This window comes from Pecten maximus, chromosome 4, assembly GCF_902652985.1.
Source record: "Pecten maximus chromosome 4, xPecMax1.1, whole genome shotgun sequence".
NCBI lineage: Eukaryota > Metazoa > Mollusca > Bivalvia > Pectinida > Pectinidae > Pecten > Pecten maximus.
In genome coordinates, this window is record NC_047018.1 from 11,950,035 (window position 1) to 12,065,017 (window position 114,983).

General features: G+C 37.6%; 2 protein-coding genes across 2 annotated transcripts; both read right to left on the bottom strand.

The window, feature by feature from the left end:
• Positions 1-1,136: 1,136 nt before the first annotated feature.
• LOC117324885 (carboxylesterase 5A-like) lies at positions 1,137-94,015 on the bottom strand. Its single transcript, XM_033880713.1, has 10 exons — positions 93,578-94,015; positions 45,689-45,847; positions 32,704-32,854; positions 31,891-32,076; positions 31,474-31,670; positions 19,891-20,035; positions 18,366-18,439; positions 10,920-11,049; positions 10,612-10,747; positions 1,137-4,947 (listed from the first exon to the last, which is right to left on the bottom strand). Exons 1-10 carry the CDS (start codon positions 93,788-93,790, stop codon positions 4,671-4,673), a joined length of 1,668 nt encoding a protein of 555 aa, XP_033736604.1. The 5' UTR covers positions 93,791-94,015; the 3' UTR covers positions 1,137-4,670.
• Positions 94,016-108,737: 14,722 nt separating this feature from the next.
• On the bottom strand, positions 108,738-114,100 carry LOC117325249 (galactosylceramide sulfotransferase-like). The gene has a single exon (XM_033881354.1). It carries the CDS (start codon positions 113,943-113,945, stop codon positions 112,893-112,895), a length of 1,053 nt encoding a protein of 350 aa, XP_033737245.1. The 5' UTR covers positions 113,946-114,100; the 3' UTR covers positions 108,738-112,892.
• Between the last annotated feature and the right edge of the window lie 883 nt (positions 114,101-114,983).

Genomic DNA, 114,983 nt, shown 5'->3' on the forward strand with positions numbered 1-114,983 from the left:
CGTGTGAATATTTAAACCATTGACAGTGCTACAGGGTACAGAGAGCAGTCTATAAACCATGGACAGGTGTACGGGGCACATAGGACAGTCGTCTATAAACCATGGACAGGTGTACGGGGTACAGAGGACAGTCTATAAACCCTGGACAGGTGTACGGGATACAGAGGACAGTCTATAAACCATGGACAGGTGTACGGGGTACAGAGGACAGTCTATAAACCCTGGACAGGAGTACGGGGTACAGAGGACAGTCTATAAACCCTGGACAGGTGTACGGGGTACAGAGAACAGTCTATAAACCATGGACAGGTGTACGGGGTACAGATAACAGTCTATAAACCCTGGACAGGTGTACGGGGTACAGAAAACAGTCTATAAACCCTGGACAGGTGTACGGGGTACATATGACAGTCTATAAACCATGGACAGGTGTACGGGGTACAGAGGACAGTCTATAAACCATGGACAGGTGTACGGGGTACAGAAAACAGTCTATAAACCCTGGACAGGTGTACGGGGTACAGAGAACAGTCTATATACCCTGGACAGGTGTACGGGGTACAGAGAACAGTCTATAAACCCTGGACAGGTGTACGGGGTACATAAAACAGCATATAAACCACGGACAGGTTTACGGGGTACAGAGAATAGTCTATAAACCCTGGACAGGTGTACGGGGTACAGAGGACAGTCTATAAACCATGGACAGGTGTACGGGGTACAGATAACAGTCTATAAACCCTGGACAGGTGTACGGGATACAGAGAACGATCTATAAACCCTGGACAGGTGTACGGGGTACAGAGACAGTCTATAAACCCTGGACAGATGTACGGGGTACAGATAACAGTATATAAACCCTGGACAGGTGTACGGGGTACAGAGACAGTCTATAAACCCTGGACAGGTGTACGGGGTACAGAGACAGTCTATAAACCCTGGACAGGTGTACGGGGTACAGAGACAGTCTATAAACCCTGGACAGGTGTACGGGGCACAGAGAACAGTCTATAAACCCTGGACAGGTGTACGGGGGTACTGAGAACGATTGTCAATGACAAAGGAAGAATGGAAGCTTAAGACCTTGTTACACAGACAACTTTCTGTTTGTGACCAGGAAAGACGACGTAACACTGTTGGAGGAAAAGTATTTTATTATTCTTTATTTCTACAAGAAGCATATGTGATTACACATTTACACATATTGTAACCAAATAGAATGCATGCATTTTCCAGTTTTATACAAGACATACACGTAACAACAATATCCTGATACGAATGGAACATCTAGCTGTAGATAATACATCCCTGCTGTTTTACTACTGTTAAACAAATACAAGATATGGTATTTGATTCGGTATCAACTATTAGATTTCAGCATCGACAGTTTCAGTTTGAATTCATATACATAATACTACGTTAAAATGAATACGCCTTTTGTGTACGATTTCTGTATTGAAAGTTGACTAGTACCGAGGAATTTATTCACGTGCTTACCTTGGTAATTTCTGAACTAGTTTTTGCCTGCTATGTTCTTGTAACCTATTCAATCCAGGTACAGAGTAAAGCACCTCCCCATCACAATGATCGGATGCTTTGCCAAATTAAACATATAAGATATAAATAAATCCACACAAATATCATTTTAGAATATTGATACCGATATGTTCTAAATTACCAAATCTACTTGATTTACATGCTGTCTAATTATGTAGAGAACGTATATGAACACCAACATGAAGTAAGGTTGATTCTGTGATATTAATTCTTTCTACATCTGTGTTACATATTCGTCAATATAACGTCGCATATCTGTGGCAAATGGGGCATTATTATGTAACAACATCGGCAATATGGCGGACTTCCAGTCGGTTGAAAAATAAATGGAAGAATGTGATGATAATCTCAGATTATTTCTTATATGACAGAATATGTACCATATATAGAACCTCGATTGTTACGCTATTTTGTGCCCTCAGGTTATAAGGACAGGGTCTTTTAATGCACCTGCGACATCATACTAGCCAACTGCATCTTTGTCATATCCTATGCAACATCGATGTGTTTCACGCGAGGTATTTCTGACAAAAGATCGCAGTTTGAATTTTTCTTAAAACCAATTTACGATAAATGGCTTACCAAGGACAGATATTGCTGTATTGGTTGACAATTCTTAGCTTAAGACATTAAATAACAAGTATCTAAGCGATTAACCAGTCTAAGACAACATCTATCTTTTAACTTTTACATTACTATTATAATGAGTAACACGGATAAATATATAGATAAAACATGCATATTTACAATGTGACTATATCTGATATAGGTGAGGAAGTTAGGTAAAAAAAAACACCCGAAAACAGAAAATGGGCTTTTTCTTACAACTTATCGACTAAAGATATACACATTATATCGAAAGACATAACAACATAAAAAATGACTGTATACTTCAAGATGATTCTATCCTGTAAAAATCGGTCTTAACAAACAATATGTAAACACACAATACAAAACAGCCACAACAAAAACCTGTGGATAAGGCTCCCAATAGCCCTGTCTGGTCTAGGGACTGATCTGATTATACGATTAGTCCTTGACACTGATAACAACGACAGCGGTCTAATTATACGTGTATGAAGTTTCATGAAAATTTGTCTTATAATACGTCACATAATTGTTTTTCATACAGAAGTTTTTCACCAGAATCTATCAGAAATCCTACAGAAGGTTTTCACCAGAATCTATCAGAAATCCTACAGAAGGTTTTCACCAGAATCTATCAGAAATCCTACAGAAGGTTTTCACCAGAATCTATCAGAAATCCTACAGAAGGTTTTCACCAGAATCCATCAGAAATCCTACAGGTTTTCACCAGAATCGATCAGAAATCCTACAGAAGGTTTTCACCAGAATCGATCAGAAATCCTACAGAAGGTTTTCACCAGAATCGATCAGAAATCCTACAGAAGGTTTTCACCAGAATCGATCAGAAATCCTACAGAAGGTTTTCACCATATCAGAAATCCTACAGAAGGTTTTCACCAGAATCTATCAGAAATTCTACAGAAGAAAATATTACAACATATTTTTATAGTAATTTTCTGAAAATATGGTTTTTGCCAGAGACCTGTATATAGGTCTCTGTGTTTGCCAACCATTTAAGTGAAATCCATATTGACCCTGTCGAACTTTAGTTGAATTTGTCCAAATTACTTTTAAGGAAGACAGGTTGTTTTAACATAGGACGGGTGGCAGTGTATTCTACTTTTTGATGACAATAACTTTGATCTTTGACTGGTATTGCAATTGTTTTGTATCAATTATCAAAGGAATGTTTGAAGCAAACATACCCGTGATGTTTCCCCGAAATCAGTAGGAAATGAGCCCGGTGACAAGGAGTGTGACAGACGGACGAACAGGACATGATACGTCAAGTGTTCAATTGGGGAAAAGTGAAGCCACCTAATCCCTCAAACAGACCGGTGGTAGGATCAAATACGATGTCGTACTGAAACCATCAACCAATCAGAGCTGCTGAAATTTGTTCGGCGTAATGTACAGAAAGCATAACATATTTACTCAAAATGCATGAAATAAAAATTATATAAAATCGTATATGTAATATATATTAAACAGTAGTAACACAATTAAATTTAGGAGTTCTCAACACAGATACATCGTCGTTAATGTTCGGTTATGATTTCACAAACACTGACGAAACATATTACAGGGAAGGTGACAGGAAGAAGGCCGTGGTGTACAATTAGCATGGTTATTACATTACTGACTGAGAAGAACTTGATCTGCACGAAAAGGAACAAAACGAATATTGTCACGATGTTAATACTATTATAACAATGATAATAGCTAAAAGCTTATTGGCTTGGTCAATTGATACTGGTAAGCACACTTTGCGCAAAAATATCTGTATGACTAAATATATTTATAATACAAGTCAACAAAACATTATTAAATGTAAACTTAACTGAGCTTTAAAGTGAAGTGATATCAACGGTTATGTATGGCTAATCAAACATTACATTGTCAAAGTTGGATTTCACACCTCATAGGAACTTTGTGTCAGTCTATCACGTTAATCATTTTCCTTATTAACTTTCAGTGCAGTACGTTAAATCCCGATACTTCGAAAAATATAATACTCGTGATTTCTAGGGCCACAATCTTCTTCCTAAATTTAACTTACAGTACATTTCAGTTCCCGTGTTGATATTTTAATTATCTGATGGTCTTAGTTTTTACTTTCACTGACGAAAACATGATACAAATTGTTGAATGAAATCATGTAACATGTACATGTATCATACAACCAACACCAGGATAACGACCCAACATCCAAGCCATCAAGTCGTCGCGATGTCACGATGGAGCGCCATTTCTCTCCTGGATTGGTATGGTGTCTGGGCCGTATATAGCGTTACAATGACAGCTAGACAATCGGACAATGATAGACCGGGGCTTAACTGGTCAGTTTCCGGGACGAACGCACCGCTTTATTTCATTCCACGCTAGTCTCTGGCAGTTTGATGGCCACACGTGGAGCACATTTGGCGTCCTGTGGCATTCGATTTTTTCAGATAACTCAATATCAGGTATTTTATGAATGTGGAAACATATAAAAATATTTAACAGTTTGGAACAGATGTGAACCATCAACTTAGTAATCCACTCCCAGTACAACAAACAGCTAATAACAAAGATACCGCCAGGAGAACACTGTCTACATATAATAGCACGCCACTGGCAGAACATATGCAGCCTGACTTGTTCATCAGAGGTAGAAATGTGTTCCAGAACGCCATCTTTCTCGGCTTGAAGTTTGGGTGGGCCTGTATGTTCAGTTCCTCCTCGTCCAGGAGGAGGCGATTGATTGAACGAGTGGATGTGTTGTAGATCAGATACGGGGTTTCTCCGTCCAAGGTCAGGAATCTAAAACACAAAATGAAATGGTACATTAGGGAACTATAATTAAGTTTGTATGGCTATAACATCCTCGGGTCATCAAATGATAAATACAGCAATTGTACGTAACACAAATATTCAATCCCTTGCTGTCTTGAGAAGAAATATCATGCAGCGTATTGATATACTGAATAAAGATATGACCAAGGGCTTTTAATATTCAACAAGATATATGAAGTACATTCGTTTTTTTCTTCGAAGCAAACTAGAAATAAGTTCTGCCACGGCAGTATATACATCCATGAATGTTTAGATAATCCAACACGTAGGATAGAGACTATATTTATTCGTCCAATATCCTCATATGCTAGCAGTCATTACAGTAAAATATAAATATCCTGTCATAGTGTACTAAGTTAAGGGGATCATGGGGAGAAGACTAAATCACTGTAATGACCCCAACACATAGACCAACAAGCTAACATTCTTATATACTAGTCTCAGTAATAGCATTACAAAATGTCAGTAACTGAATCTACTCCAGACCCCGTTAACAGTGATACGGCAGATACATGGTACCTTTGACCAATAATTCGCAACCACAGTTTCGAACTTATTTCTCTCTCATTACTTTGACATGTTGCTATTTTCCGTGCTACACAGTGACGCCTACATGATATTGATCACCTTTGAGAGAAGGGCCTTATCTTAATATTGAAATAAGTGTATATCCTTGGCTGACATAATTTCATATTGAAATAATCATACAAAACACGGCAGTTTTGAATAGTTATGTCTCCTTTTGCCTTTTTTGACGCGTTAACATCTTTTACATGTACATGGATAAACACAGACACACGTACTTTATATCGAATTACGTTATAATTCCTTCAGACGTATTTCCTTCACAAATGTTTAACGAATATACATTTCATCAGCTTCGGACCTAGTAATGTTGTATACCAAATGAGGTTTAAGATTTCGCATCAGTATTTAAAGATTATGCCACCATAATCATTGCAGCTCTTCTCACCTCGGGCCGTAGTCTTTATCTATATAACACTGTTTCCTTTCAGCTCAAGGATGCTTCACATCAAATTAGATTAAATGACATCAGTCTAGCAAGACTTTGTGGTATGTGAGCTAAAATGAGGTAATTTAAATCTAAATACGCAGAGAAGGATTTGTTTGTTGAGGCTTTTATGTCCTCGCCAGGGTCATATGTGCGCGGGAAGCAGAGAAGGGAATTATGCTTTTGTACCTAGATATGCGAACATTACAACAACGATCTCATATCATGATTTAAAACAAATTTAGCACTATTTCAAAATTGAAAAACGTATCTACATGGTAATGTTATCACGTTTTCTAAATAACATTACACTTTATGATAATTTCGGATTATAGGGAAAATTAATTTTATCATTTACAGTAAAAAATTATTAATAAGAAGAAAATGACTACGTAAAGTTGAGCATGTAGTGATATAGAATAGATGACTGAAAAAAAATTATGTTTAATGAATTATGCCGCCAAAACTATACAAAATGCTTTCAAGATAAATACTACTTAGTGGTTATTTTCACATGAGGAAGAACTGAGGACATATTTCAAATGTCGATGGTATAGCGAAGGAAAAGTGTATCAAGTTGATTTGTTCAATAACTGTTGGCGGATTTGTTTTGGTGTAAATTGTCAGAGGTAAATTTCCACCCTCGATCAATGTTTGGACTGTACATTGTCAAAGGTGGAATTCGGTCCCGGATCAATGTTTGGACTGTACATGGTCAAAGGAGGAATTTCGCCCTCGATCAATGTTTGGATTGTGATAGGTTGAATTCAGTCCCGGATCAATGTTTGGACTAAAAATTGTGAGAGGTGGAATTCCATCCTAGATCAATGTTTGGACTGTGAATTGTGAGATATGGAATTTCGCCCTAGATGTGAGAGGTCGAATTCCATTCTGGATCGATCTTGAGGCTGTAAATTGTAAATTTTGGACATAGGTACAATAGTAGGACAAAGGTACGGACAATAGGAGGGCATAGATACGGACAATAGGAGGACATAGGTACGGACAATAGGAGGGCATAGGTACGGACAATAGGAGGGCATAGGTACGGACAATAGGAGGGCATAGGTACGGCCAATAGGAAGGCATAGGTACGGACAATAGGAGGGCATAGGTACGGACAATCGGAGGGCATAGGTACGGACAATAGGAGGGCATAGGTACGGCCAATAGGAAGGCATAGGTACGGACAATAGGAGGGCGTAGGTACGGACAATAGGAGGGCATAGGTACGGCCAATAGGAAGGCATAGGTACGGACAATAGGAGGGCATAGGTACGGACAATAGGAGGGCATAGGTACGGACAATAGGAGGGCGTAGGTACAGACAATAGGAGGACATAGGTATGGACAATAAGAGGGCATAGGTACGGGCAATAGGAGGGCGTAGGTACGGACAATAGGAGGGCGTAGGTACGGACAATAGGAGGGCATAGGTACGGGCAATAGGAGGGCATAGGTACGGGCAATAGGAGGACATAGGTACGGACAATAGGAGGACATAGGTACGGACAATAGGAGGGCATAGGTACGGGCAATAGGAGGGCATAGGTACGGACAATAGGAGGACATAGGTACGGACAATAGGGCATAGGTACGGACAATAGGAGGACATAGGTACGGACAATAGGAGGGCATAGATACGGACGATAGGAGGACATAGGTCCGGACAATAAGAGGACAAAGGTACGGGCAGTAGGAGGGCGTAGGTACGGGCAATAGGAGGACATAGGTACGGACAATAGGAGGACATAGGTCCGGAGAAAAAGAGGACAAAGGTACGGGCAGTAGGAGGGCGTAGGTACGGACAAAAGGACATAGGTACGGACAATAGGAGGGCATAGGTACGGACGATAGGAGGGCATAGGTACGGGCAATAGGGCATAGGTACGGACAATGGGGAGGGGACATTGGTACAGATAATAGGGAGGGGACATTGGTACAGATAATAGGGAGGGGACATTGGTACAGATAAAAGGGAGGAGACATTGGTACAGATAATAGGGAGGAGACATTTGTACGGATAATAGGGAGGGGACATTGGTACAGATAATAGGGAGGGGACATTGGTACAGATAATAGGGAGGGGACATTGTTACAGATAATAGGGAGGGGACATTGGTACAGATAATAGGGAGGGGACATTGGTACAGATAATAGGGAGGAGACATTTGTACGGATAATAGGGAGGAGACATTGGTACAGACAATAGGGAGAGGACATTGGTACAGATAATAGGGAGGAGACATTGGTACAGATAATAGGGAGGAGACATTGGTACAGATAATAGGGAGGGGACATTGGTACGGATAATAGGGAGGGGACATTGGTACAGATAATAGGGAGGAGACATTTGTACGGATAATAGGGAGGAGACATTGGTACAGATAATAGGGAGGAGACATTGGTACAGATAATAGGGAGGAGACATTGGTACAGACAATAGGGAGGGGACATTGGTACAGACAATAGGGAGGGGACATTGGTACAGACAATAGGGAGAGGACATTGGTACGGATAATAGGGAGGGGACATTGGTACGGATAATAGGGAGGAGACATTGGTACTGACAATAGGGAGAGGACATTGGTACTGACAATAGGGAGAGGACATTGGTACAGATAATAGGGAGGGGACATTGGTACAGATAATAGGGAGGAGACATTGGTACGGATAATAGTGAGGAGACATTGGTACGGATAATAGGGAGGGGACATTGGTACGGATAATAGGGAGGAGACATTGGTACTGACAATAGGGAGAGGACATTGGTACTGACAATAGGGAGAGGACATTGGTACTGACAATAGGGAGAGGACATTGGTACAGATAATAGGGAGGGGACATTGGTACAGATAATAGGGAGGGGACATTGGTACGGATAATAGGGAGGGGACATTGGTACGGATAATAGGGAGGGGACATTGGTACAGATAATAGGGAGGAGACATTTGTACGGATAATAGGGAGGGAACATTGGTACGGATAATAGGGAGGGGACATTGGTACAGATAATAGGGAGGAGACATTTGTACGGATAATAGGGAGGGGACATTGGTACGGATAATAGGGAGGGGACATTGGTACAGATAATAGGGAGGGAACATTGGTACGGATAATAGGGAGGGGACATTGGTACAGATAATAGGGAGGGGACATTGGTACAGATAATAGGGAGGGGACATTGGTACAGATAATAGGGAGGGGACATTGGTACAGATAATAGGGAGGGGACATTGGTACGGATAATAGGGAGGAGACATTGGTACGGATAATAGGGAGGAGACATTGGTACGGATAATAGGGAGGAGACATTTGTACGGATAATAGGGAGGGGACATTGGTACAGATAATAGGGAGGGGACATTGTTACAGATAATAGGGAGGGGACATTGGTACAGATAATAGGGAGGAGACATTTGTACGGATAATAGGGAGGGGACATTGGTACGGATAATAGGGAGGAGACATTGGTACGGATAATAGGGAGGAGACATTTGTACGGATAATAGGGAGGGGACATTGGTACAGATAATAGGGAGGGGACATTGGTACGGATAATAGGGAGGGGACATTGGTACGGATAAAAGGGAGGGGACATTGGTACAGATAATAGGGAGGGGACATTGGTACGGATAATAGGGAGGAGACATTTGTACGGATAATAGGGAGGGGACATTGGTACAGACAATAGGGAGGAGACATTTGTACGGATAATAGGGAGGGGACATTGGTACAGACAATAGGGAGGAGACATTGGTACAGATAATAGGGAGGGGACATTGGTACAGATAATAGACAGGAGACATTTGTACGGATAATAGGGAGGGGACATTGGTACAGACAATAGGGAGGAGATATTTGTACGGATAATAGGGAGGGGACATTGGTACAGATAATAGGGAGGGGACATTGGTACAGATAATAGGGAGGGGACATTGGTACGGATAATAGGGAGGGGACATTGGTACAGATAATAGGGATGGGACATTGGTACAGATAATAGGGAGGAGACATTGGTACGGATAATAGGGAGGGGACATTGGTACGGATAATAGGGAGGGGACATTGGTACGGATAATAGGGAGGGGACATTGGTACAGATAATAGGGATGGGACATTGGTACAGATAATAGGGAGGAGACATTGGTACAGATAATAGACAGGAGACATTTGTACGGATAATAGGGAGGGGACATTGGTACAGACAATAGGGAGGAGATATTTGTACGGATAATAGGGAGGGGACATTGGTACAGATAATAGGGAGGGGACATTGGTACAGATAATAGGGAGGGAACATTGGTACGGATAATAGGGAGGAGATATTTGTACGGATAATAGGGAGGGGACATTGGTACAGATAATAGGGAGGGGACATTGGTACAGATAATAGGGAGGAGACATTGGTACAGATAATAGACAGGAGACATTTGTACGGATAATAGGGAGGGGACATTGGTACAGACAATAGGGAGGGGACATTGGTACAGACAATAGGGAGGGGACATTGGTACTGACAATAGGGAGGGGACATTGGTACAGACAATACTCTTACTATCAAAAGTGGTAACTTTAAAATGTAGAAAAGTTTATATATCCAAATGATTCATTCCTACCCATGTTTTACGAAGTTGCTCCATAGTGTCATCACGGTTCGACTGGCCTCTTTGTCCGTCTCGCTGTAAGTGTAAAGGGGATGTCCAACCAAAGGGGCTCCGAATATGTAAAACAAATCTCGGCCGTGCGGAACACCTGGAAAAAGATATGAATACAACCGAAATGATTATTTTTGATCGAATGGTCAATGCCTGATGAACAAAAGGAAAGCATCAAAACTATTCTCTGGTACATATATAATGAGGTATGTACATAATTATAAATCATATTGAAAATAAACACAATTATTCATCATTTAATTTCATACCCTTCCATTTTGGCCCTGGTGCTAGATGCGATGTGTGCTCAAATCGAAATAGAAACAAGCGTCTGGTCCATTCAGCCATCATGTTAGCCATGTTGATCATCGGGGCAACGAATACCAGGTCGCTCTCCATCTGAGGACAGTATGACATAAACCTTACCTCAATTACTGATTATAAATAAGGTCTCCATCTGATGACAGTATGACGTAAACCTGTCCTCAATAACTGTTAATAAATAAGGTCTCCATCAGACGACAGTATGACATAAACCTGTCCTCAATTACTGTTAATAAATAAGGTCTCCATCAGACGACAGTATGACATAAACCTGTCCTCAATAACTGTTAATAAATAAGGTCTCCATCAGACGACAGTATGACATAAACCTGTCCTCAATTACTGCTTATAAATAAGGTCTCCATCTGACGACAGTATGACATAAACCTGTCCTCAATAACTGTTAATAAATAAGGTCTCCATCAGACGACAGTATGACATAAACCTGTCCTCAATTACTGTTGATAGATAAGGTCTCCATCAGACGACAGTATGACATAAACTTAACCTTAATCACTGATTTTAGATATCCATGTGAAGATATCATACCTATCTGATTTTAGATATCCATGTGAAGATATCATACCTATCTGATTTTAGATATCCATGTGAAGATATCATACCTATCGTGACCAGCTTCTAGCCGACATTCCAGTATGTACTTTAATCAACGAATTCAATTTGGTCGTTGAAGTCATTAGAAACCCACCTATGAGTGCACGGAAACGTTTATGACTCCTAGCGTTTTCTTGTTTAGCTTCATTTTCGTCATTATATGTTGACATTCTCGTGAGTTTGTCCTAGTAACTTCATAAAATGCGATTTCAAGTTTCTAATATTGTGACCTATTTGTGAATTATTGGTTTATACGATAAATCTATCAGTGTGACGACTGTTGAAAACTACAGTGTTATTACATGTTGTGGAAACATCTACATAATTAAACAGCATAGAGAGACTGAGTGGTCAGTGTGGATTACCACGCTATGCCATATTGTATGTGTCCATTTACACAGCTATAATATACATCAACTCTATCAGTATTATAAGAATCTTTATGAACATCCAATTGTATACATAAATATCTGATGTATCCACATATCAGTGTAATGTCTATGCTGAGGTAAATATTGGTATCTACACTACATCTTACAACTATAATACCCAGGGAGCTACTAGTGTTAACCTCAAGATGGCATCCAACAAAGCTACTACGAATGTTGCCAAACGGAGAAGAGAGAATAGCAGTAGGGAAAGGCTAAGATGTCCCATTTGTATGAAAGAAATAGGTGAACTCGATCTGTCACTCTCCTGCAATGTATGCGAGATGTGGTTCTGTCAACAGTGCTCTGACCTTGACACCGGAGTATTGAAGGTAATCAAAGAGAATGATAGTTTGACATGGACATGCAGAATTTTAGCAATTGAAAAAAGTCTGGATGCTATAAAACATCAAACAAGTGAGCGGTTGTCAAGCTTGAAAGCATTGATCAAGTCATTGAGTCCAGAGTCGAGTACAAGACAAATACAATCAAGGACGGTCTTCTGACTGATATTAAAAGTCAAGTAGAAGAACAAGTATTAAGCTGCTTCAAGAAATGTCAGGACCAAAAGAACCGGGAACTCAATCTGATGGTTTACAATCTACCTGAATCAGAACTAGAAGGAGGCCAGGCCAGGAATATAGAGGGCAGGAAAGAACTAGACAGAGTAACAGAACTCCTTGTAATAAGGAATCTAAGACCAAAACACATTATAAGAATTGGTAAACCAGGAGCCAACAAAACACGTCCAGTCAAACTTGTATTTGAGCAAAAAGAGGAAAGACGCCGACTTATGGAAAAGGCACCAAATATTAGAACACTGCAAGATGAACACCTGAGAAGAGTTGTAGTTGCCAGAGATTACACACCAAAGCAGAGGAAAGAAAGTAAAGATTTGCGAGATGAACTGCAAAGAAAAAGATAATGGAGATTACTGTTTTATTATAGGTGGGAATATAATCCGAGCCATTGGTCCAGTTCCCAAACCAAAAGGATGGAAATCTCCAAGCCTACCTGTAACGCCTGTGCATTCAATCACTCCATCTAGTCTAAATCAAATCAGGCCAAGAAGTACAACTGGACAGAGAACAACCAACCCAGTAAACATACCACCAAATACGCCTGCTAGTGGTCACCACAATGAAAAAATGTCACTGGTCACACAAGGGATAGGTAGAGGATTAAGATACCAACATTCTCCAAGCAGTCTGCATATTCAAACCAACGACGTCTTCACTCAAAATACTCTACACGACTCACATATATTCAATGACAGCGAGTTCGAAACAGAAGATACATGCGAGTCAATTGAAGGAGAAAGCGAAGAAGAACCAACACTGATATATGGAAACCAATCTGTGGTAGAGAACATGGATCGAATAGGAGAACAATAGGAAACTAGTTTTAACAGCACAGTCACTGTAGATAAAGCACACACTCACAGAGTCTTATACAGTAATGTGAATACCCTGTTAAACAAAAGGAACGAACTTTTACATGCAATTGAAGAAGCGAAACCATCAATTATATCCTTAACAGAAGTTCTTCCAAAAAACAATTCAGGTGATCTAGACCCATGTGAATTTGCCCTAGAAGGTTTTGATTTGTTTTTAAACTCCACAACGGAAGGTAGAGGAGTCTTGTTGTACATAAAATCAGAACTTGAGGCAACCTCATAGATATGCAATTCAATTAAATGATTTGGTGAAAAGTAAAACTAAAAAGTGCGGATAAACTCCTGATTGGCTGTATTTATAGAAGCCCCTCCAGTTCAGAAGATAACTCCAAAAGGCTACATTCTGTAATAAAAGAAGCAATCGGAAATGCAAGCCACATCATAATAATTGGCGATTTCAACTATAGGAGTATAAACTGGCAACTGGAAACAACAACAGACCCATTAAATTCACATGGCTATGGTTTCTTAGAATGCCTGAAAGACAGTTTCCTCTACCAACATGTCACTGAAAACACAATATACCGCCATGGAAATGAGCCAACACTATTTGATCTCATCATATCAAATGAGGAAGGTCTAGTTAGCAATATTTCACACAAGCCTCCACTAGGAAAAAGTGATCATGTGGTAATTTCATTTGACCTCCAGCTGTACACTCCTAATTCAACTGAAAATCAAGAACCGAGGTACTGTCTGTACAGGGTAACTATGACAACATGAACAGAGTACTTGCTGAGATCAATTGGGAAGCAGTACTTCACAGTAAAGGAACATGTGAATCTTGGGCTATCTTGAAGGATAAAATTAAATAATTGATTATTACAAATATACCAGATAGTAGAGGTAAACCAAGACGAGGTACGTCCCAGTGCATGAACGGCACTACAATTGATGCTCTAAAAATGAAACGTAAATGTTGGAATAAGTACCTGAGGAACAGGAACCAAGAAACATACGAACAATACAGAGAAGCCAGAAACATCGCCACCTCGACACAAAGACAATCAAAGAAAGAATTTGAAAAAAAGATTGCCACCGACTTGAGAAAACATCCAAAAAGCTTCTGGAAGTATGTACACACCAAAACAAAATCAAAGGTAGGAATATCTTTCTTGGAACAAACAGACGGGAACACAGCGACAGACAATAAAGAGAAAGCTGAAGTGCTGAATGAATGCTTTAGCGTCATATTTACAGCAGAGGATCTTGATAACCTACCAACAACTCCAAATCTTGACCCAAAAGCCGCTGTCCTAGAGAATATAGAAATCGGTCCAGAAAAGGTCATCAAGAAACTAGAAAATATCAACACCACAAAATCACCGGGACCAGACGATTTACACCCTAAAGTGATCTATGAACTGAGGGCTAGTATAGGTAAGCCATTATCTATCCTTTTCAATAAGTCCATTGAAGAGGGAATTTTGCCACACGATTGGAGAGAGGCCAATGTCACTGCTATTTATAAAAAAGGGAATAAAAAACAGCCGTCCAACTACAGACCAATAAGCCCGACTAGCATTATAGTAAAGATACTTGAATCAATTATCAGAGATGAGATCATGGAATATCTTGAGACCAACAACAAACTGTCATGCTCCCAGTATGGATTCAGAAAGGGACGATCAACAATACTCCAGTTGTTAGAAGTTCTAGACGAAATTACCAAAGTTCTGGACTCCAAAAAATGTATGGATATAATTTACATTGACTTCCAGAAAGCATTCGACTCAGTTCCCCATAAGCGCCTTGAATTAAACCTAAAGTCATTGGGAATAAGTGGTGCACTGTTGTCATGGATATCAGCGTTTCTTAGCAACCGTCGGTAAAGGGTCAAAGGTCAATCATCAAGCTGGACAGACGTGCGAAGCGGAGTTCCACAAGGGAGCGTACTCGGGCCGGTACTCTTTCTTATCTTCATCAACGACATTCCAAACGGTACAAGATCCACTGTCAAACTATTTGCAGATGATACGAAAGTGTACGGCCTCAGTGATTCGGAGCAAGACACAACCATCATCCAAGACGATTTAGACAAACTACAGTTGTGGTCAGACAAATGGCAGATCAAATTCAACCCCTCAAAATGTTCTAGTTTACACTTTGGCCAAAACAATAAGAAAACCAAATATAAACTGAAAGAACAGGAAATTCAAGGAAACTCTGTGGAAAAAGATCTGGGTGTTTTATTTGATACAAAACTAAAATTCAGTGCACAAGTCGCATCCAGTGTCAAGAAAGCTAATTGCATGCTAGGCATCATCAAAAGATCATTTGAAAATTTGGATAAATTCATGTTAACAACCCTGTTTAAATCTCTCGTAAGACCCCGACTTGAATATGCTGTCACAGTCTGGAGCCCGCAGTTAAAAAAGACATTGTAGCAATTGAGAATGTCCAAAAGAGAGCTACTAAACTGGTCAGGAATATATCTCATCTCCCTTATCCAGAAAGACTCCGTCACCTCGGGCTCCCATCACTCCAGTACAGGCGGAAAAGATACGACATGATTCAGGTATTCAGAATCCTTAATGGGATGGATGTGACTTCAGAGGATCTATTACAAATAACTGGAGAAGGCAGGACAAGAGGACACAATAAGAAATTGGCAAAACCACACACAAGGCTAAGCATCAGAAAAAAGTCATTCCCAGCCAGAGTTGTCGATGGCTGGAACAGTTTATCATCGTTAGTTGTCAATTCACCATCAATCAACTCATTTAAAAGCAACCTCAACAAGCACTGGACTAACAAGGCGATCAAGTTCCACCCATCCTGCTACGTGTACTAGTTTAACAACGACCCGCCAAAATACTCTGTATAACACCTACTACCTATACAGTCTATACATGTATATATAGATAGTGACCGTAGATACAGATGGTGTGTTAATAGTCTAAATATGAAACTGATCACCAATTCGTTTTTTTTATTAATGATATTTGATGACCGTATTGAGGAAATTTGAATTTGAACTACCATATTTTAAATGAGGAATCTACTATACTTGATACATGATTGAGCATGCGTACTGTAAATAGAATAATAAAAACAGGTGGTCAAGAAGCGGACACGCTTATAAGAAGACCGATGACTGCTATTGCTATTGCTATTACCTGACCATTGGCTTAATGACTAATTAGCTTTTACTGGTATGACTAGCCCTGACACATTAGCATATCATGTACGAGTTGTTAGGTACTGTGTTAAACACTGGCCAGTGAACACAACCTATCATTTTTTAACAATACTATTTTCTTAACAATATTAGGTTTTCAACAACACTATCTCTTTTTGATGTCATTTAAGGTAAACATGGGAAAAAAATAACCCAATGTGTGGGAAATTCAAAGAACTAGGCACGACGCCCAGTTGATCATTATGTACCTTACTGCTCTACAAAGGATAACACTACCAAATGACTACACTATCCGATTTATTTACGTATCCAATTAATACCCGAACATATTATCCCAGAATAAAATGAGACTCCCATTGTCTTAATAATCAACCCGTTTTGCACAGAATACACTTAAACTTGTTTTTACAATGTGCAAAATGCAGAGCCTATTCCAGATCCGGTGTATGTTATTAAGTTTGATGGAAAGTTTGACTCTATATATTCCTTCAGCATGCAATTTATTTGGCGTCAGTTGGATAATATTTTTAGTATGATATCATCACTTTCATCTACTTATATCATCGATAACACACTCATATTATCCCCCTTCCTTGACATATCTCCGATTATATCTGAAGACGTCGAAGGCCTAGCTTTGATGTGAAGGAGGGAACACCGGGGAGTTTCGGAGTGGAGGGATACCCCATCACTTCCACGTAATGCTTTGATAACACGATATTCAACAACAAAATCGTTTGTACTGAAATGTAATCTCCTGTAATCATATTACATGCGGCCATTCCGACTAATGGTTGTTATCTCTCATTTATAATAAGGTCAGAACATACTTATGTAAGCCCTTCAGGATACCTATAATAGTTTAATAACCTGTTGTATATCGTTAAGGTGTTATCAGCCACAGATACCATTATCTATACTGACAGGGAAACTCCTGTGCTGAAGTTATTCATTATCAACGGAAATTACAAGTTTTACTGGAACAAAGAACATTGTAAAGGTTGACTCTGTACAACAGTTTGGTGTAATAAATGGTCCAGATATCCGTCCTATTTTAAAAATCATCATATGTAATTACAAGCGCTCGGAGCTTTCCCAAAAATAGTACACGGAACATACATTATAGCTTTAGACACTCAGGCTATCTTTAAATATCTTTAATATACAGCTTAAACGGCTAAATCTCAAATCGCCCAAGGCATTTGATTATTTTCAAGATGAAAGTAAGGCACCAAGTAAAATAACTATTCAACATACAAGTTAAAGAAGGTGTTGTAAAAGAAACAAAATCATTCTACACCGAAAACTTGGCTCACGAATACCTTGACTTGTTTACACATCATAAAATCATTTTACACTGCATATTTCATTCATGAATACCTTGACTTGTGTACACACTATATAATCATTTTACACTGAAAATTTCATTCATGAATGCCGTTACTTGTGTACACATTATATAATCATTTTACACTGAATATTTCATTCATGAATGCCGTTTCTTGTGTACACTGAATATTTCATTCATGAATGTCGTTTATTGTGTACACATTATATCATCATTTTACACTGAATATTTCATTCATTAATACCGTTACTTGTGTACACACTTTATAATCATTTTACACTGAATATTTCATTCATGAATGCCGTTTATTGTGTACACATTATATAATCATTTTACACTTCATTCATCACTTTTGTACACGTCTGATAAACATTCACGTTCATAACATACTACAGGAGGTACCTCTATAAAGTTGAGGAGTGATTCATTTTCCCGGCGGAAGTAGTTCCAGTTAGAGTACTCGTGTAGGATCAGCTCTGTAACAAAGTGTCACTCAACGTCAATAACAATCATATTAATATTACAGCTCTGTAACAAAGTATCACTCAACGTCAATAACAATCATATTAATATTACAGCTCTGTAACAAAGTGTCACTCAACGTCAATAACAATCATATTAATATTACAGCTCTGTAACAAAGTATCACTCAGCGTCAATAACAATCATATTAATATTACAGCTCTGTAACAAAGTATCACTCAACGTCAATAACAATCATATTAATATTACAGCTCTGTAACAAAGTATCACTCAGCGTCAATAACAATCATATTAATATTAATGTCCATTTAATCTGACTATTCATTTTTTGCAGATGAACCAGATCTGGCATAAATTATACCAAGGTAAATATGTTGTCTAGTATGCTATTCTGCTCATTTGACACACGCCCCAGACTCGTTTAACTTAGGACATATTTACTTCTCCCTTTCTCTATCCTATACCGTACAGGTGGAGAATAGCGAGTTAAATAACTTATAACTCCCGAAAATAGACGCTATTTTAGCACATTGTTGAGTTTTTATTCTTATAAAAAAATGACAGGAATTCACATAATCCATCGAAATGGAATAAATGCTTCCGCCGAATGTACACAGCAGGTTAGGACATTGAGAGAGCAAGCAAGACTAATTGACTACAAACAATTCAAATAAAGTCACGATACGCAAATGTAGCTGTGGCATGCAAATTGATTTAGAAATAAGTTAAATACTTAAGTCTGTTTCCATATGTGATCAGTTTAGTGCTGCTGAAATCTCTTTGAGTAAAGAGGACCCCTAGGATACATATATTGTGTATATAGGTAGTAGATCACAGTAGGATAGCCTGACCTAGGGTGATTTTGTTTTGTTAAGCGGGTAAAATGAAAATATAGATGTATACCAAAATGGGTATACTAATTATGAAGTTTTATATACAGGCTTCACCTTTGTTAAAAAAACAAATGGGTTTTATATTATAAATTTCCGGATTTTCCGATGTTGTGATTAGACAGGAAATTTAGTTTTACTTGCAGCAAAAAAGAAAGAAAAAAAATGGTGTGTAGCAGACGAGGTAAGATAGCAGAAATCCTAATGATGAACATATGACAAAACAAGATTAATTCTGTCTTTGGGATAGAGCTTTTTAATTTCAAATAGGTTTCAGAAAAAGAATGTGTAGAAAATTGTGTCATTTTGCGTAAAAAAAAACATGATATTTTGCAGTTTCTAGTTTTTTTAAAGTGGTTTTCTTAGGTTTGAAAAGCAGCGAAAAATAAGTTTACTTATCCTTCACAGCTGTATCGAAATTGCAAATGTAGATTACAAATATCAATACATTTGTATAGGTAATATGTATGGTAAAATGGCTATGTTTACATAACTGAAAAATACGCCTTGTTTTTCAGAATTGCGCACGTCCCTATCTCGCGTTTGTACCGTACCTGTAAGGCCACACACATTAGGGAATGCCGATTTGTAAAGTTGCAATACTTTCTTAAACATTTCTTGTGAAAATTCTTCCTTTTTATCGTACTGATCCAGAAGCACTTGAGCTGTAAAGAAAGATCGACCAATTAAAGCCCAAAACTGACTGGAATAACAAAGGTCTATAGAGAAGATTAGCACTTGTATCATTAACTGGTGAGTTGTTTATATCACGTAGATATATCTGTTGTCCCAGAACAGGTTCAAGTTATGAACAAGTAAAAAACTAATCAATATTACATCTATGTTATATCTAAACAACTTGTTTGATATACATGTATCTTCATTTGACCTGAGTTATAATGTCGGTATTCTGTGTTTGACCTGAGTTATAATGTCGGTATTCTGTGTTGTGTTTGACCTGAGTTATAATGTCGGTATTCTGTGTTGTGTTTGACCTGAGTTATAATGTCGGTATTCTGTGTTGTGTTTGACCTGAGTTATAATGTCGGTGTTCTGTGTTGTGTTTGACCTGAGTTATAATGTCGGTATTCTGTGTTGTGTTTGACCTGAGTTATAATGTCGGTATTCTGTGTTGTGTTTGACCTGAGTTATAATGTCGGTATTCTGTGTTGTGTTTGACCTGAGTTATAATGTCTGTGTTGTGTTTGACCTGAGTTATAATGTCGGTATTCTGTGTTGTGTTGGACCTGAGTTATAATGTCTGTGTTGTGTTTGACCTGAGTTATAATGTCGGTATTCTGTGTTTGACCTGAGTTATAATGTCGGTATTCTGTGTTGTGTTTGACCTGAGTTATAATGTCGGTATTCTGTGTTGTATTTGACCTGAGTTATAATGTCGGTATTCTGTGTTGTGTTTGACCTGAGTTATAATGTCGGTATTCTGTGTTGTGTTTGACCTGAGTTATAATGTCGGTATTCTGTGTTGTGTTTGACCTGAGTTATAATGTCGGTACTCTGTGTTGTGTTTGACCTGAGTTATAATGTCGGTATTCTGTGTTTGACCTGAGTTATAATGTCGGTATTCTGTGTTGTGTTTGACCTGAGTTATAATGTCGGTATTCTGTGTTGTGTTTGACCTGAGTTATAATGTCGGTATTCTGTGTTGTGTTTGACCTGAGTTATAATGTTGGTATTCTGTGTTGTGTTTGACCTGAGTTATAATGTCGGTATTCTGTGTTTGACCTGAGTTATAATGTCGGTATTCTGTGTTTGACCTGAGTTATAATGTCGGTATTCTGTGTTGTGTTTGACCCGAGTTATAATGTCGGTGTTCTGTGTTATGTTTGACCTGAGTTATAATGTCGGTATTCTGTGTTGTGTTTGACCTGAGTTATAATGTCGGTATTCTGTGTTTGAGCTGAGTTATAATGTCGGTATTCTGTGTTATGTTTGACCTGAGTTATAATGTCGGTGTTCTGTGTTGTATTGACCTGAGTTATAATGTCGGTATTCTGTGTTGTGTTTGACCTGAGTTATAATGTCGGTATTCTGTGTTGTGTTTGACCTGAGTTATAATGTCGGTATTGTGTTTGACCTGAGTTATAATGTCGGTATTCTGTGTTGTGTTTGACCTGAGTTATAATGTCGGGTATTCGTGTTGTGTTTGACCTGAGTTTATAATGTCGGTAGTTGTGTTTGACCTGAGTTATAATGTCGGTATTCTGTGTTGTGTTTGAACCTGAGTTATAATGTCGGTATTCTGTGTTGTGTTTGACCTGAGTTATAATGTCGGGATTCTGTGTGTATTTGACCTGAGTTATAATGTCGGTATTCTGTGTTGTGTTTGACCTGAGTTATAATGTCGGTATTCTGTGTTGTAGTTGACCTGAGGTATAATGTCGGTATTCTTTGTGTTTGACCTGAGTTAGAATGGTCGGTTCTGTGTTGTGTTTGACCTGAGTTATAATGTCGGTAGTTCTGTGTTGTTTTGACCTGAGTTATAATGTCGGTATTCTGTGTTGTGTTTGACCTGAGTTATAATGTCGGTATTCTGTGTTGAATTTGACTAGTGTTATAATGTCGGTGTTGTGTTTGACCTGAGTTATAATGTCGGTATTCTGTGTTGTGTTTGACCTGAGTTATAATGTCGGTATTCTGTGTTGTGTTTGACCTGAGTTATAATGTCGGTATTCTGTTGTGTTTGACCTGAGTTATAATGTCGGTATTCTGTGTTGTGTTGACCTGAGTTATAATGTCGGTATTCTGTGTTGTTTGACCTGAGTTATAATGTCGGTATTCTGTGTTTGACCTGAGTTATAATGTCGGTATTCTGTGTTGTGTTTGACCTGAGTTATAATGTCGGTATTCTGTGTTGTGTTTGACCTGAGTTATAATGTCGGTATTCTGTGTTGTGTTTGACCTGAGTTATAATGTCGGTATTCTGTGTTGTGTTTGACCTGAGTTATAATGTCGGTATTCTGTGTTGTGTTTGACCTGAGTTATAATGTCGGTATTCTGTGTTGTGTTTGACCTGAGTTATAATGTCGGTATTCTGTGTGTGTTTGACCTGAGTTATAATGTCGGTATTCTGTGTTGTGTTTGACCTGAGTTATAATGTCGGTATTCTGTGTTGTGTTTGACCTGAGTTATAATGTCGGTATTCTGTGTTGTGTTTGACCTGAGTTATAATGTCGGTATTCTGTGTTGTGTTTGACCTGAGTTATAATGTCGGTATTCTGTGTTGTGTTTGACCTGAGTTATAATGTCGGTATTCTGTGTTGTGTTTGACCTGAGTTATAATGTCGGTATTCTGTGTTGTGTTTGACCTGAGTTATAATGTCGGTATTCTGTGTTGTGTTTGACCTGAGTTATAATGTCGGTATTCTGTGTTGTGTTGACCTGAGTTATAATGTCGGTATTCTGTGTTGTGTTTGACCTGAGTTATAATGTCGGTATTCTGTGTTGTGTTTGACCTGAGTTATAATGTCGGTATTCTGTGTTGTGTTTGACCTGAGTTATAATGTCGGTATTCTGTGTTGTGTTTGACCTGAGTTATAATGTCGGTATTCTGTGTTTGACCTGAGTTATAATGTCGGTATTCTGTGTTTGACCTGAGTTATAATGTCGGTATTCTGTGTTGTGTTTGACCTGAGTTATAATGTCGGTATTCTGTGTTTGACCTGAGTTATAATGTCGGTATTCTGTGTTGTGTTTGACCTGAGTTATAATGTCGGTATTCTGTGTTGTGTTGACCTGAGTTATAATGTCGGTATTCTGTGTTGTGTTTGACCTGAGTTATAATGTCGGTATTCTGTGTGTTTGACCTGAGTTATAATGTCGGTATTCTGTGTTTGACCTGAGTTATAATGTCGGTATTCTGTGTTGTGTTTGACCTGAGTTATAATGTCGGTATTCTGTGTTGAATTTGACCTGAGTTATAATGTCGGTATTCTGTGTTGTGTTTGACCTGAGTTATAATGTCGGTATTCTGTGTTTGACCTGAGTTATAATGTCGGTATTCTGTGTTGTTTGACCTGAGTTATAATGTCGGTATTCTGTGTTGTATTTGACCTGAGTTATAATGTCGGTATTCTGTGTTGTGTTTGACCTGAGTTATAATGTCGGTATTCTGTGTTGTGTTTGACCTGAGTTATAATGTCGGTATTCTGTGTTGTGTTTGACCTGAGTTATAATGTCGGTATTCTGTGTTGTGTTTGACCTGAGTTATAATGTCGGTATTCTGTGTTTGACCTGAGTTATAATGTCGGTATTCTGTGTTTGACCTGAGTTATAATGTCGGTATTCTGTGTTGTGTTTGACCTGAGTTATAATGTCGGTATTCTGTGTTGTGTTTGACCTGAGTTATAATGTCGGTATTCTGTGTTGTGTTTGACCTGAGTTATAATGTCGGTATTCTGTGTTGTGTTTGACCTGAGTTATAATGTCGGTATTCTGTGTTGTGTTTGACCTGAGTTATAATGTCGGTATTCTGTGTTGTGTTTGACCTGAGTTATAATGTCGGTATTCTGTGTTTGACCTGAGTTATAATGTCGGTATTCTGTGTTGTGTTTGACCTGAGTTATAATGTCGGTATTCTGTGTTGTGTTGACCTGAGTTATAATGTCGGTATTCTGTGTTGTGTTTGACCTGAGTTATAATGTCGGTATTCTGTGTTGTGTTTGACCTGAGTTATAATGTCGGTATTCTGTGTTGTGTTTGACCTGAGTTATAATGTCGGTATTCTGTGTTGTGTTTGACCTGAGTTATAATGTCGGTATTCTGTGTTTGACCTGAGTTATAATGTCGGTATTCTGTGTTGTATTTGACCTGAGTTATAATGTCGGTATTCTGTGTTGTGTTTGACCTGAGTTATAATGTCGGTATTCTGTGTTGTGTTTGACCTGAGTTTATAATGTCGGTATTCTGTGTTGTGTTTGACCTGAGTTATAATGTCGGTATTCTGTATTTGACCTGAGTTATAATGTCGGTATTCTGTGTTATGTTTGACCTGAGTTATAATGTCGGTATTCTGTGTTTGACCTGAGTTATAATGTCGGTATTCTGTGTTTGACCTGAGTTATAATGTCGGTATTCTGTGTTGTGTTTGACCTGAGTTATAATGTCGGTGTTCTGTGTTGTGTTTGACCTGAGTTATAATGTCGGTGTTCTGTGTTGTGTTTGACCTGAGTTATAATGTCGGTATTCTGTGTTGAATTTGACCTGAGTTATAATGTCGGTATTCTGTGTTGTGTTTGACCTGAGTTATAATGTCGGTGTTGTGTTTGACCTGAGTTATAATGTCGGTATTCTGTGTTGTTTGACCTGAGTATAATGTCGGTATTCTGTGTTTGTTTGACCTGAGTTATAATGTCGGTATTCTGTGTTGTGTTTGACCTGAGTTATAATGTCGTATTCTGTGTTGTGTTTGACCTGAGTTATAATGTCGGTATTCTGTGTTGTTTGACCTGAGTTATAATGTCGGTATTCTGTGTTGTTTGACCTGAGTTATAATGTCGGTATTCTGTGTTGTGTTTGACCTGAGTTATAATGTCGGTATTCTGTGTTTGACCTGAGTTATAATGTCGGTATTCTGTGTTGTGTTTGACCTGAGTTATAATGTCGGTATTCTGTGTTGTGTTTGACCTGAGTTATAATGTCGGTATTCTGTGTTTGACCTGAGTTATAATGTCGGTGTTGTGTTTGACCTGAGTTATAATGTCGGTGTTCTGTGTTGTGTTTGACCTGAGTTATAATGTCGGTATTCTGTGTTGAATTTGACCTGAGTTATAATGTCGGTATTCTGTGTTGTGTTTGACCTGAGTTATAATGTCGGTGTTGTGTTTGACCTGAGTTATAATGTCGGTATTCTGTGTTTGACCTGAGTTATAATGTCGGTATTCTGTGTTGTGTTTGACCTGAGTTATAATGTCGGTATTCTGTGTTGTGTTTCACCTGAGTTATAATGTCGGTATTCTGTGTTGTGTTTGACCTGTATTATAATGTCGGTATTCGGCGTTGTGTTTGACCGGGGTATTATGTCGGTATTCTGTGTTTGACCTGAGTTAGAGTGTCGGTGTTCTGTGTTGTGTTTGACCTGAGTTATAATGTCGGGTGTTCTGTGTTGTGTTTGACCTGAGTTATAATGTCGGTATTCTGTGTTGTGTTTGACCTGAGTTATAATGTCGGTATTCTGTGTTGTGTTTGACCTGAGTTATAATGTCGGTATTCTGTGTTGTATTTGACCTGAGTTATAATGTCGGTATTCTGTGTTTGACCTGAGTTATAATGTCGGTGTTCTGTGTTTGACCTGAGTTATAATGTCGGTATTCTGTGTTTGACCTGAGTTATAATGTCGGTATTCTGTGTTGTGTTTGACCTGAGTTATAATGTCGGTATTCTGTGTTGTTTGACCTGAGTTATAATGTCGGTATTCTGTGTTGTGTTTGACCTGAGTTATAATGTCGGTATTCTGTGTTATGTTTTGACCTGAGTTATAATGTCGGTATTCTGTGTTTGACCTGAGTTATAATGTCGGTATTCTGTGTTGTGTTTGACCTGAGTTATAATGTCGGTATTCTGTGTTGTGTTTGACCTGAGTTATAATGTCGGTATTCTGTGTTTTGTTTGACCTGAGTTATAATGTCGGTATTCTGTGTTGTGTTTGACCTGAGTTATAATGTCGGTATTCTGTGTTGTGTTTGACCTGAGTTATAATGTCGGTATTCTGTGTTGTGTTTGACCTGAGTTATAATGTCGGTATTCTGTGTTGTGTTTGACCTGAGTTATAATGTCGGTATTCTGTGTTGTGTTGACCTGAGTTATAATGTCGGTATTCTGTGTTTGACCTGAGTTATAATGTCGGTATTCTGTGTTGTGTTTGACCTGAGTTATAATGTCGGTATTCTGTGTTGTGTTTGACCTGAGTTATAATGTCAGTATTCTGTGTTTGACCTGAGTTATAATGTCGGTATTCTGTGTTGTGTTTGACCTGAGTTATAATGTCGGTATTCTGTGTTGTGTTTGACCTGAGTTATAATGTCGGTATTTTGTGTTTGACCTGAGTTATAATGTCAGTATTCTGTGTTTGACCTGAGTTATAATGTCGGTGTTCTGTGTTGTGTTTGACCTGAGTTATAATGTCGGTATTCTGTGTTGTGTTTGACCTGAGTTATAATGTCGGTATTCTGTGTTGTGTTTGACCTGAGTTATAATGTCGGTATTCTGTGTTGTGTTTGAACCTGAGTTATAATGTCGGTATTGTGTTTGACCTGAGTTATAATGTCGGTATTCTGTGTTGTGTTTGACCTGAGTTATAATGTCGGTATTCTGTGTTGTGTTTGACCTGAGTTATAATGTCGGTATTCTGTGTTTGACCTGAGTTATAATGTCGGTATTCTGTGTTTGACCTGAGTTATAATGTCGGTATTCTGTGTTGTGTTTGACCTGAGTTATAATGTCGGTATTCTGTGTTTGACCTGAGTTATAATGTCGGTGTTGTGTTTGACCTGAGTTATAATGTCGGTATTCTGTGTTGTGTTTGACCTGAGTTATAATGTCGGTATTCTGTGTTGTGTTTGACCTGAGTTATAATGTCGGTATTCTGTGTTGTGTTTGACCTGAGTTATAATGTCGGTATTCTGTGTTGTGTTTGACCTGAGTTATAATGTCGGTATTCTGTGTTGTTTGACCTGAGTTATAATGTCGGTATTCTGTGTTGTGTTTGACCTGAGTTATAATGTCGGTGTTGTGTTTGACCTGAGTTATAATGTCGGTATTCTGTGTTTGACCTGAGTTATAATGTCGGTGTTGTGTTTGACCTGAGTTATTATGTCGGTATTCTGTGTTTGACCTGAGTTATAATGTCGGTGTGTTGTGTTTGACCTGAGTTATAATGTCGGTATTCTGTGTTGTGTTGACCTGAGTTATAATGTCGGTATTCTGTGTTGTGTTTGGGCAATTATTTGGACGGGGTTTTCCGGTTTAATTGGGGGTTGTTTTTTTTTGGTTTTCCGAGGAAATGTCCGGTTCGTGTTTTTTGGCCCCCAATTAACGGGGGTTTTCCGGTTTGTTTAATTGGGGGTTTTTTAAAGTTTCTTGTTATACGTTTTTCTTTGTGGTTGGAACCCGGGGTTTAATTCTTTCCCTTTTTTTATATATAATTTTTGCTTGTTGGGGGTTATTATATAAAGCGGTTTTGTTGGAAAAACCTTAGGAAAGGGTTTTTTTGGGGATTTCAAAGCGATTTTCCTTTTTTTAACCTTTATAAGCTTTTTGGGGCCGAGTTTTAATTCCTTATTTGGGTTTGGTTTGATTTTTTACCTGTGGTATTCCCTTGTTTGGTTTTAAAGAATAGTTGGTTTCCCCGTTGGTTTGGGCCGGGATTTCCCGGTTTTTTTTTGATAGGGAAATTCCCCGGGCTGGGGGTTTATTTTTTTGGGGTTTTTTTGGTTTTGTTTACCAAAAAATTTTAAAGGCCTTTTTTTAAACCATTTAAAGGTTGGAACTGTGGGGGGGAGGTTTTAAAGTCGGGGAACTTTTTTACCCGCCCTTAATTTTAAAACCGTTTTTAAACCCCAAAAATTTTGGGAAACGTGTTTTTACCCCCCAAATTCAACAAAGAATTTCCCGATAGTTTTAATTTTTTTTTTAAAGTGTCTTGATATAATGTTTTTTTTTTGGTACTGGAATCCCCCTTTCGAATTACATTCCCTTTTTAATATAAAAGCTTTGATTTATTCAAAATCCCCAAAACGAGTTAGAAAATTAAAAAACAAAATTTCGAAAAAAGGCTCCCCCGTATCTCAAAGACGTTAAACCCGAATAAATGATAAGCTTTCAGGCGAGTAAGGGATTCCTTGAACGTTTCGGTTTGATTATTTTCCGTGTTGATCCTTCGTCCCCCTGGTGAAAGCATAGTAGGCCCGAGAAATTTTCCGTCTGGGAAGTCATTTCGGTTTTCTTTTAGATAGAAACCCTCAAAGAGGCGGGAAAGGTTTTTAGGTTACTAGTGTCGTCTAAAAGAATACGAAAGAACTTATTCAAAACCAAATTTTAAAAGATGGAAGAAGCAGATTGAGGGAGAAAACAGAGAAAAATTACCCCGTTGAATCAAAAATTAATAAACCTCCAAAATCAATGGAAACCATAGATCAATCTAACCCCCCCCAAACCCCCCAACAAAACCCCAAAAACCCACACCACAAAACAAACCAAACCAAAAAACCCAAAAACCACAAAACCCAAAACCGACACCCCAAAACCCACACCAAAAAAACCCCAAAACCAAGCAAAAAACCAACCACAAAAACCCCAAAACCAACCCAAACAAAAACCCACACCACAAGGGAACCCACACACAAAACCCACAAACAAAAACCCCACCACCAAAAAAACCCAAAAACCCCAAAACCACACCACAAAAAACCCACACCACAAAACCACACACAAAAACCCCCCACCAAAAAAACCCACACCCCAAAAAAACCCACCCCAAAACCCCCAACCCCTAAAAAACCCCAAAACACACACCACAAAAACCCACACACAAAAACCCCCAAAAAACCCACCACAACAACCCAAACCAACAACCCCACCCCACAAACCCCCAAAAAAACCCCACACCACAAAACCCACCCAAAAAAACCCACACAACAAAAAACCAAACACCCCCAAGGCCCCCCCCCCACAGACCCCACAAAGAACCCACACCACAAGACCCACACCACCAAAACCCCAAAAACCCAAAAAAACGCACACCCCAAAAACCCCACACACAAAAACCCACACCACAACAACCCCCCACCACAATTAACCCACAAAAAAAAATAAAACCCAACCCCAAAAACCCCACAACAACAAGAAAAACCCCAAAACCACAATTTTAAAACCCCACCCAACCCAACCCAAAAACCCAGAAAAACCCACACCACGCCCCAAAGGGAAAAACCCACACCACAAAAGAAAACCCAAAAAACCCCAACAAAAACCCCAACACAAACCCCCCAAAACAAAACCACACCACAAAAACCCACACCACAAAAACCCACACCACAACAACCCACACCATCAAGAAAACCCCCACAAAAACCACCCAAAAATAACCCAAAAACCCCCCCAACCAACCCACACCCCCCAAAAACCCAAACCCCAAAACCCAAAAATAACCCAACCCAACAAAACCCACCCACAACAACCCACACCATCAACACCTAAACACAAAAACTCCCCCCACCTAATTAACCCACACCCAAAAGAAACCGACCCACCCAATAAACCCCCCACAAAACCCCCAAAAAGAACCCACACCCCAACAACCCACCCAAAAAACCCACACCAAAAAAACCTAAAACCCACCTTTAAAAACCCCAAAAAAGTTTTAAATCGAAAACCCACACAACAATATAATCACCCACAACTAACCCACACCATCAAAACCCACACCCCAACCCAAAACCCTCACCCCACCATCAATTAACCCCACAAAAACAATAAACAAAACCATTAAAACCCCCCCCAAATAACCTCCACCACAAGGGAAACCCACACCCAAACCCACACCATAAAACCCACAACCCCCAACAACCGCAACAACCCCCAAAAACCACCCAGCAAGAAACTCACACCACAACAACCCCAAACCCCCAAAACCCCAAACCACAAAAAACCCACCCAAAAAAAACCCAACCCCAAACAACCACACCACAAAACCTCACCACAAAAACCCACACCACAAAAACCCACCACAAAAACCCACACCACAAAACCCACACCAAAAAAACCCACAACAAAAACCCACACCCCAAAAACCCAACCCCAAAAACCCACACACAACAAACCCCACCACAACAACCCACACCACCAAAACCAACCCCAAAAAACCCACCAGCAAAAACCCCAACCAAAAAACCCACCCCAAAAACCCCACACCACAAACCACCCACAAAAAACCCACACCCCAAAACCCACACCAGCAAAAACCCCACACCACAAAACCAAACACAAAAAACCCACACCACAAAACCCACCCACAAAACCCACCCAACAACCCACACACAAAACCCCCCACCACAAAAACCAAACCAACAAACCCCAAAACAAACAACCCACACCACAATAAACCAACCCAAAAACCCACACCCCAAGAAAACCCCAAAACAAAACCCCCACCCCAAAAAACCCACCCCAAAAAACCCACCACAAAACCCAACACAAAACCCACACCAAACAAACCCCCCCAAAAAACCCCAAACCCAAAAACCCAAAACCCCAAAACCCCCAAGAAAACCCAACCCGCAAAACCTCCACCACAAACCCACACCACAAAAACCCCACACCACAAAAACCCACACCACAAAAACCCACACCCCAAAAACCCACACCCTAAAAACCGCCCCACAACAACCCACACCCCAAAAACCCACACCACAAAAACCCAAACCCGCAAAAACCCAACCCAAAACCCACACCCCAAATAAAACCCACCCAAATAACCCACACCCTCCAATAACCGGGAAAAAACCCCCCCAAAAAAACCTCACACCATCAATATAACCTCACACCATCAATATAACCTCACACCATCAATCTAACCTCACACCATCAATCTAACCTCACACCATCAAGTTAACCTCACACCATCAATCTAACCTCACACCATCAATCTAACCTCACACCATCAATATAACCTCACACCATCAATATAACCTCACACCATCAATCTGACCTCACACCATCAATCTAACCTCACACCATCAATATAACCTCACACCATCAATATAACCTCACACCATCAATCTAACCTCACACCATCAATCTAACCTCACACCATCAATCTAACCTCACACCATCAATATAACCTCACACCATCAATATAACCTCACACCATCAATCTAACCTCACACCATCAATCTAACCTCACACCATCAATATAACCTCACACCATCAATCTAACCTCACACCATCAATTTAACCTTACACCACCAATATAACCTCACACCATCAATATAACCTCACACCATCAATCTAACCTCACACCATCAATCTAACCTCACACCATCAATTTAACCTTACACTATCAATCTTCCGTCATTCGATCAATGTAACATTATACTAAAAAACACACATATATATATCCTTACCCTTCCTGGTATGAATCTGATTTGACTCATGGGCAGCTCCTTAAGGAACTGTTTATAATCAACAGAGTTTGATCCTGAGGGACACCAGTAGTCCTGGCACGTTAGATTCACATTGTACCCTTTCTTCCAGGACGATTTAGCCATGGCCCAGAAAGCTAAAGGTGATCCACTTTGTATTACGGCATACTGGAACAACCCTATAAAATGGCATTCATTTCAAATAGCCTCATACTGGATATTTTCAGAGAAAATAGTTTGGCTTGATGATTTTACATGTTTAACTTATACTATTTCAATTGCAATCATTTCATTGGGTTTAATACTGGACACAAAACATTTGTCTTGCAAAAAATGCTTTTTGACAGTTAAACGCAACAAATGGCTTCATTTCCGCTGCTTTGACTGACTGAAATGTACCTTTTGTAAGGGGAGAAATTAAATGGAATCCTACATCCGCTGCGCCTGCGCTGTGACCATCAATCGTCACGCGTTTAGGATCCCCACCAAAAAAATGGACGTTGCCATTGACCCATCTCATGGCTGCCACCTGGTCCAGGAAACCATAGTTACCCTCCAAACCTTCCTCCTTTGCGCCAAAGAAGCCTGAAGGTCAACGTAGAATGAAAATTAATTGTACCGACCATTTCTACTGGTGTAACAATGTAAATACAAATGAGAAACATGTCACTCTCCGAGGTGTCACCGTCAGAGGGCGCTACAATAAAGCCACATATCTGAAAGACTGATAGGCTCTTTGTCTACAGTTTGTTAAAAAGGCAGAGCAATCTCGACCTGTCGTCCTTCAGTGAGGCTCTATTGTCGGCTTGTCTCCAAGGCTGGACATTGCATAATGCTGTAATTATGTGTAAGTGTGAGAGTGTCTGCGTGTGTTGCTGCTGAGTAATAACAATACATGTCACAAACTGTAAGATGCAAAATACACCATTGATCGTGAAATACGGTCTAATAAACAAATACCTGATATTGAAACAAGATGTGATACGGTTTGGATATTGTTTCCCCTTTGAGTGCATAAATATATCACTAACTAGTATTTCCCTTTCGATAAAGTGAATAGAATTTCCGTTACGACATATTTCCATGTGAAGATACACAAACAGCCTTTCATTTGACTTCAATGCAATTAAGACATAACATAATGTTTTGATAAAGCGAAAACTGCTAGTATTTACATGATAGAATAGTAATAAATGACAACTTGATATTTACCGAAGGCTCCGAGTCTGTAGTTGAAGTTGATGACTATGATGTCCCCGAATCCGGCCAAAACATCTCCGTCAAACATTCCGCCCATCCCCACTTCATTTGATCCTCCATGGATGTACAGTAGCACCGGAAGTGGGTTATTTGTGGATGTATTCTGGTGAATATAGTAACATCAGATCGAAGTAAAATATATATACATACAAAATAATGGCTATCACCCTAAACATTGTAACAAATGTAAAGTATGTCATAATGGAGTGATATAGGTAAAACGAACCTGAGACACCATTTCTCTTATTGTCAACCATACTTATGTCTCGAAGCGATTATCATGGGGGATTTCAATATTGACCTTAGACAAATCAACTGATTGATATTACCTCCACCCGAGAATTATCACAGATGGTTACTTATTTTACGACGGTTTTTCAGTTTTAATCTCTTAATGACCAGATATATATACACATGTACATCACCACCGATCCTAATCCGAGCGTTGAAGGTGATGAACAAATGGGTTTAGCAACCACTACCCCTTTTGTTTAGTACGTAAACGGAAGTCTGGCTCAAACTGTTCACGCAAAAATACCCTCTACCGATCAATTAAGGTTTTTGATGAGGATAATTTCCTTTCTGATATCATAACAGCACCCTGGACGTTCGTTGAGACGTTTGGAGAAGTTTACAACGGTCCCCCATATATGGACAAAACTATTCTCAGAATTGTTGACGAACACGCACGTTATCGAGTTAAAAAAAAAATCTACACAGTCAGAATGGATGGCCGACAACGGCATTCTGGGTAAGAGACGGTTTAGGTGCATGATATGGACAACTACCGTATTATAAGTGATTCAGGAGGCCAAATCTATATTGACCAATCTGTCATTAAGAACAACCTTGACAACCCGTGGGAACATTTTGAGGGATCTTTCTCTCCAAAAAAGAATACTTCAACACTAAGACATCTGATAAATCTAAAATCGCCGAAACTCTCTATTATTATTTTCCTTCTATTCCTAGTAAGCTGACAGTATACATTATCAAAGTTTCGACAATTCAAAAACAAAATCTAAAATCACTCGTCCAATTTAAATATGTAGGTGGGGATGGAATGGATTCAAACTGACTTTAGTTATCACATGTTCATATAGCTGGACATCTCACCTATATTTTTGACCCCCAATATAAAGTCTAGTAGGAATGGAAACTTGCACCTATTCATGAGTGTCTTCCCGAGTCAGGTTTTAGGAAAGATGATTCCTGCGAGATTTCCCTTAACAAATACACGAGCACCATGAATATGAACAGTTTGGAAAGTATGTTCACAAAGTTCGATTCAACAACTTTACAAATCTCAAAAACAGACAGCTTGGTTGGTTTTAGATGTTCCCTGTGACACTCTGTCTGTTGTTATGCTTTGTGTTGCTATTAGATGATTTTTATGTATTAAGGAGAGGTACAAAGGTGTACATGAATCGTCTTGTTCCTGTGTATTTGTGTAATGTGTTCGACTTACAATGTGTTATACAAACCAGACACACACGATTCCAAAACTCTTTACTAAATTTCACGGAAATATTTTTGTAGCTTCAGGAAGTCCGATTTGGAACAAATTACGAAACGGAATTATAACACCTACAGTGCTACTTCCTTTAAACGTTCCGTCATGAGTGATTACTTTTATCATTATTATCATTACTATGGTTGCTTTTGTCCGGTTTTTAGTTCAACTTCTTGTTTGTTTTTATTATCATTGTTAACTCCTACCCGATTTTATTATTCTTTTCGTAATGATTATCTTTCGTCACATAAATTGTTTTACCTCTAGGTCTGTAGTAACATTGTTTTTAAATCTTTTTTTCTTTTTTTCCCCCCACTCAGAGCCAAAAGGTTATGACTATCAGCCAAACAATACTAGCCAAAGTCTATAGTGATCTCGACTCTTTACACTTCTTACAACTTATACAATACACTACATGTTTGATGCTTCATTGATTACTTTCATTACTATTTCTTTTCGTACTAGCTTACGTGCTCCTATCTTCAAAACATGCATGCATACATTCGTACATATAACGTACACAAATGTTCATCCGATCCGTTTGACGCCTATACAGATGCAAAACAGACTCGCTGACAGACGAGAGATATACAATATGGCAGATTCTGACCGACATAAATCCTGTCACTGTTAGATATAAAGACAATCACACAATTCACTGATAGCCTAATAAAAAACACACCAGCTGTCAGATAAACATATATAAAATCCACACGATTACCGACAAGATATAGAATGCAAATTTATTTTTTTAATCATACACAAAGACGTATACATCTCAATTAAGAGTCAGCTACATCAACACACAGTCATACATATACTCATAAAAAGACAGTTAGTTATACTTAATATCCACGTCATTACAGACAAGATATACAGCGCCAACTCGGTCAAACATACACATCGGACCAACAGACTCATAGACATATAGATATAACCAGTTTCACACTAATAATATATACGTGTACGATGATATGTTTTGTAATTGCTGATGTCAATATGTTCTCTTTTTTTGTCATCATAGTGCTTAAACAGTTTTCTTTATTGTTCATTCATACTGTATTCTACGGAAGCGTATTAGGGCCACTATAAAATTTTTTTTAAATCGTACGTACGATTTACTAATTCGTACGTACGGATTAGTATTGGCCCTAATACGCTGCCGTAGTATTCTTATCCAGTGTATTAGTTCAATGTTTCAGTTACCGGTAGTCTGATCAATCGTACTGAAAGCCATGTTTCAGTGTCTGATAACATTGTATATTGAAATAGTGACTATACATTTAGTAGAGTATGCTATATTTAGCATAATGGTCGGTATAACGTGATAATGATCCTTATTGATACATCAATATGATGTTATTTTCATCCTAATTGGTACGTCGGTATAATGTAATATCATCCTAATGGTAATTATCATCCTAATTGGTACATCTATATGATGTAATTATCATCCTTATTGGTACATCTATATGATGTAATTGTCATCCTTATTGGTACATTTATATGATGTAATTATCTACCTTATTGGTACATTTATATAATGTATAATTATCATCCTTATTGATACATCTATATGATGTAAGTATCATCCTTATTGGTACATCTACATGATGTAATTATCAACCTTATTGGTACATCAATATGATGTAATTATCAGAAAACTGTTCATTTAGATGCCATTAAACAAGTTATATAGATGTGTGTTTTTTAATTGTTCAGAAAGAAATTCTGACGGACCTATGATAGTTTTAGATTTCAACAGGACGTGCTTGTATGTAGGTATACAATGGTGTAAATAAAACATGTCCCATACAAATGGTGTAAATAAAACATGTCCCATACAATGGTGTAAATAAAACATGTCCCATACAAATGGTGTAAATAAAACATGTCCCATACAAATGGTGTAAATAAAACATGTCCCATACAAGGTGGTGTAAATAAAACATGTCCCATACAAATGGTGTAAATAAAACATGTCCCATACAATGGTGTAAATAAAACATGTCCCATACAAATGGTATAAATAAAACATGTCCCATACAAAATGGTATAAATAAAACATGTCCCATACAAAACGGTATAAATAAAACATGTCCCATACAAATGGTGTAAATAAAACATGTCCCATACAAAATGGTATAAATAAAACATGTCCCATACAAAACGGTATAAATAAAACATGTCCCATACAAATGGTGTAAATAAAACATGTCACATACAAGGTGGTGTAAATAAAACATGTTCATACACAATGGTGTAAATAAAACATGTCCCATACAAATGGTGTAAATAAAACATGTTCATACACAATGGTGTAAATATAACATGTCCCATACAAATGGTGTAAATAAAATAAATATGTCCCTTATACAACACACAATGGTGTAAATAAAACATGTGCCATACGCAATTGTGTAAATAAAACATGTCGCATACTGATATTAAATCAAATGCAAAAAAGCAGTTTCCAATAATCACAATGATCAGCGCCGACTAAGGCTGTCTTGCTTACGTTTTTATACTGAACGAGGTCGTCATCACTGTCTGGGAACCTGCCCGACAGAAACCATACAAAACATAGCACAAATAAAATATGATATGATATATTGTAGAATCATTGTAACGATATCAGAATGATAGATTTGTCTGTAGCGGGGTAGTGTATGGGCGGCAGAAAGGGCAAAAATCCATTTAAACAAAACCAATGTCAAAAATCATATCAACAGACATCCTTTTCAAATCAACATATGTTATGGAACAAGCAATTTTCAAAACCAAACCAATAGACAAGAAAACCAAACCAATAGACAATGTTGTTTTGTCCATTGGTTTGGTTTTGAACATTGCTTGTTCCATACAATATGTTGATTTGAAAAGGATGTCTATTGATATGATTTTTGACATTGGTTTTGTTTTAATGGGTTTTTGCCCTTTCCGCCGCCCATAGTAGTGTTGACAGCGGAGCACAACGTGGCTTTTGACTGACACACAGTATTAGATTTACAAGCACATTCCAAAATTATCGTTTTTATTTTTGTTCCTTTCTGAATTCCGTGAGATCAACAGTTGGGATTTTTTCTTTATCTCGAGACTGCCATAAAACTCTCGAAACGTTTCGTGAATGGGTTGGAATGTGGTGTAATCGTTTCAATGATTTCATAACACTTGATCCCCAGATAGTGTAGCCCCAATCAGCACGTGCCGAGAGCCGGCCCCGCGTCCCGGATCTACTCAGAGATAGTTATGTAATCAAACTTGTTATCATGCCAAATAATTTCACATATTTCATGAATGGATTTCTAAACGCCGAGAGAGACGTTAAAATGTGAAATAGATTTGTAATTGACTAGGCATAAACATGCTGTTTGCTTCACCAATGTACTAATCAGTCTTCCGAATTGGAGAGTTCCAAAAATAGTCCGGAACAGAAAGTCTGCTCCGTGGGCTCAAGGAGAGTATGATAGTGTCGCCGCGGTTAATCGGACACCATAGGAGGCAGACGGAACGTTTGACGGCTTACGGTAATTGAGATCGTTTATTATGTCATTAAATTTCTGGATGCCATGATCAGGTTTAGTTTCAATATTCTTGCATTTAATTTTTAAACCTGTGGTTTATCATGTGAATTCTCTATTTCATTTCCTCCGAATTGATATCGCTCCATCACAGCAGACGTTTTTGTTGTGGTTAGGATATGACACATTAAAGGCGTGTATAATATCTTACTGTGACGGTGATTATACAGACAATCTCGCGGATTTTACAGATTCTACCATAATTTACCACGGTATCTACTCTATACCATGTCTTACTCCTGTCAGTAATGTTACAAGGCATTTTTGTAAATACTTGAAAAAAAAGTATCTTATAAGAATTTAAATTAGCTTGGCATTTGAAAAATGAAAACACTTTTATTATCTTTAATCTAATTGATCAAATAAAATCAATGAAAGGAATGCTCTTGATGCACGCTTAACCTGCTCTCTCCAATGATAGCAAAGGATGTCGATCAAACAGCAATACCAATAACTACACGGTACTTCATATTCGGTTAATACCAAACTGATGTTAACAATATACACAAGTGCTAATAGAAACTGCGTATAGGTACATTAAATGTAAAGAAAGTGGCAAATACAATTTTGATATTTATTCAATGAAATAAAAGCGATTTGAAATATCACGAGTTCGTAAACTGACTATCCGTACCTTGCCTAGAACCCCGATGGTGCATTACTGGTTGATGGCAGACTAACTGTGGTGTTACGGTGGTCTATAATGTAAACACTAGTATGGTTACAGACTAACTGTGGTGTTACGGTGGTCTATAATGTAAACACTATGATGGTGACAGACTAAATGTGGTGTTACGGTGGTCTATAATGTAAACACTATGATGGTGAGAGACTAAATGGGGTGTTACGGTGGTCTATAATGTAAACACTATGATGGTTACAGACTAAATGTGGTGTTACGGTGGTCTATAATGTAAACACTATGATGGTGACAGACTAAATGCCCAATTACGAAGTCCATACTTCCTAGGGGTGTGAAAAGATCCCATGGATTTTTACATCAGGATTGTGTTTATGCCTAACAATGATACACAAGGTTATTGGATTTGGATCTCAATTGTTTCAAAATACAAGTAACCGTTAAAAGGACTTGTTTCTATTTCCCGTAATGGGCCGCACCCCTCTTGCCCCAGGGGGGTCAGAGTCATCATTTATGCAAAATATGTTTCCTTTTCCCTAAGAATAATTCTGACCAAATTTGGGTCAAATCCATTCAGAACTTTATGACTAGTAGAGATTTAAATGATTTATCTCTATTTCTCCTACTGGGCTCCGCTCCTCCGACCCTAAGGGCGGTCACAGCCACCAGTTATGCAAAATCTGTTCCCTTTCCCCAAAGGGATCGTTCTGACCAAATTTGGTTCAAATCCAATCAGGACGATTTGACTAGTAGCGATTTAAAGCAAAAGTTGCTGTCGACGGACGCCCCGCCATAACATAAGCTCACCGGCCGTTCGAGTCAGGTGAGCTAATAAACTAACTATTTATATGACGACAGGGACTAAAGTAACTTCTAATATGACGACAAGGATACTTGCTACGAAATTAAGCCTAACTTACACATGCCACAACCTTGACAAGCATTATAGTCGAAATATTGCCGATATAGTAAGATGTCAAGTCACGTGAGAAAATCTGGACTCATTGACATTAAAGGCAGGTCGTAATAATTTGCGTTTACCTTTTGGTGCTAGCACAATCTGGGCACACGCAGAAAGTATTTGTGACGATGCATATTTTGTCAATAAGATGTGTTAGATTGAAATTGTTCTTCAACTTAGCGGCTAGCGGACTACACATCTTATACCATGTCTTCAGAAGTCGTTTGACATTGCTCAGATAGGTCCTTTACTTAAATAACAGCTTAGTTGTGGCATCGATATTCTCTAGTTTTGTAAAAAGCGGTGTACTAAAGAATATGTGGACAACGAAACAGATGTCATCCCCTCAGCTCACACCTGAACACTTTGTGATAGAGAATGTTTGACATATAAGTGTCCTAAAGAAATGAATTACAGTACCAGGAACGAAGACGTGATGCTTTAAATTCTTCATTTCATCATTACCATTACTATCACCAAAGATCGTTTAAGATACACGTTTAGCAGAGCTGTCACCGGATAAGACGGCTCTGTATCGCCGGTTGTGAAAGCCAATCAGTGAATGTCATTTCACCTCATCGGCTTCTTCTATGTCTGAAATATACGGGCACCAAGTGTCCTGATCTCCAGCCTTCTGTTATAAGTGGCATATTGAAGCAGTCTTGATACTTCGGTCTTAAAATTTGGACCGCTTTCCTTTTAAATGAAAGATAAAGATCGTTCTTGCCTTTCGACAGTAACTTGTTTTCCGGCGGAAAATGATTGAAACGATGACCTTTCAGAATTTTCAACGATCCCGGAAGCAAATAGTGCTGTTTTAAACCATCTTCCTGGTTACAAGATGGAAACTTACTCCTTATTTCCGATGCGATTTAGCAGGAGTCACATTCGCAGTGTTTCGATTGGTAAAATCTCCATCAATTGCATTACGCAAGAGAACTGGTATAATCTACGGCTATTCATACATCTATAACAGTGCAATTAATCCATTTTGTTCAAATATAGCATGTAAGAAACGCTCGAGGGTTGTGCTTTTTATACACGCCACTCACATATTTGGAGGTCATTTGTAGTACAGTTCTGGCCCAGATTTCGTCAACGAAAGTAATATTTCATTTAAGAAAAGAACTTTCCTTAAAGTTGTAATGTTTTCCTTAGAAAAAATCAAGTTAAGGAACATTCATGATACTGGAGCTTGGAAGTCAACAATGCGGGACTATGACCCTCTACCCTACATTATCCGTTACCCCACTGCACTGTTTGTTTCCCTTTTCTCCAGGGACGATTCACCTGTGAAGTTCTGCCCCTAACTTTCATATTGGCCCCCCAAGAGATAACCAGGTGTATTTCTTTTAAGTTTTTTTTTTAATTCTGTTAGTGATAACATTTCTTTCTATGTTATACATGTTGTTCCACAATGATTGGACATGTACCAGATTTACAATCCATAATTAGACCTAGAGTGATACTTGTCGAATCACCGTGAGCGATCACCAGGGAGGAGCCTTACTATCATTAATTTCTCCTTCCATCCTGTTTATACTCTGGCTTCGGAAATAACGCACCTGCCGGCTTTGCTATTTGACAACACATATAAACAAACTCAATTTACCACAGACATCAAGCATCCACATAGGACAATTTCACAGAACTACCGTAACGATAAAAAGAGTTCAAGAAAAAAGGTAATAGTGATAATCATGCAGGGATAACAATAGCGACAGTGTAGTTGAAGCGTGTATTCCTCAAATTAGGTTAACGCGTGCAACTCTCACTGAAAAACGTATCCTTCATCAATAACAAACGCAAAGAAGACCTTTATATCAGTAAAATTAAAATTGACTGCTCATTAGGATAATTGACATACACGTATAAGCTAGTAGAAACTGTCTTACTGCCTATGTTTAATTCATAAATATTCCGCTGTTATGTTTAGCATTGATTGACTGCCAACCCAAGCATGAGAAAAACCATGTATGGTGATAGAACTAAGTAGTAAAACAATGTATGGTAATAGAGCTAAGTAGTAAAACACTTTATAATAGTAGAAATAAGTAGTAAAACAATGTATGGTAATAGAACTAAGTAGAAAATATTGTATGGTAATAAAACAAAGTAGCAAAACAATGTATGATAATATAACTAAGTAGTAAAACAATGTATGATAAAAGAACTAAGTAGTAAAACAATGTATGATAATAGAACTACGTAGTAAAACAATGTATGATGATAGAACTACGTAGTAAAACAATGTATGATAATAGAACTAAGTAGTAAAACAATGTATGATGATAGAACTAAGTAGTAAAACGATGTATGATAATAGAACTACGTAGTAAAACAATGTATGATGATAGAACTAAGTAGTAAAACAATGTATGATGATAGAACTACGTAGTAAAACAATGTATGGTAATAGAACTAAGTAGTAAAACAATGTATGATGATAGAACTAAGTAGTAAAACAATGTATGATGATAGAACTACGTAGTAAAACAATGTATGATAATAGAACTAAGTAGTAAAACAATGTATGATAATAGAACTAAGTAGTAAAACAATGTATGATAATAGAACTACGTAGTAAAACAATGTATGATGATAGAACTAAGTAGTAAAACAATGTATGATGATAGAACTACGTAGTAAAACAATGTATGGTAATAGAACTAAGTAGTAAAACAATGTATGATGATAGAACTAAGTAGTAAAACAATGTATGATGATAGAACTACGTAGTAAAACAATGTATGGTAATAGAACTAAGTAGTAAAACAATGTTTGATGATAGAACTACGTAGTAAAACAATGTATGATGATAGAACTAAGTAGTAAACAATGTATGATAATAGAACTAAGTAGTAAACAATGTATGATGATAGAACTAAGTAGTAAAACAATGTATGATGATAGAACTAAATAGTAAACAATGTATGATAATAGAACTAAGTAGTAAAACAATATATGATAATATAACTAAGTAGTAAAACAATGTATGATAATAGAACTACGTAATAAAACAATGTATGATGATAGAACTAAGTAGTAAACAATGTATGGTAATAGAACTAAGTAGTAAAACAATATATGATAATATAACTAAGTAGTAAAACAATGTATGATAATATAACTAAGTAGTAAACAATGTATGATAATATAACTAAGTAGTAAAACAATGTATGGTAATAGAACTAAGTAGTAAAACAATGTATGATAATATAACTAAGTAGTAAAACAATGTATGATGATAGAACTACGTAGTAAAACAATATGTGATAATATAACTAAGTAGTAAAACAATGTATGGTAATAGAACTAAGTAGTAAACAATGTATGATAATAGAACTAAGTAGTAAAACAATATACATGTAATAGAACATGAAGAAGTAGCCAATTCATTATTATAATAAAAGATAGAACTGATTTACACCAAGGGATTATAAATTACAATGTGTCCATAACCCCCTATCTGTGTAATTGAAGGCAGAGGTCCAGTAAGTCGGAGAGGCTTTGCTGACGTTGTCTGAACCTTGGCTTGATACCTATCATAGCACCCACTCACTGTCTCGCGACGAATTAAGGCGTAGAAAATGTTCAAATAAAAAGAAAACTTTATATTTGAAAGCAAATGTCAGAGAAATTATCACAATTAGGTGAACCCGAGATTCTAACAGGTGCTTGCAGAATCTCAAATCCACGTGCATCTTCCCTTCACTTGTTTACACATTACGTCATCAGCAGGCGATCTATTTATGAAGGCCCGATCAGTTTGCTCGTCTGAGGTTCAGCAGGATGAAAGTTGTTTTTATCACTAAACACGATAACTGTGCATCCCGTCTCTTTGAATGCGCGTGCAGGCTCTAATTATAACAAATGACCTAGAGTCCGCCCCCGCACGCGCTCCGTCAACAAGGTGGTACTACACAGTGTAAGTGTCTGTTGGCCCCTTTGATCGTGTTAACGATATACTATATACACATACACACACTTCCGTTTGGCTGTTTCGTATTGTACCACAGCTTTGTGTTGCTATTTCTGCTCATTGTAGTGTTCAACATGGATTTCGGTATGGCAAGCCGTTTAATGCTGTGTTTAACTCAGCTTATTGGAATACCTTTCAAGTGTACCCAAGAATACCTTTTCAAGTGTATCCGTATTTAGCTGTGTTGAACTCAAGATAATGAAAAACAAAACTTTTATCAAAATTATCCGAGCTAAGCTAAATCGTATCTATTCTTTCTAAGAAACTTTCTTCTTTCTCATGTAATAGAAATGCCTCACTTTATGGCTGCAGTTGAGAGTTCGCCCCTGTGGGTCTAAACAAGAGTCACTAACAATGGTAGTTTTCTCCTTCCTAATGTCTCCCTCGACGTTGTTTTCAGTTGAGTGTTCGCCCCTGTTAAGAAGAGTTTGGGTCCTGTTTCCTGGTTGAAGTTACCAGAGTAAAATTGGTAGTCACTGCTCCTGCTCATCACTCAGCATTTCCGAGTGGGTAGACTGTTGTCTGTATAATGAGTTCGGGTGAGGTGCCCTGCTGGCCGTCTTCAGTATACTTCAGTGGGGTAGCACTATAAAGTCGGCATCATTTCCGCGCTATCACAAGGAGCGAAACACAAACATACCACAGAATCTCAAAACACACTCTCTCCTCACACATGCATTTGATAAACATTCACAGGGCAGTCCATAAGGGAATATAATGTTGAAGAATTTTAACAAGATGTCCATAGGCTTGAATCGCTGACATTGCCATTATGACAAAATTACTATTTCCAATTTTTTTCGTGACCGTTATATGTTAGGAAATGGTATATAATACAACAGAGGTGATATGATTTTCTGGTGCATTGGTGAATCATAATGTAAGGTTTTACATAGATATATTGTCCAAGTCAGTAAATGGTCTTGATCTCTCTCTCTCTATATATATATATATATTTATATGAACTCATATGCACCAGACCATATGTTCACTGGCACTTTGTGTCAGGTGAGCTAAAAACGAACAAAATATATACCCACACATTTGCACAAACAACTGGTCATATAATATATATATAAAAAAAAACCAAAAAAAACAAAAAAACAAAAAAAATTCTGGACATGCAGTTTCTCCATATTATCAATAATTTGATGTAGATGTCGTTATGCTCAGTTAGGTAAGGTCAGGTATATTGTTTTGTGTACTATTGATATAAGAAGGTCATAGAACCACTGACCACGTGTTTACGTTATACTTACAACGGACAAGCTCGTCATTATCGTCAACTTTAACGCTAGAAGTCAAACAGACATGTCTATGTCATCCGGGACAGAACCCTTAGCCTTCCTGATAGGGGACAGAACCTTCATCCTTTTTTCATAAGTGACAGAACATTGCCTTCCTCATAAGGGACATACACAACAGACAATATGACGCTGCTTACAAAAACGTAACGTCATCATTTTACGTTGAGTAACCAAGGAGCATTGAAGACGGCGCGATGAAAAACTTTGATAAAAACTTACGTTTGGTTGCAAGTATGTGAGGAAAATAATCAACCAAGGGTCTGTTCCGCGAACTAGGATATCTCAACCCTCATGTAAGAGTTTGGCAAGCCTCGTGTTGACTGGCCAAACTCGTGTCTACAGTGTCTTCAGTAATACCAAATATATTTCACTCGTGTGGCTAATATTTTGATATTTTTCACTCGTGCTGGGCACTCGTGAAAAATATCAAAATATTAGCCCCACTCGTGAAATATATTTGGTATTACTGAAGACACTGTTAGATATCCTCTATGTCTTCCTCACAGGGGATATAACCCTTTGTCTTTCTCATAGGGGATATAACCCTTTGTCTTCCTCATAGGGGACAGAACCCTTTGTCTTTCTCACAGGGGATATAACCCTTTGTCTTTCTCGTAGGGGATATAACCCTTTGTCTTTCTCATAGGGGATAGAACCCTTTGTCTTCCTCATAGGGGATAGAACCCTTTGCCTTTCTCACAGGGGATATATAATCTTTTGTCTTTCTCATAGGGGACAGAACCCGTTGTCTTCCTGATAGGGGATATAACCCTTTGTCGTTCTTATTGGCAGCAGATTTATTTTTGTCTTTTCAATATCCTCTGAAAAGAAGGCATGATGACATGACCATGCAATGGATACAGAGGGCTATATTATCATTATTATATCCCCCACCATCAATTATATCATTTATATCAGTTTAAGTAAACTTAAATGTTTGTAATTGTACTCACCAAGGGAACGAATATGTTGAGGTAGAGGCAGTCCTCATCCTCGTTCCAAAAGTCTGGATAATGTTGGTGGACATATTGGAAATCGTGCATTTGTGGACAGGCAGGAGGGAGCTCGAGCGTATCCAGGACACCTTTCCATGGACGAGGCCTCTGAGGACGCTGAAAGTATCAAGGAAAATTGTACATATTATGGCATATATACATCATAGACAAGAGTATAGTGTACATACCTATATAGTATGTATAGTGTTCGTACCTACCTACAAATTCACGAATAATCAGTAGATTGTCGATTGCAAAACATTGCCTTTAATCAAATATCTCTAATAATAGTATTAAAAATAACGACATTTCGATGAGTTGCGAAATTCTAGTTGAAATTATATTTATATTTCGGTTTCGCGGGCCTATGTTTGAGAGGAAACAAGCTAACGTCCGTTTAAGACGAAACCAATTTGTCTTCATGCGCAACTTGTGCATCCGCTGTCATATTAATAGATCGATTTTGTCTCTGTAATTTGGTGTCGTAAACATCCCGTATATAAGGGGAACTCATTTGAAACGTGCCAATATATCATGTACCTGGTGAATTGCTATACAGATTACAGCTAGAAAGTTCCACACAAAAAACAACTTATATGATAACGGTGTTATGCAGATTTGTAGAATCTAGTTGAGATGATTATGTTAGAGTGCAATGCTGTCACACGAGGCACGATGTATGCCATTAGCTACTGACAGCGTCCGCGACGTAATGGGTAAGGGCACTGTCTCTCAAGGAAGTCATTCATTCCAATAGGATTAATGGTCGTACCATAAAACGTACTATAACGTGCATTAAAATCTTATACTAGTCTATTTTTCCTGGTTGTTGTCTATGATGTCATTTAAAACGTGACCAGACAGATACGAAATAGCTGAATCCGAGTGTAAATTGAAACTCGAAAACATTATAAATACGACCCAGTACCAAGAGAACATACAATACAAGATAGTATTTCGGTTCGGCGTTAACTACTGAAATAAGCCATATATCATATCTTCAAAAGACAGTTTAATTTCACAAACGCAATGATACAGTATAGTCTGTGACAACGCTTTAATTAGCTGTCCAAAATTTGGTGTCTTTGGTGTTGGAAACAGGATTAGTATAACAAGGTGTCTTTGGCTTTGATGACAGTATTAGTATAACAAGGGCGTCTGATTATTTTTCCCATACACTTGCAAGCAAATGTAAGCTTTTATAAACGTTTTTCATCGCGCCATCTACAATGCTCCTTGGAATGTTTACGATATGGTTACTCAACGTAGAATGATAACGTTACGTTATTGTGAGCAGCGTCATATAGCGCGTGCCGGCTGTCTTTACCCCCTGTGTAACGCCGAATAACCCTGTGATATATATGAGAATAATAGAATCTATCATGGGTCCGTTCCGTGGCCAGGGATATCTCAACCCGAGTGTAAGAGTTTGGCTAGTCAGCACGAGGCTTGGCCAGCCAAACTCTTACACGTTCGCAGCGTCGTATAGCGCGTGCCGGCTGTCTTTACCCACCCTGTGTAAGATCAGGGATATCCGCAGTTTTACCGGGGTGGGATTTTCCTATCTCACCCTAGGGAAAAGACAAGCTACATGTGCTCTTTGAACGTGCTCTTTTTCTTGATTGGGTGACGTCACTATGACCTGACCCGGAACGTTTGAATGCTAAATATCAATATTATTCACAAAAGAAATTAAAATAAGTATTACTTATCAGAGTTAAATGAGTGTTTGGTGTTCTTTTCGGAAATATATTTATGAAATCAACATCGTAAGGTGAAAAGCGACTGCTGCAGCCTTATCATAACTGTCATCCGCCGTCCACGTGTTGTTCTTTACATACGTTTGGATTGGGTTCACACTTCGATTGGAAAACAGGGTAAAGGAAATATAATCATTCACCCCTTTTTGGGATGAGATAGGGGGATCTCAACTCTCGGCAAGCCTCGTGTTTGGGAATTTAACAATCTCCCTCCTCGGGTTGAGACCCGCCTATCTCATCCCAAAAGGGATGAAAGATTATATTACTCTTTACCCTAGCAACCGCCGGATAATCCTGTAAAGTATGTGAGAAAACTCGATCTCACACAGGGGGTGAAGACAGTCGGCACGTGATATATGACGCTACTCACAATAACCCAACGCCATCATTTTACGCTGAGTAACCATGTCGTTATTTATGAAACGCCAAATTAACATATATTCAATCAACTGAACCTATTTTCAATTACTTGAAGATAGGTTCAATTAGTTAAGTATATGTTAATTTGCCGTTCCATAGTTATTCCAAGAGAACAATGAAGATGGCGCAAGCCTCGTGCTGACTGGCCAAACTCTTACACTCGGGTTGAGATATCCCCGTCTACGTAATAGACCCATCTTAGATTGTATTATAATCTTTTCCCTGGCAACCCTGGATAACCCTGGGAAGTATGTGAAAATTGGTATTATATCGTTCTTCGTTACAGAGACTTATTGTTCCATCGTCCTTTGTTACAAGGACTTACTATTTCATTATCCTTTGTTACAGGGACTTAGTATTTTAACGTCCTTTGTTACAGGTACTTAGTATTTCATTGTCCTTTGTTACAGGGACTTAGTATTTCATTATCCTTTGTTACAGGGACTTAGTATTTCATTATCCTTTGTTACAGGGACATAGTATTTCATTGTCCTTTGTTACAGGGACATAGTATTTCATCGTCCTTTGTTACAGGGACTTAGTATTTAACGTCCTTTGTTACAGGGACTTAGTATTTAACGTCCTTTGTTACAGGGACTTAGTATTTAACGTCCTTTGTTACAGGGACTTAGTATTTAACGTCCTTTGTTACAGGGACTTAGTATTTCATAGTCCTTTGTTACAGGGACTTAGTATTTAACGTCCTTTGTTACAAGGACATAGTATTTAACGTCCTTTGTTACAGGGACATAGTATTTAACGTCCTTTGTTACAGGGACTTAGTATTTCAACGTCCTTTGTTACAGGGACTTAGTATTTAACGTCCTTTGTTACAGGGACTTAGTATGTCATCGTCCTTTGTTACAGGGACTTAGTATTTAACGTCCTTTGTTACAGGGACTTAGTATTTAACGTCCTTTGTTACAGGGACATATTATTCAACGTCCTTTGTTACAGGGACTTAGTATGTCATTGTCCTTTGTTACAGGGACTTAGTATGTCATTGTCCTTTGTTACAGGGACATAGTATTTAACGTCCTTTGTTACAGGGACTTAGTATTTAACGTCCTTTGTTACAGGGACATAGTATTCAACGTCCTTTGTTACAGGGACTTAGTATGTCATTGTCCTTTGTTACAGGGACTTGGTATGTCATTGTCCTTTGTTACAGGGACTTAGTATGTCATCGTCCTTTGTTACAGGGACTTAGTATTTCATCGTCCTTTGTTACAGGGACTTAGTATTTCATCGTCCTTTGTTACAGGGACTTAGTATTTCATCGTCCTTTGTTACAGGTACTTAGTATGTCATCGTCCTTTGTTACAGGGACTTAGTATGTCATCGTCCTTTGTTACAGGGACTTAGTATGTCATCGTCCTTTGTTACAGGGACTTAGTATGTCATCGTCCTTTGTTACAGGGACTTAGTATGTCATCGTCCTTTGTTACAGGGACTTAGTATGTCATCGTCCTTTGTTACAGGGACTTAGTATTTCATTGTCCTTTGTTACAGGGACATAGTATTTCATTGTCCTTTGTTAAAGTTTTATAATAATTATTTGCAATATTTGTTTGATTTGTATTCAGTTTTTATCATTATCTGATCAAATGACATTTTCCCTAAATATTTTCAAATACACATCCAATACAAAACTGGGATTGTTTTAAATGAAATATTTACTTATCCGGTATCCGTTTTATGGGAAGAGAGTCGTATCAGTTTTTTTCTCAAAACGAACTGAATCTGAAAAGATAAAAAATCGTCCGTAGTGCGAAATTACGTACCCTTGCTCTAGTATAATACCCCCCCCCCCCCCCCCCCCCCCTACAACTCATTACCAAAAGTATGCCCCATTCCTAGTTATGTTAAGTTGTCAGGCAGTTACCCTACATACTTATACATGTTTGTATTTTTGCATTTACGACTTTTGATAGCGGCGCTTTGGTAAAAATGTATGCTGTTCGCTCGTCAACTGGTTTCTGTCATAATCTACGGGATCAAGTGGCATAAGTTAGATCTTACTACATTTCCTATGACAAACTACGTATATAAAAGTTCACTGGAGTTACAAACATGCCTTGCCCATGACCGGTGAGTAATACCTTCAAATGCATACCTGGCGTAGCTGGTTATATGATTTCTTCAGACTGGTACGTTTTTATATCAAACATAGACCAAATCTTGGCCCATAGATCACTATAACAATGTAGTAATGTTGATTACAATAGAAATATCTATCTTTAAATAGCAATGGCACGCTTTTATACTTGGTATGTACCGGTATACCGTTAAACAACATAGGAATACACATAACGCTGAACATTACTATTCTAACGTTTTACTCTAAGAATATTACATCTGACGGCTATTTTGTCGGGAATTGCCGTCAGTACACACGTCTCACAGTAATACCCCGTCAGTACACACGTCTGACGGTAATACACCGTCAGTACACACGTCTCATGGTAAACACCGTCAGTACACGTGTCTAATGGTAATACACCGTCAGTACACACGTCTGACGGTAATACCCCGTCAGTACACACGTCTAATGGTAATACACCGTCAGTACACACGTCACATGGTAATACACCATCAGTACACACGTCTAATGGTAATACACCGTCAGTACACACGTCTCACGGTAATACACCGTCAGTACACACGTCTAATGGTAATACACCGTCAGTACACGTCTCACGGTAATACACCGTCAGTACACACGTCTCACGGTAATACACCGTCAGTACACGTCACATGGTAATACACCGTCAGTACACGTATCACGGTAATACACCGTCAGTACACGTATCACGGTAATACACCGTCAGTACACGTATCACGGTAATACACCGTCAGTACACACGTCTCACGGTAATACACCGTCAGTACACGTCACATGGTAATACACCGTCAGTACACACGTCTCACGGTAATACACCGTCAGTACACACGTCTAATGGTAATACACCGTCAGTACACGTCTCACGGTAATACACCGTCAGTACACACGTCTCACGGTAATATACCGTCAGTACACACGTCACATGGTAATATACCGTCAGTACACACGTCACATGGTAATATACCGTCAGTACACACGTCACATGATAATACACCGTCAGTACACACGTCTAATGGTAATACACCGTTAGTATACGTCTCACGGTAATACACCGTCAGTACACACGTCTCACGATAATACACCGTCACTACACACGTCACATGGTAATATACCGTCAGTACACACGTCACACGGTAATACACCGTCAGTACACATGTCTCACGGTAATACACCGTCAGTATACGTCTAATGGTAATACACCGTCAGTACACACGTCTCACGGTAACACACAGTCAGTACACATGTCTCACGGTAATACACCGTCACTACACAAGTCACATGGTAATATACCGTCAGTACACACGTCTAATGGTAATACACCGTCAGTACACACGTCTCACGGTAACACACAGTCAGTACACATGTCTCACGGTAATACACCGTCAGTACACAACTCTCACGGTAATACACCGTCAGTACACAAGTCACACGGTAATACACCGTCAGTACACAAGTCACACGGTTATACACCGTCAGTACACAACTCTCATGGTAATATACCGTCAGTACACATGTCTCACGGTAATACACCGTCAGTACACACGTCTCACGGTAATACACCGTCAGTACACAAGTCACACGGTTATACACCGTCAGTACACAACGCTCATGGTAATATACCGCCAGTACACATGTCTCACGGTAATACACCGTCAGTACACAACTCTCATGATAATACACCGTCAGTACACACGTCTCATGGTATACTGTCTAGATGTATTATCTAGTATTTAAGTCCACGAGAACCTGTTTGATCAGCATGACCTTTGAGCTTCAAATATAAGCCAATGAGAACTTGTCAATGACGTCATTAATCAACCAATGACAAAGAGTCTTGAACACGAGCCTTCGGTTGCGTCTCCTTAGTATTTGCGGCTCAATTCAGCGCTCGCTTTGAAATACATGTACGCATAATTTAATAAACATTACTTTTTTATGTTTATGGCATCGGTAATAAAAATATAGCTAATCATTTGGACGTTACATTGAAAAAAGAACAGAAAACGACTAAACAATATCTCGTCGACAGGACGGATTGTGTTGCCAACTGGATTTCGAAAATCGTTACCGGGCACGTTATAATTATATTCCCTTTCAAACTATTTTTTTTCATGACGTTGTTGTCTTCACTGTCTTTCTAACATATGATGAAGGAAAAACCAAACGGACAGCAAACGTTTGTTAAATTATAAATTCGTTGAGGTATCTTGGTGAGCCGGGGTGTTTGAAGCCATGTTGTTTACCGTTACTATCGACCATCGGAATACCTCGGGAACGTTGTGTAAGCATTTATGCTTCCGAAGAATGACATCACACCGGAAATTTCATAGGCGGCGCGTTGATTGGCTGAGCTCAAAGGTTAATGCTGAGATGACCTCCTACGGGGCGTATATGCTATAGTTATTGCAAACACTTCTACACCATTTTGCTACGTCAATTCTCAAGAAATAGTGTAGAAGTGTTTGCAATAACTACATCATATAGTGATGTTTTTTGTGTAACCATTGAGTATTAAGCGTTACGGATCCCGTGCCCTTAATATATTGTTGATATCGATACAGTATAAATGAGTTTAAAAGCATCAAACTTACCACGAGCTGGCACCTCCGTCCGCCATTATCTGGCTTTTAGTGTTCCCATATCTGTTAAAGGTCACGCGTTTCCCCCCACTGGTAGAGTATCGTAGAGGAGTGAAAATTACAAGTCTAATTTTAATTAGATTGCAAATAAGGCTATCCGCTCGAACGGCCAACATTATTTATAACGACGGCTACCCAGAGTTTATGATTTTGTGTTTGCGCAAATCCCATATCGATACATTATAAGCTGAGGAATCTGAAGACTACGCACTACAGACATTTTACACGTGCTGATGGTTTAAGATGTATCATCAAACAGTTTTTTAGAATTCATATGAAATCTAAATGCATTAAAATGATATTTTATTAGTGTAGAGTGTAGCTTTTCTCTAGTTGTAGGGGAGGTAGGGCTTGTTAATAACGGACAACTCATATAAAATGCCTACCTATGTTTGGGTCATGCCGTTTTTAACTTTCTCTCCATGTTTCCCGGTTACAAAAATTTATGGAACAGGTTGAGAACAAGAGGAATGCACATACTATTTACCGGAATACATGTTACTAGCGGAACGTACGCTGTTACATATTTATTACGAATATAAATTGTATACTATTTTGAAGGTTTGAGGTATGTCAAATTATTTGGGGTTGGCGTTCGGTCTACACGAGAATCCATATCTGTGGATAGTCTATGTCAAAAAATCATATGAATGCGGGAAAACCCCCCTCGAAAGTTGCAAATAGCCCGATGATGCAAATTTACGGTCACTTAATGACATATCCATTGCAACGAACAAACACATTTTTCGCAAATAAGAATTTTTATATGTTATAGATTTAAGGTTTGTATTAAAAAACTCAGTTGTTAATAAAAAATTTTTGATTTTGAAAACGGTCACCATTAGGTCGAAACAGGCCAATATACGCCATACCTCTTTAAATCCGTCAAATTGACCTTGGCCATGCTCAGTTAGTGTTCTATCGGCCATAATAGAAACAAGCTGACTTTTCTACCATATGACGGATGTATTGCACTGCGATACTTAGTAAAACATTTCGAGGAAAACATAGCTAATAACACAAAAACACTCGACCAACTCAAATTTTCAGGTTTTATTGCCAAAATCGCCCTATTTTTTCACTATACATTATATTTCGTCCTTCATCGAACACATTATAGTTCGCCGAAAAAATAGGGCCCACTACATACTATATTGTTCCCAAGAATATATAATGAATACATGTCCACGTGTTAGCATAACATATACGGGCTCGTCTGGAAAGCAGTACTCCATATCATACATATCCCAACATGAAAAGCTAGCCGCTAAGATGGCCTGTACAAAATTGCACTTGGCAACAAGAAAATTCATATCGATATTAGCAGACGCCTAGATCTAGTTAAACATCATGCTCTGGACTGTTACACGAGTGTCTATACAAACCGGAACATTCCGTTACCTGTGATAGATCTATTTAGGATTACGTTATAGTTTCTATAGACCTTGACATTACCTTTTATCACCACCAAATGACTGCTGTTGCTCTCATTTTTTGTATGCCAGATTTACATTTAGTCCAGCAGAGAAGATAACACAGGGTTTTTAAACATTTAATTTATTTTCTTTACCATACACCGTTTTGCAGGAGTTTACAAGCACATTTATACCGAATTAATTACGTCGGCAACATTCAATTACTGGTTATCAGTCAGCCGGGTCATTAACCGATCGCAGTCCAGATTTTTATGGTAGACCGACGGTGCAATGGCTGTTCAGATATTCAATTAATGATTCTTAGAAAATTGCAGATTGAGATTGAAAACGTTAAAAGCTCATAATGTCCTCATTTCCATCTTACATATTCCTAGCACAGACCAGGCCCTATAGTAACCGGTATATTCGATCTCAGAATAACTTCTTCATGGCGAAGGCAGATGTGATCATGGATTTTATATATTTCTATCAACCTTGAGAGTTAGGTGTCCATATTGTCTACAAGTATAATGGCGATTGATTCATCACATAAACCGGTAATGTCTTCTGCAACAATATCTTTATATAGCTCTATAGCTACATCAATAGTCCTACATTGATATCTTTATATAGCTCTATAGCTACATCAATAGTCCTACATTGATATCTTTATATAGCTCTATAGCTACATCAATAGTCCTACATTGATATCTTTATATAGCTCTATAGCTCAATAGTCCTACATTGATATCTTTATATAGCTCTATAGCTACATCAATAGTCCTACATTGATATCTTTATATAGCTCTATAGCTACATCAATAGTCCTACATTGATATCTGTATATAGCTCTATAGCTACATCAATAGTCCTACATTGATATATTTATATAGCTCTATAGCTACATCAATAGTCCTACATTGGTATCTTTATATAGCTCTATAGCTACATCAATTGTCCTACATTGATATATCTATAGTCCTGCCTGTATATATCCATGAAATTCTATATCTACATATTTATTGTCCTAAATTTATACCTACACTAAGTATTCTGGACGAGTCCATCCGTTAAGTGTAATGTCAACATTTTGAACCAGTCCAGTCCCCCTTCCCCCCGTATAATTTAATGCCAACATTCTGAACTAGTCCCGTCCACCAGTATAGGTTAATGTCAACATTCTGAACCAATTCCATCCTACCGTTAAGTTTAATGTCAACATTCTGAACCAGTCCCGTCCACTCGTATAGTTTAATGTCAACATTCTGAACCAGCCCCGTCCACCCGTAAAGTTTGATGTCAACATTCTGAACCAGTCCCGTCCACCCGTAAAGTTTGATGTCAACATTCTGAACCAGTCCCGTCCACCCGTAAAGTTTGATGTCAACATTCTGAACCAGTCCCGTCCACCCGTAAAGTTTGATGTCAACATTTTGAACCAGTCCCGTCCACCCGTAAAGTTTGATGTCAACATTCTGAACCAGTCCCGTCTACCCGTAAAGTTTAATGTCAACATTCGGAGCCAGTCAGTTCACCCGTTTAGTTTAATGTCAACATTCTGGACAACTCTAGTCATTCCTTCCATTTGAGACTGTTGGTCCTCTGTATACTTACTAAGGTTGGCCGAAAGCTGAAAATCGATCTTTAAACTTTGCCAAGTAACGAATAGTGTTTGCATAATGAGGTCGGATTTACGATACTTGCAATATAATGTAGCCTGTTCACCAGGAAGTGAAAGTCTGATACTGGATTGTGTGCATGCCGATATTTCATTGGCTCGTCAACAGTCGAGGCAGTTCAAAGCCATTTCATTGGCTCGTCAACAGTCGAGACAGTTCAAAGTCATTTCCCTGTCGTGAAACTTTGAATTGCTTCGTTTTTTCATATCAGCATTTATTATTTAACATACCATAAGTGATAAGATCTAGTTAGTTTATACAGGACATATGATTAAACCCGCTCCCATTATTATAGCCTATTACTGCACTGTCAACGTAACACACAAGCCTCAGTTTTAATTCCATTTTAAATTAATTATTTTCCATTGTTTCTGGTATCTAGTGGTGCAACAACCAGACACAATTGATAAATAGAGGTAACACAACGAGTGGTTTTTGTTCATGTATATAGAGGATATGGAATGGTTTCCCGTTTAATATAACATATATTTCACGAGTATGACAGAATATCGATATCGAGATTTTCTGTCGCACGAGTGAAATATATGTTATATTAAACGATAAACCATTACATATTCTTTTTATTGCATTTATTCGATCTGATTAAAATCAGCTGTTACATGGCTACGTTTACTATGCACTACGCCTGCAATGCAAGTAGACTACTGTGATGACAGGGTTCCGAAAAAGCAGGTATCTTCCCGTTTAACTCGTCCGCGCCTGTTGTAAAAACGCAAACGGTTACATCAGGAACTACAGGTAAAACGGTCACATCCAGAAAGGAAAGAAAAGACAACAGAAACATTGAAATTCTGTTTGCAGAAACGTCAGCAAAATTCGACAATGTAAAAAACAAATGAGGAAGAGAGGCAGAGAAAAAAAAAGGAAGGCAACATTTGTCACTAGCAGGATGCGCAATAACAGGGATGAAGCGTATGAAAAGAAAAAAGCAGCAATTGCAGTAAAAAAGAAGGAAGAGGAGGAAAAGAAGGCTAATCGTACATGTCGTGTGAAGACGAAGTGGTCACTGTTAGTGAATGTGTTTCGGTGCCTAGAACAATTGAACTTCATGATAGAGAGCCTGAGCCGACAGAGGGTTGATTGAAAAAAGGGAAAGTAGAACAAAAGAAACACGGAAAGCGAATACCCGGTGGGAAAGGAAAAGGACCCGCACATAAGATTGCGACATGTAAAAAACAGAGAGTTCTTAGTGAAGACGAAAATGAAATGTGTGTTGTTTGTGGCAAGTGGCAACCGGAAGGGTTCAACCTGAACAATGGGGTTAAATTTGTATCGTGGTATTTAATTTTTAAGGTTGGGTCCATCTGCAGTTCTGTGCGGATGAAGATCAACTGGATGATGAAGACATATATATATGGCTAGTTTATCATGTTTTTCTGCATTATTTTCATGATTTTCATGATAAACATTGAAAGAAAAGACTAATCTATTAACCAATACTGATTTTAATTCAAAATGTCATTATTGCTGTTTTTAAATTACCACCGATTCCTTAGGTGCGCAAGATTACCGGGCAGCACTGTACTGACGATTAGAACATGGAATTTCAGTCTAAACTCTCGACCTATCGGTCTCGAGTTCAAACCAAATTTCATATATACGCTATTTTTTTGAAGTCAGAATCGACTAAGCTGAAGAAGGGACATATGCAAATTTATTTAGCAACGAGTTTGATGTGGACACGTACATTTTTTCTGGAATTTGCGCCGGGATTTTCGCAGATAGGACCAATATTTTCTTTACATGGTGTCTTTTGGTTATTTCTTTTATCGGGCACAGTATTCGAGTGTAGTACGACAGTGGTCTAATCTGTCAGCCCCTGCCTTTGGACACAGGTTTCAGAGTCAAGGACCCGGTTTTCCTGGGCGTGCAAGTTGATTTCGGTGATCAGCTACATTCTGTACAAAGTTTTTGTCAAGCATTGTAAACTTTTGTCCTTTGTTTTATGTGCAAATACATGTATTTTTGTATAACATTTCATATTATGTTGATTAAATGCCTACCACCACCACCACTCTGTCCTTTCGGCGTGCCAACTGCAAATTGGATACTAGCGTTCGTGTTCTTTATCAGGTGCTAAGTGCAGAGGGACTGAAAGAAATACCGATTTATAACAACCACGAGTTAGTGTGTCCTCTTTACACCACAATATTCTCAGGACGAACCCGATTAGTGTCAATATGTGTTCTTTTCACATATACGGAGTATATCGTCATGTGTCGGTATCTGAAGTACATTTTCACGTGTCGGTATCTGAAGTATATTGTCATGTGTCGACAAACGAAGTTTATTATTATGTGTGGGTATCTGAAGTATATTGTCATGTGTCGACTTGTTGTAAATGAAGTACATTGTGATGTGTCGGTAACTGAAGTATATTGTCATGTGTCGACAAACGAAGTACATTGTCATGTGTCGGTACCTGAAGTACATTGTCATGTGTCGATAAACGGAGTATATTGTTATGTGTCGGTATCTGAAGTATATTGTGATGTGTCGGTACACATATTGTTTTTGCCCTTTGAGTCACAATTAATAGACAAAGATGAATGTATGGTTAGAGCGTTTTCAGGTTTTATTTTACAGGGCGGTCCGTAATTGCTAATCCATTACGATGTCCCCGGGCCGGAAACAGCCGTGTCCGTGATTATCGCAGAAAGGGAAACTGATCCGTCAATCACGTGATACTGTCGGCACTAATTTGACATGGATGTTATAATTAGAGTTGGTCATCAGGCAAACCTGGACGTATAGACATAAAAATACATATTAATAATGTTTACTTCTAGAGTTTGACCGATTGTTCGATACACATTCACCACGTACGGTACAAGACAACCTTAGGGAGCGTGGGACACAATCTCGAAAACTGTTTGATGCTCGGCACATGTTGGCAGAAAAAAAACTAATTTTCTCTTCTTGTACCATGATGTTCCGCATCTATTGCAAATTGTGGTATTATTATTTACAAAGTTGGTTGAATATGTTTTTTCATAACCAATTTTTCTGTGTAGGTACATATTTGTAATATGTTAAGTTTGTAGGTTTTCATGAAATATTCTACCGTACACTACTAAATATTATGGCTAAGCACCCCCCACACATTAGTGGAAGTGTGGAATATATGTATGGAAATGGGCATGGATTCGAATTGTACTTGCCTAGACAGTTGACAGACGATGGATATCTTTGTTACACAAGGACATGTGGCCCTTCTAGGGCTGTTTTATTGCTGGTTAAACCCTGTACATGTTCCAATTGGTCCGTATTTGCACGAGAAGCACGCGCGTAGGTGGAAAGTGATAAGACATGCAAGCTGGATTTTCTTTGACTGCGGACCTTTGACCATCGCGGTTCTTCTGTCTGACAAGGAACTGGAGATGATGGACTTTAGTGTCAGTGCCTTTACAGAGATAACACACGTAGAGATACACACAAAAAAACATCTGTTTCTTCTGGACAACCTGCCGTTACTGCCATCACGCCCAGAGAATAACGTTTTCGGCGAATTGACTTCCAAAGTATCCCAGAATAATGTAATTTTTGGTTACGATCTGCGAAATCATTCTTTTTGTCTGTATTTTTTTTTTCTGTGAGATTAGAATGAAGCATTTCAACAACAGCCTTACATGTACAATTTTTACACATACAATACAAAAAAATGTACATACATTCGATAATTAACTGTTGTAACATCACACGTGTGTCTATTGTAATTGATATGTGGTGTGAGAGCGTACACACGTGACCTTGTTTATATGTTTAAAACAATAGTGTCTGTTTATTAACTTTATTTACAGCGAAACTGACTTGGAGTCGATACGCATTCCCTCAGGGAGGATCATTGTATCAAGCGAAATAGATTCCAAACGATTACTTGTCGATCATAAGCATTGGGTGGGGGACCCTTGGGGTTTAGGTAAGATAACTGATATTATACATCTACACAGACAGGGGTATCGAATCTCACGTAAATAGGTAATGGGGGTCATGAGGAATGATTTCAGCTGTCAGTATAAAGATTTGTCCGATTGTACGATATTGCTACCTGTCGTATATATAAAACCATCACCGGCACACGGGGTCTTTTCTACCTTTCACTCGTTTGACACGTTGGAGCCCTTCATTTTGACATGAATATTCATTTAAGCATTGAACTGTTACCAAATGGTAGTATACGGTCGATATGAATACAATTTGGGTGACAGATAGATAGAATGTCGCCCGTTAGGGCAGGGCAACATGAAATATTTATCTTTCACCCAAATTGTAACAGTTCAATGCATATATTTACATTCATAAAGATTTTTTTATTTACTGTAGGTTATGACGCGTTTAAATTTGCCGCTTACCCTATCACTGACGTCATCAAGTTCAAATACCGGAACAGCCGAAATTTCCAGAAGGAATGTTATAGTCCTTGATGACATTATTAATAGCAAACACATAAGATGGTCTTTGCACAATTTGGCTTATCTTTTATTTCATATACGTTTGTAGGTATCGTCAAATTGTTCACAATTGCATAATTTGTGATTGTTTAAAATCGAAACCGTTTTTCTGCGCAATGATATACAGTTAACATTTAGAAGTGATGCGGCGTTGAGCGGGCATTCCACAGGGCAGACTCGATTCCTCGGAAACACTTATGTTTCTATCGACTGGATTTATGTTATTTTAAGAAGAATATCAGCTCTTGAATTCTAAATGAAAGTCGTCTTCACAGTAGGGGTTTGTTTGGTTTGGTTTATTTTGTTTAACGTCCTATTAACAGCTAAGGTCATTTAAGGACGGCCTCCCCTGCGTGCGACATGTATGCGTGTGGTAAGTGCGTATGTGTGTGTTTGGGAGGCTGCGGTATGTTCGTGTTAAGTCTCCTTGTGATAGGCCGGAACTTTTGCCGATTTATAGTGCTACCTCACTGAAGCATACTGCCGAAGATACCCAGCACCACACCCCACCCGGTCACATTATACTGACAACGGGCGAACCAGTCGTCCCACTCCAAATATGCTGAGCGCTAAGCAGGAGTAGCAACTACCATTTTTAAAGACTCTGGTATGTCTCGGCTAGGGGACAGAACCCAAAGCCTTCCTCACAGGGGCGAACGCTCAACTAAAGGCCAAAGGTGAGGCATTGTCAAGGGAGACATTAGGAAGAAGAAAGTTGTTCAGAAAGAAGAGAAAAGATAAGATCCCAAATTTAGTCGCCTCTTACGATCATGCAATGGGGGCAGCAGGTACAATTCTTATGCCCTACCTGCAGGGATAGGGGAAAACGATTCCAAGGAAATTTCGTTCGAAACAGATTCCAGTCTAACCGGTCACATCAGTGTCACTAACTTAGCAGACGATTTTCAACTTCACAGGGGCTCGATTTTGTAAGGTAGGCCTTTAACATCAATGAATAACCACAATATACTAAAATTCAGTAGGCCTACATATACACAACCGGAAACCATGTCGATACTCCCGATATTTATACAAGATTTTATTTTATAAATACTTAACTTTTAATGTTGTCGTATGTTGCATTTCTGAAAATTCGGAACGAGCCCCTGTGAGTGTGACGACATTGACAATTTGATCATATTTCATATAGATCAAGAATGACACTTATAGTAATTTCGTGTTGACTACATTTTTCTAATTATAAAATGATACTCTCATAACTTGTGACGTTGCCTTATTTTTCGTTGTGGCTTCTGTAAATAAATGCTAGCATTCCAATGCTCTCTAGGCCGAACGTAACTGGCGGCCATTGTTTAACCTACAACACCTGGAGCTGTATTCCTACACTAGCCGAATCACTGTAAATTGTAGTATACAGTCTCATGAATACAATTTGGTTTACTAACGACATATAGACAAATGCCAACACAGAATGTAAATATATTTTTATCAACCTATCAAAGCTCTTCTTCGACTGGAATATCAAGATGCCTGTGAAAATACATTCACCTTGCTCTGAACATGTTTTCTTCCATCGACCAGTGAAACCTGCGTGTTTCTTGCGTTGGGAGCATGGTAAACTTGCGTTCTTTGCGTTTCTTTTGAAATCGGAGAGTTTGTTGGTCGTGCTCAATAGCCACCGGACGTGCTTACGTAAAACAACGGTGCCTGGCCTGTGAGCTCCTCGACATTTTAAATACCCCATTGAGTGGAAGTACGACCAGTTGTGAACTTGTGACCGAGGCTTCACTTATAACACGAAAGATACTCGATTGTACATCAGTTACCATGATTATGTTGCCAATAACATGTAGTCTACTGTTTGTACATCAGTTACCATGGTAATATTGCCTATAAAACCTAGTCTACTGTTTGTACATCAGTTACCATGGTAATATTACCTATAAAACCTAGTCTAACGTTTGAACATCAGTTACCATGGTAATATTACCTATAACACCTAGTCTAACGTTTGAACATCAGTTACCATGGTAATATTACCTATAAGACCTAGTTTACTGTTTGAACATCAGTTACCATGGTAATATTACCTATAACACCTAGTCTACTGTTTGTACATCAGTTACCATGGTAATATTACCTATAAAACCTAGTCTAACGTTTAAACATCAGTTACCATGGAAATATTACGGAAATAACAGGTAATTTACTGTTTTCACGTTTGTTCATTTACCATAGTAACTGTTGAATGTTAGCGCCATCATAACAGTTGCACACTTCAATGTATAAAGCAGAACAGTAACTACAGATCAAAACACACGGCTTTCGCATTTACATTAGACATTGTAAACTGGTAGGTTTTGACATTAGACATTGTAAACTGGTAGGTTCTGACATTAGACATTGTAAACTGGTAGGTTCTGACATTAGACATTGTAAACTGGTAGGTTCTGACATTAGACATTGTAAACTGGTAGGTTCTGACATTAGACATTGTAAACTGGTAGGTTCTGACATTAGACATTGTAAACTGGTAGGTTCTGACATTAGACATTGTAAACTGGTAGGTTCTTACAGTAGACATTGTAAACTGGTAGGTTCTTACAGTAGACATTGTAAACTGGTAGGTTCTGACATTAGACATTGTAAACTGGTAGGTTCTTACAGTAGACATTGTAAACTGGTAGGTTCTGACATTAGACATTGTAAACTGGTAGGTTCTGACATTAGACATTGTAAACTGGTAGGTTCTTTAATATGTATAAATGAAGAGTTATCAGATACCAGAAACATTAAATTATATTGAAAATCGAAAATGTGGGAGTACGTTATCCAAAAATGCAGTGTTTACTGATAACAGCAGAAGTGTGGTTTACAAGCCGAACATATCACATAAACGTAAGTTAATTGTACAAAGCACGTTACCAATACTGAAATGAAATGCGGTAGACAATCAAGTGATTTATTACACCAGTAAGTGTGGACAGACATGATTGTATCGCGTCTGTACGAAGGCTTTAATCGGCATTACGTCAGACAACTAGTTATTACCAGGCACAAGTAAGACACGGAAATGTTACCGAACCAATCAATCGGTCAAAGTTACTGGGAACGAGTATATCATGGAAGTATTTATAAAATAGAATCTTGACAACGCTTTGCGTGTAATTGGCCTGCCTTAAATATAATATACAACCAACATGTAATAAGTCGGTGGGCTGAATAACGATGTGACGTCAACACCTCCATATTGATCTTACAAATCCAAACCGACTAGAAAGGCTACCTTCGTGGGACAAACCAGGAGAGGCGTTAGACAAAAGGACACGTTATGTTTGGTCACTTGAATTAAATTAATTTTCGACATTCTCAAAACACTTTGGGTTACATCTTAGATTTATTTTGTTGACATTTTACGAGGATGTATGGGCTTTAGATTCTTTATCGTATATCCTAACTGCTATGCTTGTGTAGTTTTAGTCGAACGTTCATTATACAAATGTAACTGGTCCCGCTGATCAATGTCTTTGGAGAAACAAATCCAATAGGCCAAGTATAGTAGTCCGATTTCCTCACCTTCTACTTCCCTGATCAAAATCCATATATCTTATAATGGTATTGCTATCCTTATCAAAAGTCTAAGATCACTACTTTTTGGGTCGTGTTTACTGAACACTAAGGTTTTCCATATGTAAACGTACATGTGCTTTAGTAAATTATGATAGATTTCATTTAAAAATGATATTTTATTAGTTCCTTGCTTTTTGGAATGTGTAGTCGAGACCCAATATTACACATTGACCTAACAGAGGCATACATTATGATGTTAGAAAGTCTGTCCCCAAATGGGAGAATACACCTACAGGAATCATACTCTAACCATTCACAAGAATGAGAGAATACATCTACAGGAATCATACTCTAACCATTAATAAGAATGGGAGAATACACCTACGAGAATCATACTCTAACCATTAACAACAATGGGAGAATACATCTACAGGAATCATACTCTAACCATTAATAAAATGGGAGAATACATCTACAGGTATCCTACTCTAACCATTAATAAGAATGGGAGAATACATCTACAGGTATCATACTCTAACCATTCACAACAATGGGAGAATACATCTACAGGAATCATACTCTAACCATTAACAACAATGGGAGAATACACCTACGAGAATCATACTCTAACCATTCACAAGAATGAGAGAATACACCTACAGGAATCATACTCTAACCATTCACAAGAATGAGAGAATACACCTACAGGAATCATACTCTAACCATTCACAAGAATGGGAGAATACACCTACAGGAATCATACTCTAACCATTAATAAGAATGGGAGAATAAATCTCTCAAGGAAACTTACTCTGACCAATCAACAGAATGGGGGAATACTTCTCTCCATTAATCCTACACTGATCATTCACAAGAATGGGATAATAAATCTCCAGGAATTATACTCCAACCATTCATAAAAATGGGAGAATACATCTCTCCATGAGACCTACTCTGACCATTCATATGTAACATGTAGGTAATCACAAGGTAACATGTAGGTAATCACAAGGTAACATGTAGGTAATCACAAGGTAACATGTAGGTAATCACAAGGTAACATGTAGGTAATCATAAGGTAACATGTAGGTAATCATAAGGTAACATGTAGGTAATCACAAGGTAACATGTAGGTAATCATAAGGTAACATGTAGGTAATCATAAGGTAACATGTAGGTAATCATAAGGTAACATGTAGGTAATCATAAGGTAACATGTTGGTACTCTGTGGGTAATCTGACGGAGATATCAAGGAAACCTTACACAGAACCTTCCTGTTATTCCAGAATGTATCCTCGGATTTCCATCAACATATTAACCACTTTCGTGAAACTTGTTATTACAACACACACTTTTAACTAGCATCTATGCTATATTGATTTTATGAATGAAATATAATACGAAATATTACAGTGTTTGATTTAAACCTTTAAATTGTCGGAACATGAAGTAACGCCTTTCAAATAACTAAGGAATTACAAATTGTATATTATTTGCAGGAATTGGCTGATGAAAATGGTCTGCATGACCTGTATCTGCTGGTGACGAGTCCAATATCACCAAATAGTTATACTCAATATCACCAAATAGTTATACTCAATATCACCAAATAGTTATACTCAATATCACCAAATAGTTATACTCAATATCACCAAATAGTTATAAAGTCTACTCAATATCACCAAATATTTATACTCAATATCACCAAATAGTTATAAAGTCTACTCAATATCACCAAATAGTTATACCCAATATCACCAAATAGTTATACCCAATATCACCAATATTTATACTTAACAGCTTACAGTATGATTATCAATAATGCATTGTCTATTATATAAGGTTATTTAATGTACATAATGCTCTGATAAACAATCTAATATCCCAAGTGAGGGGCCTACTGTCTCTAAGAACATTGAACAATCGCACTAAATATGTCTGTATCTCATAATCAAATATCTAAGTTGAAATTATATTTTATAACTGCTAGAATTTGCAGTCAATAAGAGTTTATTTCAAAGCAATCTAAATGAATCTATTTATTTCAAACGACCGTACCTATATATTAAATTGAAATGGTTAGATTTATGTCTGCATATGATACACATTATCGACCAAATGGGAAATCTACATCGGGTTGTGTCAAAAAATGCGACTTAATGTATATTCATAATGTGTAAACAAACAATAACAACAAACAATAGACAGAGACAATGTATGTCTGCATGCGTCCTGACCCACCAGCCCCTATACCAACCTCTTTTAGTAACTTCGAAGATTCAACTTGATTAGTTTACTCCTACGTTATATTATTCATAATTGTCACAAAACTAACATCATAATACTAACATCATAGTACTATAGTACTAACATCATAGTACTAACATCATAATACCAACATCATAGTACTAACATCATAGTACTAACATCATAATACTAACATCATAATACTAACATCCTAATACCAACATCATAATGCTAACATCATAGTACTAACATCATAATACTAACATCATAATACTAACATCATAATACTAACATCATAATGCTAACATCATAGTACCAACATCATATCACTAACATCATAATGCTAACATCATAGTACCAACATCATAATACTAACATCATAGTACTAACATCACAACACTAACATCATAATACTAACATCATAATACTAACATCATAGTACTAACATCATAGTACTAACATCATAATACTAACATCATAGTACTAACATCATAGTACTAACATCATAGTACTAACATCATAGTACTAACATCATAATACTAACATCATAATACTAACATCGCAACACTAACATCATAATACTAACATCATAGTACTAACATCATAGTACTAACATCATAATACCAACATCATAGTACTAACATCATAGCACTAACATCATAGTACCAACATCATAGTACTAACATTTTAGTACTAACATCATAGTACTAACATCATAGTACTAACATCATAACACTAACATCATAGTACCAACATCATAGTACTAACATCATAGTACTAACATCATAATACTAACATCATAATACTAACATCATAGTACTAACATTATAGTACTAACATCATAGTACTAACGTCATAGTACTAACATCATAGTACTAACATCATAGTACTAACATCATAGTACTAACATCTAGTACTAACATCATAGTACTAACATCATAGTACTAACATCATAACACTAACATCATAGTACCAACATCATAATACCAACATCATAATACTAACATCATAATACTAACATCATAATGCTAACATCATAGTACCAACATCATATCACTAACATCATAATGCTAACATCATAGTACTAACATCATAGTACCAACATCATAATACTAACATCATAGTACTAACATCATAGTACTAACATCATAATACTAACATCATAGTACTAACATCATAGTACTAACATCATAACACTAACATCATAGTACTAACATCATAGTACTAACATCATAATACTAACATCATAACACTAACATCATAGTACTAACATCATAGTACTAACATCATAACACTAACATCATAGTACTAACATCATAGTACTAACATCATAATACTAACATCATAGTACTAACATCATATTACTAACATCATAGTACTAACGTCATAGTACTAACATCATAGTACTAACATCATAGTACTAACATCATAGTACTAACATCTAGTACTAACATCATAGTACTAACATCATAGTACTAACATCATAACACTAACATCATAGTACTAACGTCATAGTACTAACATCATAGTACTAACATTTTAGTACTAACATCATAGTACTAACATCATAGTACTAACATCATAGTACTAACATTATAGTACTAATATCATAATACTAACATCATAATACTAACATCATAGTACTAACATCATAATACTAACATCATAATACTAACATCATAATACTAACATCATAGTACTAACATCATAGTACTAACATCATAATACTAACATCATAATACTAACATCATAATACTAACATCATAGTACTAACATCATAGTACTAACATCATAACACTAACATCATAGTACTAACATCATAACACTAACATCATAGTACTAACATCATAGTACTAACATCATAATACCAACATCATAATACTAACATCATGGTACTAACATCATAGTTCTAACATCATAATACTAACATCATAGTACTAACATCATAATACTTACATCATAATACTAACATCATAATACTAACATCATTTAAGCATTGATGTCATTTTTTTTTTAGTTTCATCGGGGTATGACACAAATTTTGTTTGCAAACTGTATGAATCCGCGTAGTGGATTCTTACAGAAGTTTGCAAACAAAATTTGTTTCATACCCCGATGAAACTAAAAAATAATTGACATCAACGCTTATAATTAATTTTTAAAAATGATTTTCTAATTCAAAACATGTTTTATGTACAATTTTACTGGTTTTAAATGGGATTCTTTTTCTCAAATCAATACGCAACGTCAATTGTCGTATTGTAACGTCACATTTTTCGCGCCATTCTCGGAATTTCTTTCATAGAAGAATGAAAAGAATTTTTCGACCAATCACATTTGAGTATTTACCATGAAAACAAAGAAAAATTAATTATAGTACTAACATCATAATACTAACATCATAGTACTAACATCATAGTACTAACATCATAATACTGACATCATATAACTAACATCATAGTACTAACATCATAATACTAACATCATAGTACTAACATCATAGTACTAACATCATAATACCAACATCATAGTACTAACATCATAGTACTAACATCATAATACCAACATCATAGTACTAACATCATAACTAACTCGAAAAGACGAGATTTAAGTTTTGTTAATTTTCGCCCCGAAAAGACGAAAACTAACAAACTTTAAATTTCGTCCTTATTTTTCGTCTTTTCATGGCGAAAAGTCGAAAAAACGAGATTACTAAACCCGAAAAGACGACAATGAAAGTCGCTAATATGCGTGCATTTATTTCGTCTTTTCGGGGCAAAAAGACGAAATTTAAGGTTTGTTATTTTCTTTAAAGGACGAAATGGCACAAATCAGCCACCGTATAAAACTGTACTGTTCATGTACAGTTTTTTGTCCTTCTCGGAGTCGTCAGTGATGTAAGGGACACGTCAGTTATGTTAGGGACCAAAATTGTGGACATCCAACAGAGAATGGGGACATTACAAACGGTCGTAACAAATGTAAAAAAAACAACCCACAGGAGTGTTGTACTTACTCTTTCATCCAATCATTTTGGTAAAGTTGGACTTATGATAATTTTGAGAATATGATTAAATGTGACCTAAATCTCCAATGATAAAAAAATATAATACAGATAATAAGTAACTAGGGAAAATATAAGTAACTGGGAATAACTAGAAAGAGTGTTCTTGTTTATATCAAACTCATGCTTGATAAGGCAATAACAGATTGATGTAATATCAAACTGGTGTAAAAAAAAAAGAGGATCGAATATATATATTATAACCAGTCTAGTAAAGGTACTGAAGTTATATTATAGCCAGTCTAGTAAAAGTACTAATGTTATAACATAACCAGTCTAGTAAAGGTACTGATGTTATAACATAACCAGTCTAGTAAAAGTACTGATGTTATAACATAACCAGTCAAGTAAAGGTACTGACGTTATAACATAACCAGTCTAGTAAAAGTACTGACGTTATAACATAACCAGTCTAGTAAAGGTACTGATGTTATAACATAACCAGTCTAGTAAAAGTAATGACGTTATAACATAACCAGTCTAGTAAAGATACTGATGTTATAACATAACCAGTCTAGTAAAAGTACTGACGTTATAACATTACCAGTCTAGTAAAAGTAATGATGTTATATCATAACCAGTCTAGTAAAGGTACTGACGTTATAACATAACCAGTCTAGTAAAGGTATTGATATTGTAACATAACCAGTCTAGTAAAGGTACTGACGTTATAACATAACCAGTCTAGTAAAAGTAATGATGTTATAACATAACCAGTCTAGTAAAGGTACTGATGTTATAACATAACCAGTCTAGTAAAAGTACTGATGTTATAACATAACCAGTCAAGTAAAGGTACTGATGTTATAACATAACCAGTCTAGTAAAAGTACTGATGTTATAACATAACCAGTCTAGTAAAAGTAATGATGTTATAACATAACAAGTCTAGTAAAAGTACTGACGTTATAACATAACCAGTCTAGTAAAGGTACTGACGTTATAACATAACCAGTCTAGGAAAGGTACTGATGTTATAACATAACCAGTCTAGTAAAAGTACAAAGTACTGATGTTATAACATAACCAGTCTAGTAAAAGTACAAAGTACTGATGTTATAACATAACCAGTCTAGTAAAGGTACTGATGTTATAACATAACCAGTCTTGTAAAAGTAATGACGTTTTAACATAACCAGTCTAGTAAAGGTACTGACGTTATAACATAACCAGTCTAGTAAAGGTACTGATGTTATAACATAACCAGTCTAGTAAAGGTACTGATGTTATAACATAACCAGTCTAGTAAAGGTACTGATGTTATAACATAACCAGTCTAGTAAAGGTACTGATGTTATAACATAACCAGTCTAGTAAAAGTACTGATGTTATAACATAACCAGTCTAGTAAAGGTACTGATGTTATAACATAACCAGTCTAGTAAAGGTACTGATGTTATAACATAACCAGTCTAGTAAAAGTACTGACGTTATATCATAACCAGTCTAGTAAAGGTACTGACGTTATAACATAACCAGTCTAGTAAAGGTACTGACGTTATAACATAACCAGTCTAGTAAAGGTACTGATGTTATAACATAACCAGTCTAGTAAAGGTACTGATGTTATAACATAACCAGTCTAGTAAAGGTACTGACGTTATAACATAACCAGTCTAGTAAAGGTACTGATGTTATAACATAACCAGTCTAGTAAAGGTACTGACGTTATAACATAACCAGTCTAGTAAAGGTAATGACGTTATAACATAACCAGTCTAGTAAAAGTACTAATGTTATAACATAACCAGTCTTAGTAAAAAAACCGATGTTACAACATAACCAGTCTAGTAAAGGTACTGACGTTATAACATAACCAGTCTAGTAAAAGCACTGACGTTATAACATAACCAGTCTAGTAAAGGTACTGACGTTATAACATAACAAGTCTAGTAAAGGTACTGATGTTATAACATAACCAGTCTAGTAAAGGTATTGATGTTATAACATAACCAGTCTAGTAAAGGTATTGATGTTATATCATAACCAGTCTAGTAAAGGTACTGACGTTATAACATAACCAGTCTAGTAAAGGTACTGACGTTATAACATAACCAGTCTAGTAAAAGTACTGACGTTATAACATAACCAGTCTAGTAAAGGTACTGATGTTATAACATAACTAGTCTAGTAAAGGTACTGATGTTATAACATAACCAGTCTAGTAAAGGTACTGATGTTATAACATAACTAGTCTAGTAAAGGTACTGATGTTATAACATAACTAGTCTAGTAAAGTACTGATGTTATAACATAACCAGTCTAGTAAAGGTACTGATGTTATAACATAACCAGTCTAGTAAAAGTACTGACGTTATAACATAACCAGTCTAGTAAAGGTACTGATGTTATAACATAACCAGTCTAGTAAAGGTACTGACGTTATAACATAACCAGTCTAGTAAAAGTACTAATGTTATAACACAACCAGTCTAGTAAAGGTACTGATGTTATAACATAACCAGTCTAGTAAAGGTACTGATGTTATAACATAACCAGTCTAGTAAAAGTACTGATGTTATAACATAACCAGTCTAGTAAAAGTACTGATGTTATAACATAACCAGTCTAGTAAAGGTATTGATGTTATATCATAACCAGTCTAGTAAAGGTACTGACGTTATAACATAACCAGTCTAGTAAAGTACTGATGTTATAACATAACCAGTCTAGTAAAGGTACTGATGTTATAACATAACCAGTCTAGTAAAAGCACTGACGTTATAACATAACCAGTCTAGTAAATGTACTGATGTTATAACATAACCAGTCTAGTAAAAGCACTGACGTTATAACATAACCAGTCTAGTAAAGGTACTTATGTTATAACACAACCAGTCTAGTAAAGGTAATGACGTTATAACATAACCAGTCTAGTAAAGGTACTGACGTTATAACATAACCAGTCTAGTAAAGGTAATGACGTTATAACAGAACCAGTCTAGTAAAAGTAATGACGTTATAACATAACCAGTCTAGTTAAAGTAGTGACGTTATAACATAACCAGTCTAGTAAAGGTACTGACGTTATAACATAACCAGTCTAGTAAAGGTACTGATGTTATAACATAACCAGTCTAGTAAAGGTACTGATGTTATAACATAACCAGTCTAGTAAAAGCACTGACGTTATAACATAACCAGTCTAGTAAATGTACTGATGTTATAACATAACCAGTCTAGTAAAAGCACTGACGTTATAACATAACCAGTCTAGTAAAGGTACTTATGTTATAACACAACCAGTCTAGTAAAGGTAATGACGTTATAACATAACCAGTCTAGTAAAGGTACTGACGTTATAACATAACCAGTCTAGTAAAGGTAATGACGTTATAACATAACCAGTCTAGTAAAAGTAATGACGTTATAACATAACCAGTCTAGTTAAAGTAGTGACGTTATAACATAACCAGTCTAGTAAAGGTACTGACGTTATAACATAACCAGTCTAGTAAAAGCACTGACGTTATAACATAACCAGTCTAGTTAAGGTACTGATGTTATAACATAACCAGTCTAGTAAAGGTACTGACGTTATAACATAACCAGTCTAGTAAAGGTACTGACGTTATAACATAACCAGTCTAGTAAAGGTACTGACGTTATAACATAACCAGTCTAGTAAAGGTACTGATGTTATAACATAACCAGTCTAGTAAAGGTACTGACGTTATAACATAACCAGTCTAGTAAAGGTACTGACGTTATAACATAACCAGTCTAGTAAAGGTACTGACGTTATAACATAACCAGTCTAGTAAAGGTACTGATGTTATATCATAACCAGTCTAGTAAAGGTACTGACGTTATAACATAACCAGTCTAGTAAAAGTACTGATGTTATAACATAACCAGTCTAGTAAAGGTACTGATGTTATAACATAACCAGTCTAGTAAAAGCACTGACGTTATAACATAACCAGTCTAGTAAATGTACTGATGTTATAACATAACCAGTCTAGTAAAAGCACTGACGTTATAACATAACCAGTCTAGTAAAGGTACTTATGTTATAACACAACCAGTCTAGTAAAGGTAATGACGTTATAACATAACCAGTCTAGTAAAGGTACTGATGTTATAACATAACCAGTCTAGTAAAGGTAATGACGTTATAACATAACCAGTCTAGTAAAAGTAATGACGTTATAACATAACCAGTCTAGTTAAAGTAGTGACGTTATAACATAACCAGTCTAGTAAAGGTACTGACGTTATAACATAACCAGTCTAGTAAAAGCACTGACGTTATAACATAACCAGTCTAGTAAAGGTACTGATGTTATAACATAACCAGTCTAGTAAAGGTACTGACGTTATAACATAACCAGTCTAGTAAAGGTACTGATGTTATATCATAACCAGTCTAGTAAAGGTACTGATGTTATAACATAACCAGTCTAGTTAAAGCACTGACATTATAACATAACCAGTCTAGTAAAGGTACTGACGTTATAACATAACCAGTCTAGTAAAGGTATTGATGTTATAACATAACCAGTCAAGTAAAGGTACTGATGTTATAACATAACCAGTCTAGTAAAGGTACTGACGTTACAACATAACCAGTCTAGTAAAGGTAATGACGTTATAACATAACCAGTCTAGTAAAAGTACTAATGTTATAACATAACCAGTCTAGTAAAGGTACTGATGTTATAACATAACCAGTCTAGTAAAGGTATTGATGTTATAACATAACCAGTCTAGTAAAGGTATTGATGTTATATCATAACCAGTCTAGTAAAGGTACTGACGTTATAACATAACCAGTCTAGTAAAGGTACTGACGTTATAACATAACCAGTCTTGTAAAAGTACTGACGTTATAACATAACCAGTCTAGTAAAGGTACTGATGTTATAACATAACCAGTCTAGTAAAGGTACTGACGTTATAACATAACCAGTCTAGTAAAAGTACTAATGTTATAACACAACCAGTCTAGTAAAGGTACTGATGTTATAACATAACCAGTCTAGTAAAGGTTCTGATGTTATAACATAACCAGTCTAGTAAAAGTACTGATGTTATAACATAACCAGTCTAGTAAAGGTATTGATGTTATATCATAACCAGTCTAGTAAAGGTACTGACGTTATAACATAACCAGTCTAGTAAAAGTACTGATGTTATAACATAACCAGTCTAGTAAAGGTACTGATGTTATAACATAACCAGTCTAGTAAAAGCACTGACGTTATAACATAACCAGTCTAGTAAATGTACTGATGTTATAACATAACCAGTCTAGTAAAAGCACTGACGTATAACATAACCAGTCTAGTAAAGGTACTTATGTTATAACACAACCAGTCTAGTAAAGGTAATGACGTTATAACATAACCAGTCTAGTAAAGGTACTGACGTTATAACATAACTAGTCTAGTAAAGGTAATGACGTTATAACATAACCAGTCTAGTAAAAGTAATGACGTTATAACATAACCAGTCTAGTTAAAGTAGTGACGTTATAACATAACCAGTCTAGTAAAGGTACTGACGTTATAACATAACCAGTCTAGTAAAAGCACTGACGTTATAACATAACCAGTCTAGTAAAGGTACTGATGTTATAACATAACCAGTCTAGTAAAGGTACTGACGTTATAACATAACCAGTCTAGTAAAGGTACTGACGTTATAACATAACCAGTCTAGTAAAGGTACTGATGTTATATCATAACCAGTCTAGTAAAGGTACTGATGTTATAACATAACCAGTCTAGTAAAAGTACTGATGTTATAACATAACCAGTCTAGTAAAGGTACTGATGTTATAACATAACCAGTCTAGTAAAGTACTAATGTTATAACACAACCAGTCTAGTAAAAGTACTAATGTTATAACATAACCAGTCTAGTAAAGGTACTGATGTTATAACATAACCAGTCTAGTAAAGGTAATGATGTTATAACATAACCAGTCTAGTAAAGGTACTGATGTTATAACATAACCAGTCTAGTAAAGGTACTGATGTTATAACATAACCAGTCTAGTAAAAGTACTGATGTTATAACATAACCAGTCTAGTAAAGGTACTGACGTTATAACATAACCAGTCTAGTAAAGGTATTGATGTTATAACATAACCAGTCTAGTTAACGCACTGACATTATAACATAACCAGTCTAGTAAAGGTACTGATGTTATAACATAACCAGTCTAGTAAAAGTACTAATGTTATAACACAACCAGTCTAGTAAAGGTACTGATGTTATAACATAACCAGTCTAGTAAAGGTACTGATGTTATAACATAACCAGTCTAGTAAAGGTACTGATGTTATAACATAACCAGTCTAGTAAAGGTAATGATGTTATAACATAACCAGTCTAGTAAAGGTAATGATGTTATAACATAACCAGTCTAGTAAAGGTACTGATGTTATAACATAACCAGTCTAGTAAAAGTACTAATGTTATAACACAACCAGTCTAGTAAAGGTACTGATGTTATAACATAACCAGTCTAGTAAAGGTACTGACGTTATAACATAACCAGTCTAGTAAAGGTACTGACGTTATAACATAACCAGTCTAGTAAAGGTACTGATGTTATAACATAACCAGTCTAGTAAAGGTACTGACGTTATAACATAACCAGTCTAGTAAAGGTACTGATGTTATAACATAACCAGTCTAGTAAAAGTACTAATGTTATATTATAGCCAGTCTAGTTAAAGTACTGATGTTATATCATAACCAGTCTAGTAAAAGTAATGATGTTATAACATAACCAGTCTAATAAAGGTAATGACGTTATAACATAACCAGTCTAGTAAAAGTACTGATGTTATAACATAACCAGTCTAGTAAAGGTACTGACGTTATAACATAACCAGTCTAGTACAGGTACTGATGTTATAACATAACCAGTCTAGTAAAAGTACTGACATTATAACATAACCAGTCTAGTAAAGGTTGAGAGTTGACAGTTTACTTTGTTATAGGGAGCGTTCTACATTATACACAGAAAAGGGTCGCCAAGTGTGGTGTTGGCGAAAAAAAATGTGTTTGGAATGATAAATTAATATGTTGGGGATTACTGATTCGAATGAGTTGTGATATATAGGTACAGCGGATGGCTCCTTGTGAAATAAAAGTATTGGATACGTTTGTTGTTTGAAGTTTACTGAATGGGTGGAATGACATTTCCAAAGAGTTCCAAGATTATACTTTTTCTAATTTTTGTTGAAGGTGGAGAATCTCAGAGGAAGGCCAATAGCCATTTATACAATAGTGTCAACGTCGAAACCGTGATGACATTTACAGAAGGACCTAACACCGAGCCCTAGGGAAATTTAGATGTGATGTTGGCATACAAAGATCTTTACCTCTCCAACGATAACAGTCTGTTTTTTGTTACAATTCAAGATCATTCTGGATCATAGAAAATTTTTATACAATAACTTGTCTATTCTTTGTCAGGCCAATGTTTATACAATAGCTAATCTATTCTTTGTCAGGCCAATGTTTATACAATCACCAATCTATTCTAGGTCAGGCCAATGTTTATACAATCGCTAATCTATTCTTGGTCAGGCCAATGTTTATACAATCACTAATCTATTCTTTGTCAGGCCAATGTTTATACAATAACTTGTACAATAACTTGTCTATTCTTGGTCAGGCCAATGTTTATACAATAACAGAAAATCCTGATTCATAAACATACCAACGTTATCAATCTCAATTATATTTATTCGACAATTGCATACAATTCCAAAACAGTACTTTCTTTTATATAACACAGCACAGAACATCGTGGATAACATATATATATAACTTAAACCTCTTGGCAAAATCTGCACGAATACCAACAATACCCTTTGGCATTAAGCTGTCAGTGTAACGCTATTTGGAGCCTTAGAGCATCTTCAGCGGTGTACTATTAATTAACACGAGAGAGAAAAAACAAAAGGAAAAAAGAGCAATTCTTCATAGTCGGTATTCATAAATGATCATTGAAGATTGTGTAACTTAGAAATACAGTACACTGTTAGTCGTGTATTACGTTAAGATTGTTATAAATACATGGACACGTAGACGTTTTAGTGTGAAATGCAGCAGACACATACAACCAACACCCTTGTAAATATTCATTAAGGCAGTGTGATTATCTGACGCGATCTTACTGGAAATGGAAAGTATAAATGTAACATTAATCGTTTATCGGTGGCTAGCTTGGCCTTGTTAGCTAGCCTGCACAATCAATAGCAGCAGAAATATTCAATATGTTGTCGCCCATCACCTTATGTTAATTTGGTTTCTCGTGCAAAAATCCTCAATACTTGTGTCATCCGCACCATCACAACCGTCAACACAATAATGTTTACAAACGTGAAGCCCGAGTTAAATGGTTAATACATATGACATTTAATATCAAATATTGGAAATACTACATAGTCTTCTACTCTATGGGAATGGTAGATTGTATGGTTCGGGACTAGTAGAGGACAGAAAGGAATGAGCTGATGAAACAGCTGTATAAGAACGCTAGTACCTTAATAATACAATAAATATAAAATTAAAGTAGATAAAAGTAAGAATCACAGGCAGATAACGGAAGAGTCCTGGAGCTGTATTTTCTTAGGTGATAATTATGTTCCTAATAGTTAAAGTGGGACGAGGCTGTACAAATATACCTGTTTGCAAGTTCAATTTGTCCACGAACTGTAACTAGGTAAGTTATTGCTCATTTTTAGATTCATGGTTTTAGCCAGGTACATGTATATCTTGTTAGGCCAGGTACATGTATAGCTTGGTAGGCCGTGTGTATACATGTATAGCTTGTTAGGCCAGGAACATGTATAGCTTGGTAGGTCAGGTACATTTATAACTTGGTAGGCCGGGTACATGTATAGCTTGAAAGGCCAGGTACATGTATAGCTTGGTAGGTCAGGTACATGTATAACTTGGTAGGCCAGGTACATGTATAGCTTGGAAGGCCGGGTACATGTATAGCTTGGTAGGCCAGGTACATGTATAGCTTGGAAGGCTAGGTACATGTATAGCTTGTTAGACCAGGAACATGTATAGTTTCATAGGCCAGGTACATGTATAGCTTGGTAACCCAGGTACATTCACTAGAGAGGGACGCACTTTGGCATCTGAAGATATCTCATACTGACTTATGTCGTGATTTCGAGGCTTAGCTTTCGTAAGGGAACTTAATTAAAGTGTCCTTGGTATGTTGGTTACAGTTTTGGTCATGCTTGCATCGCTACAAATGGTGAACATACTGGTTACCCACCCCACTTCTGAATGGTTGGCTGGCATCTTCGGCTTGTCGTATATGCCTTTGCATGCATTGATCCGGAGTGGTTGGCCGTGACTCCTATGTCAACCAATCCGGGAAGAAACTTGAGTATGTAGAACACACTGGAGATACGGACACAGGTAATAAACCTGACATAAAAACATGGCATCAGAGGGAGGGATCGGGTGATATTAGTAATGTTGGAGGGGAAACATAAACTAGCGAACAGAAGGGAGCATGGTTTATGGTCTCCGTAATCGATTCCGAGATACCTGTTAATATGGTGTGAAAGGGGAACAGCGCCTCCGGAATATGTCGAGATGTTATTACGATGTTTGTATTTATACCTGTCTTAATTCCATAAGCGGTGATCTGTAGTATCTGGACGGCTACAGAGGGTTCCACACTTGGTTAAAATGAGCTTCATTCTGGATTCGGTAACATGTCTCTCCCGTGACCTCTTGGGCCTGTTCCGACTTTGATTCGCTCAGCCGATATGGCAGAATTTGAGATTTTGGTATTGGATTGGCCGTTTTGAATACTCTGGATAACCAGTTTTTCAATACTTTTTATAAATTCAGGACTAATTTTACCCTTTTCCTGTTCCCTTGTAAGGACATTCTACATGAACGGTCTTTACGGTTGAGATACTTTCTAACAGAGCTTTCCGTTGACTTTAATTTCCACATTGAAAGTAACAGTGCAACATAGCAATCACCTTTCTGTTTTTGGTTAAGTTTAAAAAAAAAGAAAGAAAAAAAAAAGAATAATAATCATTGGACTGATCTTTTGAGTATCGGTTTTCAGTGACATGTTTTTCAGGTCGTCCAAACCAAGCTATGCCCAATATTTGTGGTAACCGTGTATTTCTAAGATTACTTCGTTGATATCCTCTCATACCAATTTAAACTCTTGTTGTTTTCACTGTTACATGCAAGCTCCTTCTAAACTCTAAATGTGTTACGGGAAAACAAGCAGTCCTGTCACAATACACGGAAGGAGTCACAGGGGTTCACGTAATAACCGGTATAAAAGAAAACATACTTCTCCTTCATATAATATTTTTACTGTAAAGACAGTGATACCCAAGTTTCCAGAAAGACAGGCAGAAGAAGAAAAGTCATTAAAGAAGTAAAATATTGCATGGTTGGTTTTGTCCAATGAAATTGACTGTCCAAGTGCTTTACATGATCACATAAAATATCTCTAAGGGTTCCAGCACCAACATTTATTATTATACAAATCCTACATGAAATGTTTGCTTTTACTTTTATTACATAAACAAATGCAAATGCATATTAAAAAAAACATATACACACATAAATAAAGTCTCGTTCAGAATTATATAGTGAACCGTCTTCTATTTATCTCGTGAGCTTTGTCGTCAGCTAAGGTCGGTGATTGTGTTTGCTGTGTTGGTTTGTCGTCAGCTAAGGTCGGTGATTGTGTTTGCTGTGTTGGTTTGTCGTCAGCTAAGGTCGATGATTGTGTTTACTGTGTTGGTTTGTCGTCAGCTAAGGTCGGTGATTGTGTTTGCTGTGTTGGTTTGTCGTCAGCTAAGGTCGGTGATTGTGTTTGCTGTGTTGGTTTGTCGTCAGCTAAGGTCGATGATTGTGTTTGCTGTGTTGGTTTGTCGTCAGCTAAGGTCGGTGATTGTTATCTACCATGCTGATTTGTCCAGTTAATCACCGTGAAAAGACTTAACAGAGGACGTGATTGGTGATTTGGAGTCATACCGGAAATAGTGTCCTGTGGAAACTAGGTCAAATTTCCGGAAATTAGCTCACTAAAATGGTTTTTGTATGGGAAATGTCTTTGTAAACGATTAACAATAACCCTACAACTGGTATTCACCACTGTATGGACATTTACAAAAATCGTTTCATTGATTTTTGAGAGAGCTTGATAAGATAAAGATAGACGGTTAATATTTGGAGAGTTCTGTGTAGTTTTGGTTTCGACGTGAACATTTCCTGTCCTTTTGCGGCATGTAATGCATGTTGTAATTAACATTTTTGAAAACTTATATAGATAACATTTTTGAAAACTTATATAGATAACATTTTTGAAAACTTATATAGATAACATTTTTTAAAACTTAAAAATATAGAAGCAGCGAGATCGTTATATGATTACATGATCGTAAGAGCCGACTGAATATCTTTTCCCTTCTTTGTGAACAACTTTAATCTTCCTACCTTCTCTCTTTGGGCCTTTAGTTGAGCGTTTGTCCCTGTAAGGAAGGGGTGTCCTCTGGCCGAGACTTACCAAGTCTGTAAAATGGTAGTTGCAATTCCTACTTACCACTCAGCATTTTAGGAGTGGGACGACTGGTTCGCCCATTGTCAATATAATGTGACCGGCTGGGGTAACCTGCTGGGTTTCTTCGGCAGTATGCTTCTTGATTGAATTACCACAGCAGTTAACGTTGATAGCGCGTTAATTCAAAACTCCGGACTCCTGGAGAAAGATGTAGTCTCATGGAGTTGATACGAAATCATTTTAACAATATTAACTGAATATACCAAACACGGATAAGTCGAAGATGACAAGTAAAATATTCGACTTACCTGATGTTTCAATGTACGGACATATACAATGACATAAATGAAAGCGAACATCTTATATCATAACAATGACTTTTGTTATGAATTAATCTTGGCAGAAGAATACGTCATGTAATAAGCACTAATCATATCGCACACACGTGTATAAAACGCACAATCTTATTGACATTATCGGGATGAAAGCCCGTCCTCAATTCACATTTTACATAATGAAAATCCGTATCATTTCATCCTGTAAGTGTCTTTAAATGGTAATATAAGAACGGACATTTCCTAGACCATAATTAATTAATTCAAACAGTTCTATAGACATTGGTATCCAAACTATGCAACAACAAAGTGTATCAACATTAAAACTTTGTTGACATGGGGCGACCCCAACAGTCCAAGTATAACATGAAAACATTAAAATGAAGATTCGAAACTCTGATCAATTATTTTTTTTCTAAAATTAAGTAAAGATACAATTGTAAAAATTGGCCTTTCATAAAACGTGCATACACTGTCTTAATCGTCCTATAAAAAGAAAAGCTGATACGAAGTGTAAGCACAGACAAGCTTGGTTAGCTTGATTTAAAAACACTATTAAAGTTTTTTTCTTAAACAAATGAAAATGGCAATGCTAACCTGGAAAAGTATTCAACACAAGCAAGGAAATGTTGGTATAATCTAGTAGGGACGGACCACAACATATAGTCGACACAACTACTGAATACGAATCATATTTCCCGTGTCCTATGGATATAAAATGATAAAAAAACTTCTCCATGTTAAATGCATTAAATAATAATTTAGCGGGAGAGAATAAGTGCCTACAGACGGTGACAAAAGCAATCCGGTATCTATTGTAACGGACAACCAATCAAATCGTCCGGTATCTATTGTAACGGACAACCAATCAAATCGTCCGGTATCGACTGTAACGGTCAACCAATCAAATCGTCCGGTATCTATTGTAACGGACAACCAATCAACTCGTCTGGTATCTATTGAAACGGACAACCAATCAAATCGTCCGGTATCCATTGTGACGAACAACCAATCAAATCATCCAATATCTTTTTTAACGGACTACCAATCAAATCGTTCGATTTCTATTGTAACGAACAACCAATCAAATCATTATGTTAGTATTTCAATTCACAGAATGTTTTCTTTAATGCAATGTTGATTTGCAATTAGAATGTTTATGTTTCCTTTTATTCAACCAATTACGTTTAATTCAATTCTAAAGAACTGCCATATATTCAGTTTGAAGAATGAAAACATTTAAAACCCATTTGCTTTGGGACCACACATATATTGTACAGATTGATACATCTAGGTATACTGACGGCTGATGGGTTAGGAATAACGAGACACGAAGTCTACCATCACTCACACATATACACACCGCTATATGGCGATTGCATTCTCTGGTAGATCCTGGAAATGACCCACGTCATGTCAAAGGCTTTGTCCCATAGGCCTTAGGCCTTATTTTGTAGTAGAATATTCATGTCTAACTATTGATTAAAGTGTGTGGATCTCGTAGAACACTCTTCCTCCAAAATGTCTTGTCATATAAATACAATGCTTTAAACTTGATCTGCAGTTATGTTTAAATTATTAATATGCAGCTAAATGTTCATGTGATCGTATAAGACATTTCGTTAACAGTTGAGGTCTTTATTTCGTCCGGAGCATTGAAATGTACAATGATAATTAAGCACAGGTGAAGATGGGTTCTGTTGGTACACGTAACAATTACTGTGCATATTCACAGAAAACGAGACAACTTCAAAACGTTGAATTTATTGAAAATAACCTATTCCCTAAATTTAAATAAACATTCGTATTAGAAGCTCTACACATTACACACATTACTTGTCACTGGTCACATGGGCTGTTAAAGTGACAATACTTACTCTACACATTACACACATTACTCGTCACATGGGCTGTTAAATTAAAAGAGAATATCTCTATACAGTTTAAAAGCGACGCCAAACTCTATAACCTTAAATTAGACATTCGTATATAATAAAATATAAAACGATGTTTAATTACGTGATTAAAACATGATTGCGTGATGAATGAAATAGCCTAGTTGCTAAGTTGAAGTAAACATAACTTGACATTGTATCCTTATTGCTGTAGTGTCGAACACATGAAATGGTGTACCAAAAGGTATACAAAAACTACCATTAATGACAGTTGTCAGCAGTGCGCTGTACCATGATGGTATCAGGTCTGTCCCAAATGGCAATGGCGCACTCCATCTTTCCTTGCAACTAGAACATAATAATGTAAACAGGAGAATACCGACGTGTAAAAAGAAACCGTAATTCTAACTTAAGATCTATAGAACAACGTGGACGAAACAGGAACAATACAAAGGATATAAGACCAGGAGCTCCGAAAGGGTAGCGTCTTATGATTTGTCATCAACTGTCGCTTTGAAATTCTCGGTCAAGTTCAGGTGTCATCCTCAAAATGTAACCAGGGATAAAAAATACACAAAACCCCATACTTTTCCATAGTTCTCATCCAGTCCCTTCTCTCTATATGCTGTGTTGTTTGTCCGTCTGTTTGTTAAGGCATTGGGAGATGTTTTGTTGAAAAGATGGAAAAAAATCCCTGTGTTACTAGCCTCCGTCGTAATCTGGCTGTCAGTATTAAAAGTAGCTGTGAACTTGAATGGCTCGAAGTCCTTGCCGTTTGTGCATGTTCCAGGACATTTCCCAGCTCCTCAAGCATGTTTCGTTTTTCCAGATCACGAGATTGCATTCTAGGACGTGCATCAATCCTGTACAGCATGTTGTAAAAGTCTAACAGGAAATACTTATTTAGCCAAGTGGGTTACTCCATTATACTACAGGAAGTGTTCCAGAATACATTGCCAGGGGGAGACAGAAGACATGGACAACGTTAGTGTGTATTCTCTCAAAGGTCAGGGTCGTGTTGATCGGCGGAGACTAGGCCCGTTACTACTGGTAGATTATCAGGTTTTGTATGTGTTAAATGTCCAGATCTATCAGGTGTGATGTACATGTGATGTACTCATGACAGGTTATCATGTTATATACACCGGTGGGTGTATATCTGTACTCATGACAGGTTATCATGTTATATACACCGGTGGGTGTATATCTGTACTCATGACAGGTTATCATGTTATATACACCGGTGGGTGTATATCTGGACCCACACAATCATCCTACCGTTTTACTGCACCAACAGCGAATAGCACCGTCTCTTAATCTCTTAATACCTTCTTTTTAACGATGATGTGATGGTGTGGTCCTCTGATGTGGTGTGGTCCCCTGTTGTGGTGGTGTGGTCCCCTGATGTGGTGGTGTGGTCCCCTGTTGTGGTGGCGTGGTCCCCTGTTGTGGTGGCGTGGTCCCCTGTTGTGATGGTGTGGTCCCCTGATGTGGTGACGTGGTCCCCTGTTGTGATGGTGTGGTCCCCTGTTGTGATGGTGTGGTCCCCTGATGTGGTGACGTGGTCCTCTGTTGTGGTGGTGTGGTCTCCTGATGAGATGGCGTGGTCCCTGATGTGATGGTGTGGTCCCCTGAAGTGATGGTGTAGCCCCTTGTGTGGTTGTTTGGTCTCCTGATGTGATGGTGTGGCCCTGATGTGGTGGTGTGGTTTCCTAATGTGATGATGTGGTCCCCTGTTGTGGTGTTGTCCCCTGTTGTGGTTGTTTGGTCTCCTGATGTGATGGTGTGGTCCCCTGAAGTGATGGTGTGGCCCCTGATTTGGTGGTGTGGTCCTCTGATGTGGTGGTGTGGACCCTGATGTGGTGCTGTGGTATCCTGATGGATGTGATGGTGTGGTCCCCTGTTGTGGTGGTTACTCTGTGGAGGTGGTGTGGTCCCCTGATATGGTGATGTGGTATCCTGATGTGATGGCGTGGGTCTCTGATGGGGTGCTGTGGTCGCTTGATGTGATGGTGTGGTCTCCTGATGTGAAGTGTGGTTCCCTGAAGTGATGATGTGGCCCCTGATGTGGTGGTGTTGTCCCCTGATGTGGTGGTGTGGTCTCCTGATGTGAAGTGTGGTCCCCTGAGGTGATGGTGTGGCCCCTGATGTGATGGTGTGGTCTCTATTTACGGTGTCTGTCCATTGTTACGATGTTTCCCATGCCAGCCCGCACTGTTGTTTGTCCATAGTTACGATGTTTCCCATGCCAGCCCACACTGTTGTTTGTCCATAGTTACGATGTTTCCCATGCCAGCCCGCACTGTTGTTTGTCCATTGTTACGATGTTTCCCATGCCAGCCCGCACTGTTGTTTGTCCATAGTTAAGATATTTCCCATGCCAGCCCGCACTGTTGTTTGTCCATAGTTACGATGTTTCCCATGCCAGCACGCACTGTTGTTTGTCCATTGTTACGATGTTTTCCAATCCAGCAAATCATTAAGGTCAAGTAAGCAATGCAATGAGCCATTAGTGTCACTTCAGCAATACATTGAGCCATTGGTGTCACGTCAGCAATACATTGAGGCATTGGTGCCACATCAGCAATACATTGAGTTATTGGTGTCACGTCAGCAATTCATTGAACCTTGGTGTCATGTTAGCAATACTTTGAACCATTAGTGTCACGTCAGTAATACATTGAACCATTAGTGTCACGTCAGCAATACATTGAGCCATTAGTGTCACGTCAGCAATACATTGAGCCATTGGTGTCACGTCAGCGATACATTGAGCCATTGGTGTCACGTCAGCGATACATTGAGCCATTGGTGTCACGTCAGTAATACATTGAGTCATTGGTGCCACGTCAGCGATACATTGAGCTATTGGTGTCACGTCAGTGATACATTGAACCATTGGTGTCACGTCAGCAATACATTGAGTCATTGGTGCCACGACAGCAATACATTGAGTCTTTGGTGTCACGTCAGCAATTCATTGAACCTTGGTGTCACGTCAGTGATACATTGAGCCATTAGTGTCACGTCAGCAATACATTGAACCACTGGTGTCACCTCAGCAATACATTGAGCCATTAGTGTCACGTCAGCAATACATTGAGCCATTGGTGTCACGTCAGCGATACATTGAGCTATTGGTGTCATGTCAGCAATTCATTGAAACTTGGTGTCACGTCAGTAATACATTGAGTCATTTGTGTCACATCAGCGATACATTGAGCTATTGGTGTCACGTCAGCGATACATTGAGCCATTTGTGCCAAGCCAGTAATACATTGAGTCATTGGTGCCACGTCAGCAATACATTGAACCTTGGTGTCACGTCAGTAATACATTGAGTCATTGGTGTCACGTCAGTGATACATTGAGCCATTAGTGTCACGTCAGCAATACATTGAGCCATTAGTGTCACGTCAGCAATACATTGAGCCATTGGTGTCACGTCAGCGATACATTGAGTCATTGGTGCCACGTCAGCGATACATTGAGCTATTGGTGTCACGTCAGTGATACATTGAGCTATTTGTGTCACGTCAGTAATACATTGAGTCATTGGTGTCACATCAGCGATACATTGAGTCATTGGTGTCACGTCAGCGATACATTGAGCCATTGGTGCCACGTCAGTAATACATTGAGCCATTGGTGTCACGTCAGTAATACATTGAGCCATTGGTGTCAAGTCAGCAATACATTGAGCCATTGGTGTCAAGTCAGCAATACATTGAGCCATTGGTGTCACGTCAGTAATACATTGAGCCATTGGTGTCACGTCAGTAATACATTGAGCCATTGGTGTCAAGTCAGCAATACTTTGAACCATTAGTGTCACGTTAGGAATCATTGTGCCACGCGTATTGAATTAGATACAACAATAAGAATTAAATGGAATCAGTTTTTGTGTTATGGAGGAGTTTTCAAGTTTTCAAACACGCGATATCCATTTCCTACATCATTAGACCATTATCAAAACCTTAATCCTTGATACATTTTCACAGCTACCAACTCCTTCTCTTTTCATTTTATTTTGTTGTGACGTCAAAATTGTATTGGAGCAACGTGTGGTAGATGTAACGAATTAAGACATTACTCTCGGATTATAAAATGTGTCCCTGTTGGTAGATGTTCTGTCGTTACTCATGGCAGAAGAAATATGAAAAGTAACTCTTTAGTGAATAAAATTCTTCTGCAGGACAATCAGCTTTCGACTGGAGAACACGTGGACATCATGAAGTATAAAGGACATACTGAGGACGACCGGACAAGAAACCAACACACATCACAACAGGCCTGAGTTGGTTACCTCTGTGATTGCAGGTGATTAAAACGTTTGTTATGACGTATGAATGTTGATGCTTTCTACCTAAGCGTCAAGGTTTTGCTACGTTAGAATATGCTGAGAGTGTCAAACGTTGATAAACACTCGGAGGTCAACGTCTTGTTAACGCTTGTTTTATGTTTAGAGCATCCCCTTGAACTATCGAGTAAAATATCATCCTATACTTGTGTTTGACTTTCAACTGGAATCCTTCAATAGCTTATAGGTTGTAAATATTTAGTAATTGATAAGATACACGTTCCTATTGTTCTGTGTGTTTTCTTTGTCTCGGATTTTCTTAGATCCAGGCGGATAATCGTGAACATATACGCAGGAACGGGCTATTGTTATGATTAAAGTCCGATACCGCTTACGTATATTTCCGAAGCATTGTTATTTCTTCTGTTTTGTTTAAAAGGAATGTTAACAATAAATAAACACAGGGGTAGTTGCGATTGGAAGATATAGATAAATTAGATGCATAAAAAGCGATTGTCTGCTTCCTGTAAACAATACCACGTGCTCTTTGTTAAACAATACATGTACAAATAACTGTTACATGTATATGGTAAACACGTGACAGAAATAGAAATCTTCTTTCAAATTACAGACTGATATCTTTGTATCCACTGTTGGAAAAGGTTTTGAAAGAGTTGTGTTTAAACATATCCGTACCTTCATGCCGAACCAGGTTAATTTTGGTATGGTGGATGAAATCTTCAAAATCCATATCCTCCATACGAAATTAAGGTTCATTCGAAAATCCCTAAGCTATGGTTTAAAGAGAATCAATAGTTTAGATAGTCCAACCTGCATCTGTTTTGAATTGCTTCATAGTCAGATCTTCAATCACTTATTGAAATATCATTAAATATATTTCGAATTGATAAAGACTAGCGGTAGGTTTAGTACGTTATACTTCTCCATAATATTAGTGAATCTGTTCACTGTTGTTCTGTTCTTTCTTTGTTCTATTGTCGTAATGTTACAAACATGTTACTATACACACAATTATTAATTAATTAATTAATAATAAAAAGCGAGCACGACAGTGCAGAGCTTCAAAAGGATCTGGACACAATGTGTAAGTGGAGTGATACATGGCTACTTAAGTTGCACCAGACAAATGCAAACAGATGAGAATAGGCAAGGGAAAAGGAAGAGGACATGATGCTACCATCTCAACGGGAAATACCTGCAGAAAAACCAAACAAGAGAAGGACATAGGAGTAATCATCGAGCTTTCGTTTGACGAACATATATCTGAAAAAGTTAAGAAAGCGAACTCTATATTTGCACTCATCAGAAGGACTTTCCAGTTTATGGACACCAGGTCTTTTATCCCATTATATAAATGTCTGGTAAGATCCCAACTGGACTACGCTAGTCCTGTGTGGGCACCTCACTTACAAAAACACATTGACAAGATAGAAGGGGTTCAAAGAAGAGCAACCAAGTGTCTCCCGGGAATGAAGGAATTGACCTACAGCGAGAGGCTGGAAAAACTCAAACTACCAACTTTGGCATTTAGAAGAATTAGAGGAGATATGATAGAACTGTACAAAATAATAAGCGAAATATATGATAAAGAATGTTTTAATGGTATCATTTTATGGAAGGATGCTTCTGAACGCAACAGTACCAGAGGACATACCAAAAAAATATTCCCTAGACTATCCACAAATACGCTAAGAAAAAAATACTTTTCAAACAGAACAGTGTCAATCTGGAATGAATTGCCAGAACAGGTTATATCAGCATTGAATGTAAACTCCTTCAAAAACAAGCTAGACGATCACTGGAAAAACCAAGAACATTTCTTTAATTACAAAGCATCAATTAAATCATAAACAATGTACAGTAGACCGGACAGAAGTACTATATCAATCTCATGTATTATTTTGAGTCTGGTATAGAGGACTTTAAAAGTCCTGAACCAGAAATAAACTTATCTTATCTTATCTTATCTTAATTATGTTACTAGACACCAAGTTATGTTACTAGACACTCAATGATGTTACTAGATATCGGATTATGTTACTAGACAACCATTTTTTTTACTAGACACCTAGTTATGTTACTAGACACCGAATTATGTTACTAGATAACCAGTTATGTTACTAGAACCTAGTTATGTTACTAGATAACCAGTTATGTTACTAGAACCTGGTTATGTTACTAGATAACCAGTTATGTTACTAGACAACCGGTTATGATACTAGACACCTAGTTATGTTACTAGATAACCAGTTATGTTACTAGAACCTAGTTATGTAACTAGACAACCAGTTATGCTACTAGACACCTAGCTATGTTACTAGACACCTGGTTGTGTTACTAGGCCTCCAGCTATGTTACCAGACTCCTAGTTATGTCACTAAACACCCAGTTATGTCACTAGACAACCCGTTATGTTACTAGACAACAGTTATGTTACTATACACGAAATTATGTTACTTGACAACCAGTTATGCTACTAGAACCTAGTTATGTTACTAGACAACCCGTTATGCAATTAGATACACATTTATGTTACTAGACATTAGACAACCAGTTGTATTACTAGACACAAAATTGTGTTACTAGACAACCAGTTATATTACTAGACACAAAATTTTGTTACTAGGCAACCCGTTATGTTACTAGACAACCAGTTGTATTATAGACACAAAATTGTGTTACTAGACAACCAGTTATATTACTAGACACAAAATTTTGTTACAAGGCAACCCGTTATGTTACTAGACAACCAGTTGTATTATAGACACAAAATTGTGTTACTAGACAACCAGTTATGTTACTAGACAACCCGTTATGTTACTAGACAACCCGTTATGTTACTAGACAACCCGTTATGTTACTAGACAACTCGTTATGTTACTGGACACCAATTTTGTTACTAGACAACCAGTTATGCCATTTACTGTCAATCTGATGTATATACAATATGTTTGAGGAAGAGAGTTGATAATATTGTCACAACTTGTGCCCAATCCTTTTGTCTCTTTTTGACAAATACACATGTTAAAACTTGATTGATCAATATTCCTTCGGCTATACTAGCCTAGACCTACAAGCTTAAGCTCTAAGATTTAGAAAGTTTTACATTTGAGGCTAAATCCCATTCCCCGACCAATATACAAATACAATTAACGTTTCCGGTTAACATTCTCGTGAAATGATAATTTACTAAAATAATTCTAACACGCTTCTGTGATAAGTTACTGAAATGATTCTAACATGTTTTATTGATTGATCATGCACTAAAATGATTCTAACACGCTTCATTGATCATGCACTAAAATTATTCTAACACGCTTCATTGATCATGTACTGAAATGATTCTAACATGCTTCAATGATTGCTCATTTACTGAAATAATTCTTACGCGCTTCATTGATAATATACTGAAATATTTCAAACGCTTTATTTATCATTTAGCAATCATATTATCTATGAAGCAGTTCGTACCCTTTACGTTACACCTGTATATATGGCCAATAGTGTTTAATAGAGTGGCGTAGGAAGCAGGGGGGGGGGGGGGGGGGGAGGGCAATTGCCCCCCACTTTTTACAGGTCGTCTGCACTAGCCTGGTAAGTCAATATCTATATCTTAATACGAAATTTTGCTTAACTTCATCATATAGATTCGATAAGATGATGATAATTTGTAAAGTTGATTGATAATGAGAACAAGACAGAAACACAACATGAATAAGGGTGCGCGGTTTTAACGTGAATCGAGTGATACTAATTACCGACAGGTACGAATGAGGAAACACCATATTACATGAAACGGCACTGGCATCTGTTGTCGACAAATTAGCAGCATATAGGGTTCGCTTTAGATACACATTCTATCAGATTCGAATAGTTAAAAACCTGTCAATTATTAAGGAAAAATAATAAGTTTTTAAAGTGAATACCTTTTCTAGGTAAATTTTCCCTTTTTTCGGAGGAGGATTTTTTTTTTTTCAGAAAGCCTTAAAAAAAATTAGGCTCGCGCCTACCCGCTTGCATTATCACTAAATTACTGCCCCCTGAATGATTGCAAATGTGCTATATTCATTTTCCGCGGGGGGCTTAGCACCCCTGGAACCCCCTACCAGGGCACTGCCCTGGACCCGCTGGGCGGCCCCCAGACCCCTCACAAAAAAAAAAAAAATAAATAAATACTACGGCGCTTGCATTATCACTAAATTAATGGACCCTCCCCGCTTTTCGAAAATCCTGGATCCGGGCCTATTGATTCATGTTTACTATAAATAATATATCCTGATTGCGTAAATAACTTATTTTTTAGCAACATAAATTATCATGGGATGTTGAAATGATAAATTGCGGAGATGGCATACGATTTGTTTAGTGCGTGTTCAGTTTTAGTGCGTAAAATTTAAGGTTAAAAAAAAATATTGCCAACGGACACCGTGTCACGCGCGTTCGGACTGACATCGTGTCATCCGCGTTTGGACGGACATCGTATCAGGCGCGTTCGGACTAGGTCGTCTAATATATACATAATGAACAGTTCAAATAGATAATATACTCCAAACATGAAATCAGGCCGTTTTTGTTCTCTATAAAACTGCCTTTCTAACGAATTTTATACTCGCTTTATCAAGTTACAACAGACTGTAAACAACGAGTTTCAGACTCGCTCTTCGTATTCATATCATATGTTCTACTTCGGTAACATCATTTAGAAAAACAATAAACTGTATCAATGTCTGAGGAAATCCCTGGTGGTAAATAAACAGTACTGGATAGCATACATGAATTTCTGAATCCACACGTTGGGAACGGAAGAGGATTATTTAACACCTGAGATGATTCTAGACAATAATTTTCGTTTTTTATGTCAATTCAAGGGATTGCTATATTTCATGAGAGAATTGCTTGAATGATATATTTCGACAAATGCTTAAAACAAATTTAAAGTCCGAAACAGAAATCGAACGTAAATTTGATTGCTACATAAATCACATTTTCATTTAAATACATATACATCTGATACTTGTATTTAATTCCCTATTGACCGGTATGACTTCTTCTGTCGATTGATCGTAGCACAATTCAGTAAGGCTTAGAAGGTACACCAACTCATCACTTTACAAGTAGAGGTTAACGAAGCTGATATCATAGTATCTACATGTAGATAGGTGTGTGTTTTTGACAATTTTGAGAAAACTTTTGTGAAGTTAAAGCAATTATTTGCGTGGATTCGTTTTTGTTTTGTTTTATTGGGTTTTTTTGTTTTTTTTTTAGATGATATTGAGTTGTACCAGATACAGGCGAGAGGCAACACATGGGTGAATACGGATCAAATCATTTTCGTGTGGCACAAATAAGCAGTATTTCATTGCGGCCCAAATAAGTAGTATTTCCGTGCAGCCCAAATACGCAGTGTTTCCGTACGACCCAAATAATCAGTGTTTCCGTATGGCCTATATATAAGCAGTATTTCCATGTGACCGAAAATAAGCAGTATTTCCCTACGGCCAAAATAATCAGTGTTTCTGTATGGCCTCAATAAGCAGTATTTCCGTACTCCCCAATAATCAGTACTGACGTACGGCCCAAATAAGCAGTGACTCTGTATGGCCCAAATAGACAGTGGTTCTGTACGGTTCCAATAGACAGTGGTATGCCCCTTAAAGGCAGTTGTTCATTACGGCCTCAATAGACAGTGGTACCGTCTGGCCCCCTAAAGACCGTGCTTCATTACGGCCCCAATAGACAGCGGTTCCGTATGGCCCCCTAAAGACCGTGGTTCATTACGGCAACAATATACAATGATTCCGTATCGGAATTCTGATGGTATTTTCCCCCCATTTTCCTATTGGATAATTAACATTTACATATGAAGCTTCTTTTATTTGACAATGTTCAGGCATAATGTAAAAAATGCAAACTATTTGATATGGAACTATTTCTATACGTACATGTATGCATAAAAAACTGATAGTAACCAGAGCAACGTTTGCTATAGGAACTGTAACAGAATCATGTCATCGTTTTTTTCTTTTCTTTATTATTCTTTTATCATGAGTCAATAACAGTGTCTGATTTTTAGCTTATATTGAAGGGTTATGTAAGTTCAACACTTCACAATTTTCCCGTTGGGTTTATACCTTTGATGCATAGAGTTATCATCATATCCGTAATATCACTTTGTATACTTAGAAATCGGTGTTTCCTTTTAATTTACATATACAAAAACCGTAAAGTTATACGATTAAGATCCCCTTTACAATTAATTGGGGAAAAAATCACGCATGGATTACATAAGTTTGTATCAATATATGGCCAAGGAAAGTTCATAAGGAATACAGAAGTACAATTTCATGAAATAATATGTGAAATAATAGAAAAGTGAACAAACTTGGCTAAATTGTCCCTTTAAGAATCATACATACCTCAAACCGTAGGCTGTGTTTGGGTGGGGCGGCAAAGGGCACGCCCAGGTATTGTTCCACGTGCTCGCCCACGAGGCGGTTGGTAACGACCCCCCGGATCGTGCCGTATAGGGTCTGTCGCGTCACATATTCTCGGTACTCTCCAAATATGATATGGTGCCAAAGCACAACACAAGACAAGCACAAAACAAACGGTATTCCAGGGGACTTCATTCCGCGAGCCTGTGGTCTGTCATGTAAGGTCCACTCGCCAGCCGATCATACACGCAGGTTGGTGGCCGCCTGCATCGTCGTTTCATTTAAGTAAAATGAAATGTGTGTATTTGTAGCCTCCTGCTATCGTGATTTTCGTATTTCCCTCACTGTGATTGCCATACTGGCGAGATTGCTAGGGCCACCGGTACTGTGCACTGTCTTGGTTATGATCGCAGAGCACACAGCGCCCTAACACATCTTATAGTGTACATGTTCACGTGTACTTTAGTTCGTACAAACTTATAACCCGTGTAGTGCCATAGGTTCCAGTATTTACCCGATAAATGAAAATCAACCATACTGATTACGGTGTTGATGTCAGCCACTTGCTGCTATGTGAAGATGAAACACTAAAGTCCAAGTAAACGCTCTCAGGCCAGACGCTGGTTTAACAGATTCCATTTACCAACATTTTATTTCTAATAATTACATCTTCAGAATGGATATTTACGAGTTGGTCCTGACAGATTACGGAATGCCAGAAATTAAGTACAGTGAGCCTTTTACTTAATTTAGTTATAGTAGTGTTTCGGTGTTAGATGGTACCCGCTATATAGACAATGATATTATCCACTAAGGTAATGTCTCTATGTTATTTGGTATCAGTCACACTCAGTATCATTTTTGTCTTGGTTGTAACTGGTTATCGAGCGATTACATAATCACACATTCCAAAGTCCACATCCACAATACTTCGTGCTAAGTATTATCCAATTAATAGCTTATAACTTATAAAAATATCAGCCTATGGTTCACAACTTATTACCATTTGCAGTTGATGGTTCAAAACTGGTTACATTATGTATAATATGCCGTTAATGGTTCACACAACAGTTGATGGATCACAACTTATGATAATTATGATTCACAAATTATTATCATTATGTAGTTGATGGTTGACAACTTATTATCATTATTATGTAGTTGAGTGTTCACAAATTATCATTATTATGTAGTTGAGGGTTCACAAATTATTATCATTATGTAGTTGATGGTTCACAAATTATTATCATTAAGTAATGGAGGGTTCACAAATTATCATTATTATGTACATGTAGTTGAGGGTTCACAAATTATCATTATTATGTAGTTGATGGTTCACAAATTATTATCATTAAGTAATGAGGGTTCACAAATTATCATTATTATGTAGTTGAGGGTTCACAAATTATCATTATTATGTAGTTGATGGTTCACAAATTATTATCATTAAGTAATGGAGAGTTCACAAATTATCATTATTATGTAGTTGAGGGTTCACAAATTATCATTATTATGTAGTTGATGATTCACAAATTATTATCATTAAGTAGTTGAGGGTTCACAACTTAAAATCATCACGTAATTGAGAGTTCACAAATTATCATTGTTATGTAGTTGTGAGGGTTCACAAATTATCATTATATAGTTGAGGGTTCACAAATTATCATTATTATGTAGTTGAGGATTAACAACTTAAAATCTTTTAGTAGTTGATGATCCACAAAATATTATCAGGACGTAGTGAAGGCTTCACAAATTGTCATCATTATTTAGTTGATGGTTCACAAATTATTACCATTATGAAGATGAGGATGCACAACTTAAAATATTTATATGGTCTCTATTAGGTAACGGAGGTCTTTATTAGTTAACGACCGGTCTCTATTAGTTAACGGCCGGTCTCTATTAGTTAACGGTCGGTCTCTATTAGTTAACGACCGGTCTCTATCGGTAAACGGCCGGTCTCTATTAGTTAACAGTCGGCCTATATATGTAAGTTAACAGGCAGTCTCTATTAGTTAACGACCTGTCTTTATTAGCCAACAACCGGTCTCTATTAGTTAACGGCGATCTCCATAAGCCAACAACCGGTCTCTATTAGTTAACGGCAGGTATCTATTATTAGTTAACGCCCGGTCTCTATTAGTTAACGGCCGGTCTCTATAAGTTAATGGCGGTCTCTATTAGTTAACGGCTGGTCTCTATTAGTTAACGACCGGTCTCTATTAGTTAATGGCGGTCTCTATTAGTTAACGGCTGGTCTAAATTAGTTAACGGCGGTCTCTATTTATTAGGTAACGGCGGTCTCTATTAAGTAACGGCCGGTCTCTATTAGTTAACGGCGGTCTCTATTAGGTAACGGCCGGTCTCTATGAGTTAACAAACGGTCTCTATTACTTAACGGCCGGTCTCTATTAATTAACGGCGGTCTCTATTAGTTAACGGCTATCTCTATTGTTAATGGCCGGCCTCTATTACTTTACGGCCAGTCTCTTTTGTTTAACGGCGGTCTCTATTAGTTAACGGCCGGTCTCTTTTATTAGTTTACGGCCGGTCTCTATTAGGTAACGGCCGGTCTCTGTTAGTTTACGGTCGGTCTCTATTAGTTAACGACTGGTCTTTATAAGTTAACGGCCGGTCTCTATTAGTTAACGGCGGTCTCTATTAGGTAACGGTTTGTCTCTTTTAGGTAACCGCCGTCTCTATTAGGTAACGGCCGGTCTCTATGAGTTAACAAACGGTCTCTATTACTTAACGGCCGGTCTCTTTTAATTAACGGCCAGTTTCTTTTGTTTAACGGCGGTCTCTATTAGTTAACGGCCGGTTTCTTTTATTAGTTTACGGCCGGTCTCTATCGGTTAACGGCCGGTCTCTATTAGGTAACGGCCGGTCTCTATTAGTTTACGGTCGGTCTCTATTAGTTAACGACCGGTCTCTATTAGGTAACGACCGGTCTCTATTAGTTAATGGCCGGTCTCTATTAGTTAACGGCTGTCTCTATTGTTAACGGCCGGCCTATATTAGTTAACGGCCGGTTTCTTTTATTAGTTTACGGCCGGTCTCTATTAGGTAACGGCCGGTCTCTATTAGTTTACGGTCGGTCTCTATTAGATAACGACTGGTCTTTATTAGTTAACGGTCGGTCTCTATAAGTAAATGGCGGTCTCTATTAGTTACCGACCGGCCTTTATAAGTTAACAACCGGCCTCTATTAGTTAACGGCCGGTCTCTATTAGTTGAAGGCCGGTCTCTTTTAGTTTACCGGCGGTCTCTGTTAGTTTACGGTCGGTCTCTATTAGTTAACGACTGGTCTTTATTAGTTAACGGCCGGTCTCTATTAGTTAACGGCCGGTCTCTATTAGTTAACGGCGGTCTCTATTAGGTAACGGCCGGTCTCTATTAGTTAACGGCCGTCTCTATTAGTTAACGACGGTCTCTATTAGTTAACGGTCGGTCTCTATGAATTAACAACTGGTCTCTTTGAGTTAACAACTGGTCTTTTATTCGTTTACGGTCGGTCTCTATAAGTTAACGACTGGTCTTTATTAGTTTACGGTCGGTCTCTATAAGTTAACAACCGGCCTTTATAAGTTAACAACCGGCCTCTATTAGTTAACGGCCGGTCTCTATTAGTTGAAGGCCGGTCTCTATTAGTTGAAGGCCGGTCTCTTTTAGTTAACGGCCAGTCTCTATTAGTTAAAGGCCGGTATCTATTAGTTAACGGCCGGTCTCTATTAGTTAAAGGCCGGTATCTATTTGTTAACGGTCGGTCTCTATTAGTTGAAGGCCGTTCTCTTTTAGTTAACGGCCAGTCTCTATTAGTTTACGGCCGGTCTCTATTAGTTAACGACCGGTCTCTATTATTTAACGACCGGTCTATATTAGTTAACGACCGGTCTCTATTAGTTAACGGCCGGTCTCTATTAGTTAACGACCGGTCTCTATTATTAGTTAACGGCCGGTCTCTATTAGTTAACGGCCGGTCTCTATTAGTTAACGGCCTGTCTCTACTAGTTAAAGGCCGGTATCTATTAGTTAACGGCCGGTCTCTATTAGTTAACGGCCGGCCTCTGTTAGGTAACGGCCGGTCTCTATTAGTTAACGGCCGGTCTCTATAAGTTAACGGCCGGTCTGTATTAGTTAACGGCCTGTCTCTACTAGTTAAAGACCGGTATCTATTAGTTAACGGCCGGGTCTGTTAGTTAACGGCCGGTCTCTATTAGTTTACGGCCGGTCTCTATTAGTTAACGGCCGGTCTCTATTAGTTAACGGCTGGTCTGTATTAGTTAACGGCCGGTCTGTATTAGGTAACGGCCGATAACAACCACTTGATTTTGGTTATGCTCAGCAATACGTCTGTGGGTAAGTTACGGCCACATTCCAAACATGCGATTATTTCTAGTCTAGTGTCCGACATTGTTAGGTATTTTCGTACGATGACATATTGTAACGGGAGTTTTTGAAAAAAGAAAAAAAGAATAAAAGAAAAAAAAGTCAGATTTGGACATGTTTTCCAACTGTTGTTAGTCAGGTCCATACAATCTTTACAAGTATTTACTTTTCAATTAATTCTATATCTGATGTTTTTCTGATGGTTCTATAGGTATGGCTTAGTATCTTTCGGTCCGGTATCTTATGTTATGTATTCTGGCACAGAAGAAAACTGAAAAAGACTATCTACTGGTAGTATGGTCCTTAATTGACACACCACTTCAAGGAAACATCGCACAATCTGAAATTAAGAAACGAAATTCGCGATTTAACGATCGGAGTACGTAATTTCGCTATCTCCGTACACCTGTACTTAAGATCAACAAAAATATGGCGGCCGTTTTCGAGTCGACTGGTTCCTTGATGATTGTAATTTGTTTCGGAAAAAACTCATAAGATACAAATTCTATCCGTATCTCTTTTCTGATAGCGACTGTATACACTATCCTGGCGGAACATGCTGCCTCCACGTCGGGATATCGCTCCTCACGATCTCCAGTGTGATTGTTTGCACACCCGCGGGTGGCCGGGTCGGACGCCATGGTCAGTAACACAAGCCCGGCCAATCTCTGTTGTCGTTTTGTATGACAAGATGATATAGCGATGCTCCAATGATATACCAGGCCAATCTTATCCCGGTTCTCTCGAATTTCGTTCCGCTACGACTCCAGCAAGTACAGAGAAAAACAAAACAAGCTGCCCATGGCTTTTTAATCTTTCATCAGCGTGAGAAGCGATTTTTCATTTTCCCAATCACAAATTTGTAGTGTGTAAACGAATGAAACCGTACCCAAAGAAACTAGCAGGCCGGCAGTGTAGCACGCGTGCTCTTGGCAGATAGGATCGGATAGGCCGATATCTGTAATCTGTGGAGAAAAATAACGTGCTGTCGACTTGTTTATAACTTTGGAAGTACGTGTGATATGACAAAACTACATGTAAGCACATTCCTTCATTTGTCGATCTGACATTCAATAAGATAACATAAAATATGTCACCCGTGTTTATATGGTCTTTTTATCATCTCAACAAATCATCGACTTCAAATATTATTTATTTATAACTAAAAATAGAATTTCGGATGGACAAATTCAAACATATCACAAATACGTATAGTGTAGATGGCTATATAAAGCAGGCTTTGTAAGCTTTCCGGAACCACACCAAGATTACTAATGCTATCGTCATGATCATCACGTGGATTTGACCTTGGTATATATAGTTAATGCTGTCGACAAATCAGAAGACTCGTATCCTTCCGCTGTTAGTAGGACGTAAGGATTGTACCTGTTGTCACCATTGTATAGACACTTATCTGTACTCTCCTTTTCTACTCGCACTATTGTCGGTGCGCTGGTTTATCATTCCGCTAATCTGTTTTAATTTGGTTTTGCGGTAAAATTTGAGCTCGCCAAAATAAGATCGTTTACAGTAATGAACCATGCGAGATGACATTTCAGTGAGCTGACACTATAACGCGACCCTTGATATGGCCACATTCCAGTAGGCACCGTCAATGTAGGACATTTTCTGTGTTGATATTATTTGTCACGGTATTTATTCAATTTGAGATGCCATTAAATTGACGACATGACAAAAGGGATTTAATGTGATACCTAAAACTCTAATGCCACTACGTAAGGTTATCACCCAAGCCCCTTCTAGTGACGAGCCGCCATCACCGAATCCCCTCCAACATGAAATCACTATAAATCCCCCCTTTCAAACCCTAGATAAATCCCTTGATCAACCAATTCCGCCAAATCAACTGATTGCAAATTCAGGTCAACAAAATGGGCCCTATACAACCGACGTATCCATAGCCATAGGTTGTCGAACCATGGGCGTCTTGACCCTACCGGCCTAGCTTCAAAGTCCGCAGGATGTCGAGCCATTAACTTTATACCATATAACTCTAGCTCCCCAGACCTTAGGATGTCGAGCCATTAACTTTATACCATATAACTCTAGCTCCCCAGACCTTAGGATGTCGAGCCATTAACTTTATACCATATAACTCTAGCTCCCCAGACCTTAGGATGTCGAGCCATTAACTTTATACCATATAACTCTAACTCTAGCTACCCAGACCTTAGGATGTCGAGCCATTAACTTTATACCATATAACTCTAACTCCCCAGACCTTAGGATGTCGAGCCATTAACTTTATACCATATAACTCTAACTCTAGCTCCCTAGACCTTAGGATGTCGAGCCATTAACTTTATACCATATAACTCTAACTCTAACTCCCTAGACCTTAGGATGTCGAGCCATTAACTTTATACCATATAACTCTAGCTCCCTAGACCTTAGGATGTCGAGCCATTAACTTTATACCATATAAATCTAACCCTAGCTCCCTAGACCTTAGGATGTCGCGCCATTAACTTTATACCATATAACTCTAGCTCCCTAGACCTTAGGATGTCGAGCCAATAACTTTATACCATATAACTCAAACCCTAGCTCCCTAGACCTTAGGATGTCGGACCAGGAACCTCTCTTCCCTATTTGCCAAAATCCCCTGTCGACAGGACGTCGAACCAAGGAGCCTCTCTACCCTTAATGTATAGCTAAGCTCTCCCTACCACAGAATGTCAAACTATGTCTATTAGTCAAGCTCTCAAGTCGACAGGATGTCGAAACATGTCTCCACCCTGTTCGCCAAGCTCCCCAGTCCACATGATTTCGAACAATGAGTCACTCTACCTTTTTAGCCAAACTCACTAGTCCACCTTTCTACCTTATTAGCCAAGCTCGCCAGTCCAAAGGAAGTCGAACCATGAACCTCTCTACCTTATTAGCCAAGCTCTCCAGACCACAGGAAGTCAAACAATGAACCTTTCTACCTTATTAGCCAAGCCCTCCAATCCACAGGATGTCCAACCATGAACATCTCGACTCTATCAGCCAAGCTCCCGAGTCCGCTTGATGTCTAACTTTGATACTCTCTGCCTTATTAGCCAAGCTCTCCAGACCACTAGATGTTGAACTCTGCATCTCACTATCCTACAATGTACATTTTGTACTAGCCAAGCTCCCCAGCCGACAGGATGGCGAACTCCGAGCCCTATCAATAAGGCCTCATTGCCTTTCTACTCCGATGGTTTGGTCACCACCCTGTCCAGACTCTGAGGTCGAGACCCTATATTTGTTTGCAGCATGATCCATCGTCGCCAGACACGTTTCAGGGTCACTATCGATTTTCTAGTATTCGAAGCAGCAATTTATTAATCCTCTTCAGACAACTATAAGCTGTCGATTATCACAGCTTCGTAGTACAATAAAGAGAACGGTAACGTGATCGCTGTCGTTTCTACCATATATATGGTACCTCCTTCTCTACAGGATACAAGGTAGGACACTTGGTAATATCATTCATATTTAATCGATCAAAAAACCCACACAATTCCATGGCATGACATTATAAAATACTGCAGCATGGATTAATCATATCTTAATTACAAATAGTAAAATGCAAATTTATTGCATATTTTCTGCGACTGTTGTTTGTAAGCAAGTTTATTGCTACTGTTGTTTGTGAGCAAGTTTATTGAGAGTGGTGTTTGTAAGCAAGTTTATTGCATTTTTGCCTCTGAAATATGGACATTTATTGCATTTTTGCCAGTGAAATATAGAGATTTATCAAACTAATAAAACTTATATTTTCACTGCAGCGATCAGCAGTGAAAATATAAGATTTTGCAGTGAAAATGTAAGTTTTGCAGTGAAAATATAAGTTTTCCGTTTTTGACCAATCAGAGCGGACCTTTTTATTCACCTCGTTGAAACTTGCCAATTTTTTCAATCGAAGCGGAGATAGATAAATTGGTTATTTTGCTGTATTTCTGAAATATTCTGACTAGTTTTTGACTAAATACTCACTTGACGTTAGCTATTCACGCACAGATTCTCCGATAACAGCAGAAAACGTTGATCAGTCCTTTCAAAATGGCGCCGTCAAGTTGACGTTGAGTAACGTCACAAAGGGATGACGTCATTACTGATTCCCGCACTTTTGACGATTAATTTTTGGATGTTTTTAATTTTGGTTTTAAGTTTATGAAATGCAATAAAAAGAAAATTGAATGGTTTCCCGTTAAATATAACATATATTTCACACGTATGACAGAATATTTTATTGAGGCTGTTGTTTGTAAGCAAGTTCATTGAGGCTGTTGTTTGTAAGCAAGTTTATTGAGGCTGTTGTTCGTAAGCAAGTTTATTGAGGCTGTTGTTTGTAAGCAAGTTCACTGAGGCTGTTGTTTGTAAGCAAGTTCATTGAGGCTGTTGTTTGTGAGCAAATTCATTGAGGCTGTTGTTTGTAAGCAAGTTCATTGAGGCTGTTGTTTGTAAGCAAGTTCATTGAGGCTGTTGTTTGTAAGCAAGTTCATTGAGGCTGTTGTTTGTAATCAAGTTCATTGACGCTGTTGTTTGTAAGCAAGTTCATTGAGGCTGTTGTTTGTAAGCAAGTTTATTGAGGCTGTTGTTTGTGAGCAAATTCATTGAGGCTGTTGTTTGTAAGCAAGTTCATTGAGGCTGTTGTTTGTAAGGAAGTTCATTGAGGCTGTTGTTTGTAAGCAAGTTCATTGAGGCTGTTGTTTGTAAGGAAGTTCATTGAGGCTGTTGTTTGTAATCAAGTTCATTGACGCTGTTGTTTGTAAGCAAGTTCATTGAGGCTGTTGTTTGTAAGCAAGTTTATTGAGGCTGTTGTTTGTGAGCAAATTCATTGAGGCTGTTGTTTGTAAGCAAGTTCATTGAGGCTGTTGTTTGTAAGGAAGTTCATTGAGGCTGTTGTTTGTAAGCAAGTTCATTGAGGCTGTTGTTTGTAAGGAAGTTCATTGAGGCTGTTGTTTGTAAGCAAGTTCACTGAGGCTGTTGTTTGTAAGCAAGTATGTAACAAGGTTAATGCTAAGTGTTGGTTATTTTGATTCATTAACATTTTAAACAGAATTATGTGTATACATAGAGGTTACACAACGAGTGGTTGTTGGATATGGAATTTATTTCACACGAGTAAGTTATTTTTTAAAAGTTACAAAAGACACGAGCTTTAGCGAGTGTTTTTTGCAACTTTTAAAAAATAACTTACTCGTGTGAAATAAATTCCATATCCAACAATTTCGAGTCGTGTGACCTGTTTCTACCACAATAATTGAATCAAAGGGAAACGTGGCCAAGTATAATTTCGCGTATGCAAATAAAGTGTACCGGTGACGTCCGGGACCCGGTGATGTGACGTCATTAGATTATTGATGACGTCAATAACAATTGCAGCTTGGGTCAAAGTTCACCGTGTTAGCCAATCGAAATGCGTACAGAGTTTATACCACGTGTGGTATAAACAGATTGTTAATCAACAGCTGTAATAATTAACTGATGGTCTGAGAGTTGAATAACACGGGGTATTGTGGTAGAAATAAGTATGTTGTATATAAAAAGGTTGTTAACAAGATGAGTTTTGTTTTACATTGATGTTAATCAACATACAAAGCAAATACACAATCATGGAGAATTAGGCGACATCTTCCGAGGGGCAATTTAAAAAGATGTGTCTGCTATACGTATATATTGAAGATTGCTTCCGAAAGAGAGGTCAATAGATAAAAAATAGACAATAGAAATATTGTTTCTACAACAAGAAGACATTTCGGACGCATGTCTTAGTTAATCTAAATAATCTTTATGAAGGTAAAATATTCATATTGATTAGTGTAATTATATTTATACATACGAAGACACTTTGTACTTTCTACTTCATCAAATAAACTTATCTGATTTATTACACATTCAACATTGATAGATTGAACAATACATAATTGTGAAAAATACACAGCTGCATCAACAACACATAAATAACATTATGTATCAACAACATATAAATATCAATATGAATAACAACAAATAAATATCATTGTGAATAACAGCAAATAGATATCATGGTGAACAAATAAATATCATTGTGAACAACAACAGATAAATATCATTGTGTACAACAACAAATAAATATAATTGTGAACAACAACAAATAAATATCATTGTGAACAACAACAAATAAATACCATTGTGTACGAAATTTGTTCATACTCAATGATGACACATGCCAATTTAGGAGTATATCGACATCAACATGTACACTTTTCCATATTAGGATAAGTTTGACCATAAAGGATGGGAAACATTTGGGTTGTATTGTATACTAATGTCGATACCATAACGATTAACTTCAGTTACCCGCCATTCACCCCTGGTATAATAAAGGCCAAATAGTTTAATGATGAGGACAGAACATCCGCTACGTGCCCAGTGTTTATCAAAATCTGATAAGCAGCGATACATATGATGGAGAAGGCGACAATATGTCATGTTATATCAAATCTGAAGACAAACCTCAATTTTCCTAGTAATCTCGGAGAAAGCTTGTTTGCTTTCATTAAATATATATAATAAAAATAACAGAGATAGATGCTACGTAAGTGTATAGCAAATATTTTTGAGATGAACCAAACCGCATCGAGAGACAGCATCATAATATAGTAAAGTTCTGTCGGACAGGTACGATAACGACCTATCAAGTGTATTACTCGAAGGGAGCGGTACCGTGCTCCCAACCATACACAAACCTGGAATCATAGCAGTAGCTATCACAGCAGATGAAACCCGTTGAATTTGCAGTGCATGTGTATATGTTTACTCGATACTACCGAGGGAAATTAAGAAACATTTAAATGTGGATGTTGAGACGTTCACCGCTACAGCTAAGGAACGTGTGTTTTATCACAGGGTTTTCTGCTTTGAGTATTTTTTATTAGCCTTATGTCGCACAATACTTCAGCGTACATTATGTGGCCGGAGAAAAGGTGTATAACGTTTTGAGTACGGTGTTCATTTAACAAAGTTTTCACTTCAATATGATTTAAGAGTAATTGAGACATACATCACGAGAGGTAGTCGTACAAAAACACGAATCAAGTTGGTACATTTTGGAGGGGCCAGGGTGTAGGGGATAGGGGGAGCGGGTTGTTGACAACGGAACCACTAAACAGTTCAGCAAGCATCCTCGTCTGACTTCATATGACATAAGTAGATAGAATATTTCCAAATGTTATCATGATGTCGGCAATATAATTCCCCCCTCCGCCTCGAAACCTTCTGATGTTATTTTTCGTTAGCAGTCGACGTCTCTCAATTAATTGTGTATGGGAAACATGGATGTTACTACTTAGCAATGGAACATTCATTATTGGGATAATTGACATCATCACGTTTATCATACCGCTTAGATGTAAGTTGTCCCTGCTGAAACAAAAACATATTATAAGATACATGTACATTGTACCATGGATAGTAAAAACTTTACTTACGAATCATAGTAATTCCCTTACAAGAAGTAAAATGTAAGGTTTCCGTCCAATGTTGTTCTTCAGGCCAAATAAGGCTACTGATTGCAAGAAATTTTGTCGAGGTTGTTGTTTGTAATCAAGTCTGCTGATCTGGTACCTGTTAAGAGTTTTATTGAAACTCATTTATCCTAGCGTCGTTGTGTGTGCAGGTTTGCTAAGGTCTTTGTGTGTGCAGGTTTGCTAAGGTCGTTGTGTGTACAGGTTTGCTAAGGTCGTTGTGTGTACAGGTTTGATAAGGTCTTTGTGTGTGCAGGTTTGCTAAGGTATTTGTGTGTGCAGGTTTGCTAAGGTCGTTGTGTGTGCAGGTTTGTTAAGGTCGTTGTGTGTGCAGGTTTGTTAAGGACACTGTTTCTAAGGAGGTTTATTAAGGCCGCTGTGTTTAAGCAGGTTTGTTAAGGCCGCTGTGTTTAAGCAGGTTTGTTAAGGCTGTTGTGTTTAAGCTGGTTTGTTGAGGCTGTTGTTTCTATTAATTTGTTTTATGGCTGTTAACCGTTATCCTCTATCCCAGCTAGTTACGTTGTAAGTGAAGATCGAGTTAATGTATGGTTCCGAAGTTGTGTAGTTAACGCATCCCGGCCAGACTGGCTACCCAAAACAGAGAATACAAAGCTATTAGTCTCTCAGGTTTGACAGGTTTTGTGAAATATCACTTCTGTTTTAATCAAAGCTTTACAACATACAAGCGCCGCAATAATCATGTACAAAGAACATCAAGGCTATTTATATCAATCAACAAGGACCGATGGTCATTGCCGGGAGCTGCCGCAGGAATGGTCACCATTTCTGTGCTTTCCCTAATTTTTATTATAAAAAGCCTAGGTAATCAACTTCACGCGAAGATCGATATACGTGTTGAGATTGAATGCCGATTGTGTTTGTTTCTCACAATGTGACTATGTTTAAACGCTGTGGTGTAAACATGTAATCATGCAGAGTAATACACCAATCAATGTCGTTGTTATAGAATCACTGGTTTAATCGATTATCATTTTATAAGGTACAATATGATGGGGTTTAGGGAGCTAGCCAATCTCATAACAAACAAATCAGATCATAAGGCCTAAATCACGTGCTAATCACACGCCATCACACAACATATCTCAGTTAAGCTGGTGTGATGGGCCGAACTATTATTCGTCCTAGGCTTCTGTTTTATGGATTGAAATTATCATTGTAAAGGAGAGTAAAATAAAATGGTTCTCGGAAGATTTCCGGAACTTAAAGTGTCGTATGTAAACATATAGATTCACATGGCTCACGTACAAATGGAGTGTAATATCAATGAAAAAGAAAAAATTTCCTCGTTTAAACGGTTTTTTTAAACGTAAAGAAAACACGTGGATACACTAGGTCCTGGGTATATCTGTGAACATTAAATCTAGTTCCGAGAAAGCTAGATTTAAGAGCAGAAGTGGTGAAAGCCTACACGCAAAGATGGAACTATTTGATGTGTCGAGAGAACAGGTACAATGTATACAGCTAATGCAAAAAGCATTCACAACTATTGTGAAATGATGAGAGACGTCAGAAGAATAGGAAGTATTCCCTTGTGTTGGCAGCCAGTAGATATCAGCTTTAACAAAATCAGAAAATTCGGAAGTATTATAACAGGTATGTGGAAACATCGGCACGGGAAAGTCCCTGGATGTTCTTAGTGTGATGAGGGTGAAAAGATTAAGCCGGTTTAATGAGTACGAAACATACGAAACAAGTCTATAGAGAGATTAAAGCATCATTTGTAGCTGCTTTTGAGGGCTACATCTGGGTTTTAGGTACAGAAATATGCGACAGTATTCACAGTTTAATCTGAAGAACATTGTGACACAATTTCTGTTGTGGATTTCGTAACGCCGTGAGAGACTCATCCCGTAGGTGTAAGAAGTGATCTGTAGACAGCAGATCAAGTGTGGTTGGGTCCATTCTATTCCTTAATAGAAAACACCGAAGAAATTATGCAGGGTCCCACTCTTAGTGATCTCCTACGATCAACATGTAGCCATCGTCGGGTACCCACGGTCGTTTACACTATGCTGGTGGTATCCAACGATGCATACAGTGCGATTCAGCAGACCTAATTCTTAGAAATCTTAGGTTCTCCATTGTGAGGGTAGGGGGACTAGTAGTTTCCCCTACAGTGAGATACGGATGATTATTCGTATCTTGATAAAGGGGCGGATTGCCTGGGAAATTTGACAATTTCAATTATCCACGCTGTTGGAATTACTTCTTTGCCCAACATATATATATATATACCACAACTGACGAAGGAAGACAACTTTATGACTCTGGCCAGAAATACCCGCAGCTTATACCGCTGCGCCACATCAGCGTTCTAAAAAGAACGTTTCAATGGCAGAGTGATGGTCGGCTCGATATCCTGACATGATCATGGATCATGGAAGTCGTCTATTAGATGATATGAATACCTGGATTGCAATGTATCAATAGTTACGCTTTTTAATACTATAATAAGAAGGACCAAATCCGAACAGTGCCAATTCCTTCGGTTTTCAGAAGTGTTCGGTTTTTAGAAGGTTCGGTATTCAGAAGTGTTCGGTTTTTAGAAGGTTCGGTATTCAGAAGTGTCCGGTTTTTAGAAGGTTCGGCTTTTAGAAGGTTCGGTATTCAGAAGGTTCGATTTGCAGAAAATTCGGTTTTTAGAAGGTTCGGATTTCGGAAGTTGCAGTGTATATAGTATCAAACTTGGGTAAATTTTAATAGAAACCATCACAACACCCGCAACGAAGTTAGGGGGGTATACTGGAATCAGGTTGTCTGTCCGTCCGTATGTCTGTAGACACATTTTGTTCGGACAACTCCTCCTAAACCGATGGGCCGATTCCAATGAAACTTCACACAAATATTAATGATCATGTGTATATGTACATGCCACTTTCTTTTTCTCAAAATTATGGTTGCTATGGCAACTGTTCACTATATACAGGTTTTCCGATAAGAACCATAACTTTAAGTTTGTCTGGACAACTCCTCCTAAACCGAAGGGCCGATTTCAATGAAACTTCACACAAATATAAAGGACCATGTGTAGATGTGCATGCCACTTTCTTTTTCTCAAAAGTATGGTTGCTATGGCAACTGGTCACTATAAACAGGTTTCCCGATAAGAACCATAACTTTAAGTTTGTCCGGACAACGCCTCCTTAACCGATGGGCCGATTTCAATGAAACTTCACACAAATATAGAGGACCATGTGTAGATGTGAGTATGACTGAATTCTCTTTATTGTGAACAACACATATTTCAGACATTCTTAATTTCAGAAAAATATCCGCATGCACGGGCTATCTTAGTTAGCCTCTAATTAACAGTTCCAAATCACCATTGACTCGTATATTAGTCAGTCATCCTGGCGACAGTTCTAGATTAAGGCGGTTACCATAGTAAAGAAAATTAAGAATAAAAATTGGCGTCACCTGACTCTACGTAATCAAATAGTAACTGTTGCATTAGGTGGTATTAAGTTTTGGATGGTATTAGGTTAAATATGTTGTTCAGTTTAGGAGGTTGTTAAGTTAAGGAGGTTGTTAAGTTTAGGAGGTTGTTAAGTTTAGGAGGTTGTTAAGTTTGGATTGTAATAAGTTTGAGCTGGTATTAACTTTTGGGATGGTATTAAGTTTGGGATGGTGTTAAGTCTTGGAAAGTATCAACTTTTGGATGGTATTAAGTGTTTTATGGTATTAACGTTTGGATGGTTCACGTATTAACCTTTGGATTGTATTAATTAAGTTTAAGCATCAAAGTTCGTGATTCTATGAAGCGGAAAGACGCATCACTGATCCAGAGTCCCAATGTTTTAATCATATACATAGGAACAGCTAGGAGAGCCGAGAGGCAGATATCTTGATTTAGAGGTCTAGCAACCTGCGTCCAGTACACATATATTTATCTGTGCAATATTGTAGCTTAACAATGGTCATCGTCGTTGCCATGACAGCTGATCCCGACCAATCAGGATTACAGTAACAAAGTGAAAGTAGAAGTCATATACGTAATTTGCCATTTTAAACACTATATTCATAGATTTGTTTGATGTTCCTTTAGTATTTATAAAACACTGAAAGCACAAATGCAGTCTTCGTGTCAAGCAGTGAAGACATAACGCGGAACATGTTAACAATATGACGTCATCGGAATATGCAAGTTTTACATGAATACAGTATTGGCAACAGAATTTTGTTCTTCTTTGCAATGTAAAATTCACCTCCTATGTACTAATGTATATAAAAAATACAGTTTAGAAAGACCAACTAAGATATTGCATATATTTACTTTTTTTCGCAGCTTGGGTATGAGATTTAAAAAAAAAAAGAACTATCAATATGGCTTGAAATCATTTCAACTTGGCAATAATGGCTTTTGTTTTAATACAGAATTTATCATTAACTAATGAAAAAAGGAAAATAAGTTTATATTAAACTTCTAAAAATATGGGATTCAATTTTCATATATTACCGAAAGTACATGCACATTAAAATCATTGAACATCAAATTTTGAAATTGTTAGTGTTATTTTTGTCGATATTGAATTAAAGGGGCAAGCCAATGCTTTTGTTTTATAACCATTTGTGCATGTGCTTCGTTAATCTAAAATACTTTTATGGTAGGTCAAGCAGTGAAAATATCAGTATTGAACAGTAAAAGTCCACGAACAACAAAAACTGTTGTTTATAGAGCGAGATTTGTCCGATTGCCTGTTTACTTTGCCAGAAGAGTCATAATATAATACATGTAGATGTTTTTATGAAATCAATCTTAGTTCAAGCTGCATATAACTTCATAATTTTATTTAAAATTTTGTCACCTCTCTGTATTTTGGCCAAATTAGCAGGACCATATAATTTTGGTTATCAATGTAGAAATATTTATTAATCACATAACAAAACTGTCCTATGCACACAAAAATGGTATTGGACAACCTGATTTCCTTCATACTTTCTAATTATCTTAAGCAATATGTAATTTCTACTTAGGAGAACATTCACAGAAAATGGTTTCGTGAGTTTTTTTTCAAATTTAGCCTTTCATAATAACATGCAATTTGCATAATTGGGAAATCATTCATTCAATAGGGATTTTTTAAGCCCAATAACCCAACTTGGTTAATAAATCATATTGCATGAAAGCAAATAATTAACACTATTTAAGAACATGTTACATATGTAACAAGACAATATATTAATTAATGTCTTGACCCCAATTAGGACGAAAAAGAAATATGTTACAGTTATGTCAAGGTAAAACCCTTCATTGACTGGGCTAAAAACACTGTTGAGTTATCTCGTTCCTGCATGTTTTATTTTGGTATTATTAGACATAACCTACAGTGAGCCGTTGGAGCTACAAAAGAAAAATACACAACAACCAGTTTAAAATCTGGCACAGCAAACGGTGACACAACATGTCTAAAATCTGGCACAGAAAACGGTGACCACAACCAGTTTAAAATCTGGCACAGCAAACGGTGACACAACATGTCTAAAACTTGGCACAGCAAACAGTGACACATGTCTAAAATCTGGCACAGCAAACAGTGACACAACATGTCTAAAACCTGGCACAGCAAACAGTGACACAACATGTCTAAAATCTGGCACAGCAAACAGTGACACAACATGTCTAAAATCTGGCACAGCAAACGGTGACCACAACAAGTCTAAAACCTGGCACAGAAAACAGTGACACAACATGTCTAAAATCTGGCACAGCAAACAGTGACACAACATGTCTAAGTTCTGGTACAGCAAACGGTGACCACAACAAGTCTAAAATCTGGCACAGCAAACGGTGACCACGGATAGTCTAAAATCTGAAACAGCAAACGGTGATCACAACTAGTCTAAAATCTGGCACAGCAAACAGTGACCACAAATAGTCTAAAATCTGAAACAGCAAACAGTGACCACAACTAGTCCAGAATCTGGCACAGCAAACGGTGACCACAACCAGTCCATAATCTGGCACGACAAACGGTGATGTCATTTGAATACAATACAACTTCAAATGTGCAGTTTCACGAATCTAAAATGGACAATCAATATTCGCCTTATGAAACTCAAGATTGAACATTAATTTCGCATCCGTTCCTGGTCTCGGGGATGGTGTATGCAGCTGCTACATTCGATATTAGTTTCGTATGTCCATCAAACAACCAAACAGCACGTTTAATATGAACATTCCCCTCACATACTCTTATTACAATTTCCAATATCACTGTTTAATCAGCTGCCTGTCCAGCTGACAGAAAAATCATGGTGAGCGACGCTTCGATTTCCAGTATACCTGCGTCGTCTTCACCAAAGTTCCGTCTGAATGAAAAAAAAAATGTGGAGAGGACTTTATCAGTCAACAGAAATGTTTGAACGTAAAAAGGGAAGGTGCACTAATATCATTTTGTGAGAATCTTTTTTGAATATGGGATAACTTTGGAGGCATAAAAATAAGTGATTGTACAAGACATATAATCCACGCTTACTAATAAATGACTCCGCATTATTAACCGTCTAAGGCAGGGAATTGAAGCAACGATTTTCCTCGTGTGATTGAGGGTAGTGAAAACAAATCTAATTGATACATGACGTGTCCTTTCGATCAGGGACTGCTGTGCACATGATCAATTAACCAATAGGGATGTTTAAAATGTGAGCTAACTTTGGCATCATGAAGACTACATTGTTTGACCTTTTCAACTCAATATGATAATTCATTTAATAACTCTTTAATTTCATTTAATACTAAATGAAATGAATGTTAGAGAGCTCTTTCTTTTGTCGTGTATCTTTATAGTGACACATATCGCTTTGCTATATGGATACAGGGTAATTACGATACCTCTAAAACGTCATTCTCGCCTTAGTGAGGTATACAGCTCCTGAAACTAATGTCGGTGTTTACGAAAAACACACCGATATATACTATGTTACCACACATTACAAAGATTAATCACTCGTGTAGCTATTTATAAATCATTTAGTTATTCTGAGTACGTCAATTACAGTTACAACTTTACAGGACGAAACATCCTATATCATATATGATACAATGTAATATAATACATGTGATATGATATGATATATATATATATATATTACATAATTGCAAGGACGGATATGATTGAAAATATGTAGAACAACAGGTCAGCGTCAAACAGACAATTCATTACCCCTTTATCACAGAATATGTGACGGGCATGCATCACTAAAACCAATCTTCATTTGATGATGTTGTGAACTTGCCATATTTCATTTGTATCCTTTGAATTAGTCAGAAAATGGTCAATAAACGAATTATGATTCCTCAAATCACGCGACTATCCCAGAGCAACTGAATATTAAATAATCATACGCTAGGTTGAGAACACTGCTCTAGAGTTTCACAGGTCCTATATAGGTTTGGTTTGAACAATTCCATAGTTTTCAAAATATATCTTATCGAGAAACTGAAGCTCATCAAGTCCCAGCATAAGGCAGTCTACAGCTGTGATAGTGAAGTTCGCCTCCCACCTTGATGCCTTGACCTCTAGGTCATCGGTGACGTCAACGTTCGCGCAATATAGCCTAACCATTTCAGTAATACGCTTGAAATGTAGAACTTCGTCAAAAAAGTCTGCTCCGGCATTTCTTATTTTTTCCCAGAAGTCCCCGTGTAATTCTTCATATAGTATATAATCGGCACTGTTCCACCATCGTAATCGATCTAGATCCTGTACGGATAATGTATGTTTCTCATTATTCCATCGGCTATTCTTAGGATGGTAGATGATATCCTTGTAGGACCAACACAGCTTTCTTTTAAGATAAATCAATGATTCGTCAAAGTATTCTAAAAGCATAACGAAATCAAAATCTCTCCGAATGATGTCAACATAAGCACGGATTGCTGACACATTACCAATGGCGTCTATCGGCAGGCCCAAATCCACACTTTGTCTATTGTTGGTGTAAGAAAAATACGGAATAATTGGTTCATAATCCTCAGGCGATTTTAAATATTCCGATAAGGGATTTCCATTTCGGATTGATAATATATTCTGTATATAGCTATTTTTTGAATATCCGTAATACCGAATTACCGACAGAAAGTGTTCCAGAGGTGTACGTATAACAGACAAATAGAAAAAGCGATTCATTGGGAATATATGCCTGAAGGCTGTGCTATTGTACGTCACGTGATTACACATGATGTTGTATTGTTCACCTGTCGGCACGGGTAGAATGTTTTCAGCGTAAACGGAATCCCCGGGTTCACCTATGTAATTGTATCCATATTCATGTGATGTTTTCTTTGGAAGAACAAAATTTAGCTTTCGTGATGAACCGAATCTTTGTAGAATGTTAGATACTGTTGAACTTCCGGCTTTGTGAACTTTAAGAAAAACGATATCCGTTTGTTCTGAACATTTGGAGTAATCTTTGGTTTTGTCAACATCTTGCATAATTTTCAATTTTCTTAACTGGAGAGGGTGTTCTGCATGGAAAGAAATGCCCTGGACACGTGGATGTGTTGCTGTAATTTGTGTGGTCGTTAACCAATCAGAACTCGCGAGAAAGACGAATGTCAGGATGACGAAGAATGGTCCAGAGATGAGAAGGTACCTGTGAAATAAACGACTAAGAATCATGTCGGACAAGATAATTATAAGAGTGATTTCTCACACTCCTGTAATAGTTATAAACTTTGAAAATAATTATGGTTCAATAAACTAACACTTTCCCTTAATGCAAATATCACAAATGTGTAACTTGTATTCGACAAATAATTTTGAACATAGACATTTACATCGTTGAACCTAGTAAAAAGTACAACCACGTGCACGTTCATACACACATGTACAGTCTAAACCACATTCTTACGGGTAAACACCTTTTCAATACGGCTACCAGTGACCAGTAAACTTAGAACATTGTCTTTCCATTGTGAAAAGAATAATATTAGAACAGTATCCTTGAAAATCAATGTTATATTCACTGACAATGTTACATTTTACATTAATGTAAGACATAAATCGAGTATTATTGTGCCCATATTACCCTGATATATGGATATCCGGATTGAGCGTTTCACCTGTAATATGCTTGCACCTCTGGATAAATCTACTAATACACACTATTTAAATCAATTCCCAGCAAATTTCATTTCGAAAAAAAGAATGGTTATACCATCGTTTATTACCGAAATGTAGTATCAAACGGCATTTCATAATTGTAAATGATCAATAAAGCTGGATTGTATCATCAGAGATATTAGTGTGAAGAGTCTTACCTTGCGCGTCCCATCTCTAACACAGCCTTCGCACCTGTATGATCAGACCTTCTCTCGCCTATCAATAGTGTAGTCTTTCTTATTATAATATCACCAAATTTCTGAGATACAGGTATGTCAACAAACTCTACACTATCGAGATATTTCGCCTGTATGTATTGAATCGTTGACCGCGGGCACCTGATTCGTTATGTTTTGTCATTATAATCTC

Coding starts and splice junctions, on each gene's coding strand:
- LOC117324885 (XM_033880713.1), bottom strand. CDS start 93,790: ATGAAGTCCCCTGGAATACCGTTTGTTTTGTGCTTGTCTTGTGTTGTG. Junction 32,855..45,688: donor TCAACATATTCGTTCCCTTG/GTGAGTACAATT, acceptor TATATTCACCAG/AATACATCCACAAATAACCC. Junction 20,036..31,473: donor TCAGATTCATACCAGGAAGG/GTAAGGATATAT, acceptor TATTCCAGTCAG/TTTTGGGCTTTAATTGGTCG.
- LOC117325249 (XM_033881354.1), bottom strand. CDS start 113,945: ATGCAAGATGTTGACAAAACCAAAGATTACTCCAAATGTTCAGAACAA.